A 134,880-nucleotide genomic window follows, 5' to 3' on the forward strand; every position below is an offset into this window, starting at 1 on the left:
AGCCGGTACGCCGTGCCGTGCCGTAGCCGGTGGGCGGAGCCGTGTCGTGCCGGTACGCCGTGCCGGGCCGTGCCGTAGCCATACGCGGGGCCGGTCCGTGCCGTGCCGTGCCCTAGCCGGTGGGCGGAGCCGTGCCGTGCCGGTACGCCGGGCCGTGCCGTAGCCGGTACGCCGGGCTGTGCCGGTACGCGGTACCGGGCCGGTCCGTGCCGTGCCGTGCCCTAGCCGGTGGGCGGAGCCGTGCCGTGCCGGTACGCCGTGCCGTAGCCGGTACGCGGGGCGGGGCCGCGCCGTAGCCGGTGCGTGGGGCGGCCCCATGATACGGTGAGGCGGCGGCGGCGCGGGATGGCGGCGGGCGGTGGGCGGCCGCCGGGCCCGGACTCCTCGCTGGAGCCCTACGTGCAGACCCGCATCTTTAAGATCATCGTGATCGGCGACTCCAACGTGGGCAAGACGTGCCTGACCTTCCGCTTCTGCGGGGGCACCTTCCCCGACAAGACCGAGGCCACCATCGGCGTGGACTTCCGCGAGAAGACGGTGGAGATCGAGGGGGAGCGCATCAAGGTGGGACGCGCAGCACCCGCACCGGCCCCGGGGGCAGCGAAGGGCACCCGGTCCCTGCCGCTGCCCCAGCCCCGGGGCTGCTCTCTGCACCCCAAACCCCTCTCGGGGCGGGGGGAGGGGGGGGTGGGGGGGGGCTTTTCTGTTTTCAGCCCGGCTAGAAGGAGGGGGCCGGGGGAAGGTGTCTCATCCCCAGGGTGCAGAGCGCTGGCTGAACCCGGCGATGCTGCTTGGTGGCTGTTGACATGGTTGGCTTGAGTCTGCAGGCAGCCTGGACCCATAGCTTGGGTGGAACGCTGCTGTCCTCCCAAAACCCGGCCTGACCGGCTGCTCAGGGCATCAGGGTGGCCTCCGGCTTCAGAGGCTGGACCGAAAGAGAGAGGCAGGGTTGGGCAGAGCTGCAGGGAGCTGCAGGAAGGAGCTGTGCGCAGGGCCTGATGTGTTTTTGGGGGAGCAGATGGGTTGTAGGCTGGCCATGGCTGTGCTGGAAGGCCTGGAGCTCGCAGGAGATTCCTGGTGGAGAGAGCTGTCAGCGCTGGGAGGATGCGATTTCAGCAGAACTAGAGCAGGTGGAATTTGGTACCCGAAGGCCATGAGAAACGCGTTGTCCCAAACCCCACTGAGCTCTGGCTGATGTCCCAGAGCTGACCTGCAGATCCACAGCAGCCTGGGGAAGCACCAGTTTGCAGCAGGGCGCTGGGCCTGCCTGGCTGGGTGGATCAGCACCGACCCACTGCACATCCTGCTATTTCACTGACAGAGGCGGGGGGGGACCAAAAGTTGAGGGAGGAATTGTGAGAACATTAGGGCCACAGTTGGTGGGTAAGAACTTTAGTTGTGCTCTTAGGCTGTCCATGAATGTTTTTCTCTCTCTCCTTTAAGAGGAGGGGTGCTCATACCCCCCCCACACCCCCCAGCTCTGTCCTGCTCCACGCAGCCGTGACACTGTAAGCTGTAGCGCAGGCTGGCGTGCAGCCTGGCCTACTGCTTCTGCCTGGAAAACCTTGCCAGGCTTGCTGCCTTTGGTTATTACTTGGCTCGAGCAGGCCAGAGCAGGAGGCAGTGCAGCAAGTGGGCCTTTTCCTGGGGCTGGAGGGGAGGTGAGGGGGTCCTCCCCATCCTATCTGCCCAGATGGAACAGCCCAGGAGAGACTGGCAAGGAAATACGTGAGCAACAGCTCTTCTCTGCCAGTGTTTTCCCACTCAGAGGCTCTGGGGCAGACACAGTGGGGCACAGGGAGATTTGGATTAACCACAGATGCTTGTTTGGAAATTGCCAGTTCCAGGTTTCAAGACATTGCCTACAAGGGCCGGGAGAACTCCTGGAGACACAGGATAACAGTGTGGGGTGGAAGGGACCTCGAGCTCAGCTGCCCCAGAGCTGATCACCCAGGACCGCATCTAGATGGCCTGTGAATGTCTCCAGGGATTGGAGGCTCCACAGCCACCCTGGCCAGCCTGTGCCAGCACTTGGTCACCCTCACAGCGAAAGGTGATCCTGAGGTTCAGAGGGAACCTCCTGTGTGTCACCATGTCCCATGGCCTCTGGTCTTGGCACTGGGCACCACTGAAAAGAGCCGGGCTGCATCACCCTCTTCGCAGTCTTCCTTCAGGTATCTACACACGTTGGTAAGATTCCCTCCCTGAGCCTTCTCCAGGGTAAGCAGTCCCAGCTCTCAGTCTGTCCGTGTAGGAGAGATACTCCAGATATTTCATCATCTTCTTGGCTCTTCGCTGGACTCTCCAGTGCATGCTGCTCTTGTACTGGGGAGCCTAGAACTGATCGCAGCACTCCAGGTGTGAATTCCAGCACAGGGGATGTTTAAAGCAGCCCAGGACAGTACTCACTCCCTGAGTAGTAGTCAGGCTCGCTCCCTTTGCTGCAAGGGCAAGCTTCTGGCTCTTGTTCAACCTGGTGTCCACCAGGACCTCTCAGTCCATTCCTACAACAGGGTGGGTGGTCCCCAGCATGTCCTGGTGCCTGGAGTTGGTCCTTCCCAGGGGCAGGACTCAGATCTTACCTTTGCTAGTACCTGTCAGCAGCCTGTCATGTTGCCTCTGGATGGCAGTACAACCATTGCTCCTCCCAGTTGCTGCACACTTTTGGGTGCAGCCTGGCCCACCGTCCAGACTGGTAATGAGGATGTTGTACAGGACCAGGCCCAGTATTGACCCCAGGGAACACCGCTAGTTATCTGTGTTCAACTGGACTTTGTGTCACTGATCCCCAACTTCTAGGTGGAGATGTTCAGCCAGTTTCCAGTCCACCTCCCTGTCTGCTCATCCAGCGCAGGAACTGGTTGGCTTCTCCATCCCTAGGGTCAGAAAGTGGACAGCAGTGCCTTCTGGGAATCTCCTGGATTGCTTGTGCCCTGCTGTGTTCTCCTGCTAGCAGCTGTTGGGGGGGGGGTTGAAGCCCTCTGTGAGGAATGGGGCCTGCAAATGTGAGGCTGCTCATGTCTGCAGAGCAACTCATCTGCTTGTTAGACACTCTCTATGTGAGTGTCTGTTGGTCTGCTCTTTAATCCTCACTCGTGAGCTCGCAATTGGGCACTCACCCATCCCCAGGCAGAGCTCCTTGCTGCTGTGGAATTAGGCATACAGATGTCCTGACCTGATGCAAGGACACTTGTGAAGGGAGAGGTGCTTTGTGTGCCACGTTTCTATGGTGGGTGGGGATGGGTCACGTGCATGGGGAGGACGATGAGAAGTGGGGAGCAGCGCCCCCTGAACTGATGTCATCTCTCTCAGTAGATAAGCTGGGCTTGCTTGGTGGAATTATGGAAGCACGTGTGCTGTCCTACGCAGCCTTGGGCGCTGTCAGCACAGGCCCAAAAGTTCGTGTAGCTGATCCACCAGCCCCAGCTCTGCTAGTAAGAGCCTGCCTCTCCCTGCAAGGCTCACCTTGGGGCCGTGGCACAGCTACCAGAGCCGGGCCAGCAGACACCCCCAGGTCTCCCGGCGGAGATGGCTGCTCGGTGCTCCCGTAGCCTCCTTTCTCCTCTGCTTTGCTTCCCAAGGTGCAAGTGTGGGACACGGCCGGCCAGGAGAGGTTCCGGAAGAGCATGGTAGAGCACTACTACCGCAACGTGCACGCCGTGGTCTTCGTGTACGACGTGACCAAGATGGCGTCCTTCACCAACCTCAAGACGTGGGTCGAGGAGTGCAACGGGCACGCCGTGCCGCCCCTGGTCCCCAGGGTGCTCGTTGGCAACAAGTGTGACTTGAAAGACCTGATCCAGGTGCCATCCAGCCTGGCCCTCAAGTTCGCCGACGCTCACAACATGCTCTTGTTTGAGACCTCGGCCAAGGACCCTAAGGAGAGCCAGAACGTGGACGCCATTTTCATGTGCCTGGCCTGCCGGCTGAAGGCGCAGCGCTCGCTGCTCTGCCGGGACCTGGAGGGGCGGCCGGGCCAGGCCCGCAGGCCGGAGCCTGCGCACGAGGCCGGCGGGAAAAACTCGTGCCCGTGCTGAGCGGGGCCCCGCCGCCCTCTGTCACGGTCACCCCAATAAAGGCTCTGCGGCTACACGCAGCTCTGGCTGTTGCTTTGTGCGGTCCGACCCCGCTCGGGCTCGGTCCGGATCCGCTCGGCTCGGTCCGACCCCGCTCGGCTCCGCTCGGCTCGGTCCGACCCCGCTCGGACTCGCTCGGCTCCGTTCGGCTCGGTCCGGCTCGGTCCGACCCCGCTCGGACTCGCTCGGTTCCTCTCGGCTCGGTCCGACCCCGCTCGGCTTCGCTCGGCTGCGCTCGGCTCGGTCCGGACTCGCTCGGCTCGGTCCGGCTCCGTTCGGCTCGGCCCGACCCCGCTCGACTCGCTCGGTTCCTCTCGGCTCGGTCCGACCCCGCTCGGACTCGCTCGGCTCCTCTCGGCTCGGCCCGACCCCGCTCGGACTCGCTCGGCTCCTCTCGGCTCGGCCCGACCCCGCTCGGACTCGCTCGGCTCCTCTCGGCTCGGTCCGTCTTCACTCTGCTTGGACCTGCACTATTCGGGGGGGGGGGGGGGGGGGGCGGAGTCTATCCGCGCATGCGCCATTGCAGGCGCACGCGCAGTGTGAGACGCTGCTGCTATGAAGTAGGTGCAGAGGGAACCGGGGAGGGGGAAGGGGGATTGGGCGGGTTGGGGTTCTCCCGGTCCCTCGCTGACGGTGCCCCCGTCCGCAGCCCCCTGACGAAGGTGAAGCTGATCAACGAGCTGAACGCGCGGGAGGCGGAGCTGGGCGTGCAGGAGGCGGTCTCGTGGCACGCGGAGTACAAGGACAGCGCCTGGATCTTCGTGGGTATGGGCCGGGCCGGTGGGGCCGGGCAGGGCCGGGGCGGTGGGGCCGCTACCCCATCCTCTCCCTCTCCCTCTCCCTCTCCCTCTCCCTCTCCCTCTCCCTCTCCCTCTCCCTCTCCCTCTCCCCCTCCCCCTCCCTCTCCCCGCAGGCGGGCTGCACTACGAGCTGACGGAGGGGGATGTCATCTGCGTGTTCTCACAGTAAGTGCCGCAGCCCCCGGGCCCGCGGGGACCCCGTTGCCGCCGCCTGCGGTGCTAAAGGGTGTGTTGCAGGTACGGGGAGGTCGTCAACATTAACCTGGTGCGGGACAAGAAGACTGGCAAGTCCAAAGGCTTTTGCTTTCTGTGCTATGAGGACCAGAGGAGCACCATTCTTGCTGTCGACAACTTCAATGGGATCAAGGTGGGTGCAGCAGCCTGGGCTGTGGCCCTGAGAGGCAGCCTCAGGAGCCCTGACAGCACGAGCTGCTGGTGACCCACAGCGCCTGTGCCTTTGCTAACAGCGTGACTTCTGTTGTAGATCAAGGGAAGGACAATTCGAGTGGACCACGTTGCCAACTACCGGCCCCCCAAAGACTCTGACGACTTGGATGACGTAACAAAAGCTCTCCATGCAAAGGGCTGCGGAGTTAAAACACCACCCCACACGTCATCTGACTCCCTGTCAGAAGATGACAGTGTGCCCCTAAAAAAGCAGAAAGGTGAGGGATGTTGCTGCCACCTTGACCCCAGGTGGGAGGCTCCCCACAGCCAGTTGAGTGCTGGAAGCAGTGACTCCAGTAGGAGCTGCTTGCTGACAGCTTCTGGGTGGTGTCTGCCTGAGATGGGCTGTAGCTCCCTGGCTGAGCTGGTTAGGTGTGCTCAGCTCAGGGTGGGGGTGCCCACTGTTCCAAAACGGGCTTGGAGCTCATGGCACGTGGAGGGACCTTCCCTCCCACAGCCAGGCTCTGCATGGGACAGGCGGGTATCATGGGTTCAGGGCCACCTTGTAGCTACAGCTGAGCCCTTGTGCTGATAGGGTTTGAGACCCTTCCTTAGTGTGCTCCTGCCCCTTGTTGAGAGAGGTGCTGGGCATTGGGTTATGTGGGGGAGAGCACGGAGGGGGAGATGGGCCCTTAGCACCAGTCTGAGAGGCATGTCAGGCTACAGCCCTAGCTAATGAGAAGGGTTGGAGGAGAGAAAGTAGGCAGCAAAATTAAGCATAGGGATGAGATGCTGCTCCAGAGCGCTGGGGAGATGCACTAAACTGAGGGAGGGAAAGGAAGAAGAGGGGAAACAGCCGTTGGATCTGGGGAAGAGAAATTCCACGGGGTGGATCAGGATGTCCTTACTGCATGGATGTGGCCAAGAGGGTGAGAGGAAGGCACTCCATACTCCCAGCTGCATGGAAGTGCCTGAGGGCTTGATGTGATGAGCTAAGTGTTAAAGAGTAGGGTGGTTCAGGCTGGAGGTGAAAAGGGAGTCCAAAAGGGAAAAGGATTTCTCTGGAGTGGGTGGGGAAACAGGCTGGGAAGCTGGGTGGGGGGACACGATGTGTAGAACATGAGGGTAGTTGGAAGGTGCCGTGGGGCTGGACAGATCTTGGGGGGCTGAGGCGATGCCTGCAGGACTGTCTGTCCCCAGAGATGAACTTTGTGTTTCAGAAAAGGAGAAGAGCAGAGAGGAGCAGCAGAAGCCCAGCTCGCAGGCGGTGAAGAGGGCGATGCCTGCAGAGGAGGCGCACCCCAGAATGAAGATTAAGAAGGAGAAGGAGGACCCTGGCTATGAACGCTATGCCAGTGGGAACCAGCAGCCCTGGAGGGACTCGGAGAGGAAGGCTGGGAGCAGGACACAGTACAAAGAGGAAGACAGGCGGCACCAGGGGCCATCGGAGAGGAGAGGGGTGCGGAGACCGACAACGGGCAGCACGCAGTTCAGTAGATGAGTTAAGGTGAAGCCATTTATTGAGAGAAAGCACACAGCTTTTGGACATTTTTTTTACTACAAACATCACAGCTTGGTGACTGCTCATTGGTTACATGCACTGATCACACCTGGCTGGTTGGTTAGTAAATGTAGCAGGTTCTGATAAGCATGTTCTGTTAATTTCTCTTTGATGTCTAAACCTCTCTGCACACCTGCTGTGCTGACCACTTATTCTGGCTGGTTCATATGTTCCCTTACTCCCAAATACCTTCCCACAACTCCTCTTTGGTGTAGGGCAGTGTGTACCCCCACCTTCCAGGCCATCATGTCTTAGGAATGTGATTCCAAAACCCCTTCAGCATGAGGAACTTTCCTGTCTCACAGGAATGCAAGGACGTGGTCAAGGCTGATCCCTTCTGTGAGGAGAGTCAGGTTGCTGGCAGGGCCGCTGCCTTCCCCCAAAGAGGGGAAAGGAGCTGCCAGGACCAGAGGGGACAAAGTGGTTTGTGGGATGAGCAGGGGGAGGCTGGCAGGAAGGGTGACGGGCACAGCAGTGGATAAGGAGAGTGTCCTGAGAGAGGCAGGTCCGGGGAGCACAGCAGGGATCCCCCTTCCAGGCACAGGGAGCAGGGCTCCACAAGGGGCTCTAGCCGGTACTGAGCCCTGGGCCAAGCAGTGTGGGGGCTGAGAGTGGCCCCAAGCCTGCCCAAAAACCTGCTGAGACCCCCACCATACGTTTTGGGTGGGCACCATGTCTGGGCCACTTGCCTCCAACAGCTTCCATGTAGTTTCTCCTTCCATCCTGGGCCAGGGCTCTCCTCCCTGCCCGAGCTGCAGAGCCGAACACGAGTTTTCTTGCCTCCTGTGTGTGGCATTGGGCATGTGGGTGTGTTGGGATGGCTGCTGCTTGCAAGGGATGCTCTCCCCCAAACCAGCAGGAACATCCCCCTTTTGTGCCCCAGGGAAATGTGGTGGGGGGGTGTCTGATGGGCCTCATGTGCTTAATTTGGGCCTTGAGCTTGTGGGGAATCTGAGAGCCATGCTGTGGGGTCTGGGCCCTTTGCTGTTGTGGGGTGGGGTTCAATGCCTCTCAATAAATGTTACCCCTGGCCCAGCAGCCTACCTGCGGCCCGGGATCTCAGCGGGTGTCTGATGGTGTTTTCAGCAGGGGTGAGGGCTGCGGGGCCGGGGGGGCCGTGTGATGGATGGGGGGAGAGGGCTGCTGGCTCTGGGAAGCAGCAGCTCCAACATGTATCCAGGGCCCTGCCTGGCTTCCTCTCTGCAGGGCAGGTCTTACCGCCGAGGGGCTGGGAGGCAGCTTGGGGAGGAAGGGGGGGTGTTGCTGCTCCCGGGGGAAATGCTGCTGTCCTGGGGGAGGGTGACCCCTCCCCCGCCCTCAGGAGGGGTGGAAGGGGGGGGAACACGCCGCTGCCCCGGGGATGATGGCAGAGGCGGGGGGGGGTGATGCCGCTGCCCCGGTTTTGGGGGGTGATGCCGCTGCCCCGGTTTTGGGGGGTGATGCCGTTGCCCCGGGGGGGGGTGATGCCGTTGCCCCGGGGGGGGATTGATGCTGCTGCCCCGGGGGGGGGATTGATGCTGCTGCCCCGGGGGGGGGGGGGGATGATGCCGTTGCCCCGGGGGGGGGGGGTGATGGCGCTGCCCCGGTGGGGGGTGATGCTGCTGCCCCGGGGGGGGCGTGATGCCGCTGCCCCGGTTTGGGGGGGTGATGTTGCTGCCCTGGGGGGGTGGGCGTGATGCCGCTGCCCCGGGGAGGTGATGATGCTGCTGCCCTGGGGGGGTGGGCGTGATGCTGCTGCCCGGGGGGGGGTGATGCCGCTGTCCCGGGGGGCTGGCGGCCATAGCCCCCGCCTCCCAATCCCACCCCCCGCATTGGTGCCGCGGGGTTCCGGCTGCGCCCGGTGCCGGCAGAGGGTGCCCGTCGCCATTCCCCCGCCGGCCGCGGTTCCGGTTCCGGGGCGGCGAGGCAGGTGTCCGGCCCGGCGCGCCGCCGGCCCCGCCATGCCATGTCCGCGCTCAACTGGAAACCCTTCGTGTACGGCGGGCTCGCCTCCATCGTGGCCGAGTTCGGTGAGGTGCCGGGGCCGGGCCGGGCCGGGCCGGGCGGGGGGGGCGGGCCGGCGGAGGGCTGACGGCCGCTCTCCCCGCAGGCACCTTCCCCGTGGACCTCACCAAGACGCGGCTGCAGGTGCAGGGCCAGAGCGCCGATGCGCGGTTCCGGGAGGTCCGGTACCGCGGCATGTTCCACGCCCTCTTCCGCATCTGCCGTGAGGAGGGCGGCCGCGCCCTCTACTCGGGGTGAGCCCAAACCCCCCCCCCCATCCCCGGGACCCTCCCCCCCCCCCCAATTACCGGAACCACCCTCCCGGAGACCACCACCCTTCCTCTGCCCACACCCCCCACCCCAAGCCCCCCCAAGGGGCCGGGGCAGCGATGCTGCAGCCCGGAGACTCACGGTTATCCCGAGGTGGGGAGCGTGGCCTTGCGTGGGTGCCCCGGAGTGGGGGGGCGGTGGGGGTGGCCGGCCGGCTGCTGGCGGCTTTGGGGGTGGCGATGCTGTGCGAGGAGAACGGGGTTCAGCGGTTTCCCCCGCTCCCCCCACGCAGGATCGCCCCCGCGCTGCTGAGACAGGCGTCCTACGGCACCATAAAGATCGGCATCTACCAGAGCCTGAAGCGGCTCTTTGTGGATCGCATGGAAGGTGGGTGTCCGGGAGCAGGGATGGGGATGGGGGACGTCCAGGCACCCCTCGTGTCTGCCCGAGGTGCAGTGGGGCATCTCGTGCTCTCTCTGCTCCACGGTCTTGCTCCTTCTTGTCTCTGCCCTGCCCGCAGAAGAGGAGCTCTGGGTGCTTCCTGCTGGGCTTTGGTTTGCTCAGTAAGTGTGGGGGTAGGGTTTGGTACAGAGGTACATCTTGCTGTGCTTGCTGCTGCTGCCCCTGGTCCCTAGGCAGACCCTTCTCCAGCCAGGCTGCTCCCTTCCCCTGCCTTTATCTCCCTTTTGTAACATCAGAGCTGATAAAAGACAAGGTGGCACCAGCCCAGGCGTGTCTCCTGGCAGACATCCCATCCCATCCCATCCCATCCCATCCCATCCCATCCCATCCCATCCCATCCATACATCAGCTGCCTTACAGGGATGGAAAGCTCCTGCAGTGAGTCTCCCCACTGGAGCCTGAAAGCAGCATGCCTGGGCAGGAGTCCTGCTGTCCAGCTCTTTAGCTCTGGCTCTGACTGCAGCGATGGGATGGGATGGGATGGGATGGGATGCTGCCCATGCTCCTGACCTGTGCAGCTGCAGCTATAAGGGCTTTGGCAGCTCCTGCTTAGTGGAGCAGCAGGAGTCTGGTCCGTGGTCGCTGACAGAGCACCAGGACCTGCCTGTGCTGCAACGCAAGCAAACGCTATAGTGTCCTTCTGGCCTGGGGAAGGAGGTGGCTGGCTGACCAGTCAGCAGCCCAGCAGGAGGACAAGGGATGCCCGGGTGTGCTGGAGCCTCTTCCCAGGGGCTGCTCTCTTCCCCCTGCGCGTGGCTCTGTGTGTGTGCTGGCCAGTGTCTGATGTTTGTCTCCCTACAGGCCTGGGGCAGCCAGGGGCCTGGTCTCCTCCGGGAAGTGCTGTGGTCAGTACCAGCAAAGGGCCGCTCCTCCTCCCACCGTAACCATCTCCCCTAATACTGGGCCTGGAGGTCTTGGGTTATTCCCCCCCTTGCCCCCCCTCCCCAACTAATTGCATCTAACGTTCTCTGCCTGCATCCCTGTTCTCTCAAGGTGGTGGTGTGTGGCCAGCTGGGGCTCCAGGTGGGAACAAACTGGGGTCAGGCTGCCTTGAGAAGTGGTGGGTTGTCCCCCTCTGCCCTCCTCTGTCTTGGTTTGTCTCCATGCTGAAAAATGTGCCGCTGGACACTGAAATCGCAGAGAATTGTTCCCACTTTTCCCGTGTCACAGTCTTGTCTCTGGTCACCGAGGCTCTTCTGTAAGACCTGGAGAGCCGAGCCCTTCAGCAGCTGCTGCCTGTCTCTGGCAGGTGTGGGGACAGGTCTGCCAGGAGCTGAGGGTGGCTGCCCAGCCTCTGCTCACTCAGCTTCACCACGGGATTGCCAACTCAGCTGCTCTGCTCTCCCCAGAGCTTCTGGCTTGTCCAGGGCGTTGCAGCCTGTGCAGTTTCTCTTTACGCCTTGAGGATCTGACTTGCCTGTTCTTGGTTGCAGATGAGACGTTGCTGATCAATGTGATCTGTGGCGTGGTTTCAGGGGTGATCTCCTCTGCCATTGCCAATCCGACAGATGTGCTGAAGGTAAGAGGCAGCTGCTGGTTGGCTGGGGTCTGACATGTCAGGCCAGGTTGGATGGGGCCCTGGGCAACCTTGTGTAGATCCAGGCTGGAGCTTGGTGTCCCTGCCTGTGGCAGGGGGGTTGGAGCTCTGTGATCCTTGGGGTCCCTTCCAACCCATGCCATTCTATGATTCTATGTCAAAGCTGCTGCTTCCCAGCAGAGCTGCATTACCCCAGCTGCAGTGGGGTGCTGTCCCCCACTCAGCTAATTGGGGCGTTTCACAAATGGGAGCAGAAGCCCAGAGCAATAAACAGATTTTTATAGGTGCAGCTCTTGAAAACGGGGAGATCTCTTGTGAAAACGGGGAGATCTCTTGTGAAAACGGGGAGATCTGTTGTGAAACAGGGAGATCTGTTACAGTATGGGGTGGGGGCTCTGTTATCTGACCTGGGGAAGGTGAGGGGTGTAGCCAGCTGCCTGTCAGACCTCCTTGGCTCTTTTCCCTGCGGTCACTGTGCTGGCACTGCCGTGAGGACCTGCCTGTTGTATGGAGTGACCAGAGTCCCTAGGGACTGCCTGGTCCTATCCGTTCCCTGCCGTGGTGTTACTGGGGCTGGGATAGCTCTGCTCTGGGCAAAGTCAGCCTGGAGAACGTTCCCATGCTCTCAGGCTGCTTTCAGATGCCACCCCCCCCGATGCCACCCCCCCCGATGCCACCCCCCCCGATGCCACCCCCCCGATGCCACCCCCCCAATGCCACCCCCCCAGTGCCACCCCCCTGATGCCACCCTGCCCACTCTTGTGTTTCTTTCAGATCCGAATGCAGGCACAAGGCAGTTTGTTCCAGGGTGGCATGATCGGCAGCTTCATCGACATCTACCAGCAGGAGGGCACCCGAGGCCTCTGGAGGGTGAGCGAGTTTCCCTCTAGTAGCACAGCTATCAGCTTCCTCACCCCTTTGCTACACCCAGGCGCTGCTTGGGCAGAGAACTGTGAACCACATGGAGTAGCAAAGTTCTTCTGGTTTCTGGACAAACAGGAGTGTGTCAGTGGTGGGTATCAGGTCTGTGCTACAGCAGCCCCAGTGCTGCCCATGCAGACCTGGTTGCCAGGGCTGAAGCTGGTGCATGTCCAGTTTTGAATACAGGAGTGTCCCATGACCTGGCTGGAACCTCACTGGGGGCTGGATCCTCCCCGTGGGCTGCTCTAGGGAGGGTGCTCAGCCCAGTGTATTTTGGAGCCAGCTGGGGGGTGAGTGCCCAAGTGAGCAGGGCGATTACCTGTCTCTGGATGTGTGTAGGGGAGCATCTCCTTACACTGAGGGAGAAGAGTTCTCCTGAGTAACCTGAGAGACGCTAATGATGTCCTGAAGTTCCCAAGGGACAGATTTGCACAGTGTCCCTGTGTACCCACACCCCTTGAGACTTGTGCCTTGAGCATACAAAGAGCAGGACAGGGTGGTGGCTTTTGGGGCAGCTGGTGACATAAGGTTTTGGAGCTTGAAGACAGAGGAGAGCTCCCAGTGCTCAGGCTTTTGGACTTCAGCTTTTGTTGAAGAGCCTCATTTTGTCCTTCCATTACAAGCTTTCTGTGGGTTCTGTTATCCAGCAGTGCACCGAGCTGTGAGGTCAGCTGTGGGGAGTACAGAACCCTGATGCTTTTTTTCCAGGCAACAGTAGGACTTCTCCTTCTCCCAGTCAAGAAAAGGTTGCTGTTGTAGTGTCCTGCATGGGATGGGGAGGGAGAATCAGCCAGCTGCCAGCACTGACATAATCTTTGCCATGAGATGACTTCTGCAGTCCCCAGGCAGCAGCAGTTTGTGCATCTGACTGATGTTTGTGCTCTGCAGGGTGTTGTCCCAACAGCTCAGAGAGCTGCCATCGTGGTCGGGGTGGAGCTGCCAGTCTACGACATCACCAAGAAGCACTTAATTCTGTCAGGCCTGATGGGTGACACCATCTTTGCCCACTTTGTGTGAGTATTTGCTGCGGCTGCTGCACCACGTGGGCTCAGCAGGAGCGTGTGAAGCAGAGGAGCACAGTGGGATTTGGGGTGAGGGGTGTCTGTGGAGCAAGCTGCAGCCCACAGAGCAGGTCCTGCCGACTCAAGCAGAGCAGCTCGGAGTGACCAGACACCTCCCTGGAGAAGGAGCCTGGCAGAAATCCTTTGGTGACATGAAGTGTCAGCTTGATTTCAGCTTGCTGCTGGCCACAAACACTGTTTGCTCTGTGTCTGTGCCCTGGTATGGATGAGGCAAAAGTCTGGGGGTGCAACTGCTTGTAGTGATCCACTGAAAGAGCTGCCCCAGTCCTGGGTCCTCCTCCTTACGGCCGCTGTGTCACTGCAAGAGCTCATGATGTGAAAACAGAGCCTTGCAAAGCTGATGAGACCCTGAGTGTTGAAGTCAGCCTGCTCTGAGCAAGGGGGTGGGCTAGAGACCTCCCAAAGTCTTTTTTCACCTACATTTTCCTGTTCTTCTGGCAGACACTTTAGCTGGAGGTGCTGCAGTGCTTCTCCTTGGGTTTGCCTGCTCTGGGCTGAAGGTGACAAGCACTAGACCATACGTGGAGGGAGGGGACTAGCAGCTGCATGCTCCCTCTTGCTGCCTTTGGTCTTCCTCCCTCCTTCCCCGCCCCGAAGAAATGTTTGCTCTGGTGAGAAGGATGTGCGCTTCCGAGAGGCTGCCTTCAGGTCTGTGCCACCTTGACAGCACCCAGAGACACTGGCTGCAGTGCAGGCTGCCCCTGGGGAGACCCATGGTGGGCTCTGACAGGGGTCTGGGTTAGACAGCCGCCAAGCATTTCCCTTCCCCTGGCTCTCTGGGGTCCCTGGCGGGTACGGGTCCTGCCTCTCCCCCTGCTTTCTGACTGGGGGCAGGTGGTGCAGCAAATGTTGGTGGCTAAACAGCTTTGCTAGAATCCAGTGGAAGATGCTGCCTTGTGCCTGTGAGCTGGAACGGCCGTGCTCAGAGCTGCTCCTCTCTCCTCTTCTGGTGTGTCTGTAGCTCCAGTTTCACGTGTGGGCTGGCTGGGGCCATTGCCTCCAACCCTGTGGATGTGGTGCGGACGCGGATGATGAACCAGCGGGCGATAGTGGGCAGCACAGAGCTCTACAAGGGCACTCTGGATGGCCTGGTGAAGGTAAGGGGCTGAGGGCCTGCAAATCCCTGTCGTGAGGAGACCGACCACGCAGCGTGTAGGTCCTGCAGCGACAGAACATGCTGGGCACTGAGTGTTTCAGCTGCAAGTTCCTGTCTGCAGCCGCTGCAAAGGTCCCTGAATCACACGTGGCGTCAGGGCGATGGGCAGAGCGTGGACCTGGGGTGTCCCCTAATTTATCTGTCTCTTCTCTCCTCCCAGACCTGGAAGAGTGAGGGCTTCTTCGCACTCTATAAAGGTTTCTGGCCCAACTGGCTTCGGCTTGGTCCTTGGAACATCATCGTATCCTTCAGTGTGCTGCTGGGAGGTGGTGGGTGCAGACAGGCAGGGGGAAACCCAGCTGTAGAGGGGAACGTGGAGCAGAGCCCTGGACGTGGCACCTCTTTGCCCTCCCTGCCACAGCCCAGAGTGGGCTCCTTGGGCAGATGGAGGGTGTGATGCAGATGGTTTGAGTGCTAAAAAACACCAGTGGTTGAGACTGCTGCTGCGAGCAGCTCTGTGTGGGGGAGCAGGGACCACAGGTGGCTTCCTGCAGAGCAGGTGCTCCCCAGTGCTTGGCTCCACAGTTCCCCTTTGGCCAGAGCTCCTGGAGGTGCTGCGGTGTCTGGATCAGTCCCTGTTTTGTCGGGGAAGCCTGGGGGACAGTCTGCTGCTCCAAAGTGAGTTTGGCCCTGCAGAACCACCTGTGTGGCTGTACTAGATCCTTCTTGCCCTCAGAAATTGTGTGCAATTAAAGAAGCCCCAGTCTGGGGCTAGAGCCATCTCCTTTTCTCAATGGTTTAGGCAAGCTTGGGCCAGTTTGCTTCCAGATCAGTCCCTTCCCTCTCCCCCAGGAGCTCTTCTCCCCCAGCTTCTCTATCTGGGCGGGTCAGTTGGTGCCACCCAGCAGAGCTGTTTCCTTGCGTTGCTCTCCAGCTGCAGTGCTGGTGCTCTGCCCTCCTCACCGTGCTGGGCACAGCCTGAGCCTGTCAGCAGATTCCTTGACGTTCCCCTTCAGTTTTTTATCACATATGAGCAGCTGAAGCGCCTTCCATTCTGACCGCCGCCCCCGAGACAGGCAGCACAGCTCTGCAGCCTTCCTCTTCACCTCTCCATCCCCATGTTCTGATGTTTTGGTACCCACTGGGTCTGGGTTCTCCCCCCTCCCCCAAACGCATGGTTCCCAGAGCACGATCTGGCTGAAGAGATGGAGGCTGATGGCAGCCAGCTGGGTGGTGGGTTTATCTTTTCCCTGCACGGAGGCAAGTATTTAACCAGAGTCTGGGCCTGAAGCAATATCTTCTGTGAAGATCTGTGCCATCCCAGGCCCTGTGGTGCAGCTCGTCCTTGGGCTCACGTGCATGTTCGTCTGCCACGCCGGCGGGGTGATGCTGGGAAGGGTGGGGGGTGCTCTGGGGGTTTCTTGCAGATCCATCACCTCATTAAATTATTTATTGACCGGAGGACGGCTCGACTTTGTGTTCGTGTGGGTTGGCTGCAGGGACATTGCAGAGCAGATGCTGTGGAGAGAACACAGCTGCTGCTCCAGCACTCTCAGTAGTTTCATTTCCCCCACATATATATTTATATAAATCCTGAAATGTTGAGGATTTGTCATAATAGGTCTCTAAAACACAGTTTAATCGTTAATGTCAGAAAATGGTGGTGTTGGACTTGGGTTTGCAAAGCCTCAGTTTCTTATTTTGTACGTTGTTTTTTGCTTATTTCATTTTTAAAGCAAGGTGACATGACTGAAACGGGATTAAACCTGAACTCAGGGGCCCTGCTGCTGGAAAACGGTGGCTCTGATGTTGGTAGTGCTAAGCAGAGCATCAGGCAAGAGTCACTGCTCATCCCACTCTGGTTTGGTTTGGTTTGGCTTGGTTAACTGCACATGGCTGTGGAAACCAGTGGCTCTTCTGTTCCTGCTGCCTTTGCTTGTCCTGGGGTGGTTTTAGTTTGGATGAAGGTCCCTTGCATGGCAGTTCCTGCCTGGGAGTGTTGTAAGCTGGGGTTCAGTCTGTACACAGTCTGGGGGTCTCAGTGGGCAGCGAGTTACCCGTGAGCCAGCAGCTGCCCAGGCAGCCAGGAGGGCCAACCCTGGTGTTCCCAAGGGCCAACCCTGCTCCACAGCTCCATCCAGAGCACCCACTGCTCCCCTGTCTGCTGCATCCTGCCCTGGGCCCCGTGCTCAGCCTCTCCCCATCTGCCTGCGCTCCCGGGTTACTGTTTGACAGAGGAAGCCTCCAACCTGCCCCGTTTCCTGGCAGCTCAGATTTTTCCGGCTCAGGAGGCAGGAGAAGTGGTTCATGGTGCTTTCTTTAAAGGGATGGAGCAGCCACAGTGACATCCTGCCACCGTCCCCCACCCCACAGGAGGTAAAGGACGTGATGCTGGGTTTTCAGGACGCTGGTACACAAGGATGTGAGGGCTGTTTCCCTGGATGTCTTTGTTACACGTTACTAGTAGTAAGGTAAATACAATTAGTAAAGCCAGTGTGTGTGCTTAGAGCGTTTCATTTAACTGTGTGTTTCATGGGGAGTGTTAGGGTACAGGTCATTAGGCTGCTCCCAGGAGTGAGGCCCAGCGATGACAGATGATGTGTGTCTTTGAGGATGATCTGTCAGGGAGCCTGGAGTCAGCCTGGTGGGTCCAAGGGATGGCACTGAGGTGGGGGGGGTGGCTCAGAGAGAGAGAGGGGCTCCTTCTGGGGTGGAGGCTGCTTTTACATAGAATCATAGGGGTTGGAAGGGACCTCGAGAACTCATTGGGTCCAACCCCCTGCCAAAGCAGCTCCCCAGCTCATAGTGCACAGGTCGGTGTCCAGACGGGGCTGGAATCTCTCCAGAGAAGGAGACTCCACACCCCCTGGGCAGCCTGTCCCAGGGCTCCCTCACCCTCACTGGGGAAAAGCTCTTCCCCATGTTGGTGTGGAACTTCCTGTGCTCCAACTTGCAGCCATTGCCCCTTGTCCTGTCCCCACAGACACTGAAAAGGGGCTGCCCATTTCCCCCTGCATCCCATACCTAAGATATTGATAAACATTGATCAGATCCCCTCTCAGTCTTCTTTTCTCCAGGCTGAACAGCCCCAGCTCACTCAGCCTTTCCTCACAGGGGAGATGCTCCAGGCAAGACCAAGGAGCAGGCAGAGCATCCCAGCTCCCACTCAGCAGTTGCTGGCTCCTGCCTGCTTTTAGGAGGCCCCTTACAGGTCACGGCAGATCCTTTGTGTTGGGAGTACGGAGGGTGCCCCAGGCTCCCAGCTGCACCTGCTGAGGGTGCTCCAGGTTCCCGGGCTGGGACCTGTTTTCTCCACCTATACTTTAGCAGATGTCTCCTGCCAGTCCTTTTCCCCTCTGTAAATAACCAGGTCGCCTTTAGAGCTGGTACTCTGACAGGGGCTCAGTGGTGGTCTGTCAGTGCCTGCAGGGTCTGGCAGCGACCCCACGAGCTCTGCCCCCTTCACGTACCAGCAGGGTGAGTGCTGGGAACTGCTTTGCTCGCTCCCTGTTAGCAGCACCCACATCGAAGCCAGGCGCTGCCTCCACTCAGGTCCTCAGTGCTTGGTCAGGGGATGTCCAGCACCCCATCCATCCATCTGTGTGCTGTTGTGGCAGCTTCCTGCCTTGGAAGGCTTCCTGCCCAGGCACTCACTGCTCACCCCCCTACTCCAGGGTTGTCTGGAAACGTGGCTGGAGGGGAGGGACCTCCATGGGCACAGCGGGTGCTGCGAGTGCACCAGTCCCTTCCGGCAGCCAGCTGCTCAGCTGAGCTCTGCTCCCCAGCCTGAGACGCTGCCACAGCTCCTGGAGAGTGAGGGGCTGCCCGTGCTGCTGCCCACTGCCGAGCTCCACGTGCCCAGAAGCCCCAGGTGAGGGATGCCCTAGAATCGTGGTGGAGACGTGCCACCCTCGGGCTGTGCCACGCAGGGGACAGCCATGGCTATCTCAGCCCTGGGAGTCATCCTTGCCGTGCTGGCCTCGCTCATCATCACTGCCAACGTGCTGGTGGCCATCGCTCTCCTTCGCCTCATCCAGAAGAGCGGCTCCAAGGGACTCTATTTTGTCCTGAACCTCGCCATTTCGGATGTCATGGTCGGCTTCACGGTCACGGGTCTGGCCATAGATGAGTTTTCCCAGACCTTTGATCCTCCCCAGATCTTCTGTGTCCTGAGAATGGCTTTCGTGACCTCCTCTTCTGCTGCCTCTATCCTATCCCTGATTCTGGTTGCGTGTGACAGGCACCTGGCCATCAGGAAGCCTTTCCACTATTTCCAGATGGTGACAGGCCTGCGGGTCGGGGTGCGACTGGTGGGGCTCTGGCTGGTTGCTGCCACCATCGGCTTCCTCCCAGTCCTCACCCCCGGCTTCCAGAAGATCTCTGCCCAAGATAAATGCTCCTTCTTCGGAGTCTTCCACCCCACCTACATGCTCACTGTCTTCTGTGCCGGCTTCTTCCCAGCGCTCTTTCTCTTCATTTATCTCTACTGTGACATGCTGAAAATCGCCTCCGTGCACGTGCAGCAGATCCGGGAAGTGGAGCACGCGGGGCTGGCGGGGGGCTGCCCCCCATCCCGCACCACCAGTGACATGAAGGCCATGCGCACCGTCGCCGTGCTCATCGGCTGCTTCACGCTGTCTTGGCTGCCGTTCTTCATCGCCAGCATCGTGCAAACCATCTGTTCCGAGTGCTTCAACTACAGGGTCATCGAGCACTTCATCTGGCTGCTGGGGCTGTGCAACTCCCTCCTGAACCCCTTGCTCTACTCTTACTGGCAGAAGGATGTGCGGCTCCAGCTCTCCCAGTTGGCTGCAGGCGTGAAGAGGAGGGTCCTCTTTCACCTGGGGAACGGCCACCGCTTCCCTGGCAGAAGCACCAAGTCTGTCCCCACCGTGTCCTGCCTGCGGCTCCAGGACTGACATGGGGAGGGGCGGCTGCCACCGGCTTTCCAGCCCATCTGCATCGCGACCCGTGAATTCGGAGCTCTGCCAGCTGCGGAGGAGATCGCGGAGGGTGGGACTGGTCTGGAAGCTGATGCCTGCACAGCAGCATGGCCAAATTCCTGCCTGCCCACCGAGCTGTGGCACACAGCCTGTGTGGCACCCCAAACTGTGGGTGGGCAGCGAACTCATTAGATTTTGCCAGAAGAGCCTCAGCATCCTTGTGTCTCCTGGGACTGAGCCCTCAGTGCTCACCCCTTCACCCAGCGCTGGCTGGCTTCCCCTGCCCTGACCAGGGCCCCCCCCTCTGCTTGCAATGCCAGCTCTCTGCCTGGGCAGCCTCAGCTCTGTTGCCTTCAGCTCTTGCCATGGCACCGGGGACACTGAGAGCACTCCTGCCGTTCCTTGGCAGCAGCTGTATCTGCACCGGAGCTGGCGCAGGGAGCATGGAACAGCCCCAGGTGCTGCACACCCGGGAGAGCTGCGGGGCAGCACAGGCACCGTGGTAGCTGTTTGGCTTGGGCTGTAAAGGGAGTTAATGAGTAACTGGGCCCCAGCTAAGGAGCAGAAGGAACGGCTGCCTTGGAGCCAGGGCGAACCCCATGCAGGGGGGCTGCATGTGGGGCTGCGAGGGTCCCTCCGCACTGACTCCCCCCACCCTTGCAGGATGCAGTCCTCCTGTGTGTCCTGCTGTCCTGTGACAGGGCCAGGCTGCTGCCCCTGCCAGAGGCTATGATGTCAGGTAACTGGGGCGAGATTTCCCTTACAAGATGTTTCTTAGCTAAGACTGTACCCTAATCTGAAAATGAGGGTGCTGTGCAAGAAAGAGCAGTTGTTCCCAGCTCGGGCGTTTGCCCCATGGGCAGATATGAAGGCTTCAGCACATGTCCAGAACCTGCCTTGGCCCCGAGGCCTTCCCCATCCCAGAGGAGGAGGCAAAACCATGGTTAACAAACCCAACCCCTTCTCCTCTGCCTGGCAAAGGCCCGAGACAAACCGCCCGCAGCAGGCACCATGCCTTGCTGAGCGACATGGGAAGAGCCCAAGAGAAATCCTGCGTGGAGCAGACTTGGGCTGATGCCTCAGAGGTGGACGTGGCCTGACTCGGCGCTGGGGATCAACACATCATGTCCCTGCGTGACGGCTGTGCTGCCTGTTCTGAGGGCAGCCTGAGCTCCCAAAGCCGCCCCATCCTTGCTGAGCCTCTGACATGGCTGTAGCCATCCTCTGCCTCCCTCTGAGGTGTTTCCTGCCACAGGCGGGTACCAGGTGTGAAGGGCAACGCTTTGCACATGTGCCTCTTGCTGCTTCTTGAGCTCTCTGGCTGCCCAAGGCCCCGGAGCGGAGCACAAGATGAGACGGCAGGTCTGGCCCAGGAGGCAGCCGTGACAGCAGCCGGAGCCCCGGCTGTGCAGACCCGGGGAGCTGCAGCAGGGCTCAGGCAGAGCCACGGGCACAGACCTGGACCAGGGATGCTTCTCCCGAGCTCTCACGAAGCTGGAGGACACGGTGCAGCTTGAACCGGAGCACGGACCCACTGTGGGGGATCCCTCGCCGAGCATCCCCGCCCTGGCACTGCCCTGGCTCCTCTCTCGGGGGCCTGGGGGTGATGGGGCACTCCTGGGGTGGGGCGCTCAGGGCTCCGTTCCTGGGAGCCGCCTCCCCCGGTGACTGCGGGGCCGGGCACGGTGCGTGGCTCCCGGGAGGAGCAGGGTGGCCACGGCCGGGAGGGGACCGGTCCCTCGGGGGTGAGGAGGGGGGAGGATGAAGAGCGCTTTCCCCGCCTGCCGTGCTTCAGCTGAATAAACTGCCTGGCTGCCCGGCCGGTCTCTGTGCCCAGTAACCGGGGGGAGGCTGCGGCCGGGGCGCTGCTGCTCCGGGATGGGGATGGGGGGGGGGGGCAGGACCCGGCTCTACACGGGGCCGGTGAACGGGAGAAGCCGCGGCGGCGCCGGCACCGCGCCGCTGGCAGCCGGGACCCCCGGCCCGCACCGGCCCCCTCGCTTCGGGACTACGCGGGCTGCCGGGGGCCGCTCAGCCGCAGCCCCCCGGGAGCTGCAGGGCCGCCGAGGGCGGGCGTCGCGCCGGCAGGAGAACAGCGGGAGGGCGGCGAGGACCGAGAGCGGTACCGGCGGCCCCTGGGAGCCGCCCCCGTCCCAGCGCGCTGTGCGCGGGGCGCCCGCCCCGCCCCTGGCGAGGCGGCAGCCAATGGGCGGGCGCGCGGGGGCGCCATGCCGCTGGGCGGGGCGGATGTTCGCGGGGGGCGGCAGGAGCGGGGTCGGTTGCGCGGCCGGGTCGGGCGGTGAGTGCGGGGCCGGGGCCGGGCTGTAAGTGCGGGGCCGGGGCCGGGGCCGGGGCCGGGGCCGGGGCCGGGGCGAGCCGAGCCGAGCGTGCGGGGCCGGGGCCGGGGCCGGGCCGAGCCGAGCCGGGCGGTGAGTGCGGGGCCGGGAGCGGGGTGGGCCGGGTTGAGCCGTGAGTGCGGAGCCGGGGCCGGGCCAAACCGGGCGGTGAGTGCGGGGCCGGGGCCGGGCCGGGCCAAACTGGGCGGTGAGTGCGGGGCCGGGGCCGGGCCGAGCCGTGAGTGCGGGGCCGGGGCCGAGCCGACCCGAGCCGAGCCGTGAGTGCGGGGCCGGGAGCGGGGTGGGCCAGGCCGAGCGGTGTGTGCGGGGCCGTGAGTGCGGGGCCGGGCTGGCGGGGGGCTGGGTCTTGCCTCGTCCCCTGTCGGGACCGGCCGGGCTGGCGGCTCGGGGCCCGCCCGCCGGCAGAGGCTGCGGGAGCGGCGCGGCGGTTGCTGCGGTTTGGGCCTGGAGCGGCGGGACTGGCGTGTGCTCCGTTCCTGCGGGTCTCTCCCGCCTGGTGCCCCGGCTCGTGGAGCGCGGAGGCGGCAGCCGGTGCTGGCTTCAGCTCCGGGGACTTTTCCTTCCGCTGCCCGGGACGGCCCTGGGGCCCGCCGGGCCGCGGCAGCTCCTTTTCGGTCTCCCAGGCGCGGCTGGTGATCTTCTGCTCGGACCGGGCCGGACGCTCCGGTCCTCGGCACCGGGACAGCAGCGACCTCGAGGGCCGGCAGAGCCCCGGCGCCGCGCCCTCGGGATGGGGCGGGCCCTCGGGATGGGGCAGGCCCCCAGCCGCCCTTGGGGCCCGGCGGCCGGTGAAGTGGCACAGGGTGGTGCGGGAGGGACGGGCCCCCGCAGAGAAGCGATTTCGCCTACCGAGTGTGACACAGGCCGCTGTGGAGGGGCAAAGGGGGAAGCAGGTTAAGAGGAGCTGGTCGGGGGGAGCTGGTCGGGGGGAGCTGGTCGGGGGGAGCTGGTTGGGGGGAGCTGGTTGGCTTCCACCTCTCCTGCCCCCCAGGCAGGCCCAGCTGTGCCCAGCAATGTACCTCAGCTTGCACTGGATCCGTTCAGCAGCAGCCAGGCTGTGCGTGGGAAGCACTGCAGCTCCCAGCAGGCTGCAACTCTCCCGCAGCTCCGCATACAGCCCCCTTGACTAGGATACACATATGTGCCCGCATGTTTATTCAGCTCCTTCAGGCTTCTTTCTGTGCCCGTGTTTCTTGCTGGTGTGGCTGCCTTGCTGGTGTTTTGGCCGCGTGTGCGGGGTGCAGCTGTGAACAGCGCTGGTGGTTTGGATCGCGCTGCGCAGGGATGCTGCTGTTCTACAGTGCCACACGCTTGTTACACAGATGTGTAGATTACTCACTAGTCTGTGCTCTTTCTAGCTCCCCTGTCCTTCACTTGCACAGCTACAGTAATTAGGCATTGTGTTTTCCCAGCCTGCAGAACGTTGCAGCGGAGCCGTGAGTAAAACGCTTGGGCAGCCCAGGGTGGGAGTGTGTTCAGTGAGCTCATGTTCCTTCTTACTTTGGCCATTCAGCTCTTTCCCCCTCTGGAAGCCGATGCGTTGGGTTTTGTGTTTCTTAATGTTTTATTTGAAGGGTTTTGTAGCATCTAATTAAACAGGCCCCTACATCCAGTTGGTGAAAGCTCTGTCTGCGCCGCTCTTAAGGTCAGGTTTCTTAGCTTAAGGTCATGTTTTTGGTGTGGGTGACTTGAGCTCGTAGAAGGGATGAAGTTCAATCTCTGAGTAATTTTCAATGATAAGGTGTTGCTAGTGAGGCATTCCATGTGCCTTCCAAAGATGGTGTGAGATTTCTCCCCTAATCCCCAACTTTTCTCCTGACATTCTTCTGGAGCCAGCGTGTCGGTCCCAACGCGGTGCCTTCCCGCTGCGTCCTGCTGCTCTGCTCCCAGCCAAGGGGGAGCTGCTTGGGTCCTCATGCTGCCTGGCTGTGAGGCTCTTGGGGAGCGGCACTCATCCCTCTGCCCAGGTTTTTGCACTGGGGTTTTCCCATGATCCTGATTTCTGGCTCTGTTGGCCATTTGGGACTGCCCTCTTCCCCCCCTCCACCTTTTTTTCTGTGCAGTTAATCCCATGTCCCTCTGCCTGACAGGTTTCTTCTTGCTTTTCCAAACTGCATTGCTGAAGGTGTGAGCTACTGAGTGTTTGTTACGAAGCGGCAGCTATTGCTCTCTGGGTATCGCCCACGAGCCGTGAGTGAGGTTGGCAGGAAGGGGAAGGATGTGAGTGAGGAGCTGGGGTCAGTCATGTCCCCTCTGAGCTGGGAGCCTGGTGATGGAGGATGAGCTGCTTGCCCTCTGTAAATCCCAATATTTGTGCAAAACAATCTCTCACTGTTGTGTGAAGGGCAGAGGTGATAGGACAGATCCACATCAGTGTCCTCCCAATGTGCTGTGGGGTATTTAGTCACCTGGTGTGATGGCTGGGCAGTTGGTGAAGGCTGCTGAGCGCTGCCTGTTTGGAAGCAAACAGGTTCCAGCCTCCGGGTCTGTCACCATACACATGTACACCCTCTTGTAAAGAGGGTTCCCCCTGACCCCGTGTTTTGAGCTGTAACAGTAAGCAAACAGCATGCGACTTGATCAGATCTCTGTGATTTTTCTGCTGGGTGTGCATGTGAAATGATGCCATTTGCCTGGCATTACCGAGCGCTGTGTTTCCAGGGCAGAGGAGAAAGGGGCTCTTTGTGTCCCTCTTGCTTTTTCTGGTCTTTTTGCTCTTCTTCCACCCCGCTCCCCTTTCCCCCCAGTGCCCTGCTGGAACAATTAGCTTGTCTGAAGTTAATGTTTCTTTGGAGAACAAGCTTCCAACCCAAGGAGAGTGAGCGCTGTGCCTCTTGCCACCGAGGATTACCGGAACTTAATCTTGCTGTGCAGAGGCGACCGAGCTCAGGCATGCAAACAGGGCTTACTGAACTGCGTGCCAGTGCTTAGAGGCATTGATGTATGAAATCCCCTGCAAATTCAGCCACGCTTTGCTGCTAATCACTTCTCCACCTGCTCATCCAGCTCCGTCCCCCACCTCCCAGAGTCTGCCCGTGGGTGTCAGTCACCGGAGACTGATGGTGACACGTGCAGCCGCTGTTTGCCAGCGCCAGTCCCAAACCTGCGCTCTCCATGCCTGTGTGGGCAGTGCAGTGACAGTTTCGCTGTCAGTAGAACCCAACTCTCCTGCTGTGCTCGGAGGTCTGCGGGGAGCTGTGCCCAGCCTGGGAGCTCAACCCTGGGATTCCTTCCTTTAGACACAAAAGAATAAGCTGGGAGTGGCAGAACTGGCTGAAATACTGCAATACGACCAGCACCTCGCCATGTTTCTCGTGCAGTATGCAGGTAAAGCGTGTGCTTCCCGTGCTTTGCTTCCAAGGGCCTTTCTCAGAGGTGTCTTGTGAGCTCTGCTTGCTCAGAGGATCGTGTGGAGCTGGCAGAACCGACTATCCAAAGCCTGCCAGCCTCATCAGTGTGCCTAGCCAGCTTTTGGATCAAACTGAGGATTATAAAGCTCTAACCATGACACCTAAGTTGGGAGTGCAATCGAAATGAGCATGCAAGCCCAACAGTAGCTTTTCAACCTGGGATCTAGTCTTGGAAAGCAAGCTGCTGGTGTCAAAATGTCCCTTCAAATCCTTGTTATCTTCCCCCCTTTCCCCTCCTGGCTGCTTTCTAGCTGATCACCGCAGACACTCCGTACTTTGGTTTCTCCTGAAGCATGTTTCTTCAGAGCTGGACACCACCAGCGTGTGACCAGCTGGACCCAGAGTCCAGTTTATTTCTAAAGCGCCTTTCAAAACACGCAGGGAAGGGACCGGCCCCGCTGAGGCTGCACAGCCCTTCTCCTGAGTGTTTGCCAGTGTTGGCCAAAGGTAAATCCGTATTTATAGCAAAGCCTGTGTCAGCCTGGTTCTTAGGTTCCTCTTGGTGCTAGGTGTGACAGAAGTTGGGTGAATGGGTGTAACCTATGTGGGCTTCTTGAGTGTATTGTCCAAGTGCTCTCAGGCACGGCAGAGTGTTGGAGCACCTGCTGCTAGGTTGGTTTTTATTCCCTCTGAGTTACCAGCAGAGCTTTGTGAACTTGCTTTTCATCGCCTGGTAGGACGTCAGGAAAGCACTTGGAGTGTCTGACCGGCAGCAGCGTGAGGTTGCTGTTGGAACGTGCTGTTTCCTCATCCGGCTCTGCTTTGTGTGCCTCAAGCAGCGCCAGGCTCCTGGTGTCGCTTGATTGAACCTCAGTAAACCCAGCAGGGAGGATTTTCCCAAAAAATCTCTCTGTTGGGGTGCTGTTTTCCTTCTGAAATCACAGGTGCCTTGCCCAGGGAGCTGCCTGGACCCGTGCAGTGGGTAGAAGTGTTGTCAGCACGTTCAGCTCTCTGTAACATTGGCTATTTCTGACTTCTTTTTTTTTCCCTTTCCACTTAAGGAAGGTCGTTAAGGCAGAGGGCCAAGCTCCATTAGCAGGAGGCAGTGGCTGGAAAATGAAGTCCTGTCCAGGGTCTGGCACGGGATGTGGTGAGGGAAGCTCCGTCCCTTGATTTACGCCTGGAACATTGAGACCTTTGCCTCCTCCCTCCAGACCCTTTCCAAGCGCGTGCTGTGGAAGCCATATATAGCACAGCCCGGACCCGAATCGGTACCCACCCGCAGGGACATGCAGGGCTGTCCCTGCTCTCTGGGACAGCAGGACGCTGCCCCAGATCTTCCCGAAGGACACAGCTCAGCATCTGTTTCCTGAGGTGAAGACCCCCCTCCAGCAGCCCACCGCTGTGCAAGAGGACTTGCTGACAGTCCTTTCTTGCTCATCTTTAAGCATCTTCACTGGTATGCCCAATCCATTTGGTTTTAATTTCCTAGCAAGGAATTTCTAGGCCGGGATGAGGGTTTCTTTTCACTTTTATTAGTTTATTTTATATGTGTAATCTCTGTGTTATGGCAGGTCCTGATGTCTTTACTCTGAAAAATTCCCTCTTCTGCGACTCACTGACAATACCTACTGGGTGTGCTGTGAGGCGAAGGGCCCGCCAATGCCCATGCTGCATGTGGCTCTCCAGAAATGCTCACACAGGCCCCACACTCCCTAAAACCCCTTGTTTCTCTCCTTCCTCCCTCTTAGCACAGTTCTTTGCCGTGAATCCAGAATCTGCTGAGTTCTGCCTTTCCTGACTGCCTCTCCCCAGAGCCTCGGTAAAACCCCGATGCCTTCATCTCCCGTGCTGGTGCTCCCTCCCTTTCTGAGTGTGCCAGCTCTAATTAACCAAGGATGCTTTGTTAAGGTCGGAGCAGAGGAAGAGTGCTCGTGCCTCGCAGCAGTATGGGCTGATTCTGCCAGCTTTTATCCTGCTCTGTGCCCAGGAGAGGAGTGTTTCTGCCATTCTGCAGCCTCAGCTGTTTTTTCTCCATGTGTTTTTGTACCCAGTGGGATGTGGTCGGAGCTCGAGCTGCACGGCAGCTCATGGAAATGATGGGAGAGAGGCTGAAGGTTCTGAAGGTGGCTGCTGTCCATGGCATTTACTGATAACGGGGTGGAAAATCAGACATGATGAGGGGTTTCTTACCCTAAACTGCATTGGGAATTTCTCCCTAGCTTGGTTTAATGCTGGAGCAGAAACCAGAGCAAAGTGCCCGTGGAAGTGGGTCATGGGCTCCTGGAAGACCTTGTTGGAGGAGCTGCCAAGGTCTCTTGTGTGAGTGGGGCTGAGAATGGCTGCATCATCTTATCACTGCTTCTAGACAGCGCTACCCTGAAAGCCCAGTCGTTTCATTTATACAGGAGATGCTCCATTTCCAGCCTGGCCCTGCAAAGAAAAATATGTCACAGATCGTGATGTCATCAGTTTCTGTTTTCTGTCACTTGTGGATATTTCTGACTTGTGGGATCTTACCTGAGGCCAGGTAAAGACAACATGAAGCTTCTCTTCAGAGCCTGTGCACCACGTGCTCTGCGTGCTGAGATGAAGCTGCAGATGCAGAGGTTTAAACCCAAAGAAGGTCCTATTTCCACATCTGGAAGAGGTTTAGGCACTGGGGAGGAGCATATTGATGAGAAGGGCAGCTCTGAACCAGCTCTTGTCTTGAGAAGTAATTGTCTTGGATGGGAAAAAAGCTTGGACCAAGGTTTCCCAGGAGGGGTGCAAGCTGTCCTCCTTTCCTCATGCGGTTCGGCACTGGTTTTGGTCACGAAGCTCAGTTTGAAGTAATTCCCTTGGAGCTCTTGAAATCTGACATCCCACTGCAGGGATTTGCAGGGAGGGTTAAATCCAGCTGGTGGCCAGTCACCAGTGGTGTTCCTCAGGGCTCGGTGCTGGGGCTGGTTCTGTTTGATGTCTTTATCAATGACCTGGATGAGGGCATTGTCTCACCCTCAGTAAATCTGCCGGTGATCCCAAGATTGGTGTGAGTGTTGATCTGCCAGAGGGAAGGCTGCTCTACAGAGGGACCTGGACAGGCTGGATCCATGGGCTGAGGCCAGTTCCATGAGGTTCAACAAGGCCAAGTGCCGTGTCCTGCATTTGGGGCACAAGGACCCCATGTTTGGAGGGGACTGGCTTGAGAGCTGTCTGAAGGAGAGAGACCTGGGGATGTTGCTCAACAACTGGCTGAACGTGAGCCTGCAGCATGACCAGGTGGCCAAGAAGGCCAGTAGCATCCTGGCCTGCATCAGGACCAGTGTGGCCAGCAGGACCAGGGAGGTGATCGATCCTTCTGCTGTGCTCAGTGCTGGTGAGGCAGCACCTTGAATACTGTGTTCAGTTTTGGGTCCCTTCCTTACAAGGACATGGAGATGCTGGAGTGTGTCCAGAGAAGGGCTACGAGGCTGGTGAAGGGTTTAGAAGACCAGTCTTCTGAGGAACAGCTGAGGGAGCTGGGATGGTTTAGTCGGGAGAAGAGGAGACTGAGGGGACACCTCATCACTCTCCAGTCACAGCCCCCCTTGACTTGGGTGTTCCTCAGGTTTCCCCACCCGTCCCTGCCTGTCTCTGCTCCTTTGTAGCTCTGCAGATGAGCTTTTATCAGAGCTCTAACTCTGCCATAAGCCTTTCCTTGCTGGCAGGGAAGCTGGGCTTTGAGTTCCGTGACATCGGATTAACAGCTGCTGCGACTTTGGCGTACGCAGGTCCAGGGGGAGAGCTGGCTCTTCAGGCAGCCTGTCCTGGCAGACCCCTTGGGGCAGGAGATAACCCCAAAACCCAGAGGAGAGCAATTCCATTACCGAGCTGCCCTCCTGGGCTTTTCCCAAGGCTGGATGAGCTCCAGAAACACACCTATTGTTCTCATTGCTCTTCGGGGTGGTTGCCATTGGGGCAGCGTTTAATGCCCCTGCCTGAGCTCTGGATGATTTCAGGTAGAAACAATGTAAGACAAGAAGTGAAACCAATATGTGCCAATTACTGCGTGGATCTCCATCACCATGGTCTCTTCTCCCCCTTCAATAGGTCCCCCCCTCTTGTGTCCTGTGTGCTGAAAGCAGGATGGATGTGTCTGGCTTGCGGTTGCGGTTACCTGGAGGCAGTGGGTGGGTGGGCGGGCAGGGTCGTGGGCCCCAATGCTGAAGATGTGAGAGCACTTGTAGGTCTGTCTCTGCTCCTTCCTACGTGTCAGGGCTGGAGCTTCTGGAGCTTCCTTGCAGAACCTGAGCTGCTTCCCAAGAGCTCCGTTCATTTCTGCCTGGGGTGTTGGGGAGCAGGACTGGTGGGAGCTGCCTGGCACTGTGGGCACTTGTTCGTGCCTCAGCTCCCCTCCTAACTGGCAGGGTGCTGCTGTACAGCTCGGGGAGCTTCCTTTGCTGCCCTGCTGGGTCCTGTAGCTAAGGAATCTGGTTGGGGTTGAGGTGTTTTTCCCAAAAGACATTAAGAAACCTTGTTTTTAATAGAGAACACAAATAGCTTTTCACTCCCTGTTGGCTCGTGGCTGCTGGAGCCAGCTGCCCTCTCCCCAGTGCAGTCACCAGACTGGATGCAGTGCCCAAGTGCTCCTCCTGTACCACAGAGCAGGATTAAGCATCCTGGCTCAATCCAAGGAGGGAGATCTTTGCCATAAGTGGCTGCCTTTGCTCTGGGGTGGGTTAGAAAGGAGTGTCCCGAGGTATGTGTTGGCACTCAGGGGTTGGATATCACTGAGCTCTGGCACACAGCAGCTGCCCGTTTCAGGCACAAGTGCCCAGCTGCACTACTGCTTCTCCACATCCTCCCCTGTGCCCAGGCATGGATGGACACCCTTTCCTGTGTAGCACTGCCTTTTCCATCAGCTGGCTGGTAATAGTGATAACATTACAACTGCTTCCTTCCTGTTCTCCCCATCTCTTTGCTGCACACAGCCTCCCTCTGCTTCTACCCTGCCGCCTTCGAGATTCATTTTCCGGAGCTTTTCTGGCTCCAGAGATATTTTGTCCCTGGGGTGTTTGAGAAGTGGCATTGTAGGTGTCTCACGTAGTTGGGCACTGGCCTCTCCTCACGTTCTGTCCTTCTGGTAGCTCAGAACTTTCTCTGTCCTCTCCCCTGTCTATTTACAGCCCCACACAGCAACTGTGTTTGTCAGCAAGTTCTCGGAAGCGGCATCCTCTAGAATAGAAACGGGGCTGCTGCAGCGTGGCTAGAGAAAGCTTTGGTACAAAAGCCTTGCCACAGCCTGATTGTCATCTGTGGTTCTCCTGTAGTTCTCTCCCTTCCCCTCAGGAACACCCACTGACCCGAGCAGCTATGCATGGGTCTGCAGAAGGGATTCATTTTGGGCTTGGTTGGGTTTTTTCCGTTGCCTGCTCCCAGTGAGTTTGCTGAGATGAAGATAAACTAGACTGGATATTTTGCTGTCCCTTGGGCCTTGTGTCCCTGCAAGTGCTGAGCATGACAGAAGGGGCACTAATGAACTCTGCCCCAATTAAGGCTGTATACCTCTCAAACTTGCTGTGATCAAGTCCGTACTTGAAGCTCCATGTCTAAAACCTCCAGGAATTTGGAAGAAAGAGGAGAACAAAATTCTGGCCTCTGACTCTCCAAACATGGAACACCATACAGCACCGAGGAGGTGCCCCCTCCACTTTACAGCATGGGTGTGACTTGGGTGGGTGTTGGGATTAACGTTCGTGGGTGCTATTGTGGAGCAGCATTGGCCACAGCTCCTCCAGGTGCCTGATGGGCTGCTTGTGCCTGGGGCTGCCCATTCCTCCTATTACTGTGATCCTGAAGCATCACAAACCAATGCAGAGAAAGTCACTGAGTGTATTTTTTTCTCTTCTAGGCTTAAACCATCTGTCCTTTGATCCTGCCAGCACCAGCAAATCCCTGCAGTTTGCCTGCGCTGCTGGCCCGCGGGTGTCGGAAAGCCCAGCCGAGAATGGAAGCGATCCAGGCAAGAAGAGGAAGAGAGCAGCCGTCCCTCCAGGTGAGCCCAGGAGTAGCTCAGTGGATCACAGGACAGAAGGTGTCTGTGTCTTCGTACTCCAAAACTAGCTGCTCTGCTAAGGAGGGCAGATGGAGAGGGAGTTGTGGTCTAGTGCTGCTCGCAGTCCGGGCTTGCATGGCTTTGGATGAGTGCTTGTGGTTGTTTCTGTTCAAAAGCAGCAACTTTAAATGCAATACAAATCTTTTAAAGCTTTGTGGAATCTCTGTACCTCTCCCAGGAGATGTATCCCTTTTTTTTTTTTCCCCCCTAATTGGACCAGTATCTCAATATTAAGACCCTGACCGCAATGAAAAGGCAGAACACCCAGCACGACTGGAGACGTTCACGGTTTAGATAATCAAAGCAAATTGTTAAATGGACCATAACAGCTTTCCAGGTTGCAACGTCAGCTCTAGGAGTTGTACTGAAGCTGGTACCTCAGAAACTCCCCTTGTGCTGCCCACAGACCGAATGGAAAAACCCCAGGTGGATGGTATTAGGGTTGGAAACTGCAATCCCACTGCCCTGATGGGACACGGAGCATCTGCTCACCCTGTAATGCATTTGCCTCTTTCTTGTGCATTAGGTTGGGGTCTGGTTTTGGGTGCTGATAGGGCAGAACCTTGCTGGGCAAGATCCCTCCCTTGAAGGGATCAGACACATGTTAACCTGTTTGTTTCTGGGTCTTCATCCTGGCAGATGGTGGCAGAAATCTAAGCCTCGACTCTGTTCCGATGGGCTTGCCAATGTCAGACCCAACTGCGTGGACCACAGCGATGAACAACCTGGGGATGGCTCCCATGGGCATGACAGGACAGCCCCTCCTGCCTGGTACGTGAGCTGCTGACTGCCCACCCTTGCTGTCAGGCCTGTCTCTGGGAAGAGCCTCCATCATTTGCAGCAGATAAATGCCAACCACGTACAAAACCCTTTAATAAGCTGTTTGAAACATGTTAATGGCTGGAAGTGATTTGCTTGGGGGCTGGTGTTTTAGAATGGGCTTGGAGAGGACTGGCTCGAGAGCTGTCTGGAGGAGAGAGACCTGGGGGTGTTGGTCAACAGCTGGCTGAACATGAGCCAGCGGTGTGCGTGGGTGGCCAAGAAGGCCAACAGCATCCTGGCTTGTCTTAGACCCAGTGTGGCCAGCAGGTTCAGGGAGGTGATTGTGCCCCTGTACTTGGCATTGGTGAGGCTGCACCTTGAGTGCTGTGTCCAGTTCTGGGCTCCTCACCATGAGGAGGACATTGAGGTCCTGGAGAGAGTCCAGAGAAGGGCAACCAGGCTGGGGAAGGGGCTGGAGGGCAAATCCTATGAGGAGCAGCTGAGGGAGTTGGGGGTGTTCAGACTGGAGAAGAGGAGGCTGAGGAGAGACCCTATCCCCAGCTATACTGACCTGACAGGAGGGTGCAGAGAAGTGGGTGATGGTCTCTTCAGCCAGGGGACAGGAGATGGGACAAGGGGAAATGGCTTCAAGCTGTGCCAGGGCAGGGTCAGATCAGATGTGAGGGAAAAGTTCTTCCCTGAAAGAGTTGTCAGGGCCTGGAACAGGCTGCCCATGGAGGGGGCTGAGTCACTGCCCCTGGGTGTGTTTAACAGATGGGTAGATGATACTTAGAGATGTGGGTTAGATTTGGACAGGAATGGTTGGACTTGATGATTTTACAGGTCTTTTCCAACCTTGTGATTCTCTAAGTGCTCAAGAAGGATGCTGTCCCCTGCCTGAATGCCTGCCCGCTTGCCGGATGATCCGGATAAATTAATCTGTCTCGTAAAGATCCAACTCAGGTGTATCCCTACATCCATAAAGTCTGGGGAAAGGTGGCCCTGGGCAAGAAACCAAAATCCAGGTACCAAACTCACCCATCCAGCCAGGGCACCGGTGCTCCCTTGTGCCTGCCTTTCCCAAGTCATGGCTGTGAAGAGAGGAGTGCAGAGTGTTTGCCTGCCTGGGGACATGAATAACGCCTGAAGCGATGGCACTGTAGGATCAGAGGGTTAATCTGACCAGGTTAATCTGACTCAGCTACACGCAGTGGGATTGAAAGGCTCTGTAGTGCGTGGGGCAGCGTAGGCCCTGGGAGTGCCCTGTGGTACTTTGGGGTTCCCTTGATGTTCACACCCCTACTGTAGGGTGTAGTGGTGGTCAGAGGGAGTTCTTCTGAAACAGGGCTTAGCTGCTGACGGTGGCAGCTCATGAACCCTCTCCCTAAGGCGTGTCGAGCTGTGCTCCTGGGCAGATAAAACAGATAAAACCCTCCTCTGCCAGCTCTGCGTGGTTTCATTTGGCATTGAAGGCAAATCTAAGAGCAAAATCAAAATAAAAAGCTGCTTAGATATACTCAGAGGGTGCTAAGTAAAGCCTTTGGAAGCACGTTAAGCCAAATGAGGCCCATGATAAGGTGTTGCCAGCAGGACTGCTCTGTTGTTTACCCAGAAGTAGTCGTTCTCAGCTGCTGAGGTCAGTCCACTCATCTAGTTTGCAAGGTGTTGCCATTAACCCCGTGCCACCAGCTGCCTCTGCTGCTGAACTACTTCATGACCCTGAAGGGAGTCAGGTTTTATGCTGTTTCAACAGATTCCTTTCTGTGGAGAAACCTTACTGGAAGGTTTCGACACCGGCCGGGAGATGGTGTTGGCAGAGTGGGAAAGGAAGCAGCTTGTAAGACCAGAGAAACCTTCTTTGGCTGCAAACAATGAAATGTTTTTTAAAAAAGTTGTTCTAAGGGCACAAATCTAAGTGTCTGGGGAGCTGTCACCTCCCTGTTGTTTGTTCAGCTCGTTTTCAGTGGCCTGTGCTCCGTGTGCTGCCTGAACAAGCAGTTTGCCATATGAGTCCAAATCACTACCTGAGCCCTTGTTCTCTCCCCATTCAGACTTCGATCCAGCTCTCGGGATGATGACTGGAATCCCTCCAATCAACCCCATGATGCCAGGCTTGGGGATAGTGCCACCTCCCATCCCGCCGGACATGCCTGCCGTGAAGGAGATCATTCACTGCAAGAGCTGCACCCTCTTCCCACCCAACCCCCGTAACTATCCATTGATGTTTTCTCCTGGTTCTGCCTGTCTGTAGAGGTCTGTGTGGACTAGTAGGAAAGGCTGAGTGACCTGGGGCTGTTCAGCCTGGAGAAAAGAAGACTGAGAGGGATCTGATCAGTAGTTGTCAATATCTGAAGTGTGGGACAAAGGGGGAAATGGCCAGCTTCTTCTCAGGGTCAGTGGGGACAAGACAAGGGGCAATGGCCTCAAGTTGGAGCACAGGAAGTTCTGCACCAATCTGGGGAAGAACTTCTTCCTGGTGAGGGTGAGGGAGCCCCAGGACAGGCTGCCCAGGGGGGTGTGGAGTCTCCTTCTCTGGAGATATTCCAGCCCCGTCTGGATGCCTCCCTGTTCAACCTGTCCTAGGGACCCTGCTATGACAGAGGGGTTGGATCTGATGATCTCTGCAGGTCCCTTCCAACCCCTACAGTTCTGTGACTCGCTACGACTAGGTGCTGACAAGCAAAATTTCAAGTTCCTGGTGCTGCTCATGCTCTACAAGAGGAGCTCGGTGAACCTTTGCTTGTGCTAGGGAGAGTGTGGGGAGGGCTTCAAGCTCCAAGATGGTTTCTTGGGAAATGGGCTGGTAAATGTGCTTGTTCTCATGTAGCACCTTGGCAGCGCCGTCGATCTGCCGCTCGGTCCAGTCGACCACAGCGTAGCTGGGTGGGCATTGGAGGAACTTCCCCATCATCTCTCAGGAGAGGTGGGCAGATGAAAGGGAACATGAGCTGACAAACCAAAAACTAACCTGGTCTTTCTCACTTCCTTTCAGATCTTCCCCCTCCAGCAACAAGGGAGAGGCCTCCAGGATGTAAGACTGTGTTTGTTGGAGGACTGCCAGAAAATGGCACTGAGCAGATCATCATGGAAGTGTTTGAGCAGTGTGGGGAAGTCATAGCTATTCGGAAGAGCAAGAAGAATTTCTGCCACATCCGCTTTGCTGAGGAGTTCATGGTGGACAAGGCGCTCTACCTGTCTGGTAGGTGTATGTGTGTCTCGTGTGGCGGCTTCAGACTCTGCTACAGCAGTTATAACGAAAGCCTTGTTGCCCTTGGGAGATGTCTTGTGTCAGTTTGCCACCTTTTCTGCTGCATTTCTGCCTAAACATGTGAAAACAGCTCGTGCTAGGAATGATAGCAATGCTTCTTCACCTCTGGTACTGCAAACCTCTGCAGAGTACTGGGGTGAGGTCCAGAGCCTGTCCCTGTCATACCTGGATAAGCGTCCAGCAGGTTCTGTAGATGATGCTTGAGGGGCTTAGGCAGATCAGCAGTTGCTCCCAATTGCTTGTTGGCTGGATGCTGTGCTTGACTTTCACCAGGCCTTTTCCCTGGTAGTCATTGGAACCAAATCTCCTGAGATCCCTTTGCGTAGGGAGCCCCTGTCTTGCAGCCGTGGGGTTCGAAGAGGTTTGTTTCGTGGAGGGCAGAGCCCTGTGATTGGCATTTGCAGGCAGTGCCTGGCAGGTTGGGGTTTCCAGCCAAGCCCATGCCTGCTGTGACAGTTACACCTGCCCTGAGCAGGTGGGGCTCTTCGCCTCGCTCTTTACTAGACAAATACAGCAACACTTTCTATATCCATGCTAAAATCCCTTCAGATTCTGTGCTTTTTTTTTGTTAACAAACCAGCCTCCTGCTCCAAAGCCTGTACTCTCTGGAGAGTTGAGCTTGTCCAGAGAAGTGAGGGAAACGCTCTTTGCTGGTTAAAATAACAGCATATTGTGTCCCCAGGGCTCGGTGTTGGGTCCAGTCCTGTTTAATATCTGCATTGATGACCTTGATGAGGGAATAGCGTCTACCCTCAGCAAGTACCTGATGATACAGAGCTGGGAGGAGTGGCTGACACACAGGGACTCTGCACTGCCATCCAGAGAGACCTGGACAGGCTGGAGAGCTGGGTAGGGAGAAACCAGATGAGGTTCAACAGAAGCAAGTATAGAGTCTTGCAGCTGGGAAGGAATAACAGCTTGTATCAGTACAGGCTGGGGGATGAGCTGTTAGAGAAGAGCTCTGTGGAGAAGGACCTGGGGGTCCTGGTTGATGACAGGTTGGCCATGAGCCAGCAGTGTGCCCTGGGGGCTGAGAGAGACAATGGGATCCTGGGGTGCATCAGGAGGAGTGTGGCCAGCAGGTCGAAGGAGGTGATTCTCCCCATCTACTCTGCCCTGGTCAGTCCCCACCTGGAGTGTTGTGTCCAGTTCTGGGCTCCCTGGGATAAAAAGGACAGGGATCTCCTGGAGAGAGTCCAGAGAAGGGCTACAAAGATGATGAAGGACCTGGAGCATCTCCCCGATGAGGAGAGGCTGAGTGAGCTGGGGCTGTTCAGCCTTGACAAAAGATGACTAAGGAGGGACCTTATTAATGTTTATCAATACCTTAAGTATGAGATGCAGGGGGAAATGGGCAGCCACTTTTCAGTGTGTGTGGGGACAGGACAAGGGGCAATGGCTACAAGCTGGAGCACAGGGAGTTCCACACCAACATGGGGAAGAACTTTTCCCCAGTGAGGGTGAGGGAGCCCTGGGACAGGCTGCCCAGGGGGTGTGGAGTCTCCTTCTCTGGAGAGATTCCAGCCCCATCTGGATGATGACCTGTGCACTATGAGCTGGGGAGCTGCTTTGGCAGGGGGGTTGGACCCGATGAGCTCTGGAGGTCCCTTCCAACCCCTAAAGATTCTATGATTCCTTCCCACACACTCTTGTCCTCACTGCCAGGCTACCGCATCAGGCTGGGCTCCAGCACTGACAAGAAGGATACCGGGCGCCTGCACGTGGATTTTGCTCAAGCTCGGGACGATCTGTACGAGTGGGAGTGTAAGCAGCGGATGCTGGCGCGAGAGGAGCGCCATCGCAGGCAGCTGGAAGAGGAGCGCTTCCGCCCGCCCTCCCCGCCGCCCGTCGTCCATTACTCTGACCACGAGTGCAGCGTCGTCGCTGAGAAACTGAAAGGTGAGAGGTTTGGCAGGCCACGGCCACCCTTCTGTGCAGCTGTTGGGGCAGGGGGTGGTGTTTTCAGTGGTCCTCTCGCTGCGCTGAAGGGATGGTGCAGAGCCCCTTTGGACTCAGCCCTATCTCAGCACGCAGCAACCATCTCTTTCCTGGAATTGCTCATCTCTTTGTCAAAGCAAACCCTCACCCAAGCACAAGAGTTTATTCCAAACCATTTTTGTTCCTGTTAAAAGGACCAGCATAAGTCCTAAGACCTTCTCTGAAGCTGATCAGCCTGATTCTTTGGGAGCTGGAGGGCGTTTTCTGTCCCAACAGAGTACATCTGAGTAGGCATGGGAAGTTTTCCAGTAGGTTTCTAGCAGCTGGCCCTCCTCTTGCTGCACCTCAGCAGGTGGTTTGCTCCACCAGCTTTGATGTTCGACCTGCCCTGAGTTCCAATAATACCATGCTTTCAAGAATTGTGATTAGCTGCCCAAAATAAGTTGACCTTTGAAAGAGAGAGTTCAGCCGTGCCGGGGGAAGGATCTGGGAGCTACACAGGTGCTCAGGGCGTAAAGGTGTCCTTTCTTGCTGCAGATGACACCAAGTTCTTGGAAGCCATCCAGACCTTGCTGACCTGGATAGAGCGTGGAGAGGTGAACAGAAGGACGGCCAACAACTTCTACTCCATGATCCAGTCGGCCAACAGCCACGTTCGCAGGCTTGTGAACGAGAAAGCAGCTCATGAGAAAGAGATGGAAGAAGCTAAGGATAAATTCAAACTGGCTCTCTCGGGGATTCTGGTTCAGTGTGAGTAGTGTTTCCACGCTGAGTGTTGGTTGCCTGTTGTTGTAATTAAGATGTTTAATTTCTAGAGCCTGGGAAGGCCACACTAAAAGGGCTCCAGGAAAAGAAGTAGCAATGGCTTCAATGCAGCTACAGTTAACAAGATAAGCTTAGACCTTTAACTCGGCAAGAGGTTCTTGTGGTACCTTTTATCGGAGTAAGAGTCCACATCTGGGGGGAGGAGGCAATGAAGTCGTAATTTTTCTTTTCCTCTTTTGATTATAGTCTGTTAGTAGTTCTATCATCTTTTCAACTCCACTTCTGCACGCAGCCAAGGTAAGTTCCTGGGAATGTGGTGCCTCAGCGAAGTGTACAGGATTTGTTCGCCAAAGGTAGGATGCAGCAGAGGGTTCCCAACGCCCTGTTCTCAGTCGCAGCTGAAAGCCTGTCTCAGAGCAGCATTTCGAGCCTGGGTCTCTCAAAGCCCAGTACTTTATTGAACCCTGAAAACAAGGAAGAGGCATGGGCTTCAGTAACGATCCCTCAACCCATTCATTGCCTCTTACACATCCTTAATAACTCTGAAGATTCTTGATTTTTTTAATGTAGTTGTTTTTAAGAGTACCTTCTCCACAATGGTACTGCACCTCCTTGAGTCCCGTGGCTAGGTTGTGAATGTGCCTAACTTTGGGTTTGCATTCAATAATTTTGGCTGTTATTTATTTGATACTTTATTTCTTTTTCTTTTTAATTCTGTTCACGGTTTTAAAAAAAAGGGGCACATGGTCCAGAGGGAAACACAGTAAGCTCCGCAGAATAAGTAGTACTAGACAGTGGCATGCAGCTCTGCTGCTATCTCAGCCACTCTTAGATTAACTGAAGTAGCAGAGAGCTGATTTTATTTGGGAAGAACTGAGCCTACTCCAGCAGCCAAGTGTGCTTTCTGCTGTGGGGTGAGCTCTCCACCTGGGTGAGGCACTTCACACGTCCAAAACCCTCTGCAAATTTGCTAGGAAAAAAGATTTTAGAAGGAATAAACCTGAGGAAGGACAGAAGTTGGTGGCTGGTGGCAGGCTCCTTCCCCTGCGGTGCGTGCGGGCGGGATGCAGTCGTGCTTGGGCTGTGCTGTGTTTGGGGGCTGCACCACCACGCAGAAGAACCCCCAAAGCACCAGCCTTCATAGCTGTACCCACCAGTCCACCTCTAGTGAGGGAGCACTGCCCAGGTTCACATGTCAGGCTTCTAGGCAGTGTCACGCAGCGTAGCTGAGTGTTTTTTAGGTGCCAGCCTTTTTTCCAGTTAAGAGCCGGTGCTGGTTTCCCAGTTGGTGGTTACTCTGAGCGCTTGAGGCTGGCCTGGGTGAAGTCCACACTTTTCTTTCCAGGCCCAGAGTCCCTTTCCTGAGCATAGCTTCAGCACAGTACAGTGTTATAAGAAAAGGTTAGCCAAACCACTGCCTGATTCCACTTTTTTACTCCTTTACTCCTCTTGTTCGCCCTCTCTGGATGATATTCTGGCCTGATTTGCCTGCTGATTTGATACTACAGTCGAGCAGATAGTGGCCGTGTACCATTCTGCCTCCAAACAAAAGGCTTGGGACCATTTCACGAAAGCTCAGCGTAAGAACATCAGCGTGTGGTGCAAACAAGCAGAGGTTGGTAATTTTTTCTTGTGTTAGATCCTCCAGCACAGTCTCTTTCTTGTCAGGATATTGCTGTTAAGTTTGCACAATGCTCGTGTGGATAATGACACCTTAATTCACAGTGTACGATGGGGATTGCTCGGTCGTCTCGTGTGTCACAGGTAATGAGTTTTCTCTTGGTATTTGTGGTGTCAGCAGCAGTGTGTTGAGATCTGTGCACAATAATAATAGTTATTGATCTGTTTTCTGCTGGTTTTAATGTTAAAACAAGAGGGATTTTTAGAGAGCGGTGAAGAAACCAAACAGCTCATCAGAGATCTGTTTCATCATGTTTTTATTGACAGGCTGAAGAGGTGGGAATAACAGCAGCTGGCTGGTCTGGGTAACTGAGGGGGGATGCTCTTGTGTTTGCACATGTATCCCACGCAGAGTTGTCACTAGTGAAACGTGGGGTCTAAAGGTGGTGCTGAGGGTGGGCTGCTGCTGCTCAAGTGGTTCTTCCTGCATGAGAAAGAACAGTTCTCAGCCCTGTGTCTGATCCTATCGGATCTTGGTGGAGTCAGGCCTTGAGTCAGAAAGAACTGATGCTGAGTTAAAGGAAGGCTGGGAAACGTGAGGCTTTGGGGAGGTGCCTGTCCTGTGGTGAAACCATGCTGCCTTCCATCACCTGCATATGGGGACGTCCTGCTTGGCCGCTCCTGGCAGCGGAGTCCAACTTGGGGTTTGTCTGGCCTGAGGAAGAAGCAGGAGGAGGAGGAGGTGACCATGTCCTGGAAACACTGTGGGGCTGCCAAACGTGGGTCTCCTGGTCAGGGCTTGTCTCTCCTCCCTAGGATGGTTGATGCTCAAAGTGGTTGCAGAAGTGTTGTCACCCTGGGCTGAGGTTTGGAGGAGAGAGAAGGGAATTGTGTTTCTCTTGCTGGTTAAGCTTTCAAAGCAGGGCAGAGCTTTTTATCGCTGGCGGTAAGACATTGAAGTAGAACCCAGATCTGAAGTGTTGAAGAACTGCTGTGAGAATCCCAGGCTTTTCTCCCAACCCAGAGAGGCACTGCTGCATTTGGAAATACTCTTTACTCACTGCAGAAATGTGAGCAGGTCGGAGCCCATCTTGTCACTTCTCACCACCCCCCCCAGCCCAGCATGCCCAAAGCCCCATCCAACCAGGCCTTGAACCCTGCCAGGGATCCAGGGGCAGCCCCAGCTTCTCTGGGCATCCTGTGCCAGGACCTCCCTGCTCCCAGCCCCTCTCCAGCTGCCCTTCTGCAGCAGAAGGCCATTCCCCTGGGCCTGGCTCTCCCTGCCCCTCTCCAGCTTTCCTGGAGCCCCTTGGGGGATTGGAAGGGTTTAGAGGTCTTCCTGGAACCTTCTCTTCTTCAGGCTGAACCAGGCCAGCTGTCTCAGCTTGTTTCCAGAGCAGAGGTGCTCCAGCCCTCAGACCATCTCCGTGGCCTCCTTAGGACTTGCTCTGACAGCTGCTCCTTGTCCTGGGGACCCCTGAGCTGGACACAGTGCTCCAGGGGGGCTCATGAGAAAGGATGAGTTGAAGAACCCACACTTCAGGTGATGCAGACCATGATGCAATAGGACTGCGAGTGCATGTTGCTGCTCGGGTCCGTGTCTGGCTTTTCACCCACCAGTACCCCAAAGTTCTTCTCCCAGGGCTGCTTGCCCCAGACAGCTTTGGGGGCTGCCCAGCCCCATGTGCAGGACCTTGCACTTGGCCTCATTGAACCTCCTGAGGTTTCCATGGGCCCACTCCTCCAGCCTGTCCAGGTCCCTCTGGCTGGCACCCCTCTGTCGGAGAAGGAAGACACGGACAGTTCGTCAGGCTGTCTCCAACTTTAATCACACAAGCATAGCTTAAATATACTAGTTAATTAGCTCATTGAATATTGCAAAGCCGAGCTCATCATTGCTCCAGCTAATCAATTGCAGTCCTGCCCTTGCTTACATTCTATTATACATTTGCTTACATTCTGTTGCATTTTGTTATGAGAAAGACATATTTCTAAGACAACAGGACTGCCTGCAGCTGGTCCCAAGGGCACACTGACTTTGAACCAACCTTTACCCTACTTATGCCATCTCGAGCAGGTCTGTGCAGCTGTGTCCCTTCTCCAACAACCAAGTCTGCACTGAATCCTCCACACCCCTTCCCTCTAGCATCAGTCTTCCTGTGGTTCTGGGGTTTCCTGGGGTATTGAGTTCCTTATTAGGAACTTGGGAAATGAGTCTGTCCCAGAGTCACCTTCCACCTTTGAGATTATGTAACATCAGAAGTCAATCTGGACAGAGTTGAGTTGGCTGGTGATCCATGACCACCACGAGGTTGGGGATGTGCAGGTCAGCTTCTGCATGGCTGCCACCTGAGGGAGATATGGAGGGTTGGCTGACACCCAGCCAGTGGCCTTCAGGTGGAAAGCAGACCAGGAATCCTCCGCAGCGTTGGAGAACTCAGAAGGACTGTGTCTTCCTGGGAAGTTTCCAGCTGCAATGTCCCCATGAGACTGCACTCCTGGGATGTTCTTCCTGAATCCCATTGAGGCAAACCTCCTGTTGAGGCTAGAGAAGGAGCTTAGAAGTCAGATGCAGATCCCACCTCTGCTCTGAGCCCTGGTGCTCCTGTTCTTCCCTGCTTACCAAGATTGCTCACTATGACTGGGTTGGGAGCGCTTTCTCTGACCGGAGCTGTCTCTTGTTCCAAGGTAAGTTCTCCCAGTAGGATGAAGCTGTGAGACCACTGGCAAAGCCTCTTCCAGGAGGACTTGCTGCTTCAGCCACCCATCTGCCCCAGCTTAGGGACCTCTTAAAGGAAGGGGGACCCACCAGTTGCATCTCGGAAGAGCTTTTGGCAGAATTTAATCCTGTGGGTCTCTGCATCGGAGGAGAGCCTGGCAGGGAGCTCAGGGCTAGGGAAACGTCTCCGGGAGGTTTTATTAGGCAACTCCTTAAGAAGCCCTGGAAGGTTGAGACCTGGGGAACCACCATGCTGCAGTAACTACCCACTGGCATATTCCCAAGCTTAGGAATAGCATTGCTCAAGTTTTTGGCTTTCTCTGATGCTTTTTCCTCTCCCACCCTGGGCTGCTCCCAGGGTGCAGTCAGGGTGAATTCCACCCTGCCATGTGCCGTGCTCTGCACAGCCATCCCCAGCATCCAAGCCAGCTTCTGTTGAGCAGAGCCAGAAAAAGATGATGGGAAGATGTTTTTCCCCTGATCTTCACTCAGGTGCCATTCTAGGGTGGTTGCTGGAGCAGGCAGCAGCTGGTTTGGAAGTGCCCATCACACCTGGTCTGCCTTGTTCTTCCCCTTTCCCGGATGTTGTCCCCAAAGTGTTGCAATTCCAGACTGGTGGGGGTTGGCAGGGACCTCTGGAGATTTGGTCCAACCCAGAGCAGGTTGTACAGGATGGTGTCCAGGGGGATTTGGAATACATCTGTTTATCCAGGTTGAAAGCATGGCCGCTTTTGTTTCTGGCTGCTCCTGGCCACCATGGGCTAGATGCTGCCAGTGGAGTCTCTGAAAGCTCTGAGCATTAGAGCAAACCCTGCAAAGAGCTGACCATCACTTCTGGTTCCTAAGCAGATCTGTGGGCTCCACAGCAGTTGTGGGGTGTTCAGCCCAGGGGACGTTGCGGTAAGTTGCCCTCAGGTAGGGACGCTTGGCCAGCTGTGCCAACCTCAGTTCATGTCCTTGGCATCTCCCCCAGTAACAGACTGGTGTTGTCTGAACCTTGTTTGTCTGGTCCTGAGGCTGAGCTGGGCTTTTCCTTGCTTTGCAGATGGGCTGGTGAGGGGCTGAGCAGAGCTCTGCATGCCCAGCCTGGGCTGGCCAGAGCAGGGGGGGTTGTGTGGAGGAGCAGGAGGGGTTGGATCCTGCCCAGAGCAGGTGAACGGAGTAGGAAGGACACACAGGCAGGAGTTGGTGTGGCTCAGGGACTGGCGTAAGAGGTGGCATCTCTGTTCCTTTCCTGATGTGGGCAGAGCAGAGAGGATCCCAGCAGCTGGAGGGAGTTGCTGGTGCAGGCTGGGTGCCAGTTGCTGGTGCTGGGGAGGGAAGTGTGGAAGTGCACTGGGACCATAAGGGTCAGGAGGTGGCTGGGCAGCCCCTAGTGTGGTCACAATCCCTGCTGCCCACCGGCATGGCCTCTGTCTCAGGTAGGTTTTGTTGCTGCAGCTGTGTGGAGGAGGCACAGAGTGGGCAGCACTGCAGGAGATGTGTGGTGAAGCCATACTGGGCACTGGGCAGGCTCAGAAGATGTGGGGTGTGGTGTATGGCAGGAGGAGGCAGTGCCAGGGCGATGGCAGGTCCCAGCCCTGCGCTGTGTGACAGGGGGGTCTGACACCTTGGTGGAGGTGCTGTCACGGGTGAATTGTTAAGTCATCGTTGTGGGGGTAACTAAAAGGGTTTTCCTGATGATTAAAGGGGAATCAGATGGTGATTGAACAAGAATTGAGAGGTAATTTGATGGTGGTCAAACACTCCACTACTTATAATACACTTCTAATAGTTAAGTGATAGCTGAATACTTATATACACACACATAGCTATACAGTGTATGCTGCTAGCATAGTACACACAGTGTACTTCTAGGTGTAACATTAAACATAGCTTGCCTCATTCCAGAGACTGGATGCCAGGTAGTCCCCAGCAGAGGTGTCAAGGCTGGGCAGCACTGCATGTGGGAGTGCAGGAGCTGGGAGAGCTGGTCCTACTGGCACCAGTGCCAGAGTAGGATATTGCCCCTGACCTAATAATCTCCGCCAGGTTTTCTTCTTACTGGGTCCCCTTGCTTGTGTTTTTCCTGACTTAGATTTTGGTCTTTTGATCCAACCAGCCTGCTCCTTGTAGCCTGTATTTAAACCCCCCCCCCTGCTTTCTGACTCTTAGGAGATTCGTAACATTCACAACGATGAGCTGATGGGTATTCGAAGAGAGGAGGAAATGGAAATGTCTGATGAGGAGATTGAAGATCCATCAGAGATGAAAGAAACAGAAGAATCAGGTAAAATCCCTTTTTTACAGCTCATAAACAAAGAACTTTTCTCTTCAGAGGTTTCTTTCAGTCTGTTTGGGCTGGATTGTGCCCCAGAACTGTCACAGGCTGTGCAGAGTCACCTGCGCTTCCCCAGAGTCTCTTTCCTCTCTGTCTCTCTGACAGCGGTCGGGGCAAATCTGTGTTTGTAACTGGGGAGTGGGAGGTATGGAATTGGGGAGAGCCCCCCTGGGCTCCTCACCCTGGTTCTTTGACTCATGGTCCCTTGTTTTCCAGCGTTGGTGTCGCAGGTGGAAGCCCTGAAAGAGGAAAACGACAGTCTGCGCTGGCAGCTGGACGCCTACCGCAACGAGGTGGAACTGCTGAAGCAGGAGCAGGGCAAAGCCAGCAGGGATGAAGACACAACCAAGGAGCAGCAGATGAAGCTTCTCCAGCAGGCTCTGCAGGGCATGCAGAAGGTGGGCCTGGGGTTTTCAAAAGGGCTGTGGGATGTGGAGCAGAAACATGGGTGTTGTGTTTTCTGGTGGGGTCGAAGCTACCAAACAGGAGCAACTTTCCATTGTTTCCAGTGTTGCCGACACCCCCTCCCCAGCCAAAGCAGCGTTCAGAACAGTGATTGAGTATGGAGAGAGTCCAGAGAAGGGCTACGAAGATGATTAGGGGCCTGGAGCATCTCCCCTATGAGGAGAGGCTGAATAAGCTGGGGCTGTTCAGTCTTGAGAAGAGAAAACTAAGGGGGGATCTTATTAATGTCTATAAGTATCTTAAGCATGGAATGCAGGGGGAATTAGCCAGCCCCTTTTCAGTGCTCTGTGGAGACAGGACAAGGGGCAATGGCTGCAAGTTGGAGCACAGGAAGTTCCACACCAACATGGGGAAGAACTTTTCCCCAGTGAGGGTGAGGGAGCCCTGGGACAGGCTGCCCAGGGGTCTCCTTCTCTGGAGAGATTCCAGCCCTGTCTGGATGCCGCCCTGTGCACTATGAGCTGGGGAGCTGCTCTGGCAGGGGGGTTGGACCCGATGAGCTCTTGAGGTCCCTTCCAACCCCTACAATTCTGTGATTCTGTTTTAAGCCCAGGAAAAAGCATTCCCCAGTTTGCTCTGAAAGCCAGACCGGTATGTCCACAACCACAGCTTGGTTCTCCTCTATGGGACTGGGTTGAGCTTGAGAATTTCACGCCGCTTACCTCCGAGGGGTGGGTTGTGATCCTGAGCGTTGCTGGTTGTGGGAGCGCACAGCTCGCCGTGATGCCTGGTGCCTGGGCTGGGGAGCGGCTGTTCCTTTATTCCACATTGCAGAACGGGACAGATAACAGCACCAATCCCTGCTGGGCACTGTGCTGGGGTGTTTCCTTAAGCTGTGAGACTCCCCTGTATTAAAACACAGGGCTGGGAGTATAGGAAGCCTTGAAGACTCCTTCCCCAGGCCACCTGTTCTGTGCTGTGCTTTGCCTTGAGCTGTTTGTACGGCCATAGCATGATGCAGAGGGGTTGGCTTTGGCATGGGTCAGTCCTGCTGTCGTGCTTAATTTCAGGGAGGATGGGATCACTGCTCTGTGCTTGCAAAGCCAGGCTTGTTCTGTGTGCTGAGAGGCAAAGGCCTTTCTAAAACACACCTTAGGAAAGGTTTCCTCTTGTTGTGTACTTAACCTTTGAAGTGTCTGGGCTGTGTCCTGGCTTGACCCTGGTGGAAAAGTCCGTCCTCCTGGAGCATCTCCCCTACAAGGAAAGGCTGAGTGAGCTGGAGCTGTTCAGCCTGGAGAAGAGAAGGCTGAGAGGGGATCTGATCAAAGTTTATAAACATCTGAAGTGTGGGACACGGGGAAATGGCCAGCCTCTTCTCAGTGTCTGTGGGGACAGGACAAGGGGTGATGGCCTCAAGTTGGAGCACAGGGAGTTCTGCACCAATATGGGGAAGAATGTTTTCCTGGTGAGGGTGAGGGAGCCCTGGGACAGGCTGCCCAGGGGGTGTGGAGTCTCCTTCTCTGAAGAGATTCCAGCCCCATCTGGATGCCGACCTGTGGGACCTGTCCTAGGGACCCTGCTTTGGCAGGGGTTGGACCCCATGAGCTCTGGAGATCCCTTCCAACCCCTACAGTTCTGTGGTTCCTTTTGTGTTCCATAAAAAGACAGCCTAAGAACAGAGTTTCTCTCTTCTCTTCCAGCATCTTTTGAAAGTACAAGATGAATACAAAAAGAGGGAAGCTGAGCTAGAAAAAGTGAAAGAAGACAAACTGAAAATAGAAACATTGTTAGAAAACCTGAAGGAACAGGTATGTGCCATCCCAGTGCTTCCTTTTTCTCAGTAGCAAATGCAGCCCTGGGACTTCACAGCTCATCGTGAGCACAGAGAAGGACATCTGTCCTTCTGCACTCTTGTAGATGTACAGCCCTGGCTGGGGAGCTGTTGTCTTTGGAAAGCTGGAGAAAATGACCTGCAAAATTGGAGGTTGCCCATCAGAAATGGGTTTGCTGATGGCTCCGTGTACCAGTGAGACAACCTGCATCCATACCTGAGTAAAGAAAGATTAACTTTGTTTTTTCCTAGGTCTTGTCTCAGATTTTCAATCTTTAGCCCTACCTTATTGTGCCATTAGCTGGGAAGATAACAAATGTCTTTCTAGTAATTGAAACCAGCTTTCTTTCTCAGTAACCTTCAGTGCAGGAGCTTCTGTGCCTGATATCAGAGGCCAGAAATAACAGCCCAGCATCAGTAATCTTTCCTTTTCTTTACCTGTATGCAGCAAAGCATAGCTGATGAAGAGGACAAGGAGAGAGATGCAGCTGATTGCCAAGGAAATGTAAGTGGTAGCATTTCTTTCCTGCTGCCATGGAAGGGACAGCTGTGGCACCTCACTGTTAAAAGTTTGGCTTGTGGAGAGCCCTGGAAGTGGCACGTACAAGCTGTCTCTCTGTGCAGCTTTAAAAGGCCAGATTATCCATTGCTGGCAGCTTCTGGCTGGAAGCACGATGGGAATTTGCAATGCTGTGCTGTGGAAAGGGGTTTTGGTGTGCAGGGTGATGTGTTACACTGCTATTTCAGCTGCCCTTCCTAATTCCCATTGGATCTGTCTCCAGGAGAAAGCAGGCAGCACGTTGCTCCTGTAGCTGCCTGAAGCGTGGTCTCCTTACCCCTCTGGGAGGTAAGGAGCTAAGCCTTAGCCTGCTTAGGCCTGGACCACCCAGCACTGGTCCCATGCAGCTCAGAATTGCCCTGGCAGGAGAAGCTGAGCAGACCCGAGGGACGTGTCGTTCTGCGTCTGCTGTTGGCCTGAGTCCAGCCCCTTTCACTGGCAACTGGAGCCTCTTTCCAGTTATAGCTCCCAGTAGTGCTCAGACCACTGGAATTCCATGTAAAACTTGGGAAGGGAAGGCAGTTGTGCTTTCAGTGCACCCACCAGGTATCTGCATCACTGGTGGTCTTGTGTGATAACAAATGGTGCTGAGCTGTGATTTAATTCAGTACCACAAACTCAGGGCAGGGACAGTCTGATCCTAAACCCTCTGCAGCCTTGGGGCACTGGGTTTGTCATGCTGCCTCAGTTCAGACATCTGAAAAATAAACATCAGCATGTGAGTTGGCTGCTGCCTGGTTTTCTGGTCAGGGGGTTGGTTTCTTACTGAAAATCAGCCCTTCTGGAGCGGGTGTCATACCAGTGAGCGGGGCTGGTGAAGCGCGTGCTGTGGCGTCTTGCTTAACCTGTGGGTTTTAAATCCAGCCTGGTGGTTTGGACACAGCAGCATGAGCCCAGACAGGCTTGTTGGAAGCAAAATAAGTTGTAGGTAGAGCAATGGGATGAGTGCCAAGGCTTGTAGGAGCAGGGAAATAAAGATACAGGCTCTGCTGAGCCCGACCGAGCTGCCACTGGCTGTGGTGCCAGGACTGCTGCTGGCTGTGGGGCAGGGCTGGGGTCTGCTGCTGGCTGTGGTGCTGGTGTGTGGAACAGGCCCTGTGGGATGGTTGTGGTGTTTGTTTTTCTGCAGGAGAGCAGTACATCCCGAGTTTGTGCATGCAGCCAGGAGAAGGAATGTCCAGTTGAGAAGACACTGAGCAATAGTCCTGTGAAATCTGAACGAGAAGTTCTGCTAGTCGGTAAGTTGGAGGGGTCTGTATAGGTTTGGTGATGGTGCTGAGGAGCAGGAGGCCTTTCGTGGTGGCCTTGCAGCTCCCACTGGCCACCTCTTGTTCCTTTGGCTGTATGGGTGGAGGTGGGAGTCCTGGATCTGAGGAAAGCCTCGAGCTGTGGTGGGGTCAGGGTTTCACCTTAATGTCACTTGTGCAGAAATCTCCTGCTGTGCACCTTCTGGTCAAACCCAAGCACCTGAGGGGGCTTCTGTGTAGGGACAGCAGTGGGGGGATGTCCTGGACCCATGTGGTAGTGGGGCACGCTGCTAGTTTGGCACATTGTCCCACGGGCTCTGAGCAGAGAAGCTCTGAGAGCTGTAACCAGAGGGGAAGGAAGGGTGGGGAGAGAAGGCCAGGCTTGGTGGGCTGAGAAATACCAAGTGATGCTCATGAAGGGATTGGTGGCCTCTGATGGACCGTGAGGTATATCTGCTGCCCCTTTCCTTTCCCTTTGCCTGCTCCTAGCAATATTTGGAACTAACCTAACGTGGCACGTGGTGACTTTTCAACCCAAAGCACTGGGTAGTTGGGGAGTTCCTGGGGGGAACGGGAGTCCCTGTCTTGATGGGACAAGGCATTTTCTGCAGTTCATCCTCACTCAGCCAGGTTCCCCATAGCCATCCCTCTATATCAGATTTGGGACTAGCAGAACTCACTTACTGTTACCCAGCTGGATCTGTTGGTGCCCGATCATGGGCTGGTTTCTGCACTGGGAGGGAAGGGACTTTGGGGAATACAAAAGGTGCTGCCTTTTCCTGACAGTGATGGTCAGAACCATGAGTCAGACTCGTTGGTGTACAGCCTGGCTGTGGGCTGGAAGGGAGCCTCAGTGATGGGGTGCAAGCTTGGGTCGCTCTGGTTAGCTGGGTGCTGCAACACTGATGGGATGGGGCGTGCAAACTGCAGCTGCTTCCTACTTGGCTTCTGCTCCTTGACCTTAGCTGGAGGAGAGCTCTGCGGGTCCCTCTGTCCAGGCCTCATGTCCCCACACATATGATGACTTCAGGGTGGTTTGTCACTGGGCACGTTCCCAGGACTGGTGAGCTCTGGTTTAAGTGCTGGCAGCTGTGGCAGCCCACGAGGCAAACCTCACTGCCTGTACCCCCAGAACTGCCCCATCAGATCCCCAGTGCCATCCCAGTAGGAGCCACGAGCTGGTGTTCTGTGCTGCTTGGCTCACCCAGATGATGTTTGTGGTGTTCCTTTCCCCAGGAATAATTTCAACATTCCTTCACGTGCACCCGTTTGGAGCAAGCATAGAGTACATCTGCTCCTACCTGCAGCGCCTGGACAGCAAGGTGGGTGTGTGGACACGTCTGGCTCCCCGGGCCTGTGTTTGTGCCCCGAGCATATTGGACCTGTGTGGCTGGGGCAGAGCTTCACCCCCTCCCTGGGAGTGGTGTGGGGGCTGGCGTGTGGTGATGGGAGTGCCTTTAGCTGTCTTGGGATCACAGAGGGGGTTTGGGTTGGGAGGGATGCTGAAAGATCATCCCTCTCTGTGCTGGGCAGGGACCTATCGCTAGATTGGGGTGCTCAAAGCTTCCTGGCTCCAGGGGAACGTGGGTCTGTCTGTCCACACTGAGGGGTGGTTGTACCCCAGGGGCTCACGTGGACTCCTGCTCTAGTTCAAAGAAAACCCTTTGTACTTTGCAGCATCGAATCCCATCTTAAAGTCTCCCTCTCTAACATGTTTTTGCTGATTCTGTTGAAGTTTGCTGCCTTTGTTTCCCTTGTCCTCCTGACCTCAGAGAGAAAGAGCAAACAACCGCCCCTTCCGTGCTGCTTGCTGTGACCTCTGCCACGGCAGTGTTTGTATACATCCTCTCCAGACCCAGTGCTCAAGTTGGTTTTGTGGCTCTGAGCGAAGTTTTTCCATGTTTCTGCTCTCACAGCCCTTGGCTGAGCCTCTTCACTCGCTGCTGCTGCTCTCAGGGAAGTCATTTTTGGGAAGGTGCTAGGTGATGGCCCTGTGCTACCAAAGCAGAAACGCCAAGGTGTAGCCCGGGCCACTCGTGTGTCTTGGTACAGCCAGAAGCTGCTGGTCCCTGTCACCAGCTTCAGGCCCCTCCACAGAGTGAGCAGGGAGGGGCTTTGCAGAGGCCTGTGGGTGGTTGAGATTCCATCTCTCTCCTCTGGTGTGCTGTTCTTCAGGTCTCTTCCTTGAGGTGCCCCTGGACCAGGAGATGTTCCAGCGTGGGAATCTGCTCTTGCGACTGGAGCTCTTTCAGCTGCTCTTGTTTATAACTTGCTGTTCATTTCCCCTGTTCTGAGGAAGTGTGGCTCCCTGCCCCTCTTCTCCAGGCTCACTCTGGCCTCTTAAAGACATAGCTAGTAACTTATCTTCTCCTCCTGGTGCCGAATTCATCTGAGATCAGCAGCAGCTTTCATTTTTCTTTGGAGCTCCTAAAGAAGTGCCATCATGCTGCTCACCTAACCTCTGGTGCTTCTTCCTTGGAATCTGCCATGTAGGAAAGGGCTGCTGGAAGTTTCTGCTGTAAGCTTAGCACAAAAGCCCCCAAAAAAGTGCATCAGTTCCACCTCTGCAATGACATCATCTCTGTTACTGTTCGCTGACGTGCAGGTAAACGCATCAGCCTGCTGACCAGGGTGGGTCTTTTGTGCCTGGTCCTTGAGAGGACATAGAATCACAGGATGCTTTGGGTTGGAAGGGACCTCAGAGATCACCTAGTTCCAATCCCCCTTGCCATGGGCAGGGACACCTTCACTAGTCCAGGTTGCCCAAAGCCTCATCCGACCCGGCCTTGACCCCTGCCAGGGATCCAGGGGCTTCCAGAGCCTCTCTGAGCACCCTGTGCCAGGGCCTCAGCACCCTCAGAGTAAAGAATTTCTTCCTAACGCCTCACTGAACCCTGCCCTCTGTCAGCTTGAAGCCATTGCCCCCTGCCCTGTCCCTGCACTCCCTGGGGAACAGCCCCTCACCCTCTTTCCTGTAGGACCCCTTGAAGTGTTGGTATCTCCCCTCTTGTTCTTCAGGTCACACCTCTGCTCTCCCTCTGTTGGGAGCCAGGTTTCAGTTGGGGGTGCCACTTTTACCATCTAGCAGAGAGGGCTTGGGAGTGGGGGGAGCACTCGAGAGCCAACCCTGCCAGCTGATGAGTATCTGTCCCCTGTCCCTGCACAGCAGCTCAGCAGGTGTCATGGTGAGTGACCTGGGGCTGGGTGGAAGCTGTGACAGGCTCCTTGCAGAGACTCTGCAGCACTGTGAGCATCGGCAGTGCCGGGCTGTAGAAGATGCTCCTCCCAGGTGCCGGTGCTGTTCACATGTCTCACTAAACCCAGCACCAGCCAGTGGCTGTCCCTCTGTCCCCCTGGGCTGTTGTTTCTGCCTGGTTGCAGGCCAGCAGCACGGCAGGAGCGCAGGCACCCGATGTGAACCCATCTCACAGTCCAGCTGCTCTGGCTCTGGCTGGCAGCTGCTGCCAAAGGGGCGGATGAGGAGTTCCTGCGCACGCTGACGAAGGCTGAAGAGTGAACATACTTGCTGTGTGTGCTGTCTTCACAGAAGTCAAACCTTTTCTCCCTAGCTAAGTGCTGCCTGGAAACCCTTGCAGGGATCCACTGTAAGGAGGGGAGAGCCTTTGTGCTCTTCGTACCTCCCAAAACTCTTAACTTGTGGCATCTTCAAGGCTTTTTCACTGGCTGAACCTCAAGTGTAGCTAGTAAATGCCTGAGTAGTCACATTCTGGGTGTGAGTGACTTTGGGGGCACGTTGTGTAGCTGGGTGAGGATGCAGGTGGGTACGTGCCCTGTGTGCATGCTGTGAACACCCTCTGTGAGGCTTTCAGCGCTTGCAGGGCACAGTGCTGAGACAGCACGTGCCTGCTGCTGTACGTGGGAGAAAGGTTGGGCTGAATGAGCAACCTGGGCAGCCCATCACCCTTCCTACCACTCACTGCCTTACAAAAGCTTCCAAAGCCACTGCAGAGAGGTGCCACCTTGAACGTGGCAGGGTGACATCCCTGGCAGGGGCAGGAACCAGTGGGATCGCTCACTGCCATGGGCCTGTCTCACCAAGCCTTTGGTCCCACCTGCCCAAGCAGCTCCATCCACCTTATTTACAGAGGTTTCTTCTCTGCAGCAGCGTAACCTTTTGATCTCGTGTCTGAGCAGTTCTGTGCTGTGAGGGACGCAGTGGCTGTGAGGGACGCAGTGGCTGTGAGGGACGCAGTGGCTGTGAGGGACGCAGTGGCTGTGAGGGACGCAGTGGCTGTGAGGGACGCAGTGGCTGTGAGGGACACAGTGGCTGAGTGCTCACGCTGTTCCAAATGGAAACGTAAATTCCCCATGTCCCTGTTTGCCATACGCAGTGAGTGAGAGCTCCCTCCTCATGGCAGTAGGAGGAGTACCTACTCTTGAGTTACTCCAGCGCTTGGGAGGTTTTAATCTGTTATCTTGCATCTCACAGTGGGAAAAATGCACCGAGTCCCTTTACCTTTATTTCTAGTGTGTGTTGTACCCACTGAAGCGTGATGGTTCCCAGTGAGGGGACTGGGATTGCCACTGGGACCTGGGTCACCCTCACAGTGCGTTAGCGATTGAAGGTGCTTGAGCTTGGAGAGCCACCCTTCCCTCTCCAAAAGCCTCTTTGTTTTCTCACGGCCTTGCCCTCCTCTTCTCACAGATCTGCACTGCAGAGGTGGAAGTTCTCATGACTCGGCTCCAGAACACCTTCAGGCAGGAGCTGAGTGGAGTCGGGGCCAGCCTGGAGAAGAGGTGGAAGTTCTGTGGCTTTGATGGATTGAAAATGACTTGAGCTCGGGCTTGGCGCCGCCGAGAGCAGCCGGCGGCGTGTGCCAAGGACACCTGGGATGCCTCTTACCTCTCCTGACGATCCCCTTGCACGCATCGTGGACTCGGGTGGGATGATGTGTGAGTGAAGCTGTGAGCCTGGAGCAGCACTGGAAGAAACTTCAAGTTGTGTAGCTGCTTCCATCGGTTCTTTGTTTTAACGGGCAAGTGTTTTGGGGGAAAAAAAACCCTTGATGTCTGATATTTCTCAGCGCAGCGTGTCGGCTGTACGTTCTGCCAGTTCTGTGTGTTTTGTGTGCCCAAATCTCACCCTGTCCCTCCTTTTTCCTGGTAGGAACAACCAGACTGTCCTCTGAAGCATCACCAAAGAGGCATTTGCTGGTTTATAAACCTGCCAAAAGGGGAATAAAAGGAGAGGGTGGGGGGGAAAGGCTTTTTTTTTTAGACATTTCTATGATTGAAAACTGGGGTATGTTTAAAGAGAAGATTTAGATGGCTCAGAGAGCTCTGAGCCGAAGAATTGATTCTTTTCCATGCCATTTTCTCTACTGCTGGTTTAACAGTGAGGCTGAGACGAAGGGGTGTAGGAGCCAGGGGTGACTCTGGCAGTGCCACTGGCAGCCTCTGTGTTGCTGGCTCAGCCCATAAGTAATTCCTTACGTGGGAGGGTGTTTAATTTTCCTGTTGATCTGGGTAGAGCGAAGAGCCCACGTCACACGCCTCTGTTCTAGTACCCGCTCACCACCAAATTTCCCCACCCACTTTGCTTTGGTGCCTGAGCTTTGGAGAGCACGATGAGCAGCAAAGTCTTTCCTCCTGGACCTTCCCAAAGGCTGCTCCTCACCAGTGCCCTGCAGAAGGTTAGCAAGGTGTGGGGTACAACACCTCAGCCCATCAAGCCAGCCTGGCTGCGTCGCTCATCGGAGCCTCCCTGCTCTCAAGCACACCAACTTGATGGCATCTGCAGACTTGATGATCCCAAAGTCCTGAAGGCTTCTTGATTGCCCTTAGACATCTTCTTGCAACCTCCTGGCCACCTGGAAACCAATAATGGAAAATCCCTCTCCCAAGGGCTGCACTGGCATAGGAAGTCTTTTCTTCACGCCTTCAGCCCGGGCCTCGGGCAGACTTGGCAGGCAGCGGGTCAGCTCGGCGTGCGGCCCCTTGTAGAGCCCAGTGGGAGATGGGCAGAGCCTGTGGAGTGGGTAAGGGCAGGTCCTTGTCTCTGTATCCAGAAGAGATCGGCTGGATGTGCGGTGGCCACTTTGGACCTGAAATGCAGAGGCTCACGGTGCAGAAGGACTTGTTGGGGTCTGAGGGGTGGGTGGACGTTGTGAGTTGGGCTGGGGGGGCTCCTGGGAGCTGCGGCTGAGACCATCTTCTGCATCTGGTGGTGGTTCTGTGGGGTGACCAGTGGAGCTGGGACCTTGGGAGCGATGGCTCCGTGCTGTAGAACTGAGGTAAGGGTCAGGTGAGTCCTGGGTCCTGCTGCTGCCAGGCTGCTTTGCTGAGGCCCTTCCAGAGGGACTGGGGGGGTCCCTGACACCTTCTGGGCTCTTTCCCACCATGAGAAATCTGAGGAGGAGGCAGGTGGGATGCACTGCTGCAGGCATCAACCCCGTGCTGGGAGGGTGGAGCAGGTGTCTCTGGAGCAGTGTGGGTGCTGACAGCACAGGTGGAAGGGCTGGAGCTGCCTGTTCCCCTAGCTCCTGCCCTGGGAGGCTTCCTAGGTGGGAAGCAGGCGAAATCCCTTCTTTAGAGGTGTCTGGAAGAGTTGTGTCGCTGCGGGTGAATGTTGTATTTTTAAGGAATAAATGTTTTTTTAATGGGCAAATCCTTCCCCACTGCTTGCTTTCTTCACTGGGCTGCTGGGGCACGTCCTACACCAGCGGGGACCTGCCAGTCCTTGGAGTAAACCCCTGGAGCTTTCACCAACACTGGCCCACCAAGCGATGGGTGCCGCAAGGCTCCCTGCTCTGAGGTGGGGGTCTGGGCTGTGACCTCCTCTGCACCCCAAAGCAGCAGCAGTTTGGTGCTCACGACCACATTTGGGTGGCTGTGGGGTGCAGCAGGGTGACACTTGTATCGACTTGCTGAGGTGGTGCCTGGGGAAGGTGGGGAACTGGGCAGTCCTGTGCCACAGAGGGAGCTGTGAGCCAGCCTTGAGTCTCAAACTGCAGCTGCTGTTGGGAGGGGGCCGGCACCTGCTGCTGCAGGAGCTGCAGAGGTCCCAAGGAGCAGGAGGCGCCTGTCCTGAATCCAGTCCCCCTGGAGAAAGAGGAGTGGAGCTGGGTTTTGTCAGCGGGGGGATGGCTGTGTCCCCTGGGGCAGGAGCAGTGGCAGTGGGAGCATCCTGGGCCCAAGGAGCCAGTGATAACCACCCAGCTGGTGATGAGTGGGATGGCCCAGCCAGTACTGCCCACACAGCCAAGCCCGAGGGTCCGGGGGGGGGGCTTTCCCTGAGGGGCCGGCTCCCCTGTCGGCATCTGTGAGACAAATCCTAGGTGAGGCTGTCAGCCCAGGGCTGAGCCCACCACCCCCTCCCCACCTCCCCCAGCCCGTGTGCCCCTTGGGGGCAGGGGCTGCAGATGTTCCACTGCCCTTTGGGTGCAGAGGCAGTGAAGGTCCTTGGCTGAACCTCAGGCCAACTGTCCCAGAGTGGCTCCCCAGGGCTCTGGGTTGCGTCCCCGGCTCGGCTTCTCCCCAGCTTCACACAGCTCTGCCCGGGGAACGCGCTGCTGCACCCCCATCGTCACCGCGTCACTGAGCAAGAGCTGGGAGGCGATCGTGGGTGTGTTAATGTGCCCGGAGGTGCTAATTTTGGGTGTCACCATATGTCTTGGGGGTTGCTGTAGATCTGTGAGGCTCTCTGGAGTCTGTAGCCCACCCCTAGGCAGTGTGTGGTAGGGGGTCCTAGCAGTCCCTCCAACCCACCATGGGATGCGCTGGGGACCTGGTCAATGTGAAGATGCTGTGATGGAGCTCTCGAGAGGTCTGCATGGAGACCCCAGGCAAAAAACATCCCCAACCCTTTCAGCCAGCACCCAGGCAGCAAATTCACCTCTTGGGTTTCAAGCTGATGCTTCGGTCGGGGATTTACGGATGGAGGAGAGTGGAGAAAGCGGTGGGATGGATGGATTGAGCAACACTGGATCCCCTGCCAAGGCACAAGTGCTGTCAGGCGTGGGAAGCGCTGTTCCTTCCCATCTAACCCTGCCCTCTCTCCCTCCACACGATGCTTCTGGCTCTGGTTTCTTTTGGCAGAAGATTCCCGTTCTCATCACCCCTCTCCTCCCCTCGGCCGCCGTCAGCTGCGGCATCTCCTCTCTGTCACTTCTCCGGTTCTCCCCGCACTGGCACACAGGGCAGGTTTGTTCTCCGCCCGCTCCGTGCTGCCCCACGAGTCGCCGCTTCGAAACCCATCATCTGGAAGGACGAGACGGGGGCGAGGAGGACACGAGGAAGGTAAATGTCAGCCCTCGCTTCCAGCTGGGAAGTGGGAAACTTTGCTGCTAAGCACGGAGCAACTGCAGCTCCCTGGGAATACAAGGGGTGGCTGAGCCGAGCGTTCCCCTGTGAGATTTCCTCAAATAAGCCCTAGTCCTAAAAATAAGCCGGGGCGAGTCGACGCAGAGGAAGCGCCGTGTTACCGCTCCCAGCGAAAGGCATTTGATTTCGGCTGTCGAGTCACCAGGGTTCCTTCTATGGCATCCCCACCGAGGGCGGGTTTGCAGCGCTCTGCCTCTGGCATCTTGCTCTCCTCCTTGGGGGGAGCACCGGTGCCTGCCCAGGCTGCTCAGTCCCACAGGGCATCGCCCACCTGGCGCTGGGCCGCCTGCCGAGCTGCCGTCGGGGTGGCTGGAGGTGTCGGTGGCCATCCCCATCCAGCTTGCCCCGGCCAGCATGAGCACACAGCGCGTGTTGAGAAGTAAGGCTGGGTTTTGGGGGGTTAACTGAGGATGTGGGAGAGTGTCAGCAAGACAGTGATGGGGGGTGATGGTGGTGGGAGGCGGGGGGGGGGCAGATAAGCAGCAGCTCACCCTGACTTCTCCTTCCTGTGCTCACCCCGTCCCCTCCTAATCGGGTTTCCTCCTCCCTGCCTCAAGCAGCCGCATCCTCCCTGGCTCGGCTCCTGCTGTCCCTCTGGCTCAGGCAGGGAGGTGAAGGTGGGCTCTGCCCACAGCTGCAGAAAGGTAATTCCCTTTGGGGTGTCTGTCTGTCCGCAGCCTCTGTCCTGCTGGGAGGTTCCTGCTTGGGTACCGCTTCTGCTTGTTCCTCCTTCCTGGCCTGGCAGAGACACGGCAGCCGCTGCCGGCACACGGAGCCTTCCCAAGGCTGTATCCCCACCCAGGCTGTCCCGGGGGGTCCTGTGTCCTTGGAGCTCTGTTTGGGTGGTTGGGTAGGCTGCTGAGGGAGTTTGGTTTCAGGCTGAGCTCGTACAGGCGGCTCCATCAGGGCAGTAAATCAAATCCCTTCCTATAGAGTGGCCTCTCCCCCTGGTTGGTTTTTACTTCCCATGGGATGGATGCAAAGCTGGGTATCCCACCCTGGGCCGGGGGCTGTGCTTGCCCTGGGAGGAGCTGAGTGGAGCCCCAGGAGCAGCTCTGACGTGGGGAGCAATTCCACAGTGAGAAATGTAATCATGCTCAATAAGATATGTGTCTGTGCCTCACATGGAACCCCCCTGGGTGCTGTGGCTTGCTTGCCCCTTTGCTGGAACTGTTGGAGAGGGGTCAGAGGAGCCACAAGGATGATCAGAGGGCTGGAGCACCTGCCCTACAAAGAGAGGCTGAGGGAGCTGGGCTGGTTCAGCCTGGAGAAGAGAAGGCTGTGGGGGGACCTCATTGCAGCCTCCCAGTCCCTGAAGGGAGCTTATAAGCAGGAGGGGATTCAGCTTTTTAAAAGGATAGATAATGGCAGGACAAGGGGGAATGGACTAAAGCTAAAGGAGGGAAGGTTTAGATTAGATATTAGGGGGAAGTTTTTTACAGAAAGAGTGGTGAGGGGCTGGAACAGGCTGCCCAGAGAGGTAGTGGATTCCCCGTCCCTGGAGGTGTTCAAGGCAGGTTGGATGGGGCCCTGGGCAGCCTTGTGTAGCTCCAGGCCTGGAGGATGGTGTCCCTGCCTGTGGCAGGGGGGTTGGAGCTCTGTGACCCTTGGGGTCCCTTCCAACCCAGACCATTCTGTGGTTCTGTGGTTCTATGATTCTGATGCATCCCCTGAGCTCCCAGCTCCAGGTAGGCGCCAGCGCCACGTCCAGCTGCCAGCAGCATTGTCTGCCATGAGCACAGGGTTGCTCTGGTCATCTTCCCTGAACCCCACGTGTGAGCCGGGCACGGGGAGCTGGGTACCCTGGTTCAGCTGTGGTGAGGAGCTGAGCTGTGCCAGCCCAGCCACAACACACCTCACGTTTGTCACCGAGCCCCAAGCCTGGGCTGGGTGCAGGTCTGCAGGGTTTAGAAGGCTTTTATGACTTAAAAATGTTTTATTGTGCTGCAAATCATGTTGTGCCTTCAGGGATGGTGAGGGGATGGTCAGACCTGCACCCTCCTGACTCTGCAGGGTGGTCTTCAGCCTGGTGCCAGCCAGGAACTGCATTCCTGCTGTGGTGATGGGCTGAGTGCCAGCATCAGGACTACAGTCCCCCCCTCTAGCCAGCCAGGATGTGCCCCATCCCATGTCTGTGATGGGCTTTGGGTGAAAACAGATTGGCCAGGGAGCTCTCTGCTCAGCACTGAGGTGTCTCAGGGAGCCCATGGGATCTTGGGAGCCAGGGCTGAGGTCCCCCATGTACCCCTGATGCTCACCTAGAGTTCAGCTCTTCGGAGAGGTGTCAGGACCCAGAACCTCCCACCCTTCTACACACCCCATGGCATTTTCAGCAGCTTCCTTCCCCAGGCAGACGCCTCTGAGACCTGCTCCTGACTTTTTTTGTTGGTCTTTCTCCTGTATCCCTGTTTTCCAGAGGACCTCCATCCCAGCCCTTCCGCCAGGACAAAGCAGCACAATGCAGCCAGTGCCCCTGCACAGCCTGTCAGAGCTGGAAAGAGCCAGTCTGCAGGAGCTCGCGCTCTACCAGCTGCAGGAGAAGCTGCTGCTGGGGGATCTCTGCCTGGCCAAAGGTAGGGAAGGGCAGCTGGTGGCTCTGGCTGATGGAGAGCCAGGGGCTGGGCTGCTGCTCATCCCAGTGCTTCATAACACAACGGGGGGATGTTTGTCTGTGAGCATTTGGGTCTGTTTGGGTCTGAGCCTCGAGAGCCCAACCAGCCTTAGGGGAGGGGGTTTGGGCGTCCGAAGGAGTGTGAGAATGTGACCTCGCTTGCCGGGTGCTTCCCACCCCCTAATCCAAACCAGATGCGCTGTGACTTGGCACAGTGCTCTGCTGGGATCTCCTAATGCCTCTGGGATGGGACGAGCTTTGCTCTTTTGGATTAACATCCAGCACGACAGCCTGAGGCAGGGCTGGGGCTCCCGCGGGGCTGGGACATGTGCTGCCGAAAGGAGCGGGCGGGTGAGCACAGCGGGGCTGTGGGCAGCCAGCTCCTCTGCTCTGGCCCATGTAACACAGTCATGTAGCACGGATGCAGAGCCCAGAGGTGGCCAGGATGGTTCTAAGCCAGGGCTTTCACGTGGATAAGGTCCTTCCACCGCTCTCTTGTGTGTGAGAACCCATTTGCTGGCCACCGGTCTCGGCCGCTTGCCGCAGCCCCCGGCACGTCCTGTGCACAGGTGGCATCTGGTACCTGCTGCAGCATCGGTGTTGCCTGTGATGGGGCACAGTGAGCTGGGATGCACCCAGAAAGATCAGCTCCAGCTGGTTTTGCTCTCTCCCATAAGGCCTGTTAATGGTCTGGCTGCTCGATGGGTCGGATGCCCTGTGATGTGTAGACCTGAGCGCTGCTGGGTTGCACATCTGGATAGTGAAGTGTCACCTTTTCTCCTCACAGCTGGGCCTAAAGGCAGTAAATCTATCCGCCAGAAACTGGAGAGCTTCTCCAAGGAGAAGAAAGGTGAGCAGCCTCCCTTCTCCCCAGCTGTGTGGTCCCTGCTCTCAGTTGGGATCGGTGATTTTGGATGGGGTTGAGCTTGGAGGTTCCCAAGCCTGACCCTAGGAGGGATGTTGGGCACACAGGCAAAGTGTCCATGGAGGAGTTTGCACACAAATATATCTGTCTGCCTGTTCTACCCCTGGGCTCTGCCCTGGGTGCTGTGTTATCATCCCTCAAAGGGACATCAGCAAACCTGGGGAAGCCAGAGTCGGAGCACAGTGGCTGGGAGTGAGCACCCCCAGTGCCAAGACCACCCCAGGGAACTGTGGAGCAGCAGCCTGAGGTTTTACCAGTGGGATCTGTGGCTCCTACACCAGCTGCTGACTCCTTGGCCCAGGGAGGTGTTGAAGAGGGAGGGAGGGAGAGAAGGAAGGAGAGAGAGAAGGAAGGAGAGAGGGAGGGGAGGGAGGGGAAGGAAGGAAAGGAGGGGAGGGAGGGAGGGAAAGAAGGAGGGAAGGAAGGCCAGCCTGCCTTGCCTCTGCAGGGTGCTGTAGCAGGGAAGGTTATTCAAGGAAAGAGCCATTAATACTGGGACTGTCAAACAGCTGGCACAAACCCTGCCAAAACCTGAAGGGTTTAATTTGTCAAGAACCTTTAGTGTCCAACATTCCTGGTGATTTAGGAAGTCCCCACTCCACTGACACTACGCTGTCTTCACAGGGCCACAGCCAAGAAAAGTTCAGGGCAAAACTGGGACAGGCTGCAACAAGCAGGTTGATGGAGGTTGTTTTTCCTGCCATCTTCCCCAGCTCCCCTGCATTGCCTTCCTCTTCCTCCAGCACACTATCCTCCATGCTGTGCCCTCCCCGCTGGGCTCCTGGGCTGCCCTGCGCCCTGGGTCCCCCCACTCCATGCCTGGGGCTTTCCAGGGCATCAGCTCCCCTTTGGGTTTTCCCAGAGCCATCCAGGAGGCTCTTCCCAGCCCTCAGGGACCAGGAGGAGGAGGAAGAAGCAGGAGGGGACAGGACACATGTGGCACCAATAGTCACAGGGCTGCCATCCCGGATTCACTCTACAGGACACCTTGTTGGGTACTGAGGGGGTTTTACACGCTGTGCTAGTGCAGCTCCCTCCTGATTTCCCTGCCAGTGGCACTTTGCCCCTTTCCCCACGTTCCTCCCCAGACTGCTCTCCCCAGACCTTCGGGATCCCGCTCTCCCAAGTCATCGCCAACGACCGTGCCTACAAGCGGCTGCAGGAAGCCCTGAAGAGGAGCCGCCGGCTCTGCCTGGAGGTGGAAGCCACGGTGACGAGCTTTCGGGCTCAGAGGGAGAAGAGATCTCCAACAGGCAGGAGCTGTGGGGTCTTCCCTGAGGAGCCCCTCTCCCCCACGTTCCTCGACAGCAGCTCCCGGAGCCAGAGGCGGGTACGGTGGCGCAGCCGGGCTGCGCTGTGGTGGTGATGCAGGTTGGGGGTGGCTCCATCTTTGGTGCTGAATACGCTATCCCAGGGTCTTTCCCTAATGGGTGTGTGTCACTGGTGCTGTGAGCTGGGTTGGTCCCACATGGGATGTATCCCTACTTCCCTCAGGAGATGGACCGGGAAGAGGGTAGGGCAGGATTTCCCAGTGCAGCTCTTTGGGAGCCAAGGTGACCCCAGGGACGTGTCCAGGCAGCCAAAGTCAGCCAGGGACAGGAGGAGGTGCATCAGCAGGGGCAAGGATATTTCTACTCCTCCACTGCATCGTGTCTCAGTGAGCAGCCACGACTTCTCCATGCAGACAGTGCCACCTTTTTGGCAATGGGGCAGCTGGCAAGTGGCCCTCACACTCGCCACGTCCCACCAGAACCTGTGGCTGTTCATGGTGGGTCATGGTGAGACCCACCACGGGGACGCTGCTGCGGGGACATCAGCTGTGCCACTGAGCTGCTCTGCTTCCAGCACTGATCGCCCTTGTGTCAGTGGGTGAGGAAGATGCTCAGCCTTTGCCACCTTCTTGGCTTTAGTCCTGTTTCTTCAGAGCAGAGGCCCACAGCTGCCCCGTGCCAAGTGCCTGGAGCCCCTGGAGTGAAGCAGCTCCAGTGCAGGCAGCTAAATCCAGTATGTTGGCTCGACAGCCACCTGGCAGGAGGGTGTAGTGACATGGGGGTTGGCCTCTTCTCCCTAATAGCTAGCGATAGGAGAAGAGGGAATGCTCTCCAGTTGCACCAGAGGAGGTTCAGATTGGATATTGGGAAAAATTCCTTCCCCAACAGAGTGGTGAGGCCTTGGAACAGGCTGCCTGGGGAGGGGGGGAGTTGCTGTCCCTGGGAGTGTTCAAAAAACCTGTAGCTGAGGCGGTTCAGGAGATGGTTTAGTGGTTACAGTGGTGCAGGGCTGATGATCTTGAAGGTCTTTTCCAACTTTGATGATTCTGTGACTCTGTGTTGCACAGTCACAGGGGAGAGATTTGGGGATGTTCCCTCTGCCTCCACATCTGTGTGCGGTGTAGGAGCTGCCCTGGAGATGAAAGGTGTCTCCTGGGCTCTCTTGCAACACCAGACAGGCTCTGTAGACCTCTGCATTTGTTTGGGGGTGATGCCTCCCTTTCCCCCAAACCCTCTGAGGGGGGTGTACTGAGATCCTGTTTGCCACCCTGCCAATCACCTCTGCTCCATCCCAGGGGGGGATGTCTGTGGACTCCATCACTGACCTGAGTGACAACACTTCCAAGCTGCTGGAGGCACTGCAGTTGTCACACCCCCACGAGCTGGACCCACGGAGAAGCCTGGGCAAGAAAAAGATGCTGAGCCTCAACCCCATCAGCTGGCAGGTCCCACGCATCGTGGACAGATGCTGCCAACACATCGAAACGTATGGTAAGCACCACGGCTCCCCAGGCAGGGGGCAGCTCCCATGCTCAGCTGGGGAAACCCATCGTATGTGGTGGGCTGGGGGTGTTCTGTCCTAACTCTTCCCTGGGATGGGGGGGAGGCAGCTGGTTCCTGGGGCAGGGAACGCTCCTAAAAAGCCACCCAGGGAGAGTCTTCTGTGCCAGGTGTAGTGTCTGGGCTGAGGAGCAGACATCACTGCGTGCTCATGGTGACCTGTCTCCTTGGGTGCTCTGGCCTTAACTCCCCCCCCCCCAAAGTCCAGTGTCAATCCAAGAGTGACAGCAGGGATGAGAGCTCCCTGGCCTGCAGGCAGGAGCCCTGGAAAATCTTATGACTCCAAACCCCCTGGGTTTGCCAGGAGCAGGGAAGGGGGCACAGCCCAATGTGTGGTGCAGGAGGACTGTTCCCACAGCGTTGAGGTGCTCCTGGGGCTGGTTGGGGTGGCCGGGGCTGGTGGGAGTGTGGAGCTCTAACCTGTCTGTCTCCCAGGTCTCCAAACAGTGGGCATCTTCCGGGTTGGGAGCTCCAAGAGAAGAGTTCAGCAGGTACAGTGGCATTTCTTGCCTCCTCTGTAGCATCTGAAGGATGGGTGCTGGCCCAGGTGGGGAAGGAACAATGTGGACATCAACGTGGAGAGGTCTAAAGACCTCAGGCATGTGCTGGGTAAACAAGCAACCTGTGACCTGCTGCTGGGCTCTTCTCCCACCATGGAGAGCAAGCTGCACCTCTTTGAACCGTCTCTGCAGATGAGCAGATGGTTGGTGCTTCAGAGCCCCCTTTGAGCTCCCTTCTCCAGCTGGGAGCTGCTTCTGGTCCTGGGGTCCTTCCCCTGGGCAGCAGCAGGCCTTTGGGTGCCCATATGCCTTTGGTGGGGTGCTGTGCCTTGGGGGGGCAGCCAGCTGTATGGGGCAGATCCTGCCTGCACACCTTGTCTGCAGAGCCAGGACCAACCATTGCTTTCATTCCTCTTGTTTCTTCCCTCCTTAAGCTGCGGGAGGAGTTTGACCGTGGGCAGGATGTGTTTTTGGATGAGCATCAAAGTGTTCATGATGTGGCTGCTCTGCTCAAGGAGTTTCTTCGGGACATGCCAGATCCTCTGATTCCCAGGGAGCTCTACACAGCCTTCCTCAGCACAGCCTGTGAGTACCCAGAGGGCACACACCCGCTCTGCTCAGCACCCACCCCCCGGTTTGGTACAGGGTGAGGGGGGAAAAAAGAAAGAAAAAGGGAATTTTCTTCTTCAAATGCTTTGCCTGGGTGCCCCCATCCCCCCATGTTTTGTGTGACTGCATTTGGAGGCAGTCTCCACAGCTTCCAGTGTCACTCTCTGCCCTTCACCATCTCTCTGCTTCCCTTTTGCCACCCTTTTCTCCGAGCCCTTCGATCCCATCCCTGCTCCCACCCCAGAAACGGGCAGCTGGGCACTTGTGGGCTGTAGCTGGGCTGCACCAGGCTCCCACATCTGCCCTTCCCACCCTTCCTGGGAATCAGGGATGTGCTGCTGCAGGTGTTTTGGTTTGATAACTGGAATATAATCCCCCTGGGACACTCTGGGACAGTCTCTGCCTCTGGGGCTGGACAATACCAATGGTGGCCACGTCACAGCCCTTGCTGGGGTCTGCCAGAGTCTTTATCCCTGTGTGGATGGGATGAGGGTGAGACACCAACCTTGGCTCCCTCTAGATCTTGCTACTGGGGGTGTTAATGAGGGATGTCCAGCCAGAAGTGCCTAACGGGCTGGGAACCACACATTAATTAATGATCTCATGCTAACGAGCTGCTCTCTGTCTAGCCATGGAGGGCCCAGGGCAGCTGGACACCCTTCAGCTCCTGCTCTTCCTGCTGCCCCCCTGCCACAGTGACACGCTGCACCGGCTCCTCTGCTTCCTCAGGGAGGTGGCCCGGCATGCTGAGAGCTCCTGGGGCCCCGATGGCCAGGAGGTAAGGTGGGCCTGGCTGCAGGGGAAGGGCTTCCTCCAGCTGTGGTGGATGAAACTGAGCCCAGGTGAATCCTTTGGCAGCACCAAGTTACTGGCAGAGCCCTTGTCTGTGACTGGTCTGGGTTGCTCTCAGTCCAGACAAATGACTGGGGGGGGTTTTTTGGGCTGCAGGAACCCCAGGGAGATTTGGCTGTGTGTCTGCAGGCAGCACAAGGGGGGTTGTTTATGGACCAGTTCTGGTTTTCCTCCTCCAGCTTTCACAAAGGGATTAGCATCGTGCTCAGTCCCCTCCTGTTCCCACCTGGGGATGGGTGAGGCTACCCTGGGACACCCTGTGCCAGTGCATCTACAGTGTGTGATTCCCTTCTTGCTTCCTTGCCAGATCCCTGGGAATAAAATGACCATTTCCAACCTGGCCACGATCTTTGGTCCCAACATCCTTCAGAAGGAGAAGCCTGGAGAGAAAGACACTGGGGCAATGAACTTTGAAGACAGCGCTGCCATCATACTGGTGCTCCAGAGGCTGATCGAGCACTCCCAGACCTTGTTCATGGTAAGTGTGGCTTTCCCAGGGCAGCTTCTCTAGACCCTTCCTTCCCCTCCAAACTCTTCTCTTGGCAGCAGAAGGAAGGGTGTGTTCACAGGCCTTCTGTGGATGGTTTGGGCCAGCAGTGTGCAGCAGGGAGGGCTTGTCCTGTCTGAGGAGAGGCATTGACCTGGGGCTCTCAAAGCAGCTTTTAGAGCTGGGTAGAGGTGCAGAGACCTCTGCAGCCTCTAGACAAGGGCTGTGTCTGTCTGGGTTTACCCATCTCCATGGATGGAGACCTCTGGCCTCCTCTGGGTCCTGTCCCACAGCCACACCTCCTCGTCAGCCATGCCCATGCTGCAGCTCACCCCTCTGGGAAGGGTCTGGCTCCATCATCCCTCCACCCTCCCACGGGGCACCAGCCATAAGAGCTTCTGGCATCTCCTCCTGGCTGAATCCTGCTCTGCACTGTTGTCCAGGTGGACTTCAAGCCTTCACTGTTGCCCTCTCTGTTCTGCCAGGGAGGCATGACAGACTGGGGATGCCTCTCCAGGCTCTTTGCTTCCCTTGACCACTGCAGGAGGTGCTGGTGGAGAAGGATGAGAGTGGTGTGGTACCAGAGCACAGGCAGGGCTGTCCCTGAGGATGGGAAGCGAGGCACCAGCCTGAGCACCACGGGTGCTTCGTGTGGCCTCAGGCACTCTGGTGCAGTCCCCAAGGGGTGTGATGTGGGTCACACAGCTGAGGTGTCTGCTGTCTGTGGGGACAACCAGCAGAGGATGTGCAGCCGTGTTTAAAGCCTCACAGAACCTCCCCTGGGTCAGCAGGAGCCTACACTGAGCCATCCTGGCCCTGCTTTTAGGAATGGAGCAGGGAAGTTCCTGGGAAATTCCCCAAATGTCCAAAGGTCTCTGTGAACGTGACATTTCAGGTCCCCCAAAAAGCTCATAGCGTTTGTCATGTCTACAGGGAGCCAAAGGACCGGGGTGAGTGCGGGAGGAGCAGGGGCTGAGATGCTGCTCAGGCGCCTGGGAGGTGCCAGGGGCACGACACTGGCAGAGGAGTCAGTGAGCACATCTTGACCCGGGGTCCCTTCGCTGTCCTCGGCTGCCTCTGCTCCGTGTCCCCCAAGGAGGCGCTGCGAGCGAGTGTGTCTGTGCATCCGCCCCAGGTCTCCCCGGAGAGGCAGCGAGACGTCCTGCGGAGGCTCTTTCAGACCGACCCCGATGTCATCGACTACCTTTTGCGCAGGAAGCTCAATGCTGTGCCGTAAGTCTCCACATGACGCTGCTGGAGGGCACCCCGGGTCGTGGGGGCAAAGCCCTCCTGCAGCACCACCCACCCCACGGCTGGCAAGTGATGGGCGAGTCCTCCTGATCTTCCTGCCCCTCTTTTCCCACCATGTTCAGTCTTGAACTCCCCAGCTGAAATCCTTCATTTCCTGCGCTAACACCTCCCCACCAGCTGAGACATCCCAGGTTTTCCATCCCCTGGAGCTCACTGTTCTCCTTCCTCTGCCAGCCTGTGCCACGCTCTCCCCTTTACCCAACTCTGCCCTGCCACAGAACTCCTCCCTCACACCCTGCTTTCCATGGGCACACCTCGGTGGCTCCTGTCCTGCTGCATCCCCTGAGCTCTCCACTGCTCTCATCCCTCAAGACCGCACACGGATGCTGCTCCTCTTCCAGCTCCATCACCAGCCTTCAGGTTTTCTTCACCCTGGGCTCTGTCTGCACTCCTGGGTGGTTTTTGCCCGTCCTGTGCAAGTGTCTGTGCGTGCGACCGCCCGCTGCATCCCTACTTCTGCCTTCTGGCTGCCAGGTAGGGACAGTCCCACAGCGGCTCAGCCGCTCCCTGTCTGTCTCTGCATTCTTTTTGGGGCTGTCCCCAGAGGTGGCAGATCTCAGGGGTCGCTCTGCTAGAGACCATCCAGGCTTGGAACTGGCCATAAAAGCAGTCTGCAAACAGTGTTTCTCCTTGTTCTGCTTCCTCAGGACCGCAGGGAGGGAGGATTCAACAGAGACCCGTGCTCCATCCGTGCTGCCTGGCTGGACCCGTGCCTTGGGGAGCAGCTCGGTCTCCTCAGAGTTGTACAGCAACGTCTCGTTCCTAAACCTGGATGTTGACATCTAGCAAGCCTGCTCCATGCCCTCCACGCTGCCTTCTGGAGCCAAACCCCAAAACCCCCCCAGTTCTCCCTCCCAGTTCAGAGGAACGGAGAAGTGACGGGAGCGTGACCGACTGTGGGAGCATCTTTGCCACCAGTAGACTCGCCGGATCGTGCTGGTGTAGGCAGGTGTGCTTGTGGGTTGCCAGCAGAGAGACTTTCCACGTGTGGGGTTCCTTGTGGCCAAGAACCCCCCCATGCAGTGCCTGTGCAGGCAGGGCTGTGCCGGCAGCGCCGCGCAGAGGGGTGTGCGCCGGAGCCTGCCCACAGCTCTCCAGCGCCGTCAGCACCACCCTGCGCCTGCGTCACGGGGTGCTGGGGTGTGGGTGACATTTCCATCCCTGGAACCCTGCGTGAACTCGGGGGTCGCAGCACGCTGGGTGGGAGCAGGGTGGCTTTGTGGTGGGGAGGGGAAACTCACCCCTTCCAGGGACCACCCACCCTGGGCATCAGGATGGGGAACTGGTGCGGGCTGGGGAGCAGCAGGCAGGGGTTTGGCAGCTCGTGCCACACTCGCCGGACAGGACTTGGGGGGTCCAAACCACCCCCCTGGTGGGGGTCTGCCCACCTGCTACTTATGGGTGCAGTGGGAGCGCCTGGGGCTGAGACCCCCAGTGCAGGTGGGGAGGGGAGGTGGATGGGGACTGTTAACTGGGCAGTGAGGATGGAACGTGCAGGTCGGTGCTTTGGGATCCCCTTTGCCACGTGGTGTGCTGCAGGCTCGTGTGTGGGGAAAGCTCTCCTGCATGATGAGCACCCACAGAGCTGCAGCAACGGCCCTGCCACCACCCGACACCCCAGGCCCCATATTTTGGATGAATCACCGCATTCCTCTCTGAACCCAGGCTTGGAGCAGCACGGTTTGTAGACTGAAAACACTGCATTGACCCCAAAATGGATGGCTGGTGTAGGAAGAGGGAATGAAATCCTCTGAGGACTCTAAACTGCAGTTTTCCTTGGGTTAATGCTCAGTCAATAGACCCACGAATGCATTCTGCAGGTGATGGTGTCTTTTCAGGATCTTGGGCTGCCATGTGATGCTGGAGACGTGTTTCAGACAGGACAATGAGGTCTAGTTATGTCGAGGGTTACGTGAAGTTTACGTGGGGTTAGGAGACCTTTGGGGGTTAGGGAGGGAGGGTGGGAGCCCTGCTAGCAGAGAGGCAGGCAGAGAGGTTTTTGCCTGGCTCTGGCTGGGGTTAGGTCAGGGCTTGGGGAGGCTCTGAACCCTCCAGACTGGGATCCTCTGGAGTCTGGCTCCACCTGGGCAGCTGGCAGGGGTGCTGAGCATCTCCTGGGACCCAGCTGCATCCAAAGCCAGTTGCACCACCTGTGCTCTACCTGAAGGATATGGGACCAGCATGACCCCTGTGCACCCTCAAGCTGGTCGCTCACGAGCCCCAGGAGCCACCTTCATGGCTGGCTACCTCCTGGGAGGCACTACCAGTGAACTGCTGCAGGTTCTTCCACACATGTGTCTCTCTCTGGGAGCTGCATGGCTGGGTGCTGAGCTCCTCTGTGAAGGTCCCTTCCTGGTGGATGGGTAGAGAGGCAGTTTCCAGGCTGGAGAGAGAAGCGTGTGCTGAGAGAGAGATAGCTGGGGAAAGCCCTCCAAGAGCTGATAAGCTCCAGAGACAGGCAGCACTGTTGGGTCTGCAGGAGTGGATAAATGTCAGGCACTGTGAGTCTGCTGCGGGTTTTGGAGCCCACTGCCACCCTCAGGAGCCATGCAACCAGGGGCAGCGGCCACTCTGTGCGGGCAGACAGCGGGGTTATACCTGCTGCAAGAACATACCCTCCCAAATTCCTCCCCAGAAGCCCCTGGCCCCATGTCAGCGTGACTCGGCTCCCAAACCCACAGCCAGCACCGCTTCCCTGGGGTGTGAGCGACCGGTTATCGCCTGTCAGCCCTAACGGCTGCGGCTGTTAATGGCAGCACACTGACAAGGCATTGCGGTAACCGCTGCCTGTGACTCGAGGGTGGGTCTCTCTGTGTCCCCCCCTCAGTGGGAGTGTTGAGAAGGGGCCCAGGAGGAGTCGTTAGGGATGTTCACCAGGAGTTCTGATCCACTGAAATGCCAGTTGGACAAAGGGGCATTGGGATCACTTTGCCAACCTGTAACTTGGACTGAAAACCAGCATTTGCATCATCACTGGGGGGGGGGTTGTGAAGTGTCAGGGCCCTACCTGTAGGGGTTACAGCTCACTAGGCACAGCAGGTGATGGGGCCACGCTGGAGCCACCTCCTGGCATGGGTGTTCTAAGTTGGGTACCCTGGGCTCCAGAAAAAGGCAAGGCAGGGTTGCACAGTAGTGCTGATACCAAGCCCAGACGCTGGTAACATGCCAAAGCTTGGCACTTGCTGGGAAAGAGGCACTGCAGACCTCTGCCACGTCTGAGGATGGGAAAGACGTGGAGGCTGCAGACACTTCCAGGGATGCTCAGATGAGAGGCAGTTATTTGCTTTGCTTTGCAAGTCCTGTCCAAGTTTGCTCTCCCAACGGTGGGCAGGAGAAAGCACCAGCAGCTCATGGAGCATCATCATCCATCCCTGGGGGGGAATCTGCCTGTCAAAGCTGGGGTTTTTCTTACTGCAGCAAATGCAGAGGTACCACCACAGCATGAGGCTTGACAGCTGCTCGGTACATCTGTTGCTGTGGATATCGCCAAAAACTCCACCTGAGGGCAGCCCAGCGCCGGCCTCGCTGCTTTCTGGTCGGCAGCTGCCTCCTTGGAGTAGTATGCAGGGTTTATTCTCCCTCAAAGCCACACCGGCTGTCACAGCCCAGCGTCCACATGTGTTTGCTTAGAACCTGTTTTATTTCAGTCCCACGAAGCAAACCCCGTGTTGCAGAGCGATTGCAGAGCTTTAGCATCACCCCAGGCCCAATCCCGAAGAACCGGTGAGCTTCTGCAGTGGTTCACATTTGGAAAGCAGAGGCTTGTTTCCCCTCTTCCCTGAGCTGAATTTGCAAATTCAGAGATTTCACCTTTTGAAACATTTGGGAGGTTCCTGTCTGGATGCCTCTAGACACCGGTGGCCCTTAGGGTGTAGCTGGGTGGTTGGTAGCACCCCCACCCCAAAACAGGCAGGAGCAGCTTGCAGGAGCAGGCTTGGTGCCTGTTTTATAGTCCACAGCAAAACCCTATTTCTTTTTTGCTTGTAACCCTGCTGTCTCTCTTGCCCATGACCCAACGTGTAAGGCTGCTGTCCAAAGCGCCGGTGGGGGACAGGTACAACCCCAAAAGCATTGTGTGAAGCTCTGCTGCGGTCATGGCCTGAGGGGCTCAATCCCCAGCCTCTCCTGAGTTGGAAGGGACCAATAAAGACCATGGAGTCCAACTCCTGGCTCCACACAGCTGGCTCCCAGCTCAGTGAGGGGCTGCAGAACCCTCCGGGAGCATCAGCAAGTTAGGGCTGGGCTGGGAGGGAGAGCCCAGTGTTGGGACAAAGGGATGGCGGTGGGGGGGTGAGCCTAGCAATGCTTAATGGGGTCCCATAGAAAAGTGTGAGAGGGGCTGTTCACCAGGCCGTGCCAGCAGCCTGCCACCACTGACTGGGCTTGGCGTCTCCTGGGTGACGGCCAGCCCTCTGTGACACAAGCACCACATCATGTGACATCATGTGTCACATCAACGTGACGTCATTGAGATGGGGAGCCTTGGTGGCTCTAGAGGAGCCCAGAGCCCTGGGGCCCTCACTTTGAGGAGAGCGGCTCCAGCAGGAAGCAGCAACTCTTCTCAGTGCCAGTAGCAGGTGTTCAAGAGAGGACCCTGAAGTGAAGATGCCCCTACCTGAGAAGCAGGAGGCAAAAGCTGTCTCCCAGCTCAGTGAGGGGCTGCAGGACCCTCGGGAGCAGCAGCAGGTGAGGGCTGGGCCTGGAGGGAGAGGCAGTGGTGGGACAGAGGGATGGCGGGTGGGGGGTGAGCCGCCAGCCGTCCAAACGCGGCCTGGCTGGAGTGGCCAGCAGCTGCCGTGAAGCCAGGGCCAGGTTTGGCAGCGCTCTGGGGCTGGTGTGCCGCCACAGCTGCCTCCATCCTGCTGCTCCTCCCCAGAGGGGAGCCGCAGGCCGCCGCAAGCAGGGCTGCAGCACAGCCGGCCCACAGCCTGCTCCCTCCATGAGCACAGGCTGCACGGCCCAGCGAGCTCGGGGAGCACTTGCAGCTGCTCCACACAAGTGGGGACGGAGGTTCAGGGCCACGGGCCCTCAGCCTCCCTGAGCACGGGAGGTGCCTTTGGGAAGGGGGTGGGTGCTGGAAGGGATGGGTCTGACTGACAGCGCCCCGCTCCCCCCAGCAAGCTGAGCCCCCTGCGCTGTGCCCGGCCGGCTCCCTGGGCATGGCCAGGCTGCTCTCAGGACCAGGTGGGGGGAATGCAAGGACCAGCCCTCTCCCCAGACAGCTCTGGCATCAGGGCAGCATCTGCCTGTGGGGCTGAGCGCTGCCCTCAGAGCTGGCAGGAGAGCCTGGTATGGGGGCTTCCCCCTTGGGCACAGGGCTGAAAGGGCCACAGTCACAGGGCCTTTCTCCATGTTTTCTCTTTCAGAAGGACAATGTGGAGGGCAGAGGAGGTGCTGTGGGCGCCGTGGCTGCCAGCTGCCGAGACCTGGTCCCACCTGCTCAGGGCACGGTGGTGATGGCTGGCAGCTGGGGGCCTGCCCCACAGGGCTGCACAGACGCTGACTTGATAGCTGCAGCCCAGCGCGTGGTGGCAGAGGTCTTGAGGCGTTCTATAGCCATATATCAGGAAACCAGCCAGCAGCTGGTGCCACAGGACAGAGCAGGGGCCATGGGCCCTGTGGCTGCCAGCTGCCGAGAGCTGGTCCCACCGGCTCAGGGCACGGTCAGAGACCGGGACACGGCAGAGAGGGCTGGCAGGTGGGGCCCTGAAGTGAGGGCCACAGCCCAGTCTGTGGTGGAGGAGGTCCTGAGGCATGTTTCAGACAAGCGCCGGGGACCCAGGCAGCAGCTGGTGGCACAGGGGCCCCTTCCACACCCCACCGCTCTGGTGCCACCTCCAAGAGCAGCGCAGGTGCAGGCTGCCAGGAATGGTGAAGCCCCAGCAGCTCAGCCAGGACCTCAGCCCTGCCTTGCAGGGGGCACTGGGACACCTGGCAAAGCCTATGCACCAGTCACAGGTGTCCAGGTGCTGCCGGTGGCAAGGGCGAGTGGCCACCTGCCAGCCCGGCGACTTGCCCACGGCGAGCGAGAGACCACACGGGCTGAGCAGTCCCCGAGGTTCACACGAGTGGTCATGAGTCTGACACTGGGGACAGACAAGAGGCCTGAAGATCAGTTCACAGCGATTCAGCTGGATGAGTATGTCCCCAGACATACCAGCTGGCACATCATCGCTGAGCTGAAATTCAGCCAGAGGCCACACAAAGGCCCCCAGGAGGTGCCCGACTCGCCAGGCAGCATGGCCAGAGGTGCCGCAGGAGAGGCAGATGAGCAGCCTCAGTGCGCGTCTCCTGCCCCACCAGCTGCCTCAGAGACCGCAGCTCCTTGCCTGGCCGGAGGTGCTGAGGAGCAGGAGCAGACAGTGCCCGATGCAGGAGAGGGAGAAAATGAACCACAGAACGCGTCTCGTGCCACACCAGAGGATGCAGACACAGAGACAGCAGCTCCTTGCCTGGCCGGAGGTGCTGAGGACCAGGGACAGAGGATGCCTGAGGCAGGAGAGGGAGAAAATGAACCACAGAACACGTCTCGTGCCACATCAGAGCACGCAGACACAGAGGCAGCAGCTTCTGCTCTGGCTGCAGTTCCTGGGCAGGAGCAGTGCACAGCCTCCAGCTCCTCTTCCTCCACGGGCACGGCTGCCCACAGACGTGAGCGGACTCACCGGCGACGGCGCTCCTTCTTCAGGAGAGCTTGGCAGGCTCTACGCAGGGCCTTCTCCTGCTGCTGCCACCCAGAGCAGTGAGAGCAGCGCTGCGTGGCTGCCAGCACCTTGCCGTCACCGGGCTTGCCAGGAGCTGCCCTGCAGCTGACCAGCTCTCCTTGTACCGTCACTTCATTAAATGTCATGTTCCAGATTCTGTGTGGGGTTGGACCTCTCTGTCCTGGGGGCACCGGGGTGTGCAGGGTCGTGAGTGCAGTGAGGGCTCGGGTCAGGGCACGGGGCTGAGGGTCCCTGTGTTCCCTGGGGCGGTGAGGGGCAGTATAGCTCTGGGATGGGCTCTGAGTGTATGCAGTGTGTGGTCCCTGGTTCATCAGGTGCTGGGCGTGAGCAAATGACATTATCATGTGCTTTGGCTATTCTATTACAAAAGCTGTGGTTATGGTTTTTTCTTCCTTTGCTGTCCCCATTAGCTGTATCCCAACACAGGACTTTTCCCGTTTCCTTCTGGTTCTCCTCCTCATCCTACCCCAAGGAAGGGTGTGGGTAGGGTGGTCGAGCAGCTGTTGGTGTCAAAATCCCAGACTCTCCTCAGTTGGAAGGGACCCACAAGGCCCATGGAGTCCCACTCCTGGCTCCACACAGCCCAGCCAGGTCAGAGCTGGCACTGAGGGCATCGTCCAGATGCTTCTTGCCCTCAGCCCAGCTCGGGGCTGTGACCCCTTCCCTGGGCAGCCTGTGCCAGCACCCGACCCCCCTCTCAGTACAGAACCTCTTCCTGACACCCACCCTAACCCTCCCCTGGGGCAGCTTCACGCTGTTCCCTCGGGTTCTGTCCCTGGTCCCCACAGAGAGGAGATCAGCCCTGCCCCTTGGCTCCCCTCCTCAGGAAGCCACAGCCCGTGCTGAGGTCTCTCCTCAGCCTCCTCCTCTCCAGGCTGAACCACCCCAGGGCCTTCAGCCTCTGCTCGTCACCCTTCCCCATCCTCGCTGCCTCCTCTGGACACTCTGATCGTTCTGTGTCCCTCTCGCCCTGTGACCCCCAAACCTGCCCCAGGACCCGAGGTGGGGCCGCCCCAGCGCAGCGCGGGACAGTCCCCGCCGAGCCCCGCGGCCCCGCGCAGCCGGTGACCGCCCCGCTCGTCTCCGGGACGTCGCGGCAGCTCCGCCCGCCCATCGTCCCGCCCCGCCGCTCCCGCCGCTAAAAGCGCGGGTCTCGCCAGCCTCCTCCGCTGCCGCCTCCATCCTCCGCCGAGCCCGCCGGTGAGTACCGAGCCCAGGCTCCCTCCTGCCCCGCTCGGGGCTCGGTACCCGTGTCCTCCGCTCGACCTGCCTCCCCCCCTTCCCGGGGAGCGGGACGCGCCGTGAGGGATGGAGGCGCCGAGCCTTGGCCAGCCCGGGGCTTGTGCCGGCTCCGCAGCAGCGCGGTGGGCACGCTGGGGGCTCCGCCGTGGGCTGTCCCGGAGCGCGGGGCTGGTCCCTTGCCGCCGCCTCTCCCCGGCTGGCTCCGGTTCGGGCTGGCTCTGCGGGCAGCACCCGGGATTGGGGGGAAGCGGCACGTCCCCGGGGAGCAGCTGGAAGGAGCCGGGTCCAGGACCGGAGCTGCCAGAGCCCGCTCAGGACCAGCTCCTGCTGGGCTGTTCCCCAGCTCAGCGGTGGGATGTGCTGGGAGGATGGCTGAGCCTTCCAAGGGAGGACTCTGGGTGTTCCCAGAGCTGGGGGGCAATGTCAGCTCCAAGCAATGGTGGGGGGCTGCAACCTGCCCACAGAGGGGTGCTGGCGGCACGGAGCCTGCCCCATCCTCAGCTCCCGAGAGGGTTCTGCTTGGGGCTGTGCGTCCGGTGCCCAAACCCTTCCCTTCCACCGACTTCTTGCCTCCAGGGATGGCTGATGATCTCAGCGACCTGCTGCAGGAGTTCGATGAGGTGATGGAGGAGTTCGAGAGAGGTCCTGCACGTCAGTACGAGCAGCACCTGGAGGAGCTGAAGAGGAAAGCAGGGCACAGCGTGTATGACAGCGGCATCGATGAGCTGGAGAGTGAGTCTGGGGAATGAGGAGTCCCAGTGGAGGATGGTGTCTGTCAGATGGAGTTGCTTTTTGGGAGCTATGGGGTTCCTCCATGATAAACCAGGAGATTTCTGCCTGTCCCCCTCCCGTGATGAGCAGCATGGGGTGATGGCCACTGGGTTCATACCCAGGTCTTGTGGCATCTGCTGGGGCTCCTTCTGCCTGGTTAGCTGCTGCAGGACTGCACAAGGCTTGGGATAACCTGGAGCTCACGGGGAACCAGATCGCCTTAATAACCCCAAGGAGTTCCCTTGGCCATGCCCAGGCAACCTCAGCTGCCTTATCCCAAAAATTCCTTGCAGAGGGGGAAGAGAGATGGGCTGGCCAAGAGCAAGGGCAGACCAGGGATCCTACATGAGATCTGCCCCTGCTCCTCCAGCTTCTTCATAAGGTGCCTGTGGCTGCAAACAGTGACTGATGCTTTGCCTCTGCAGGTACCAGCACATCCCCAGGGAGCAGCCTCAACTCCAGCGAGGAGGACCTCAACACCCCAGGCAACACTTACCCTTCCAAAGGTGAGGCTGGAAGACCTATCCAAAGGGCTGTTTGCCAGGGCTTCCTTCCCCTTCCCTCTGTGTATGTGTGTGTGGGGGGGTGTTGGGGCCCTGCAAGGTTGAGAGATGGGAATGAGCCCTGGGGGCTCATGATTCCCAGTGCCAGAGCTCTGTTGGGGAGGGTCACAGTGAGGGGCTTTGCCCCTGACCAGGGAAGTGCAGCATCCTGCACATGTGAGACAGCACGGGGAAGGTGAGTGCCCTTCCTGCCACTGGATCCCACACTGGCACCAGCTGAGCCCTTGCTGGCCAACCTCCTGCGCATGGGAGGTTATGCCCTGCCTCCCCACTTCTCCCCATGCTGAGCCTGAAGCAGCCTGGGTTATGGGATGCTGAAGGTGTGATACTTGTCAGCACCATCCTCCTCCGGAGCCTGGGTTTGACATCAGGGTAGAGGGGGTGTGGGGAGAAATGCTGCCTGTCTGCAGCTCGGAGTTAGTTCTGGGGTTTTCCCTCTTTCAGCAACTTCGTTCCCCAGCCCTGTGACTCCCAGCCCTGACCCACGTGTGCATGCAGGGGAGCACTCTGCCCTCAGCCCCACGCGGGCACAGGACCTGGGAGCCCAGCAGTGCTGGGGGAGCTGCTTGGAGCAGTTCAGCATGGCTGTCCCCATGCCTTCAGTGTGGGCTGTAATCCCACAGTGATGCAGTGACCCACCGGGATGCTGCTCTCAGGGGCATCTGGGGGGTGTGTGTGTTACTCCTGAGCTGCACAGTGACTGGCCCTGATGTCTACATACTCTCCCCAGATCCCCCTCCTGCTGCTGCTGGCACAGAAGCAGCAGGCAGCCCAAGCAGCTGTGGCTAGAGGCAAGGGGTAGGGCTCTGCTTCCAAATGAGAGTTTGGGGGTGGGTGGGTGAGGTGTGTGGAATGGGAGAGACCCATCTGTGTTTCTCTCTTCCAGCTAAGCTTGGAGACACGCAGGAGCTGGAGGAGTTCATTGCAGACCTGGATAAAGCCTTGGAGGGTACGTACACAGCCCTGCTCCCTGTGCTTTCCAAGCAGCTCCCAGTGCAGCCAGGCTAGGGCTTCCCCAGTGCCTGGCCCTGACACTCCCTCTGTGGTGGGCTCACAGCCCGGGGCTGGCTGCGGGCATTGCACCCTTCTGTCTGGGCTTTGGGCACCTCTGGGAGCTGTACCCAGGCAGCTCTGCAGCCCTGTGAGGTTGGCTGGTGCCCAGGTGGCTTCCTTGGTGGGGAAACCAAGGCAGAGGCCACACTTCCTCTCTGGAGTGGTCCCTGGGTGACAGGCTGGGGGTATAGGGAACTGGATTCGAAAAAAAACATCCCCCCAGGCAGGCTGTGCAAGTCACAGTTCTCAGTATCTGTTCCCTGTCCAAAATGAGGTGGCTAGTGGGAAGCCTGGCTGCTGGTCCGGAGCCAACCTGGGAGCCAGCGAGGCGGGAAGGGCACCAGTGCCCCCTCTTGTCCAGAAGATTTTGGCTTTAGCCCTGCTGCTGGTGATGCCTGCGGGGTGCAGTGCACTGTGCAACCCTGCAACAGTCTCACCAACCCTTCCTTCTTCCCCCTCCCAACCCCATCCCGGCCTTGTTCATCCCACAGAGATGTGAGACGTGGGTTTGGTGGCGAGTTTGGAGAAGGAGAACCACCCCCCCCCAGCAGAAGAGCTCCGTGCCACCTCAATGCCCCTGTGCTTCTGTGCCCCTGCCACCCACCACCTGCACGGACACCGGCTGCCCTGCACCACGGCGAGCTGCAGAAGGGCAGCACCAGCCACGAGGGACTGACCCAGCCACGGTGCAGGTGGCTGGGCTGCACTGGTGACCCAGCCTGGCTGGGATGAGCTCTCCCCAGTGCTCCCCTGTGAAGGGGGGACTGGCAGCTCCTGTGACTGAGTGGGTTTGGGGTGGGGGTGAGGGGGTGGTCAGTGCTGCTGTTGAAGCCGGAGGAAGAACCCTGGTTGGTTTTGGGGAGGATCAGCTTGGCACGGGCAGCCTGGCTCCCCTCTGCCCCAACTGCTGCTGTAAATGCTGTACAAGGGCTGTGGCACGCTGGACGAGGGCTGCGTTTGCTGCAAGTGGGATCTGAAGCTTCTCTGCTTGTCTGGGCGTCCATCCAGCCTTTCCCAGGGGTCCTCTCCTGGCTGCGGGGCTGGGAGCGGGCTGTGCCCCAGACCTGGGGGTGTTGAGCTGGGGGGAAGGCCTCTAGGAAGCAAATTGAGCTGCCTGAAGGGGGTACAAGGGACCCCCTGAGCATGGGGGCTGGGGACTATCCACCTGTGGCTGGTGTGCCCAGCTCTGACCCTGGCAGCAGGAAGGGATGGAGGGAGGATTGGAGGGATGGAGGGAGGATTGGAGGGATGGAGGGAGGAATGGAGGGATGGACTGCTCTGCCAAGGGCAGCCTCAGCAAGGAGGTGGGAGTGGAGGGCAGGGTCTGCCCCCCTTCCACCTCTGTCTGCTGGGGGAGATGGACCACTGCCTGCTGCTCTTGCTCTGGTGGGAGGGGGGCCTGGGGACCTGGTGGGGTGTGGTTGGACCTGCTGTGGTCTTGCTCGTGGTCTTTTGAAAAGTCACTTTACACTCAGCATGTGTCAGAGAATTCTTTCCTGTCTGGCCTGAGGAAGCAAGAGGAGGACGTGCTCCCTTGCTGCAGAGCCTGGTCTGCAGCTCTGGGTTCACTCCCTGTGTGCCTGGGAAGGCTGGGGGGGGTATTGGTGGGTGAATCTGCTCTGGGGGTCCCGTTTCCAAACAGACATGCCCTGGTGATGCTTCCTCTGGTTATTGCTACTGGGAGCAGCCCCAGGAGCAAATCCCTATGGGATGAGGGAGCGCAGCCCTTTGGGAGGTGTGAGGGTGCTCCCTGCCTTGCTGGGTCCCCTCGTGTCCCTGCTGGGTGAGTGGGTGGCTCAGTGGGGCAGGCGGATGGTGCTGTGTCTGTGGGGGAACAATCCAGGTGTGGGATCACCCTGGGGGGGAGGGGGGGGTAAATGAGGGGGATTAGGTGGCCTCAGTGTTGCCCCTCACCAAAGCTGCTCCGTGAGGAGTGGGAGGACGTGAGGTTCTGCTCATCCTGGGCTGGCATCACTGCCCTTCCCTGGGACAGCCAGTGGAGCAGGGCCACGTGCTGATGGCTTGCGCCTGTCTGCACAGGAAACACGATGGTTTCAGCTGCTTCCTCACCCGCCGGCTCATGGGGTGCTGGTCAGGAGGATGTTGGTCATCTCGTCTCAGAGCTCTGCTGAGCACACATCAAGGGCTCTGGAAGGAGGGTGGGCGTGTGGCTGGGGCTCCCCAGCAAAGCTGCTCACGTGCTGGGGGGTGGCTTTCCCCGCTCTCACTCTCCCCACCATCACTCCTCCCACGTTGTGTGATGTGACTCACACACTCCTCTCCCTCCCAAACTGCCCTCACCCCCCCCTCAAAGCACAACCCAAAGATGCGGGTGAGAGTGGGGCTGGCGGTGATGCTCTGCGCTGTGCCCATGATGCTCAAACTGCTCCGTGGGGGCCAGACCACCAGCCCCCACGGCTGGGACAGCAGGATCTGTGGGGACCATGTGTGCTGGTGGCCATGGTGGCACCGACCCTGTGTCACTTGGGACATTTTTTCCCCTCCGTGTCACCGCCCACAGGCGTCTCGCCCCTGCAGTCTGGCTCTGACGCTGGTATTTATTCCACCCAGGCTCCTTGTCTGCCTCTGGGCATCCCAAGCGTCATACCAGCCAGCGTGGGAAGGGGAATTTTAACTCATCGCCCCCAGCCCACCCCACAGCGGGGTCTCCAGCTGGGTCCTGGTGCTGGGCTGGGGAATCCCAGTGCCGCCGCCTTCCCCGGGCGCAGCTCGTATGGTGCTGTATCTGCAGAGGTTGCTAAGCAGCTGCAGGTGTAAATACCTCATAAATACGTTGAGGCCCCGGATCTGCTGTGGCTGATGCAAATAACGGAGGTGGGGAAGCTCCGGAGGGGTTGTTTGTTGTGAGGGTTGCCAGGGGGAGGGTTTGGTTTCACCCCAGTTCTCCTCCCATCCCTCCTGCTGGGCAGGCGCCATGGGTGCTGCCCTACCATGAGGCCGAGCTGTCCTGCTGTGTGCAGGAGCCTTGCTGGGGCTCAAGGAGCTTCCCCCACCCCATGATGTAGCTGTCAGCATCTGTGTGGGTGGGTGCTGGGAGGACAGTGAGGCTGGCACTGGGCACCCTGCAGCACTCCGTGGGGGTGATAGGGTGACGCAGGACCTAAGGCCAGTGTGGTCCTGTGCTGACAACAGCAGCAGTGGAGATGCTCAGCCTGACCCCCCCAGGACAGGCTGGTGCCCAGTGTTTGGCACAGGGGCTCAGGCAGCTCCTCTGAGGGGACCTTGTCCTGGGGACACTGAGCAGGAGATGTGGCAGGGTGGCACTGAGATGGGTGCCATGTGGGGGGACCACTGCCTCCCAGCCATGCTCCTGGGGCTGCTGGAAACCCAAGAGCATGGAGGGCTGTGGCAGACAGAGGAGGTTGGTGGAGGAGCTGGCCAGCCCTTGCGTGTACACGGGCTGGGGATGCTGCAAAAATCATTAGCGTGACCGAGCCTGTCCTGCCCTGTCAGTTCCTTCCCGGGGCCCCTCTTCCCACGGCAGCACACAGGAGACTGGACCAGGGCCAAGGAGCCCTGGGAGCTGTGGGGCCAGGCTGGACTTTGTGCAGAGTCTGGAGAACCTGCCAAGGTGGTGACCCACCTTCTGGAGGTACTGGGAGCTGGGGGTGCTGGAGGAGCTGGGTAGTGGTCAGCCCCCGAGCAGCGCTTGGGGATGCTGCTGGTCCAGGGGACTGGTGCAGGCAGCACCCAGAGAAGGGGGGGGGCTGCAGCCCCCCTCCCCATCCCACTGTGGTTGGCAGAGGTGAAACGTGCTGCCTGTGTGGGGCCACCTGCAAGGCTGGCAGCGCTCCCAGCGTGTGAGCAGCGCCCTGTGGTCTGCTCTGCTCAGAGCTGGTTCTTAGAAGCACGAACAGCTCTGCGGGGCCACCACGGGACGGGAAGTGGCTAACCCCAGTCAAGGCAACTGCACGGGCCTCCTGCCTGCTCCTCTCCCTCCCAGGCCAGCTGCAAACGCTCGGTGTTTCTGAAGATGTGTTAGTTATTTGCTGGCAGAGTGAGCTCTGCTCTGGTGCTGGGTCCCCTACGCTCTTGTCGCAGGGTCTTTGATAAGCCCCTGTCCTCCTCCAGCTCCGGCTCAGGGAGGGACACATCTGGTGTCCTGGGGACACGAATGGTCAGGCTGAGGGCAAAGGTGAGAGCTTTAGCAGAGGGGGCAGCTAGAAACCTTCCTGGTGGCCACCACTGTGGGGACCACCTCAGGGCAGATGTTGCCTGTGTTTGCAGGCCTCCTGCTTGTCCCTCCTCTAGCAGCCAGGGTGACAGATCCCATCCATATGGAGGCATCCCTCAGCCAGCAGCCAGGTGTCAGGGCTTCTGGCAGTGGAATGAGTCTGATGGAGTGGGACGTGCTCCCTCAGCCTACTCAAGCTTGATCTTCCTCCACAAAGTTGGTCCCACCCAGAGGGACCTCCTCAGCCTCTGCAAGGGTAAAAGGAGTCCCCAGAGTTCCCCTGAGAAAATGGCAGGCTGAATTTCCTTCATCACACCTGGGTCAGCCCTGAGAAAGGCGCATGAGCTGAGGTGGAGACACCCAACCTCTCAGAGCTCTTGCTCTTGTGCTTGAAACCTAGTGTAGCAAGAGGGACTCCACGTCTATCTGCAGACAAATCTAGGACAGGACCTCAGTAGTCTCACCAGAAGTTCTTCCTCCTCCCTGTGTAAGCAGGGCTCTCTGGTCCTCTCTGGCCTGTGGAGCTCCTCCAGCCCCAGGGTGCTTTCCCTTGCGTGTGCCACACTGTGTTTGGAGAGGACCCACATCATCTCCGGGGGGGATGGGAGTCCCTGGCTGCCAGACAGCCTGGCCATGGCAATGCAAGAGCCTGTAACTATTTTGGGAGAGAACCTCACCATGGGGGTGCCGCCTGCTGCCGCTGCCTTTCCTGAGAAGCCCGCTCATGTGGCGTGAGGGGATCTTTTCACATTGATAGGAAAGGAGAAGTGGGGACCTTCCTAGTTCTCACTTCAGAGCGTGTTTCCCAGCACACCCTCTGGCTGGAGCTTGGGTGTTACGTGGTGACAGGCACAGCTCTCATCACAGGGCACGTTTTGCCTCTAAAAGCCAGGCTCAGCACCCCTTGCCCGCCCAGCCCAGCCCATGCTGGTTTGTGGTCCACCCCCAGGTTGGCTGGGTGGCAGCAGCACCTGTGTCCTGGGAGAGTGGGAAGGGGCATCAAGACCCGAGGTTCTGGGGTGTGTCTCCATTCTGGGGACCAAGGGAGGACGGGCACGATGGCCCTGCCCCAATGTAGTGAACCCAACTGTCATTCAGCTCTTAAAGCATCCAGCATAGAATAGAATCACAGACTGGTCTGGGTTGGAAGGGACCCCAAGGATCACAGAGCTCCAACCCCCTGTCACAGGCAGGGTACCAGCCTCCAGGCCTGGAGCTACACAAGGTTGCCTAGGGCCCCATCTAACGTGACCTTGAACACCCCCAGGGATGGGGCACCCACCCCCTCTCTGGCAGCCTGTTCCAGCCCCTCACCACTCTCTCTGTAAAGAACTTTCTCCCAATATCTCATATAACCCTTCCCTCCTCCAGCTTCACTCCATCCCCCTTGTCCTGCCAGTCTCTGCCCTTTAACAAGCTGATTCCCCTCCTGTTTCTCTGCTCCCTTCAGGGACTGGAAGGCTGCAATGAGGTGCCCCCACAGCCTTCTCTTCTCCAGGCTGAACAAGCCCAGCTCCCTCAGCCTCTCTTCACAGTCCTCGCCTTCAGCCACCGCAGCAGGAGACACCCCACTGGTACGTGGGATGGCTGTGCCTGCCCCGTGGGACACCCGTGCTTAGGCAAGAGGGGAATGACCACCCACTGATTGCTCATCTCTCCCCGAAACTTCCTCTCCAGAACCAAAACTTGTGATGAACCCTGGCACCATCAGCCCCGGCAGCTCTCCACGGTCCTTGCTTGCAGCTTCCACTGTCTTCAGCTGCTGTGGAGGGATGTGAAACCATGGAGGGACGGTTGGGGACAGAGGAGACAGGAGTTTCCCAGTGACAGCTGTGCTGGGGGCATCCCCAGGGTGAGCAGCCTGGCTGCTGCAGGGAAAAGCAGGATGGAGAGCGGGAGAGAGCTCTAGTCCGGGCTGAATGGGGTCCTGACTGAGAGAGATGGGACACATCTACATAGCCCTTATGGGCAAGGTAAGGGCTCGGGGTCTCAGCACCCATGGTGGGCTCAGGCACACAAAGCAGTGCAAGGGTGAAGTGAGCCATGTTGCACTGGGAGGAGGGAGGTCTCCGTCACCCCAGGGTGGGTGTTTGGAGCCAGGCTGTGTGCCTCTCCATCCTGTGCAGCATCCCCAGCTCCACCAGCTCTCAGCTGGGGCCTCTCTGAGGAGCAGTGGGTCTCTCCCAGACCTTCGTTCGTGATGTGCTAAGGGCAGTGAGCTACACCCCTGCTCCAACCCCAGCTTCACCCCATGGCAATCAGCTGGCTCCAAGCCATGTCCCACCAGGCTGTAGAGACCACTGGTGCCAACCAGAGCTGGGGGCTTGGTCCTGCTTTACATCCTGATTTCCACCACCAGCGCCCTAAGGAGACCCTGAGGATGGTGCCCATGCCTGGGTGCCTTAGGGGTGTCCCTGGGAAGGCCAGTGGTGGACTGGAAGTCTGTGGAGACAGCACATTGTCTGTAAGAGCTACTGAGGTGAGCACCGGGCTGCAGAAGAGGGCTGGGAGGTTTCCTCAGCAGTGCTGCAACTGCTCTTTGTGACCCCTGAAAAAGTCCCCCCCACACACTGCCCTGAGCATGGGAGAGCACCGTGTCCAGTGTGGACTGGGTGCCTTCTCCCCTGAGGGATGCCCATACCCCTGGAGGAGGGGAGAGGAGAGAAGCTCCTCCAGGTCCTTGCCGAGGTTTCACCGCTGTGATCAGAGGGATTTTGTGTCCCTTCCCCCCCCCGCACACTGTTCCCCACTCCCCCCCCACCCTGGGCTCCTCGGTGGGCTCTGACTTCATCCCCCAGGTATCTACAGAGACAATGCCGGCGGTGGCGGCCAGCGCAGCATCCTGTCCCCTCACGCCACCGGGTCACTTCCCGGGATTGTTCTGCTCTGCTAGAACAGGGGCTGGCTGCCAGCCGGTCCTGGGGACCAAGAATGGATGAGCTGCACGTGCCTCCCGTTTTCGCTCAGCAGCAGAGTGTGTCTGGGGCGTGGGAGGATGGCAGGGAAAGGTCACCCCATCTCTCCGGGCTTTCTCCTTGGGAGCTGCTCACCCATGTTCCCCACCAGCGGCAACGTCAGCGACCCCGGACCATGGGGCAGGAGCTGGATTCCCATCCCAGCCAAAACCCTTTGGCTGATGTTGCTGAGATCATTCGGGGTTGGGGTGAGCTTGAGGGAGCACATAGGAATGCAGCTGTCCCCTCCCCCCCCCCCCCCCCCCCCCCCCCCCCGCCTTAGCTGGCATTAACCTCCTAATTAAACTCATTAAAGTAACACCAGGAGGGTCCAGCCTTGCGTCACGGCTCCTCTGGCACCCAGCCTGCATTCAAGCAGGGGCCTAGCCCTGCAAATAACCTTCCTCGACATAATCCCCAGGGTTCTGCATCCAGGGCCAGGCAGTCTGTTCATGCAATGACCTTTGGACCTGAAATAGATGGGGTTTTTTTGGGGGGGGGAGGATGTTATTTCCTTGTGATTCCTTATGGTTTGGTGATGCTCAGCCTCACGCTCCTTTCCACGCTGTGTGCCGTGAGTTTTCACATCCTCTACGTCCTACTCTGGGGCACGTTTAGATTCCAGAGACCAAACCTGTTCCCTTTTTGCCATGATATTTGGGGGTTTTTTTGGGGGTTGTTCCTGGCTGTTGGCTCCAGCAGCCCGCTGGCTGCTGGTACTTGGAAGGCTGGTGCCAAGAAGATGTTGCCAGGAGCGGCTGTGTGAGATAGCAGGTAGATGAAGCAGCATCCTCTTCCCTGCAGCATCATGTGGTCCAGAGCATCCCCTCCCTCCCACTGGCCCCGTGTGTGGTGGGCTCAGACCTGGCTGGGGTCCCTCTGCACCCCCCCTGGCAGCTCCATCCCCAAACACTTGCAGCAGGGTCTTGGCCTGGGTGTGTGGTGTGTGTGTGTGGGGCTGAGCTCTCTGCTAGCAGCAGGACAGCAGTGACAGGCTGCACCCATCACTGGGACCTCAGCCTTGGTGTGCTCACTGAGCACGGTGCCAGGGTGGCTCAGAGCGGGGGGTTCCTGGAGCACCCAGTGCTTGGATTGGGGTCTGCTGGAGGGGGTGGGTGGGGAGATGAGGAAACAGCCACTGCAGGAGTGGCAAAGGGCAGTGGATTTGGATTGGGGGGGACATGAGGTGCTCCCAGCTCCTCTCTTCCCCCACCGCCTGGGACGTGTGTTTCCAGTTTCGGCTATTTCGGGGTTTCCTGTTTCCCTGCAGCCAGCAGCTTCCCAGCCACAGGCTTCGTTCCTTCCTTCTCCTGCCACTCTGGGGGAAGGGGTGTCGAAAGCACAGGGCAGGAAATCGGGGAGGGGGGGGGTCTGCCGCCGGTCTGCCTGCAGAGGGGCTGCAAGGATGGCCAGGTCGGGGTGTGCCGTTGTGATGAGCCGGACAGCTGTGGGGAGCGTGAGGGGAGAATGTCATGGGATGCTCAAACGGGGCTGTCAGTCCCACGGGAGCCAGGCCCCCATGGGGCTGCTCTGGGGTAGGAACCTTCTCTGCGGGGCACACGGGGTTCTCCAGACCCGGGTCTGTCCTTGGACCCTGTCCTGGTCCCCTCACACCCACCCAGCCTCTTGCTCCTCTTCCAGCAGCATCACCACACCGCCTCCTTGGCATGGCTCTGGTTGTCCCCCAGCAGGGACAGGCCCCCTTTCCAGGCGTGGGGAAGACATCAGCCAGTTTGACCAGTGTCCATGCAGGAGAAGGAGAAGGAGGAGGAGGAGGAGATGCCGGCCATGGTGGGGGAGTCCCGGCAGGGTGCTGGACTCTTCCTGGCCAGGCAGCTCCTGCCTGCACCATTGCTGCCCTCTAGTGCTGACCAGCATCCCCAGACGGATGGGTGGGACTGGTGATGGACTGGGAGGGGTGCTCTGGTGGCCGCGGGTGTGTGGGAGGGTTGGCTCCAAGGAACTCGATGCTGCTGAGGATGCTCATGTGCCGGTGGGGAAAATTCCCGTAAAAACCGGCTGGCGGTGAGTCCTCCGTCACAGCGCTCGGCCCATGCAGCCAGGCAGGGAGAGGGGAAACTGAGGCACGGTGGCCAGCTCCTGCCCAGCTCGCACAGCAGCTCAGGGCTCTGCTCCAGCCGTGCCCCCGGGTTTGGCGCTGGAGTGGAAGTGAGTTATGGGCAGCAAACCCCCCCCATCTGGTGGGGAGAAGTGGAGAGGCGTGGGGTTTTGGATGGGGATAGGACAGCCTTTGCTTCTCTAGACTTGTCTGCTTTGGGGGACAGGAGGGATGGAGCCTCCTGGGGACAGGGGGCAGGGAACTCTGCCCTGGCTCCAGGGCGGGGGGCAGTACTGGCCTGGGACATGGTGTTGTCACTGATGTTGCCCTCTGCAGCCACACCACAGGCCAGAAGCAGACCTGGGAGGGGGAAAGTTGTTTTTCTGATGCCAACCCCTTGTCTTAAACCCACCATTCTCCCGTGTTACGTATTTTCTGCCCCAAGGGACCCTTCAGCACAGCACAGAAAGCGGGCATGGGGGCACCAAGGCCAGCGAGCTGGTGCCAGGGACAGGTTGGCAGCGGGTCACAGGGAGCACTAACAGCTTGTGTGTGTGTGTAGTGACTCCAGAGGGGAAATTATTCCCAGTGATGTAAATTTTCCTGTTCCTGTGAGCATTTCCCCATTGGCTTCCCAACTCGGTTGGACTTTGGGGGGCTGGAAAAGGTGCCCACCTGGCACCAGGATGAATTCTGCAGCTGGAGGCGTTTAGGGAGAGAAACTCCTCTCACCCTGACTCCTCCACACGGTGCCTGGGGAAAAGGGTGGGCGAAGGAAGTTTTAAGACCAATTGAAAAATGCCCCCCAGAAGCAGTTTGGCAGCTCAGGGCCGGGTGGTGTGGGAACAGCAGGAGATGTTTGGGTCGGGTCCCAAGGGTTTCAGCTTGGGGGGTCCCAGCAGGGCTCAGGGCCAGGACAGAGCATCTCACCCGGACCCTTGGCACCTGCTGTACCAGGCTGGATGGGGGCGGTGGGTGGGCATCAGTGACGGGGGGAGGTCTGCGACAGGAGGTCAGTGGTGGGGAGTCTCTGCTGGGGGGTCTGCGGTGGGGTGTGCCAACAAGTTGGGGCCAGCAATGGGCAGGGAAGGGGCTGGAGCAGGCCTGACACTGGATAAGGGGGGAGATGCGATGATTGGCGCTGTGTTCTCACGCAAAGACCCCCTCACCCTCCTCTTTCTTGCCCGCCCTTTCCTTTTTCCTTTCCTTTCCTTTCCTTTCCTTTCCTTTCCTTTCCTTTCCTTTCCTTTCCTTTCCTTTCCTTTCTTTCCTTTCCTTTCCTTTCCTTTCCTTTCCTTTCCTTTCCTTTCCTTTCCTTTCCTTTCCTTTCCTTTCCTTTCCTTTCCTTTCCTTTCCTTTCCTTTCCTTTCCTTTCCTTTCCTTTCCTTTCCTTTCCTTTCCTTTCCTTTCCTTTCCTTTCCTTTCCTTTCCTTTCCTTTCCTTTCCTTTCCTTTCCTTTCCCTTTCCTTTCCTTTCCTTTCCTTTCCTTTCCTTTCCTTTCCTTTCCTTTCCTTTCCTTTCCTTTCCTTTCCTTTCCTTTCCTTTCCTTTCCTTTCTCCCCCCACCCGCTCCTCCTCCGCAGAACGAGGAGCATACCGCTTTAAGAGCCTGCTGCCCACACTCAAGATGGCGCCCACATGCTTCAACAGCAGTGCGCCTGCGCACAGCCCTTTGCCCGGCGGGCGGGCAGTGTGAGTGTGTGTGGGGTGGTCACCGCGGCGTCACGCGGCCGCCCACGCTCCGCCCCTTTCCTCGCCCCGCCCCGCGGCGGGCGGAGCCGCGCTCGCGCAGGTGTGGCGGGGCCGCGGCCGGTGCCGGGCTCAGGCTCGGCCGCAGCGGCTGGGCCGCGGAGCGGAGCCCGGGGGCGGCGGAGGTACGTACGGGCGGGGACCCGCGGGGCTTCAGCTTGTTGGGGCGGGAGGGCAGAGCCTGCGGCGTGGGGCGGGGGCCGTCCGCGGGGCCGGACATGGGGCCTCGAGGCCGGGCAGGCTGCTCGGCGGGGGCCGGGAGCTGCGGCGGCCGGCGCTGGGAAGCGGGAGAGCTGGTCTGGAGAGGTCAGGGGCGGCGCGGAGCGGGGGGGCGGGTTGCCGGGCACTGCGAGGGGCGGTGCGGAGCCCCGGGGGGTTATGGAGCCCCGGGGGGGTTATGGAGCCCCAGGGGGGTTACGCAGCCCCGGGAGATACGGAGCCCGAGTGAGGTGCGGAGCCCCAAGGGGCGGTACGGAGCCCCGTGGGGGGGGGGTTACGGAGCCCCGGGGGGCGGTTACGGAGCCCCGGGGGGCGGTTGCGGAGCCCCGGGGGGGGGGTTGCGGAGCCCCGGGGGGGGGGGGGTTACGGAGCCCCGGGGGGGGGGGGTTACGGAGCCCCGGGAGATAGGGAGCCCGAGTGAGGTGCGGAGCCCCAAGGGGCGGTGCGGAGCCCCGGGCGGGTTGTGCAGCCCTGGGACATGCGGAACCCGGGACCCCACCGGCACTGGGTGAGGGGCTGACGCTGCCCCCCCCCCTCGCCGGGCCGGCTCTGTGTCCGGGTGGTGTGTAAGTGGCTCTTTCTCTTCCAGCAGCTCCGCGAAGCATCAGAGTGACGGTGGGAGCTGCTGAGCCTCGCTGGGAGGTGCTGGCACCGCTCCGTGGATGGGTAAATGATCCTGTGCGGGCCCTCGTCGGGCGAATGCTGGTGCTGAGCTGGGGAGGGGGTTCGGGCACTGCAGAGAGCTGTGGGGACACATCACTCGCTTGGCTGTGCCCCTCAGTGTGATGCCAGAGGGGGGTCCCGTCCCTCAGTGCCTCTTTGGGCACTCCAGGGATGTTCCCATCCGAAGGAGCCTCCAGGTAGAGATGGGTGAGGAGTTGCTCAGCTGGACTTTGGGAATCCTTCAGAGCTTGGGGGTGGTGAGAGCTTTGCTGCATCCCAGCTGCGAAGCCTCCTTACGCCTGGAGGTGCTGCCTCTCTTCCCTTTGCAGGCAGGGCAGATGGGAGGGTTTAGCTTCTCATGCCTGTGTGGAGCAGGTGGCTGTGAACAGCGTGTGTCAGGATTCCCCAGGTGCTGGTGGTTCTGCTCAGGGGTGGCTGTGGGGCAGGACTGACAGTGCTGGCACTTGGGAGGCAGCACGGGCACCGCTGCAGGTCCAACTCCCTCCATTCCCAGGACTTGCAAACGGGATCATTTTGCTTTTTAACAACGCCACTTGAGTGGTGGTTGTGTGAAATACCCACTTGGTTTTAATTCTTCAGGATGTGAGGGCTGAATTGTCTTGCACAGCCCTCGCCGGAGCCTCGCTGCTCCCTTCTGAGCCACCCTGCACCCTCTGCATGGCAGAGGTGAAGGTCCTGCGGGTACGGCCTCAAACCCGTCTCAGTGAGATACCTTAGGAGGTTTGGGTTTGGTTATTTCATGGTGTTGTTGCTAATGGTTGTTCTCCAGAAGCTCACATGGGTTGGGGGTAGCACCCAGCCGAAATGTGGAGGGGCTGTTATTGGAGTTGTCTCATCCCTAAAGCCTCTACCCCTGTAATGCCACTTGAAAACCTAACAGCAAATCTCCTCCAGCGGGCTCACAGGCTACCAGAAAGCTGCAAGGGGGGTACAAACCCACCCTGAAACACACAAGCCCCTCTCTCTTTTTCTCCTGCCGGTGTTTTGGGGGGGGTCAGGGGGGAGCTGTGCCATGCTGACGTGCTTCTCTTTGCCGGCGTGTCCCTCGCTCCACGCTCTTGGCAGCCCCGTTGCGATTCAGGACTGGGTCACGCGGTGAGGCGAGGTTTTCTTTTCAGTGGAATGCTTTCCTTTGGTTGCTCTCCAGCATTGTTTTGTCCTGTTTGCTTTTGATCCATTAGGGTTTTTATTTAAAAAAAAAAAAAGCCAAAAAAAAACCCAGAAAAAAAGAAAATAAGGCCACAAAGCTGGAACTTGAGTAAGAAACGTGGTTGTTAACACCAATATTTCAGGAAATATCTGTTAGTGATACATTATTCTGGCTCTGGGTGTCTTGGTGAGGGGAAGAAGCTTGGTTGTGCAACCGTGGCGTTGCAGCGTGCAATTAGCACGGGAGTCGCATGCTTTCGGGATGGGGAGCTGCCCTGCACGAACAACTGGTTTGATGGGAGGGATCGCAGAGCCAGCCCTTAGGTCAGCAGCCAGAGCTGTCACCTGAGCTGGTGGAGGGGTGTCAGAAATGGGGGGAGCCCGCAGGTGTTGGCAGGGGGGTCAGCAGCATCCTGCCCTCGGATCGGGGTGCTCGCGGCTCCGGGTGCTCGCAGGGTTCGCTGGCTGCTTTGCTCTGTGTCCTCCTTCCCTGACACCCATGTTATTTCTGTCTCTTGGCCACAGATCCTTGTTTTCTTCTTCTGTCCAAGGTGTGGAAGGTGGCACCAGCCAGGTCCCCAGCAGGATCAGGGCAGTAGGGAAGGAAGGCAAACCTGCCCCCCAAAATCCCTCCCCTCACCCAGGTAACCTCACAAGTCATGCAGGTGTGTGGGGGGCAGGTGAAGTTGGACTGGGTGGCCAGAGCACCCCAGCCTGGCAATGGCTGATGCTGCCATCATCTGCTCATACCTTCACCCATGGGATTTGTCCAGGAGTTTGGGATTCAGCTCCGAGTGCTGGATTAACAGCGTGGGCTGGAGTGTTTCCGTCTGTCTTGCATCACGCTTTCAATTATTCCCACTGAGTAACAACTGGCTCTTGGTTACGTGGCAGTGTGCAGTTGTTCCTGAAGGACTGAGAGCTCTACAGGATGGGAGGGAGGGGCGGGATGCCATCCAGAGGGACCTGGACAGGCTGGAGAAATGGGCCCAGGTGAATCTCATGAGGTTCAACAAAGCCAAGGGCAGGGATCTGCACCTGGGTCAGGACAACCCTCGTTATCTACACAGGTCAGGAGATGATGTGCTGGAAAGCAGCCCTGAGGAAAAGGACTTGGAAGGATTCATGGGTGAAAAGCTGGACATGAACCATCAATGTGCATCTGCATCCCAGAAGGCCAACCCCATCCTGGGCTGCATCCCCAGGAGTGTGGCCAGCAGATCGAGAGAGGGGATTCTGCCCCTCTGCTCTGCTCTGCTCTGGTGAGACCTCACCTGGAACAGTGTGTCCAGCTCAGGAGCTCTCAGCACAAGGACGTAGACCTGTTGGAGTGTGCCCAGAGGAGCCACAAACATGACCCAAGGGCTGGAGCACCTCTCCTGTGAAGCCAGGCTGGGAGAGTTGGGGTGGTTCAGCCTGGAGAAGAGAAGGCTGTGGGGGGACCTTGTAGCAGCCTTCCAGTCCCTGAAAGGTGCCTGTGGGAAAGCTGGGGAAGAACTGTTCCTGAGGACCTGGAGTGATAGGATGAGGTGGGATGATTTTAAACTAGAAAAGGGGAGATTTAGGTTGGGTACGAGGAAAAAGTTCTTCACTCTGAGGGTGGTAGATCAGGGGAACAGGTTGCCCAGAGAGGTTGTGGTTCCCATCAGGCTGGATGAGGCTCTGAGCAACCTGACCTAGTGAAGATGTCCCTGCTCGCTGCAGGGGGGGTTGGACTAGATGACCTCTGAAGGTCCCTTCCAGCCTCACACATTCTATGATTATATGATTCTGTCTCTGGAAGATCCTTTTCTGAGCCTCTGTAGTGAGGAAGACCCCTGGCTCCGTGTCATCAGCACAGCTTGGGCAGCATCCAAAGGCAGAGCAGATGAGAGGAGGCCTTGGGGTCCTGCAGCCAAGGTGGACCAGGTGCCCCAGCCTGTGTTTCCCTGGGTGCATCTCTGCCCACTGCAGAGCCAGGTGATGTGTGTGCCCGTGGCTGTCACGCTGCAGGTCCTTGTGTAGCACAGAAGGGCAGTGCTGATGCTTGGGCACCATGCAGCGGTGTGAAATGCTGTCACCTCCTGTTTCAGAGCTTGTTGTGGTGCTGCTGGTCGTGTGTCACAGTTGTTCCCTTCCCACATGGCTGTGCTGCGGAAGGTGGGACGTGGGGGGTGTGTGGCTGCATCCTTTGGGTGACACCATCCAGGGTTTCCTCAGGAGCTGATTGCTGCTCATGGCTGGAGTTGGGTGGGACTGTCTCTAGGGGCACTGGCTATTTGGGGGTGGGTGATTTTCACTGTGCCACTGATTTTCATCTTGGGAGTCCTTTTGCCTCTTGGCAGGCTTTCTCCTTCCACACAGATGTCTCCAGATACCTATTTTCAGAGAGTTTTAAATATATGAATCCTGCATCAGCCTGTCTCCACTCTTACGTGGGACCAAAAGGACCACAGTCAGGACAGGGAGAATCCTCCAGGTGTGTGTAGGGTGCAAGTGATCCTGTGACGATAAATGGGACAGATCCTGATGAAATGTACATGCTGTGTTCTGGAAAAGGCCACTTGATAGCTGACAGAATGGAAGGTGGTGTTAAAAGGGGCCTAAAGCCTGCTGTAGACAGGGGTTTAGAGGGTCAGGCTGCTTATTTTGGTGACTGTAGCTGCTGTACTCTCAGGCAAATCCCCCTTTTCCCAAAGGGGATACAGGAACCTCGTTGTGTTCTGAGAGTGCTGCATTGGGACACCACAATGTGGCAGCTTTTGCTATTGGAGGGTAGAAGGGGAGCCATGGTGTCCTGGTTTTGTAGGGAGCTGAAGCCTCTGCAGAAATTCAATGAGCACCCAGAGCTGCTTTGGCATTGCGGCCAGCGCTGTGGCCCCGTTGTTTGCCTGCCAGCTTGGTCTGGATCAGCATGAGGGGTTTCAGACCTGTCAGGCTGCCATTCAGTGCATCCAAAATGCCAATTTTTATCCCTGTTCTTTAGGAACTTCTCCTTTGTTTTGTTTTATTTATTTATTTATTTTAAAATCCCCCCAAATCCCAAGCATCTAGTGACCATGCAGGGAAGGAGCGCGTACGCTGCGGGTCAAATGGGCAAAACTGGGTAAAACTAAAGTCCTGTGTCCAGATTTGGGGCCCACGATACAAGAAAGATGTAGAACTGTTGGAGAGGTTTCAGAGGAGCCACAAAGATGATTAGAGGGCTGGAGCACGTCTCTTGTGAAGAGAGGCTGAGGGAGCTGGGCTTGTTGAGCCTGGAGAAGGCTGTGAGGGGACCTCTTTGCATCCTTCCAGTCCCTGAAGGGAGCAGAGGAACAGGAGGGGAATCAGCTTTTTAAAAGGACTGGCAGGACAAGAGGGATGGATTGAAGCTGAAGGAGGGAAGGGTTAGATTAGATATTAGGGGAAGTTCTTCACAGAGACAGTGGTGAGGGGCTGGAACGGGCCGCTCAGAGAGAGGGTGGATGCCCCATCCCTGGGGGTGTTCAAGGCCAGGTTGGATGGGGCCCTAGGCAACCTTGTGCAGCTCCAGACTTCGAGGTTGGTGGCCCTGCCTGTGGCAGGGGGTTGGAGCTCTGTAATCCTTGGGGTCCCTTCCAACCCAGACCAGTCTGTGATTCTGTGAAAATGGCTGTGGCACAAGTGCTGAGCAGCTCTGGTGGGTTTCGTAGAGAAGGAGGTGTTGGAGAAGGTCTGTCAGCGCCCCTATTTCAGGAATTCGGGCAAGGAGCAGAACGGTGGCTCCCCAAAGAGGTTTTAATCTGACACTGCATCGTACTGTTGGGATTTTGGGGTGCCTCCTTTTGCATAGCAAAGCTGAAACTTGATGTGAGCTTGAAACTAAACTGGGTTTCCCTGTGGGGTGTGTGTGCGCTCCGTGTGCTTCCCTGCTGGAACGGGGAGAAGACGCCGTGTGTAAAGCCCATGTTCAGGCAGGTCTCTTGGTGTCCAGGCTGCCCTCAGGATCCTTCTGTATTGAGGTCTTCTTGTCTTGCAGCCAAGTCACTTTTCCATTTGATTTAGGGTGTGGGGGTGTGTGTGCTGTGGTTGGTTTGATCTGGGCACGCTGCTGCCAGCTGCCCTATGTGACACCAGACTGGAGCTGAGGGTTGAGAGGGAGCTGATCCCTCCACACCCCATCACGGGGAGGGGTGGAAGAAGTTCCCAGAGCCCCTTCAGCCTCTTGGATGCCTTGGCTGCGCCTGGGGGCCCTGACTCCTCTCCACTTCTTTCAGGTGTGGGCATCTGTTGTGCCATGGCAACCTCATGGTGGAAGCTGTCAGCCAAGGAGCAGCCTACCCCCTTTATGGAAACAGGGATGGTGGGGTGGGGCATCTCAGCTTCCTGGGAGTGTGAGGACAGCTTTGGTTGGGACGTACTTCAAGGCTTGAGACGTTGGCAGGGTGTTCTTGCAGAGCCTTCACCCAAGCCCTTGCTGGTTTGCTTGTGTTTCAGTATGGAAACCGCTGTTGTTTTCCCCGGAGCACTCAGTGTGCTCCCACTGGATTTTTGTCTGAATGCCTGTGTATCTGGGGATGAGGAGCAGCACGCTCAGTGCTCCTGCCTCCCATGACCAGATTTCTCCCAAATACCGGTTTTAACAAGTACTACAAGGTCTTTAGCAAGGTTTAGACCTTCCAGGTATGGATGGGGACAACCTGGTGCTAACAAGCATAGAAGCAGGGGGGGAACAAACTGCACTTCTCGATTGCACCTGGGCAGTGAGGTTGTTACCTTGGTCAGGCTCTGGCAGCACCACGTCCTCCCCGTGTCCTCCCTGCATCCCTCTCCTCAGTCCCTGCAGCATCTCAGACCCTACTCTTTTGCCTTGTAGGAGTTGTGTGTTTTCATGCTTATTGCACAGAAAGCAGTGGGAGAAAGGGCTTTGGCTGCTCCTTTTCCTCTTTCCTTGGAAAACCAACACAAATCTTGAGCAAACTCACAGAGTTTTCCTGCCATCTGCCCCACGGGTGAGTTTGGCTTCCTAAAGTCTCTGACCAGCTGTGTGGAGCTGTGGGAATTTCTGGTAAAGCAGGAGAAACGGGTTGATTGTTGGGGTTTTATTAATTATTAATTCTACAGATCCCTTTTATGCAAAGTGGCTGCTGCAGCAAGGCCTTTCTTTAATTGGAGGTGGGGGATTGGGGGGGGGATTTTTAATCTGATAAATGAATTAGCTGAACATCTCGCTTCTGGAGACGTTTCAGGCAGGTCTGGGAGATGGGATTAATGGAGCTCCTGGAAGCGAGGGCTTTATTTGGAAGCTGAGCATCATTTTGAGCTGAGGGGGAAACCCGGGCTCGATGTTTGCTTCCACTTGAGTTTTATTGAGCTGAGTAGGTGAAGCCGTGGGGAATGATGGATTACTCAAGGAGAGGCAATAGCAAGAGCTGAAGGCCGTTGGCTGTACCTGTCTGTCTGTCTGTCTGTTGGCACACAAGCATCCTGGGATAGCAGCAAATCCCCCCAATGCCCTGAAACACATCAGGATTCATATGCTGCGTTGTGGCGTTACCAGGTGGAACGTGCTGGTGGCTGGGAGGACGTTGGAGCGGGGCACGGGGTGCTGTCCCCATCTCCCCAGGGCCCCCATGAGCACAAAGAACAACGGGAGAGCCCCGAGCAGCCCGAGAACAACCCAAGGCTTTGTGCTGCTCTTGGTAGGTTTCCCAGTCTCTCTCAAACCATCTATTGTTCCCGGCCGGCTCGCCCCGGCGTTGTTTGCCCTCGCTCGAGCGGCTGCTGAGGACAGGGTGCAGTGGGAGCCACGGGGCGATGTGCAGGGAGAGAGAAGTCGCCCGCTCTTCAGAAGAAATGCAGATGGTCATTGAGAGGCAGATGAAGAAATGCTTTCATGAGCGTGGACCTGCAAGGTGATGGCAAAGCTCACGGGGGTTGATCTTACCCGAGGCACCAGACCCCGCTGCGAGGGGATCCGTGTGCTGAGCGGGGAACTGAGTCATCGCTCACGGCACAGCAGCGTGCGTTGGAGCATCGTGCTCTTCTCTGGAGACCTTTGAACGTCACTGCTCCTGGGGGGAGCTTAAGGCCAGTGTTGGACACCCTCCCGGTGCTGGGATCGGTTCAGCCCTGCAGAAGGGGATGCTGCCCCAAGCACTGACACAGGAAGCAGCATCCTCTCCTGTATGAATGCGTGGAGTGAGGCTTTGATGGGCTCCACCGGTACCTGGGCCCCAAGCTGCTGTGGGACGAGGGCTGGAAACCCTGGGGCTCTTCCTGGAACGCTGCCCCGGCTCTACTCCACTCTAGTTTGTCTTTTCCAGCAGTCAGAGAAGAAATTGCAGTTGTTTTGTTGGGGTTTTGTTTGTTTTGCTTGGAGGTTTTTTTGATTTGTTTGGGGTTTCTTGTTGGTTTGGTTGTGTGTTGGGGTGGGTGGGGTTATTTTGATTGTGTTTTGGGGGTTTTTGGTTTTGTTTTGGGGAGGGTGTTTGCTTTGGCGGTTTTGGTTTGTTGATTTATTTTATTTTCAGACTAGTGCTCTTGCTTCACTCCAAGCCTGCACACGAAGCCCACCCTGGTGGGGTGACACGCCTTGGGGGCCCGGATGTGCAGGCATCCAAACCAGCTCCCTTAGCTGAGCAGTGCACTGAGCTTCCTCTGTCCTGGGCTAACAAATACCCTCTGAAGGAGAACCCTTCTTCTTTAATTTTTACTTTTGGTAAGGGCACGATGAGCCTGAGGAGTGAACATCACAGCCTTGCTTCTCTACAAGCTCCAAGCCAGGTACCCACAGCATCAACCTAACAGCTAAATACTATGTATGTGTGTGTGGGTTTCTCTTTTCCTTTGGTTTTTTTCCAAGTCTGACTGGTTTATTCTGTCTTTTCCTTTTTTCTTGTACTGCTGGATTTGGTAATTGTGGGAAGAGATGCTGTGGGGATGGGGAGGAAGTTGTGCTCTGAGCTATCAAATCTCAGCTTAGATTTGCTGATGGCTTGAGGGGGGAAGAATAAAGAGAGAACAGTTGGAACAGTCTTGTGATGTGGGCTCAGGATTTTTCCGGGGAACTTGCCGCTATAGGTGGTAAACTGGCTCCTTCCTCCACAGCAGCAAGGTCTCCGGATGCGGCTGGTGGTCGGGATCACAATTCCCCACTCCTTTTGAAGTGGGAATCTCCTAATGTGATTGATGTCTTTGTCCCCGTCCAACGGTGTGGCGGGAGGGGAACGTTGCTGCAGGACCTTTTACTGTGTAGGCTCGGGGAGCATTGGGCTGCAGAGGGGAAGAAGGGACGATGGTGTGCGTGTCGCAGCGAGGCTGGAAGGCTGGTGTGGATGGAAAAGCACCACGAGGACTGGAGCTGCCATTGCAGGGGCTGGGTTTGCTGTGCAGGCTGGCAGCGGGGTGCTCTGGCTTCCTGATTGCGAGCGCTGCTATCTGAGTCACTTCCAGGCATCCCACCCCCCTCGGGTTCTTGCTTCCCTTTGCTCGGCTGCGATGGGGAGAACCAGCACAGACTGAAAACAGCAGTGGAGGTGAGCGGGAGCGGCCAGAGGATGATGGCTTCTCACTCACGCAAGCGTTGGGCGCCCCGGGAGCCTTTCGGTATGTATGCCTGCCACGGGCACTCGAACTGTGCCCCTGCCTGGTGGGACACACACAGCCTCTGCCTGCAGTGCTGTGGCCAGCAAGGGATGTAGATAAGCATGAGAGACAGGGTTTTGGGGTGAGGATTTTTTGTTGTGAGAGGGTTTTTTTGGGTTTTGGGTTGTTTTTTATGGTGCACATGGTTTAGCCCGGAGAGGCACAGCTCGCCTGGAAAAGGGACTTGAAGCTGTACCTGCAGGGACTGCTTTAGGGCTTGGAGAGCAGCAAGCATGGAGTTGCCATCTTCCATGTCCTTTTTGTGCCTCTGCTGTGTTGGGAAGTGGGTGTGCTTGTTGGCTTGGACTTGGGGACTTGAAGCTGTAAATGAGAACAAAGGTGGTGTCATCGCTCCCATCTTCAGATATGACTTCTGGCCACTGAGAGACTCAGCCTCTGGCCTGGGAAAGCAAACCTGGGAATCCCTGGAAGCACCTTACTGGGGATGCCCCACAGCACTTTCCTGGCAATTAATTAATTGATTTCATTGTTAGCTGGCAAATAATAGCTTTGGATTCCTTGATTTCTCCCACCTTTGGTTCTCCGTGCGTGCTGAGGGAGGGCTGCAGCCCACACCGTCTTTGTGCTTTCATAGTGGGAAAGCAGTGGGGCTGGCAGGCTGCAGAGCCCGGGCCTTCCCCAGCACCCACTTCCCCACGGCCGGTGCTCGGTGCTTTCCTTTAGTGGTCTATTCTGCCCCAGTTCAATGAATAAACAGGGCTTAAAAATCACATAACGCCGTGTCCCACAGCGTGAGGCCTAGCGAAGAGCCCACCGCGTCGTTCCATACAGCACCAAGGCTTTTCCCTGCAGCCTGTGCAGGTTTTCACTTGGTTTGTGTCACTGGCAGTGCTTTTTCTGCTGAGGGTGTAATTCAGGCCGTGTGCGAGGGCTGGCAGCCTTTTCCCTTCCTGAAATAAGGCTGAGCTGCAGATTTGGTTCCTCTCTAATTCTCTTGAAAAACAAGCCTGCTCGCAAGAGAGCAGCCAGCGTGGCCTTGTCAGCGAAAGGAAGCGATTCCTGCTTTTGGGTCGCAGAGGTTATTTTGGAGGCTGAGACCAGATTATGTTTTTCTCCTACTTAGTTTATTGCTGCGTCTTCAGAGCTTGTGCTTCTGTAGTTTCCCTGTGAATGGAGGAGCGGAGGTACACAGGTCTTGTGCCCTGGTGCAGGCAGCTCCTCGGGATGGCTAGGTCTGGAAACAGGTCAAGGATTGATGTCCAGATGGAAGGTGTTCCTCAAGGATCTGTGCTGGGACTGGTGCTGTTTAATATCTTTATTAATGATATTGACAGTGGGATTGAGCACACCCTCAGCACCAAGCTGAGTGGTCAGGTTAATGTGCCAAAGGGATGGGATGCCATCCAGAGGGACCTGGACAGGCTGGAGAAGTGGACCCAGGGGAACCTCATGAGGTTTAACAAAGCCAAGGGCAGGGTCCTCTACCGGGATCGGGACAACCCCTGTTATCCATACAGGGTAGGAGATGATGTGCTGAAAAGCAGCCCTGAGGAAGAGGACTTGGAAGGATTCATGGGTGAAAAGCTGGACATGAACCATCAATGTGCATCTGCAGCCCAGAAGGCCAACCCCATCCTGGGCTGCATCCCCAGGAGTGTGGCCAGCAGATCGAGAGAGGGGATTCTGCCCCTCTGCTCTGGTGAGACCTCACCTGGAACACTGTGTCCGGCTCTGGATCCGTCAGCACAAGAAGGACGTGGACTCTGGGAGATACAGAGGAGGAAAAGGAAATACCCTGAGAGGCTTTTAGACCTGGAACTTAGAAATACAACTGGCTTTACATATGCATATAGATCATTATCTGAGAGCTGCTCTGTGTGGGAGACCATGGTGGGGTCACTGGGGAACAAGCTGTGGCGGTGGGTGACACAGGGCTGGATTTGGGGTGTTACTTGTGGTTCGGCCGCTTTGCAGCCTGGATGAAACCTGTCCCGTGGGTGGCAGCTGGTTACTCAGAACCCAGTTGGAGCCCTTTTCTGTCAGGAGGAGTGGAGGACATGCGTGCAGGATCCCTTACTGGGGAAGAGTTTTCCTCAGGGGCGGGTTCAGCTCAGCCACGCAGAGCTTTCTGAACTTGTCCTTTAAAAGCCCGGATGCTGTACTGCTGCTGTGTCTGTCTGTCTTCCCAGTTGTGGTTCCACTTGCCATACTGGGACTTGATGGCACGTGCCAACATGACAACTAGAGCAAGAGCTTTGCTTGGTGTCCAAACCACACAGCAGCTGCTTACCTCACTTCAGTGGAGGGGGGGGTATCGCTGTGCTTCCCCTTCCCATGGGAGGGGTGGCACGGCCTCCTGGTCCTCAGCACAGAGCTGGTGTTGGTTCTGTTGGCTTAGAAAACTTGTGCTCTAACCAGTGTCCCTTGGCTCCCAGGTGTGGAAGCTGTGGCCATGGATCAGAAAGGCTATCGGCGGGAGAGCTTCCAGAGCAGCACCAGTGATGAAGATATGCTGGAGATAGCCGGAGCATCCCTGGACTTCTCCATGGCAGACGACGACCCGCCACTCGACAGGGAGATGGGAGGTAATGCTCACGCCTCTCTTGGCTTTTTGGTTTCTGTGATGTCTCTTGGTAGGGTTTCCTGTTGATATGTCCCACAGGGGTCCCACTGGCCTCTGATGAAGGTGGGAGCTGGGTGTTTTGGGGATGGCTTGCAGGATTCCACGCTGCCTTGCGCCTGTGAACACGCTTCCATGGAGCAGCTGAGCTCACGTGCCATGCTGGGCTCCTGGCATGGCTTTGTAACAGGGGCTGGTGGGAGCCATGTGCTCTGTGCAAAGTAGAAATCTCCTTAAAACTAAACGGCACCCGCAGGGAACGTGGGAGTGATGTGGTGTTTGGGGGGGGGAGGCAGGCCCTGCTTATCCCTCCAGGGACCTGTCAGTGGTGAGGGCGGTGCTTCTGCCCAGCCATGGCTGCTTTACTGTTAAATGCAGCAGATCCTCACTGGCTGCTCTGCTTGTCGGGCTCCTAGATAGACTTTTGTGGAGCTGTTGGAAGCAAAGGGCTGCTGTAGGGAAAAGCTGGCCATGCTGTGACGGAGGCGTGAGTGTGCTGGGCAGGGGTCTCAGTGTGGAGCCAGTCCAAGGGGGCTGTGGTATGAGCAGGGAGTCCTCCTCCCCTCCTTTCTCACCCATAATTGTGAATGTTTTCTGTTGTGAGCAGAGTCTCCAAGTGGCCCCACCTGGAGTATTATGTTCAGTTCTGTGCTCCCTGACATGAAAAAGACAGGGATCTCCTGGAGAGAGTCCAGTGAAGGGCTATGGAGATGATTGAAGGCGTAGAGCATCTCCCCTGCGAGGAAAGGCTGAGTGACCTGGGACTGTTTGGCTGAGAGGGATCTGATCAATGTTTATCAATATCTGAAGTGTGGGTCACAGTGGGACATGGCCAGCTTCTTCTCAGGGTCAGTGGGGACAAGACAAGGGGTGATGGCCTCAAGTTGGAGCACAGGAAGTTCCACACCAATCTGGGGAAGAACTTCTTCCCAGTGAGGGTGAGGGAGCCCTGGGACAGGCTGCCCAGGGGGTGTGGAGTCTCCTTCTCTGGAGAGATTCTAGCCCTGTCTGGATGCCAACCTGTGGGACCTGTCCTAGGGACCCTGCTTTGGGGTTGATGAGCTCTGGAGGTCCCTTCCAACCCCTATGATTCCGTGATGCTCTGAGTGTACCAGTGCTACAGGCTTTGCTGCTGAGCCCCCAACCCAAGGTGCTCTGCTTCGCCTGTCTGGAACAGGTCTATTGCTGCCTCCTCTGAGCTGTGGGCTGTGGAACTAATGGGGGAGAGGCCGAGCTGCCCAGCCTTATGGAGCTTTGGCACTGCCCAGCATGATCTCCTGACTTTTCCCTTCCTGGAATCACTGTCAGTTAGTTTCAAAGCAAAAATACTTAATTTTATTCAACAGGCTGCCAGTCCCTGTGAGTTCCATGAGTTCCCGTAAACCTTCTTGTCTTCTTCTTCCTCCACCCCTGTTTACCCTAGGGCAACAATTGAACAGAAACCCTTCTGGTTTGTTTCCCAGCTACGGGCTCTGCCTTGAGGGAGTACAAATAAAACCAGACTTGCTCAAATATCACCTGGCAGGAACCAAAACTACCAGTTCTGCTGCTGCTGGAGTTCCTAGGAGGAGCAGGTGATTGTTTTTCACCTGGCTTGGTCCCTCTCCCCACTTTCGGGCACGCACAGCAAGCTTACTGTTTTTTGTGGTGATAAGCACTGGTTTGTGGTTAAAACCCTGCTATCTGTGCACAGGGAGGATAGGGGTGAGATTTGCACCCCAAGCGTGTTGAATTTGCTCCTGAAGGTTTACTCATCACGAGTAGGTGCAGAGTTGGGTGCATGGAAATAGCCACGCTATGCATGTTGATGACAGAGCTGCAGATGCCTGTTTGTAGCAGCTGATGAGACCTGTGTTGTCTGTAGCTGCTGTCTGAAGGTAAACATGGGCCTGTGTCTAGGGTCTGGAGAGAAGGACCAGAATTCTCTCACCTCTTACAAGGAAGTTACTCTATGGAGCTCAGAAGCAGTGGTGGTTTTTCTGTCAGCCTGAAAGAGCACTTGATTGTTTCCCTCTTTGCTTCATTAGCCTTTTCTTGTCTCCACACGGGGTGTTTGAGGGCCTGTGGCTACTTGTGGGCAGAAAGTGGGGCTCCACTGGCTTGGGGCAGTGTCAGCACCCTAAGCCCAGGCAAGAGAAATGGTTCCCCTGGGAGATCAGAGACTCTCTCAGCAGGATGTTTAAGACCGTGGCAGGACTGGCACAGAAGTAAAAAAGGAACTGTGAAAGGGGGAAGTAGCTTGCCCAAATGCTGGTTTCAATTTGCTCTACAGAGTTCCCCTCCTGCCTGTGGAAGATGTTGGCTGGCAGATGTTGGGTTGCCAGGCAGGCAACCTGATGATGCGCTGGCACAGGCTTGTGGAGCTGGAGAGGTGGCAACTGAGGTTCTGCTGTGGTGGAGCTGGCTGGGATGTGCTGCTTTCGCTGTGAATGTGTTGTTGGATGGGGGTGAGGTAGTGATGCCTTGTGGAACCAGAAATGGACCTTTGAGGGACCAGAGGAGGAAACATGACCTGCTGTTGGTAGATCTATACATCTGGAGTGCATTCGGCAGCTGGAGCACCTCTGTGCTTTCCTCCCAAGCCTCCTTGACCAAGGACTGATGGGGCTTTTGCCCCATGTGAAGTCTCTGACGGGCACCACTAGCCTTGTCTGCAGGATGCTCATGTGGAAAAGCAGCTTCATGGGGGTTCTAGACTGAGTAGGAAACTTTGCTCCTCACTGGTGTTGGCAAGAATATACCAGCTTCTCAAGGGCTGGAGCTCTGGAAGAGCTTGAGCCAAAACATAGGTGCTCTGTGTGCTTCGGGATTGCTTCAGGCAAAGTGATTTGGGGTGGCTTTTCCCAGTGGCTGCTGTGCATTATGGAACACTCACTGTGAGCAGCCACCTTCCCTCGCTCTTATCTGCTCTGCTTTGGACTTCAGCATTTCGACAATAAAAGGTGAAGATAAGACTTGCCGTGATTTGGTTTCCCTCCCGTGCTGGGGAGCTGTACTGGGAATCAGGCTTGGCTTCTAAAAATATCTCCTGACCTTCCCTTAGTCTTCCTTGTAGCCTTGGTACTAAGGCAGCAGTGTTCCACCAGGCAGCAAGCAGATCCTAGCAGTCCATCCTCGAAGTGTGGAGTTTGATCTTGGCCAGCGGGCTGAGGGGGTGGCACAGTCTTTTTTTAAGGATACAGAACTTCCCAGAAGTTGGTTTTGTCTTCCCTGTACCACAGCAGAGGTCACCAGAACTACACGTGGTGGTCAAGGTGCATTTGGCCAGCAGTAAATCTTCCCTGCTTCTGGCTTTAAGGGATTTAAACCAAAGCTCTTTCCTTGTCCTCTGTTCCCAAGTACTGAGCAACGGCTTGCAGAGTGTTGTCTGCAGACACTTGAGTTCTGAAGTCATCATCTGACTCGGAGCAGGACACTGCTTACAGTTGTCTTCCCTGTAGCCCTGGTTTTCTTGGCACTGAGTTTCTTCTGCTCTCTCACAGTCTGGCTGCAGCCCTTCAGAGCCAGCCCAGGAGATGCTGGTTGCCTGGCACAAGTCATCACAGTGCGTAGGCACCACTCATGGATGGGTTGGATACCCAGTGCAAGCAGATGTGAATGGGATTCCTCTGCTGCCTTCACCCCTCTCACAGACATAGGAGTTAACGCCTTTAACATCCTGTGTCTTCAGCCTGGTGCTTTTCCAAGGGGAAACTTTCCCCGTTACTCACCAGTTTGCTTCAGACCTTCTAAAGAAAATCCTGTCCTTCCTCTGCCCAGGAATGAGGATGCCTGGGTGCTGTGGTTGTCTCTGGGCTGTAGGTTGTAGGGCCTGAGGCAGGGCTGTGTTCCCTGCTTCTTTCAGAGGAACACTTGAAGAGCGTCAGGATTTTGCTGTAGGATTTGAGCTCTCGGGGCAAGAATTCGAGAATTCCAATGGCACCCAAAAAGCGTGTGGGGGTAGCGAAGCTTCGTGTCATGTGGATTTTTCCCATCTTTTTTCTTCATAGAGTCACACACTGGTCTGGGTTGGAAGGCACCCCAAGAGTCACAGAGTTCCAACCCCCTGCCACAGGCAGGGCCACCAACCTCCAGGTCTGGAGCTACACAAGGTTGCTCAGGGCCCCATCCAACCTGGCCTTGAACACGCCCAGGGATGGAGCACCCACCCCCTCTCTGGGCAGCCTGTTCCAGCCCCTCACCACTCTCTCTGTAAAGAACTTCCCCCTAATATCTAATCTAACCCTTCCCTCCTTCAGCTTCACTCCATCCCCCTTGTCCTGCCAGTCCTTTTAAAAAGCTGATTCCTCTCCTGTTCCTCTGCTCCCTTCAGGGACTGGAAGGCTGCAATGAGGTCCCCCCACAGCCTTCTCTTCTCCAGGCTGAATAAGCCCAGCTCCCTCAGCCTCTCTCCATAGGGGAGCTGCTCCAGCCTTCTAATCATCTTTGTGGCTCCTCTGAACCCTCTCCAACAGTCCCACATCTTTCTCATATCAGGTGCCCCCAGCTCTGGACACAGGACTCCAGCTGGGGCCTCACAGGGCAGAGCAGAGAGGGACAATCCCCCTCTGTCCCTGCTGCCAGCCCTCTGCTGATGGAGCCCAGGATACCATTGGCCTTGCGAGCTGCCAGAGCCACTGCTGGCTCATGGGAAGCTTCTCATCCACCATGGCACCCAGGTCCTTCTCAGCAGGGCTGCTCCCCAGGAGCTCTTCTCCCAGTCTGTAAATATGTCTGGCATTCTTCTGGCCCAAGAGCAACACCTGACACTTTGCAGTATTGCATCAGGTTCACCCAGGCCCACCTTTCCAGCCTGTCAAGGTCCCTCTGGATGGCCTCCTGGCCTTCTATTGCTTCAACCACGCCACTCAGCTTGGTGTCATAAATTCTTCAGCTGCCTTCCTCCCTGAGCTCCAGGCAGAAACCCAGGGCTGTCCCTGCATATCGGTGAGACCAAAGCCCATGCTTGCTGGGGTGTAGTGTTTCAGGCTCCCAGACAATGTTTAAATGACAAGCTATTGCTAGCAAATTGGAGCCAGGAGAACTTAATCAGTAGCCCCTTTGAGCTCTTATGTACATTGGCTGGTGAGATAAAGAGTGCTGACAGGCGGGGCTGGGGAAGCACTCAGAAGCTGCTGATGTAGAGGGGAGAGGAGAAAAATGGAGTGTCTGCCTGTCTCCCAGACACACAGGGAGCAGAGGGCATCGCAGCTGGCTGTGTAGGGAGCAGAGCGTCAGTGGGGTGGGGAAAGGCGAGGGGTTTTGTTGGTGCATCCCTGCCTGACCCACTGGTGTGGGGAAACTCCGTGGGTGAAGGGGTGTGTTCCTGTCCCAAAGTCCTGCTTACTCCAGAGCTCTGAAAACGTGCAAGTGCAGAGCTGGATCCATCCCAGGCTGGTGGGTCAGGAGCATCCCCGCTCCGGCGTGGGGCTTGTGTCAGACAGCCTGAGGCTGCTGATCTCTGGGGTGGGGGCTGCTGGGGTGCGGGGCTCTGTGTGTGGGGGATGAAGGGGCTCTGGGTGCAGAGCTATGACTGGTGTGGCTTCCCGTGCTGAGGAGAGCAAGCAGCAGTAGCAAACAGCTCTTCTCCACCTTAAAGCTCCGGTGCAGTGTTCAGCTCTGCAACACCCAGGCTGCGTGAGGCTGTGCGGCGCGTTGGTCCCGGGGGATGTATTCCACCGGATACAACCTCCGGGCTCTGCTTGTGGCTTCGGGGTGCAGCTGCTGTTCTGGGGGCCTGGCTGGAGCTGGTTTCCTCTCTCCTTGCCCGCCGACGAGCCGCCGCTCTGCTCCTGCCCCTTCCAGCGTGGTGCAAGGGCCGGCTCATGTGACGGTGACGACACGCCGGGCGTGCAAGGAGGGCTCAGCGCTCCTGCGGGCTCCTCTTCGGCCGGGTCCGAAGGAAGAGGATGCAGCAAGTGCCGCCGTGAGACCAAAGAGCAGCCGCCATCCCTCCACCCACATGGCCATGGGACGGACAGGCTCCCAGAGGAGGAAGAGTGGATGAGCGAGGGTGAGGAGACCCCTTTCCAGGCAGGAATTGGGGACGTGAGCCAAGGGGGGACGTGTCTTTCTCCGCAGGCGAGCGTTGCGGAGCGGCAAACTGCCGGTGGCGGCTCCCAAGCTTCTCCCGCTGGGAGGAAGGGGCGGCTGGGCCGAGCTGTGGGGCTGTGGGGCACATTTCTGCTGTGTAATGCTGGGCTCTCCGCTGCCGGGCTGCCTTTTGTCTGCCAATCCCTCGCTTTTCCCACATCAGCTGGAGGTGAGGAGAGGCAGTGAGGAGGCAAGACCTCTCCCAGGTGCCCTGCTGTCATCTTGCTGAGCTGCAGGACCATTCCCCAGCCCCGGCTTTGCCGTGCAGCACAGGACCGATGCCTGTAACTTTAACAGGCACAGGCACCGCTGCCTTTTTATCCCCCCTCCCTTTAATCCAGGCAGACTCTCTCAGCAGAGCATTAACCCCTTTGGGGGAGAAGTGACCCAAACCCTGACAAATCTCAGTTTAAAATATGAATAATGAGCTGTGCTTCTCTACTGGGGTCATGTTTAACTCCCTGTGTCTCAGCATTCAGTGCTGATGGAGTGACCTGCACATGGGGCACCGGGGAGACCGGTGCAGTCGTTTTTGGCTGTGCTTTGGCAAGGCATTACCTACTGGAGCTCGTTTACTTTATCCCTATCTGGTTATCCTGGGATCCTTGATTTGCAGCAAGCTGAGGCAGGAAATATGATCTCGATAAATATTTATGGCTGTCAGCCATTTTACAGTTGGGTTTTACTCCTGGAAGAGAAGGGGGTGGGGGGGGAAAAGCCGTTTTCTTGTTATCTCATGCCTAAAGGACGGCTTATCCACTCACGTGGCTGCTGAGTTGCCGTGTGTGGCTGGAGACCTCGGGGTGCTGCCTTTGCAGTGCAAACCCTGCAGGTTTGGGGACGGGGTGGAGGGGGGTGTCGGTGGCTGGGGAGCAGGATCAGTCTCCGAACGGCACCTGGGTGGTCCTGAGAATGCAAGTTGTGTTGGAACATCCCTTCTGTGCTTGGCCTCCCTGCGGGATGCCCCGTGTCCCCACTGGTTACAGCAGGGATGGGATCATGCCTGCTGGGACCTAACAGCAGTTACTCCAGGAGACTGAGCAAGGAAGGACCCAGATCTCATCTCCTTGCTGAAAAGACTTCTCATAGTCATCTGTGGTCTAGATTAAACGCTGTTTCATTAATACCTTTTTTTATTTCCTTTAGGACAACAGTATCTGATTAATCTTTAGGGAACACTGTGGTAGGTGCCAAAATAAAATTGACTGGGCAGTGAGAGCCTGCAGCATGGAGACAGGAACTGTGGTGGTGCTTCTAGGAGAGCCGGCACTCTTCTGATGAGCTCTTCTGGCTGGACAGCATGGCTTGGAGGTCAGGGTGCAGGAGACAGTTGTTCACCTTCTGTTTCTCAAGGTAGACTCAATGTTTACTTCTGGTCAGCACGTGGTGGTTCCCTTGGCTGGGGTACAAATGCCTGGATGGATGGTGGTTTTCTGTAACCACCCCTTCACCCCCAAATTTCGATTTCACCATTCCCAGAAATGCAGCCGCCATCTAAGGGAGGATGTTAAAATCCATCCCCCATCCATGTGGTGGGGGAAACCTGGAAGTGGGAATCAGACCCTGGTGAGCATGGTGAGAACGTTGGCCGGCCTGGGTGGGCGATGGGATGCTGTGTGGTCTGGAAGGTAGTGGCATGCTCACAGCCTGGAGTGGCTGTTGAGCTGACCTGCTGGACCAAACTCTGCCTCATCTCCCTGGTTGTGTTCTGCTGCAGTCACAATCTCCACCTCCTGTGTGAAGAGGTCTTCACCTCAGTGTGAAGATCTGCAGCTCTGAACTGGTGGGACTTGCTTGAACTGTGCTTGGTGGGATGGTGCCTTGTCTTGTCCTCTCCATCCATCACACAACCACTTCAGAGGGGGGCTTGTTGCCATGAGAGCCATGGGGCAACGCTCATCTGGACAGCTTTAGGCAGGTCAGCGGGAGGAGCTGTGGGGTCTCTTGGTGCTGTACGTGCCGAACCCACTGGCCTGTTGTTACTGGGATGGTTTACTGAAGGAGGTGTCAGTCTGTTGGATTTGTAGAGCAGTGCTTTGGATTTCCAGTCGGGGCTGTTCACATGCGGGGGGTGTCTGCAAGCATTGGTGCCAGTCGGTGTATCCCGAGCGCTTGGCCTCGGAAGCGCAAAGCCCCTAGTTAAAAGCAGCAGAATTCCCCAAGGCTTGCAGGAGATGTGCCCCATCTTCCTTCCAGCACGAGGCAGGCAAGGGGGAGCTCGCTCTCTGTGCGTCCCCTGCTTGGGGAGGGTCTCTGGAGAACTCCAGGCAGCTGCTTCTGCTCTGTCCCGGCTGCAGCAAGGAGCCTCTCTGAAGTGGGTTATTTTGTGGTAGTTGTTGGCTGTGCAATGTGACTCATCCTGTTTTCCTGCAGCTTCCTCTCAGCGAAGAGCCTGCTGTGCCAGCCAGGAGCTGGGCTTGGGAAGACATCCTGGGTCATCTTGCAGGGGGAATTGGCCAGTCCCTTTTCAGTGGTCTGTGGGGACAGGACAAGGGGCAATGGCTGCAAGTTGGAGCACAGGGAGTTCCACACCAACATGGGGAAGAATGTTTACCCAGTGAGGGTGAGGGAGCCCTGGGACAGGCTGCCCAGGGGGTGTGGAGTCTCCTTCTCTGGAGAGATTCCAGCCCCATCTGGACACCGACCTGTGCACTATGAGCTGGGGAGCTGCTTTGGCAGGGGGTTGGACCCGATGAGCTCTGGAGGTCCCTTCCAACCCCTGTGATTCTATGATTCTGTGAAATGGGGAGGGAAACCCATGCAGTGAGGAGTGGGGGCAACGTGAAAGGCTCCTTAGGGAGCTTCACAACCGGTGTGTAAAGTAGCGTCACGTCCTCTTTGCATGGCAGGTAACAGGCTGTGGGCACCTTTCACCCCTGCTGAAGTTTAACAGAGCGTTTCTCGGAGCAGCCTGGCTGATTTTTGCCCTTTGAGCATTTGGCAGCTTAGAAAGAAAAATAGATGGAGTAACTCCTGAAGGATTGCTGAAGGATGAGGGGGGGTTGGACTAGATGGTCTTTAAAGGTCCCTTCCATCCCAAATAGTTCAGTTCTTTGATTTATTTCCTTGGCAGGGGATGGTGGAGCTGGGGCTGGGGGTAACACATGGGAGGCTTTGCCTGGCAGCGTGACTTGTACCATCCATGCCTTGGGTGTCTTCTTTGGGTGTACTTAGCCAACCTCGTTGCCCTGTAGGTGAATGGTTTCTGTAGGCCTTTGTGTTACCCCACAGCATTGTTCTGTGCTCCTGCTGGGAGGAGAGTGTCTCATGACCCAAATTTTGGGCACATCCATCCACGCTGAGCATTGTTTTCCATGGGCTGGGGCAGACTAGACTGAAGCGTGAGTAGTTTGGCTGAGTGTTTCACACAAAGGGCAGCTGCAAGCCCTGATTTGGCACCTTCCTGAACACTGTTGGGTGACCCCCTGGCCCATGGTGACGGGGGTCAGATGCTTTGCTTCCCCTGTCTCCCCTGGAGCCACCCATGACTGCCACCAGCTCTGCTGGGGCCCTCAAATACTCACCTGCTCCTCTGCCTTCCTCAAAGGGCCAAGGGTTGTCATGGCAAGGCCTGGATGTGGGGGAAGTTGACATTGAGGTGTAAGTGTTGGTTTACTTTGGATCCTGAAACGTTCTTTCCAGGAACAGGCCCTGTGTGAATTGCTAGAGCTGGGGCAGGACATCCCTGTGCTGCTCAGGTCATCCTGGGGAAACTTGTTTGGCATGGTTAGCTCAAGGAGGAGCTTGTTAGCCATTTGCTTCCTCCAAAATCTGTGGCTTTCTCCCTAAGTTAGTGTTTGGTGATTTTATTTTAATATTTTCCTTTTTTCCCCCAAAAAAAAGGGGGGGAAACTAAGAAATGCTTGATTATTAGTAATTATTTTTCCCTTCCACAGGGTTTTCCTCATATAATGGAGGAGGGATGAATGGCACAAGCACAATGATGGATTTTCTGGAGGAACCCCTTCCTGGTGTGGGCACCTATGAAGACTTTAACACGATAGATTGGGTGCGAGAGAAGTCCAGAGACCGGGACAGGCACAGAGAGGTAAACGTTTCTTACTGCTCCTGGCTGGTGCTGAAGGCAGAGTAGAACTGGCCAGTGAACTGGCCAGAGCTGATCTCAGTTGTGATTGTGGATTTGGGAGTCACTGGGTGCACACCCAGGGTGGGGGCTTGCTCTTGGGGTGGGAACAGAGAGTGTCTCTGCAGGATCTTTCCTTTGAGGAAAAGGAACGCTGAAGTGACCATGAGGCAGTTTAGTAATTGCTCCTTCTCTGCTGAAGGCTTTTCCTTGTCTAAAAAGCTTCAGTGGATTTCTGCCCAGTGTTTTCAGCGCCTTGATGGGACACTTTGGTGGCTCTGAGCGCAGCAAGACCTGTGCTGCTCCTCACAGGAGGTGCACATGTTACTCAGAAGAGTTATGTGGCTATTGTGTGGTTTCTGTGGAGGAATAGAATCACACACTGGTCTGGGTTAGGAGGTACCCCAAGGATCACAGAGCTCCAACCCCCCTGCCACAGGCAGGGACACCAGCCTCCAGGTCTGGAGCTACACAAGGTTGCCCAGGGCCCCATCCAACCTGGCCTTGAACACCCCCAGGGATGGAGCACCCACCACCTCTCTGGGCAGCCTGCTCCAGCCCCTCACCACTCTCTCTGTAAAGAACTTCCCCCTAATATCTCATCTCACCCTTCCCTCCTTCAGCTTCACTCCATCCCCCTTGTCCTGCCAGTCTCTGCCCTTTAACAAGCCCATTCCCCTCCTGTTTCTCTGCTCCCTTGAGGGATGGGAAAGCTGCAGTGAGGCCCCCCTGCAGTCTTCTCTAGGCTGGACAAAGAAGCACCCACAGTCTGTGGGTTGGTAGAGGAATGGGCTGTTTTTCTGCCTGGGACTGCGGCCCTGCCTCTCAGGGGGTGTTTGTGCTGCCTGTTTGGGAGAACTAAGCACAGTTCTTCCAGGCTCTGTTCTCAGGACTTCACTGCGCTCTGCGGTTGAATGAATCTGCTTAGAAAGCCAGGGGTGCTGTAAATAAAGTACCAGGGTCCCCAGCATGCTCCTGATTGATGAGAAGCCATCGCTGGCAGAGCTCTCCTAGGGTCATAACTGGGCTCAGCGGGTCTGTTTGCTTGCCAGAATCTTCTTCCCCCGACCCCAAGCCTCACAAAATAACTTGTGTCTTAATCACAGTGCACAAACTGAATGCAGCCCCTGCTTGGTGTGAGCAGTGCAGCATCACCCCCAAACCTGGGCAAGTACAGTGGGCTCCATGCCCCCCTCTGCCTCCTGCCCAAAATCCTCTTCCCATCAATGGGTTAAGAGTTACAAGCCCAAGAGGCTTCTTCATGCATGTGAGAGGTGACGCTTGTGAGTGGATCTATTTCCTGTCTGTAGAGATGCTTGTCAGAAGAGGCTGCATGCCTGTCCTCACCCAAAGCAGCTGAACCTGTGCACAGGGAGCAGTTACTGCTGGCCAAGAGCTGTAGGGTCGGTGGGTGGCAGGAGGGATAAAGGGAAGGGTTTCACTGCCCACCTGAGCACTGCCTTGGGCAGTGTGGCCTTTGAAAGGCAAAACTCACTGAGGAAATCCTAAGTGAGATCGTTTCAGCTGATAGGACTCTTACTTTGTCCCTCACTTGGCATCTGTTGTTTTCATCAGTGTGCTGTCTTATCCAGGAATGGTGGCAGTGCTGGAGCCTTCCCTTGGGAGAGGCAGCTGGGAAATCGGGACACAGATCAGCTTCTCCCTCACCCTCCATCTGCCTGTCAGCAGTGAGCCTGACAGGCTTCAGCTGCCCCTGCCTGCTGTTCTGGGACATCATTGATGGGTCCAAATCCCACTTCCCAGTGCAACCAGCACAACCCAGTTCCCAGCTTTGACTCTTCCTCTGGATGGGTGTTAAACCCATAGCCCACCCTCGCATCTCTCGGAGTGGTGCTCAACAGAGTCCCCTCTGCTCAGCTCAAGGTCTGTTCTGTCCTGCAGAGGCTGAGGCAGTTGCTGGTGGCTCTGAAACACTGGTGACAGCTCCTGCTCACTCTCACAGGTTGTGGGCACCGATACGGGTGGGTTGCTGGGGACAGAGCGCTTGGATGCTCCCTTCAGCTGTCAGGTTTGCTTGTGGCATCAGGATGTTGGTACTTTGCTGTAACATAACAGCTTTAAAGGATGGAGGGATGAGTTTTGCCTTGTCTTTATGCAGAAGACACATAGGAGGAAACCACTGCTTGAAAGCTGTTGGTTTTTTTGCTGGACAAACAGCAGTCACCTCGCTCTGTTCTCGTACATCTCCCAGCTTTTATGGTGCCAGCTGCAGGAGCAGCTGCTGCCTTATGCTTTCCCCTCACCCCTGGAAGCAAAATACCCATGGACAGTGTCACCATGGAGTTTTTAGGGCACTGTCACCTGAGTAGATCGCTGTCCTAACGGATTGCTGTTTGTTTCCTGGAAAACAAACCCCAACCCTCCTCTTTTCTAGATCACCAGTAGAAGCAAAGAGTCCACATGGGCCCTGATCCACAGCGTGAGCGATGCCTTTTCTGGCTGGCTGCTGATGCTCCTCATTGGATTGTTGGCAGGTAAGAGCACACCTCCCTTTCAAACCCAAACCCGCACCCCAGTGTTGGTACCAAGTCCTGCTGGGAGCCCTGACAGGGATCACTGGGGTGGGAGAATCCAGCCCAGTGCCAGGGGCTGCCCCATCTTCATGGCCCAGCTGCTGCTTTGCAGTTCACAGGGAATCGTTTTGCTGTGTTTGCATAAATGGTCAGGTACAAAACAGAGACTGAAAGCTGTCCTGGACACTGCTCTGGATCTGCTGCTGGTCCAAAGCTCTGAAATAAAGAGCAAAAGTAGTAAAAAAGGGATCCAGCCCAACAGAGCTGGTTGAAGTGTGGGTCAGGAGAGTGTTGTGCTGTGTGTCGCTGCTGAGTGCTCTCTGCTGACACTGGAGATGTCAATCCCAAGGGCTGCTGGCAAGATTTTATTCTATTAGTCACAGAATTACAAGGTTGGAAAAGACTTTTAAGATCAAGTTCAACCATTCCTGTCCTGTGCTAAACCAGATCCCTGAGTACCTGATCTACCCTTTTTTTTAAATACACCTGGGGCAGGGACTCAGCCCCCTCCCTGGGTAGCCTGTTCCAGGCACTGACAACTCATCTGAACCTGCCCTGGCACAGCTTTGTGCCATTTCCCCTTGTCCTATCTCCTGTCACCTGGCTGAAGAGACCATCCCCCACCTCTCTGCACCCTCCTTTCAGGTAGTTGTAGGTGGGGAGAAGGTCTCCCCTCAGCCTCCTCTTCTTCAGGCTCAACACCCTCAGCTCCCTCAGCCTCTCCTCACAGGATTTGCCCTCCAGCCCCTTCCCCAGCCTGGTTGCCCTTCTCTGGACTCTCTCAAGCACCTCAATGTCCTTCTTATAGTGAGGAGCCCAGAACTGGGCACAGCATTCGAGGTGCAGCCTCACCAATGCCGACTACAGGAGTTATTTCTTTCCTCCTGTACTTGGATCTAAGTGAGAGGTGTTCCTTGAGAAGTCAGGTTGACTGGCTGAGGCCTTCTAAAGGGCTTCAGGAACAAACTGTGGCCCCAGTGCAGCCGAAGTTGATCTGTCAGAGTCAGCTCTTCCCCAGACGAAGCAGCTCAGTGTTTGTCACGAGGAACGAAATCAGATCTCCTGTTAATATTTACAGAGGAGACCTGTGAGCCAGTTTCTCATTAACCACGAGACTGGTGAAGTGTTTATTGCTGCCTCTGGAGCTTGTGCTTGCTCGTGCAGGTCGGAGGTCTCCCCTCCCTGCCCCTGTGCTGATGAGGCATTAAAGTTTGGGACCAGAGCTGGTGGCAGCTTTGAGCTTTGGGGGCTGTAGGAGTTATTCTTAACAAAAAAAGAAGAAACCACTTGGGACGTTCCTCTCCCAAAAGCTGAGTTGCTCTCTGCTTTCACCTGGCACAGTTGTAACTCCCCCACCCCCCCTTTTTTATTTTAAATTCTCCCCCACATTGGGCCTGGAAATATTTTTCCCCACATTTGGAGCTGCTCCTGTCCCAGACTTGGTGGTGTCAGTGTAACTCCCACGTTCAGCTCTCACGCTGGAGACCGGTGACACAGTTTTTGTCCGTGTCCTCCAGAGATGTTGTGGGTCTCCCTCTGCCTCCCAGGCTGCTTCCCGTGCTGTGCTGAGCTCAGAATTCTAGTGAGATAGGGTGGGGTTGAAAGCAGTTTGTGGTGGTCAACCTTGGAAGTGTTATCTGTTTTCTGACCTGCTCTTTTCAGTACATGCACTCAAGCAAATCCTCCCACTTAGCTCTCTGTAGAACAGAAGTTAATTGTCAGCAATTAGGCAGTGACTCTATTGGCAGGGCAGCTGTAACATTCAGGCTCCTGAGTCTGCAGAATCACAGGGTTTGGAAGGGACCTCCAGAGCTCATCGGGTCCAATCCCCTGCCAAAGCAGGGTCCCTAGGACAGGTCACACAGGTCGGTGTCCAGATGGGTCTGGAATATCTCCAGAGAAGGAGACTCCACACCCCCCTGGGTAGCCTGTCCCAGGGCTCCCTCACTGGGAAGAAGTTCTTCCCCAGATTGGTGTGGAACTTCCTGTGCTCCAACTTGAGGCCATTGCCCCTTGTCCTGTCCCCACAGACACTGAGAAGAGGCTGGCGAGTTCCCTTTGTGCCCCCACACTTCAGATGTTTATAAACACTGATCAGATCCCCTCTCAGTCTCTTTTCTCCAGGCTGAACAGCCCCAGTTCACTCAGCCTTTCCTCATAGGGGAGATGCTCCAGGCCCTTCATCCCCTTTGTAGTCCTCTGCTGTACTCCCTCTAGGACATCCCTGTCTTTTTTTATGCCAGGGAGCCCAGAACTGGACACAATACTCCTGGTGGGGCCTGACCAGGGCAGAGCAGAGGGGGAGGATCACCTCCTTTGACCAGCAGTCATTAAATTCTTCTCTTCCCTTGTCGCTAGGTTCCTTGGCGGGTCTGATCGACATCTCTGCCCACTGGATGACAGATCTGAAGGAAGGAGTGTGTTTAGCTGGCTTCTGGTTTAACCACGAGCACTGCTGCTGGAAATCCAACACAACCTTCACAGACAGAGATGTGTGTCCTGAGTGGAAGAGCTGGTCCCAGCTGATCCTTGGCCACGGAGAGGTGACTGACGCGTGCCTATGCCTGCTGTCACTGCTGTGTGTCCTGTTTCCCCCCGGCCTGGGGGATGGGGATGTGTATGCCAGAAGCACAGGCTTGAGGTGGATATTTGATATCAGGGTCTTTGGAGATGTGGTTGCTTCGTAGCCCCATAACCCAGCAGGCATCACTTGTCCTCAAAACCTCAGGCTGGCCATAGCTCTCTTTGTTTTCAGCTGATAACTGTGTGTGAGCTCCCCTGCGTGCTTCTGTGTGCAGGTTTGATGTGATCTCAGTCAAAGTGATCTAATTTGAGTAACTCTCTCCACGTTCCAGGGGGCCTTTGCATATATTCTCAACTACTTCATGTACGTTATCTGGGCCTTGATGTTCTCCCTCCTTGCTGTGCTGCTCGTGAAGGGCTTTGCTCCCTATGCCTGTGGCTCAGGCATCCCAGAGGTGAGTGAGAATGAGAGTGGCTTGGGGGTTTTGTTTTAAGGTGGGGCAGAGACCCACCACCTGAAGGTTGTAAAAGCCTTAAAAAGTGGAATGATAACTTCTTGCCCTTTCACTTGGAGGCTTAACACATGCTTTTGTCCCAGCTGTTACCGAAACGTGCCGAGCGCTTTGGTCTCCACACAGTCCCTTTAAAACCAAAATTATCCTGGTGTTTACTGCACAAACCCAAGGGAGAGCCTCAGACTGTCCCTCAGGGGGATCCCCCCTCCAAGGAAGGACTCAAATTGCTGCTCTGCCTATGCACAGAGGGCTCTTTTTACCAGCTCTACCTTACTTTCCATAGCTGGTGGTGGTGGGGGTGGCACTCCGAACACCATGGGCAGGATTTGGGAGCCCCTTGTAAAAGGGGAGCTCCGCCCGGGGCTCGAATGAAAAGCCTGTAGAGCTTTGTGTGCTTGACTTCCAGATCAAAACTATCTTAAGTGGTTTCATCATTAGAGGCTACCTGGGGAAGTGGACACTGATCATCAAAACCATCACCTTGGTGTTGGCCGTGTCCTCTGGACTGAGCCTGGGCAAAGAAGGGCCCCTGGTCCACGTCGCCTGCTGCTGCGGGAACATCTTGTGTCACCTCTTCACCAAGTACAGGAAGAACGAAGCGAAGCGCAGGGAGGTACGGAGAGACCCCGGTGCTGGGGGGTGGGGGTGGGGGTTGCTCTGAGGTGAAAGCAGAGCATGAGATCACAGAAACAAAGAATTAATTACTGGTGATGGTCAGACCCTGGCTTACCCTGTGCTCACTGCGGGTAATCATTGGGGGTTGGACCCCGTGATCTCTCGAGGTCCCTTCCAACCCTTACAAATGAGTGATTCTGTGATAAAATCATACAAATCTGAAGGCAAATGAGGAAAAAAAAAGGGGGGTAGGCTGAACATACCTGATTGTCTTTGGTTTCTCTCTCAGGTTTTATCAGCAGCTGCAGCTGCTGGTGTGTCTGTAGCTTTCGGCGCACCGATCGGAGGAGTGCTCTTTAGCCTGGAAGAGGTAACATCAGCATTTTCTATTCGCTCTTGGCGAGCTGTTTTATTGCAAGAACTCACCCTGCCGCTTTAGAAATACAGTCCACTCGTAACTGCTTGGGTGTGGAAAGGAGACCCTGGTCAATACTGGTTGGTGCTGTATTTACAAGGCCAAGCAACCTAAAAGCTTATTGGGGTTTCAGGTAATTCTTAAGACTACTGGAGAATGTCTTGTGGATGGTGTTTATCCATAGCTTTGTGATAAACCCCTTGGTTTCCCCAGGTCCATCTGTGCTCAGTGACACCGGCTGCTCTCAGCCGTGGCCTCTCCCAGTTTTCCCATGTGCCCACTCTCTCCTGACAGCTCTGTCCCAGGATATCTGGGAACAAACTTCCCCATCTCATCAAACACTTTCTTCCTCCCAAGGAAGTTCTGCTGCTTGTTCTTTCGATCCGGGTGTGGAACGGATCCCTGCTGCTCGCTTCAGGGCTGGGCTCAGAGGAGGAGTGGGCTGGTTCTGCTCAGCTGAGCAGCGGTTGTGGTGGCCTGTATGGTGGGTGCTGCTGTTGTGCACCTCTGGGCTGTGCAGCTCATTTCTAACAGCTTGTATTGCCCGAGTAAGTCACCAGCACTTCAGGGAGTGGAGAGGGCACTTGCTGAGCTGGACGTTTTGCAGGACAGGACCTGTCCTGATCATTGCAACCGCATCGAGTGGGAGCTCAACACAGAGCCTGGGGTGCTCGGCTGGAGAGGAGGGGTGTGGCTGACGCATGTCAACCCCCATCCTTACTTTGACTTTGTGCAGTGGGGATTTAGTTACTGGGCAGCTGGTGGTGGGGTGGTGAACGTTGAAGTGACCAAACGTGCTTTGGTTTTCTGTCTTAGGTCAGTTACTACTTTCCTCTGAAGACGCTGTGGCGCTCCTTCTTCGCTGCCCTGGTCGCTGCGTTTACCCTGCGCTCCATCAACCCTTTTGGGAACAGCCGCCTGGTTCTCTTCTACGTGGAGTTTCACATGCCCTGGCACCTTCTGGAGCTTGTGCCCTTCATCCTTTTGGGAATATTTGGTGGGCTTTGGGGCGCTTTCTTCATCCGCAGCAACATCGCCTGGTGCAGGCGCCGCAAGACGACCAAGCTGGGCAAATACCCAGTGCTGGAGGTGTTTGTGGTGACTGCCATCACGGCTGTTCTGGCCTTCCCCAACGAGTACACCAGAATGAGCACTAGTGAGCTCATTTCTGAGCTCTTCAATGACTGTGGGATTTTGGACTCGTCCAAGCTCTGCGAGTATGTGAATGATTTCAACAGCACCAAAGGGGATGACCTGCCTGACCGAGCTGCTGGCCCAGGGGTCTACACAGCCATGTGGCAGCTGGCTTTGGCCCTTATAATGAAAGTCTTCATCACCATCTTCACCTTTGGCATGAAGGTGAGAGGTACCTGTGAAGGAGCTTGCGTTCTTCTCATCCTCTGCAGGAGCCCCATGGCTTGGGCTTTTATTGGGCAGGTGCACTCGTTGCTGGGTTAAAAACTGTCTGGATGTCTGGGCCCAGAGAGTGGTGGTGGATGGAGTTAAATCCAGCTGGTGACCAGTCACAAGTGGTGTTCCCCAGGGATTGGTACTGGGGCCCATCCTCTTTAATATCTTTACTGATGATTTGGGTGAGGGAATTGAGCACACCCTCAGTATATTTGCAGATGACACCAAGTTGAGGTGAGGGTAGACCTGTTGTGCAGGTGCTTCTGCTCACAGAAGAGCAAACTGGAGCTGTGCCACAGCAGCTCCAGAGCACGAGGGTGTGGGAAGGGCAGGGTACCAGAGCATCCCTTCCCTGTGTGAACTTCAGGGTCACCTCGAACCCTCTCCAGTCATCAGGCTTTGGAATGGCCGAGGAACGGCGTGTTAACTGGTGGGTGTTTTCACAGGTCCCTTCAGGTCTCTTCATCCCCAGCATGGCGGTGGGTGCCATAGCGGGCCGCTTGCTCGGCGTGGCCATGGAGCAGTTGGCCTATTACCACCACGACTGGGCCATCTTCAGTGGCTGGTGCAGTCAGGGAGCAGACTGCATCACCCCCGGCCTCTACGCAATGGTGGGGGCTGCTGCATGTTTAGGTAAGTCTCCCTGAGTCCCAGCTGTGGTCTGGGTCTGGGTCAGCTATGTCAAGGCCTATGGTGGGGAAACGCAGCCCCTGTTCTTGTGGAAGTGGTGGGATTCAACTCTTTTCCCATCCCTTTTGTGTTCTTTCCCCAGCACTGACCTGTTGTTGAACGTGACAGGTTTCAGGGGCAGCCAGAACAAGCAGAGCTGGCCAGGGGCTGTGGGTTTTCCTGTGTGGATTTAACTGGTGTTGCTTCCTGTTCAGGCTTAAACCCTACAATGCAGCTCTTCTCTCAAGCACTCAGGTTTTCAGTAATGCTTCTGCTCAGAAGTCAAGTGAACTTCACTTTAGTGTAATTCTCAATTCTCTCCCCCATGGAATAATGCACTTCAGTCTTGAGGGACACCATCATGTGTCAGGAGAAGCTACCAACCCCCTCCTTTTGGCCTTTTGGAGGGGTTACACCCTCTTACTTGCATGTAACCCATGAAAATCAATTTGGTTCTGCTCCGTTACCTCTCTGTTTACCGCTGGGCAGTACCCAAGGGTGCATGCCCTTGAGGAGGTGGGTATGGACAGTAGCTCTGGGGCTTGAACCTCATAACCAAAACTCACAAAGACAAAACGCTGTTACAAAAGAACAATGTGGGTGTTTGAGACCCCTCTGTTTTCTCTGGATGCTTCTCAGCAGTTTTAGTGTTGAAAACCTGCCCAGATGTAAGGTGCAGTGGTTGGCATGTCTGGCTGAACACAGGGAGCCTGTGGGTGCCCTCGCTCCGGGGGCAGGCAGTGCTGGGACCCGCAGCTGTCGAGAGGACCCTTGCCTGGAGGTGCGTAAAGGCCCTTCCATGGCACAGCCAGCCTGGTTTGCAGCTAGTTGAGTGACAAATGTTCTCCATCTTCTAAGGCTGCTTCTGAGTTCAGGGGGAGATGCATCAGGACTGCATCCTGGACCCTTGTCTGCCAACCCGTGGTGCACTGTCCAGGAAGGGACAGATGATTTCAGTGCAGAGTTCTGCTTGCATTGGGTTTCCACCATGCTGCTGGATGTGGTGGAGCCTGAGAGCATGACCTTGTGCTGATAGAGACCTCCTCTGGCAGAGGACACCTGTGGCAAACCTCCAAGCAGTTCTTCTGCTGGGAAAGCCCAATGCCGCCCGTTCACGTCGCCTGTCTGCTCTGTTCGCAGGTGGGGTGACCCGAATGACTGTGTCACTGGTGGTCATCATGTTTGAGCTCACTGGTGGGCTGGAGTACATCGTTCCTCTGATGGCAGCAGCTATGACCAGCAAGTGGGTGGCTGATGCCATAGGGCGGGAGGGCATTTACGACGCCCACATTCGCCTCAACGGATACCCTTTCTTGGAAGCCAAGGAGGAGTTCTCGCACAAGACGCTCGCGATGGACGTAATGAGGCCACGGAGGAACGACCCTCCTCTGACTGTCATCACTCAGGACAGCATGACTGTAGAAGATGTCGAGACCATCATCAATGACACCACGTACAGTGGCTATCCGGTGGTGGTGTCGCGGGAGTCCCAAAGGCTGGTTGGGTTTGTCCTCAGGAGAGACCTCATCATTTCCATAGGTAAGGGGCAAGTGCTGCTTAGATAAATGATGCTGTCGGGGGCAGAATGTGTGTTCCCTCCCTGCTTGCTTAGCTCCTGTGGGTTGGTCCCCTTGTCTGGCTCTCCAGGGCTAAATGTGCTGGCTCAGCTTGGGCTTGGTGGCTTTCTGTGAGGGTGGTGTGACAGCTTGGAGCCCAGCTAGCCTTGTCTCGTGGCAGAGCTAGGATGAAATGCAGAGAGCAGCGTGCTGGCATATCCTCATTATGCAGATTGCTGCCTTGGGTCAGGCTGCTCTGTGGTATGGCCACCAGTTCTGGCCCTGTGGCACTCCAAAGCTCCAGGGACTCATTATGAGCTGCCCTTTCCCCAGGATGTGCACGGCAATGTGCTGCTCCATCCTGCTCTGTGCTAAACCTGCAGCACTGAGGGGTTAGAGATACTTTCAACCACCCTGCACAGGACCCAACCCGGTGACTGATGAAGCTGCAAAGCGTTTATCTGTCACTTTGAAAACTGTGAGGCTGAAGCTACTGCCCGGGGCTGGTGGTTACGTGGCCAGACCAGAACGCTGTCAAAGGGATGTCAAGGCTGTCGCACCACAAAGTGTGTGTAGATTCACCCCTGGGGTGATACTGGACGCCTTGGGGGTTACAGTGTCACCCTTGGAGGGTACAGTGTCCTGAGGAGGTAAGATGGAGATGTGTCACACCCTCCTTGGGTCATCAGTTGCCTTGAGAAGCAGTGCAGGGAAGGGAATGGAAGGAACAGACTTTGAAGGCCATCCCAGTGTGCTCACACTGCTCAGAGAGAGGGAAGGGTAGGCTCCTCCGTTAGGAAAAGGAAAGGAGGGATGATAATTAATCACACGTTTCTTCTTCCAGAAAATGCCCGGAAGAAGCAGGATGGGATTGTGAGCACGTCAATTATTTATTTCACTGACCACTCTCCTCCGCTGCCTCCAAGCTCCCCCTCGATGCTGAAACTCAGGAGCATCCTGGACCTCAGTCCTTTCACAGTGACGGATCAGACGCCCATGGAAATCGTCGTGGATATATTCCGCAAGCTGGGACTGCGCCAGTGCCTGGTCACTCACAACGGGTAAGGCGGCTGTGGGCAGAGCCCAGGGCTCACAGGGTTCCTGTGGACCTGAGTCCAAACCTCCTCTGAGTGATGTGTAGAGCTCAAGATCAGCTGGAGCAGTTGGTGCCTCGAGGAAAGCAGCTGTGGAGCCCCCGAGCTGCTCTCAGCTGAAGCTTGCAGCCTGTCCAGGGAGGGCAGGGCTCCACAGGGAGATGGCTGGAAAGGGCCCACAGCCTCCTCTCAAACCCAGCCGTTGTAAGAGACTCAAATTCTCTTTGATTCATGCAATAGCAGGATGCCTTAGGTGGGAAGGGGCCTTCAGAGTCGATCTCATCCCACCCCTTGCAGTGAGCAGGGACATCTTCACTAGATAGGTCGCTCAGAGCTTCATCCACCCTGACCTTGAATATCTCCAGGGATGGAGCCTCCACCACCTCTCTGGGCAATCTGGTGATCTACTTCTTCCTTAGGTCTCACCTAAACCTGCCCTGCTCTAGCTTAAAACCATCACCCTGCATCCCATCACTCCGTGTCTTTACAAACAGTCTTCCCACCTTTCCTGTAGGTCCCTCCAGGGACTGGAAGGGGCTCGGAGGTCTCCCTGGAGCCTTCTCTTCTCCAGGCTGAACCACTTCAGAACCCCCCCCCACCAGCAGACCTTCTCCTGGGGCACTCTCCCTGCCAGACATTGCAGGGAGCGTTGGCACAGCCAATCCCAAGAGGCACCTCAGCCTCTGCTGACCTTATGATGACAGCAGGAGTGGGATTGGGAGTGGGGCATCCTTAGGGGTGCTGCACTAACGATGTGTTTCCATCTTTCAGGAAGCTGCTGGGGATCATCACCAAAAAGGACGTCCTAAAGCACATTGCACAGCTGGCTAACCAGGACCCAGACTCGATACTCTTCAATTAAAGGCAGACTAGTAGGTATTGTGTGTCCCAACACAAACCCAACACTTTATAGACCATCCTGGATAGACTTTTCCTATTTTTATGGAGACCATGGAACTGTTTTCAGCGTTTCCTTCCGTGGAGCTGAAGAAGATAATTTGTTTTCCTACCAGGTAACCAATTGCACTACGTAATCTGTGGAACAGGATCTTCTTTTTTAGAAGAGAAGAAACCCAAAAAGACTCTTTTTACGTTGCTTTTGTGAAGTTGCATTGGAAAGATTCCATGAAGGAGTAAAAGCAAAGTGCAGTAGAGCTAATTCTCCTCCTCTTGTTGTGTCTGAACTCTTGCTGCTGACGTGGGAGGAGAAGGCGAGGTCGGCACCTTCAGGAGTAGGGAAGGAGAAGGATGATTTTGCACACAGCATTCAGGTGGCAGCAGGAGGATGTGGCTGTCATTCAGGGTGGGGCTGTTCCCAATCAGCCACTTGGTAAAAAAATCACAACTTTGTCAAGTCAAAACGGGATGTAGGGGGGTGGGGATTGGCTACCTGAGGGTGTTGTTCTGGAAGGAGGAAAAAAACCCACCACAAAACCAACACCCAGCATCCCCCAAAGGCCGGAACCCCTCAAGCTGGGGCCCAGTTTCTGATTGGGAAGAAGCTTATTTTGATTAATCTGTGAATGTATTTAATCCCACTGGCACTGCTGTGCCAGGAGAACCCCAAGGAGGCAGCAGGAGGAGTTCACAGTTGGGTTCTCATTGCCACCCCCCCCCCCCTTTTTTTTATATTATGTTATTTGTTTTATTTTAGAGATACATGGCCAAGGATTTCTCCTTTAATTACTCCTTCCAGCACATAATTAAAATCGCAGAGGCTGAGTCCTGGGTGGCCTCTGCTGCGCTTCCCTGGGAGCCCTGATGGTGTAAAGCTCTTGCACAGCTCCTCACCTCCATCAGCAGCATCTGGAGTGGGTGCAGGCGCCGCTCCTCCAGCTGGGCTCTGGGCCAGGCAGCACTGCCACTTTAGGGACCTGCACCCCTCTGTGTCCCTCCTTCTGCCAACAACTATGCAATAAATCCCCTGCTGACCCCTGCCAGCTGTCTAACTCCTTCCACATCCCCTCAGGTCCCAGATCTTACCAGATTATTTTCCTGTTGTTAAAGCCGTGACCGTTCCCTGGAATTCTGGAGGCATATGGATGCTCTGGGAGGTCAGTGTGGTTCACCCTGGTTTTGGTCAGTGGTGGCGACACAGCGAGGTGGGGATGCCTGAATTCCTGTGTAGCTTAAAGCTGAATGGAACCAAGGTGTTAGCAGTGGCTCAGGTACCTTCTGCTGAGGAATAAAAGCCTGGATGTTGTCTGTGGTGGTTTTGTACAGTGGGAGGAGGTTGGTGAGCTGGCACAAAGCCTGCAGCCTGCCCACAAGTCACTCTCATCTTGAAATATTTGGTGTTCTGCCTTGGCTTTGATGAGGTCCCCAATACATGAGGCCCCAAGAGAAAGGATAACCCCAAGTGGGATTTGAATCCTCGTGATGCCAAACCAAAGGCAGCGATGGCAGGTGAGTAAAAGGGAAGCGCTGCCCTGGTGTGAGCCCTTTCTTTGCCCCCAGCTCCAGCAGCTCTCTCCACTCTTGCTGCCTTTTTAACATGGAACCTGGTGTTTTCCCTGCGAATGGGGACGTGTGTTTGAACAGCTGGAGGTCTGGTAGGTGCGTGCGAGGTGAATCGAGCTTGGGGCATGATTTTGTAGCTGCTCTGAGTGAAGCCCTGCTGCCCCCCTAGGCCCACATAAAGGGGTCCATGTCAGGGTAAGACTCATTTTGGCTCCAGGCTGGTTCCTAAGCTGTAATTCTCTGTGTGGGGAAGCCTACAGCGATGTTACCCATCTCCACAGTTGTGTTGGCTACAGCAGGAGACGCTCCATGCCCAGAACGTGGCTGGGGGATGCTGTGTGTGCAGACATGTGCTCCCTGTTGCAGTCCCCACCCTCCCTTCTCCAGTGTGACAGGCATCACAGAGGCTGCTCACTCTCTGCTTTTACCAATTCCTTGAATCCCTCCACAAACAAGTTCAGGAGAGGGACTGCATGGAGGGCTTTTAACCTGAGTGTCTTCTCTGTTGGCCCTGATTGGCACAGTTCCCCGGGGCAGTTGGCATTGCCAGGGAGTGTTTTGCATAGTCCAGGTCTTGCTTTTCCATTGCTTTGCCGTCTGAGTGACTCCAGGAGGAGCCCTGGGTTTCCTCTGGAGCAAAAGGGCTGCACATACAGCCTGGAGCCGGAGAGGATCTGTCCCCTTGAGAGCTCACACGCAGCACAAGCTGGGCACAGCACGTTCCTCGCAGCACCAGGCTGAACAAGCCAAGGAGGGCGATACTCTTGTAGATGCCTTTTTGGTCTGTGTCCCAACCCTCCTCACTGCAGGGGTGATGCTGTGTGCAGGGCACTGTCCCCTGCCTGGAGAAGGTGGTGGGGACACCCTGTGTATGGAGTATGTCATCAGGGACTCTTTTGGGAGGGTGTTGGGTGCTCTGCCACTTCTCCTGCCTCGAAGGAGCTCCTGTCTGCTGAGCTCAGGCTTGAGGCTGTGCAGAGGGTATGGGGCCCTTATGCCATCCCTGCTGGGATCCCAGTGGGTACAGAGGCTGTCAGAGTGGGATGCTGCTGCTGTCAGGACTTAGTGGAGCAGCCTGGTGAGGATGTGCAGGGACGAGCAAGGGGCCAGTTCCCAGGTAAATAGAAGGACATTTCCTCCACCTTGCTCTTGTTTGGGGAAATAAAGGGGGAAATGGTGCGTCCTGTGAGCCAGCAACCCTCAGTGCCAGTGGGGCTGCCTGGGACCGTGCCAGGAGCAGTGACTGAGCTGCTTCCCCAGCCCTGAGATCTGTGTGTCACTCAGCAGCTGAGCTCTGAACGGTACAAGGATGGAACAGCATTCCCTCTGCTCGCTCACCTTGCAGGAGCGTTAATCTCTTCCTGTTGGTGTGCAGAGCATCCTGCAGCCCGCTGAGTCCTTGCTGCTAATTAATTAATGCTGGGGGGGGGGGGGGGGGGAGATGATCCTGGCTGGCTGAGACATCCTGAGGTGTCTGGGGCAGGTGCGTGTCCATTGGGGCAGAGCAGTGGGTACCAGCGGCGTCCGGGTGCACGTGACAGCGGGGTCACAACCCCAGGCTTGCTTTCTTTGTGGGCTTTATTTACAGTGTCCCAAGCAATGATTTCCTGGGGTGTTGGCCTGTTGCTCAGCCTGGATTTCCTCCTTCCCAGTGAAGGCTTTTTTCAGGGCTTGGGACTTGAAAGTAAACCAGGCTCTTGTTTGGAAGGGAACAAAAGGCTCCGCTGTAGCCACGAACTGGTTAACGGCAGCAGGAGGAGGGGTGTGTGAAGAGATTTCAGCCCCAGAATGGATTTTGAGACAAAGGGCAGCAGGTTAGTGCTGTGAACGCCCTTGGCTGGCGCTGGGTCTGCGCTGGGTTGAAAGCAGCGGAGATGACCCGGTCCTTTGGCAGCAGCCCCAGGGAAGCTGAACGTGTCCGGCTCAGATCGGCGCCACGGAGCCAGGAGAAATAAGGTCAACCTGAAAATGTTGTCAGAGCTGTGGGGGTGTGTGTGTGTGTCCCCCTCAAACCCAGCACCCCCTGGCACCTTTTCAAAGCCAGGGGGAGGGGGCAGGGAGGTTGCTGAGCTGTCTCCTGGCAGGGCCAGCTTTCAGTTTCAGCTTACTTTACTTGGCAGAGGCAGCCCCGAGCCTGCTCCCCACTGCCTTTGACATGGGGAAGGCAAAGTGTTTTTCCACAGTGGGATGAGCTGAGCAACTGGTGTGCTGGCACCGAGGCCTCGTGCCCATCCTCTTCCCCAAAACCACAACGTTGGGGCAGGCAGTGCCAGCAGCCCATCAGCCTGTGTCATGTCACCCTGCTGTCACCCCAGCTCTGCCCTCACTGTTGCAGGGAAGGAATCAGGGAAGGAATCACAGCAGCACAAAGTGACCCAGCCCCGAGGGGTGACACAACCAGGTGGTTTTGTTTTACATGCTGGTGGGTGCCAACCACGACCTGGGTGCTCACACAGGCTGTGGGGTGTAAATCCGTGGCAATGAGGGGCCTGAGGTCTCTGCCCTGTGGTGGCTGTGCTGGGGTTATTGCCCAGCTCTACCTGCTTTCTCCACCCCAGGCAGTGGTAGGTGAAGGTGTGAGGGCTGGGAGGGGATGCCTGTGACACACCCCCCCCCCCCCGGATTAAAGACCCCCTCCCCATCTTCTCCACAATTCTCTGCAGGTATCTGCAAACAAAAAGCTTCTGTAAAGCATGGAGGGCTCAGCCAGGAGCTGCTTCCAGTCCGGGGAGCCCCCCACCAGAGCTGGGACCTCGAGAGGACACCCTCCACTTCCCCCAGCCCCCCCATCCATCCCATCCTTCCCAGCCCAGTGCCACTTGGCTCTCACCAGCCGGGCCGTGGCTGCCGTTGGGTCCCGTGCTCACGCAGTTCTCCAAAAAACATCCGCCCACGAAAGCTTCTCTCCCTTCCAGGAAAGAGGAGCAGCCCATCGCCCCGTTGGCGCTGAGCCCAGCTCTCCCGGATCACGCGAGGAGCTGCTTTACCTGCACTGCTGCTGGCAGGCTGGGGAGGGGGGGCTGCTTTAAACCCTGTTTTGAGGAAAAGCTTTCTCCCACTTGCTGTGCATCCCACAGCCCCCAGTTGTCTGGTTCAGCCCTGTGCTGCTAGAGACAGCTCGGGGACGGGGATGCGGGAGACGGGATGGAGTTGGGGCTCAGGAGGGTTTTTAGGGAGCCCAGTTCCTGTTGTTGGTCGCCAAGGAGGCTGGGAAAGCCAGAGGAGGAATAAGAAGGGGAAGAAAAAGGGACTGTTTCAGGGGTGGCTTGGGAAGGGAGGGGTTTAGGGGGCTGATGTGTTCAGGGGTCTTTGCCAAGGGATGTCACGGGGGACCCAGCTGGGCTGCGTGCTTTGGAGCTTTGTTTATGTTCGGCAAGAGCGTGACGCGCCGGTCAGGGCTGAGCATCCACTCATCTCCCTCTGTGGGGCTGGGGAGCTCGGCCACAGAGGGGGTGGCTGGGGTAGGGAGGGAGCAGCAGGGCCCTGGAGCAGCCCTGTACCCCTCAGCAGGCAGTGGGGTGCTGCCTGGGAAGAGCTGGGGAAGGTGGCTGTGGATTTGAACTCGGGGCAGGTCCATGCATGGGGTGCAGGACCCACACTGCGTGCCTTGGGGGTGTTAGGGAGATGTAGGCTGGCACATGGTGATGATCAATGTCTGTGAGTGGGGGGGGACATGTGAGCTGCTGGCTCAACTGGCACCGGCCCCCAGCCAAGGCGCAGGGTTGGGGGTCAGGCCTGGGGAGCTGTGTGATGGGTGAGGAGCAGCAGCATGGTGCAATGGGCAACAAGCCCATCCTGGCAGCCCAGGGCTTGGTGACCCTGAAGTGGAGAAGGGAGCAGCACTGGATCCCCTGGGGACCCTGTGTGAGGGCCTAAGGGTGCTGGGAGCAGGGGAGGAGGAACGGGGTCCCGGGAGGAGTTCTGCTGGAGGAGCCAGTCCCAGGGTACCAGGGGGCACTGGGCTCAGCAGCTCTCTGTGGGATAGAGGGGGTGTCAGCGGAGCCCTTCAAGTCGCTGCAGGATGAGGCAGGACCTGGCTGTTGCCTGCAGCCTCCTTGGGGCTGGCTGCAGCTGCGGGGGCCAGAGTTCCTGGGAACCCCCTGGCCCCTTCCCCCACACTGCCTTGGCAGCTCTGGCACTGCACAGGGGCTGCTCTGGCTGGGCTGGCACAGGGATCGCTGCGTCGTGCCGGCTGAGCCTGGGAACGCCGCAGACCCCAGCGCTGAGGCTGCCTGGGGCATGGTGCCCGATGCAAGGAGACCAGAGCTGGAGTACAGGCTTTATTCACACTGAGAGCCCCATCTCACAGCCACACTGCCACAGGGGCTGCTTGTGTCCTTCCTGGGAGCCTGGGAGCTGCTGTTTCGTCCATACTCACCAATGATCTGAAGGCGCTTGGAGGATACAGGTAATTAATTACAAAAGGGGGCTGCCTCCACCCCAGAGTCCATGGGGCTCTGACCACACTCTGCCCTGCTTGAACCCATCTTTTGTGTCCAATGTGGTACAACTGAGGGGTTGGTCTTGTCCCATCTGGGTCCGGTGCTGGGGGCTCATCCCGAGGTGAAATCCTGGAGGATCATGACTGCCAGGCCCAAAGGGGTGAGGAGCAGGGAGCTGCACTGGCCCACCAGTGCGGGGATGACTGGCATCCCCCCAGAGAGATGCTCAGTCAGAAGTGAAGGGGGGGGTGCGATGGGAAGCTCTTGGGCCAAAGGTTCCTCTCTGCTGCAGCTGGCTGCTGCCAGCCTCGTAGTCCTGTCTCCAGCATCAGTGCCAGCATCGCTCCAGGCTCCCAATGAACTCTGAAACTCCTTCACTCCCTTCTGGAGAGCGAAGCTGGACCTGCCTCGTACCCGCAGGCTGTCTGCTGGCGCTGAGCCCTGGGGGTGCTGGCGCTGCGCCCGTGCTCGCTGTGCCGCTGCTTCCCTGCTGAGCCCGGCTCCTGTCCCAGCACCTCCAGCTCAGGGTCCTGAGAGCCCACAGCCAAGCTGAACGGCTCTGTCCCTGCCAGACGCGGGGTCAGACTTGCCAAGCATCATCCTGCCGTGGGGAGGCTTTGTCTGGCTGTCACAGATGTGACCACGGGTGCCTCTCCAAGGGAAGGAGCCTGCGTGTGTGTCCCCCTAACCCCGGCGGTTCTGTTCCAATAGCTGCTGCAGAGCCGATGGCAGGAGCAGCAGGAAGTGGGGGGGCAGAGGTGACAGTCACAGGTCGAGCCGGAAGGCTCCGAAATAGCTGGCTGCTGCATCGTTGTAGTCAATGGCCAAGGAGGAGACGGAGACAAAGAGCTCATCGCCGGCCTTCAGCTCGAACAGACCCCCCTGGTAGAGAGCGTGGAGCCCGTAGTCGGCCTCGGGGGCCCAGCACTTGGTGCCGACCCCTTTGAGCAGGAGGATGGGCTGGCTGTAGGTCGTCTTCCAGTTGATGCACTGCACGAGCTGGGGGACGGAGAGCCGGGCGCCGGCCCCGTCGCTGGGGTAGCGGAAGTAGATCTGGGAGTAGACGTAGTACTTGCCCGCCTGGTTGATCCGCAGCCGCCCGTCGTGGTAGGTGAGGTTCTGGAGGTGGGAGTGGATGGTGCTGTCCTCCCAGCGCACGATGGCGTGGCGGCAGGACTGGGACAGGTTCCCGAAGCGCTTGGAGTTTCCTGGGGAGAAGGCAGGGTCAGCGAGGTGCAGGGCTTGAACTCCCTCCCACAGTCACCCGGCATGCAGGGGGGAGGAGGAGGTGGTCTGGGTTGGGGCAAACATCTCCCATCAGAAGCATCCCCCATCCCGGTCCCCTTAGGTTGGACCTTTTCCGCCTTCCCATCTTGGCTCCCGGCGGGGTCCCCGACTCACCATCCTGGGCCAGGCTCTGCGGGCGGAGGGTGAGATGTGCCGAGGGCTTCCCGGCTGCCTTGGGAGGAACCTGCCCCTCCGAGGTGTTGGCGTAGCTCCGCCGCGCCTCTGCAAGGAAAGGGACAGGCGGCTCTAGGGGACAGAGAGCGTGGGGACGCCCAGCCCCGTGCCAGCAGAGCAGGTCCTGGCAGGGCATGCAGGGTGGGCTGGGCAGGGAGATGCCCCACGGACCCACAGAGGAGGGAGGTTATTTGGGGATGGAAGTGGCCGGTCAATCATTAACAAACAGCTCTGTGCTGCTCCTGCAGCCCCAGACGGACCCACGGCTGTCCCTCCAACACGCTCCCAGGGGATGTGTGCCCTTCGCCCGCCCTCCTCCGCCCCAGCCCAAGCACTGTGCCCAGCGGAGTTTGCCCCGGGAGCGAGCGCTCCCGCCCCAGCCCGCTGGCGTTCCCGGCCGCACGCCGAGCCGTGCGCATGTGGGCCGCGGCTCTGCCTGGCCAGCTGCAGGGAGGTGGCTGTACGGCACCCCAGTGCCGGGCCAGGAGGGACTCACCCTTCACCGCGCTCCTGCGGATGACGCTCTCCGTCACCTGAACCGTTGGAGAAGAGAAACAGTCCCGTGGTTAGGGGGTGAAACCATTCCCTGTGCCTCAGCTCCTCCTGTCTGTCCCAGGTCTTCATGACCTCGTTCTTCACACCATGGCCTTGGCCTCCAGCCCCACTCCTCCACCCCTTCCCCCCTTAAACAACCCCTGGAATTGCCCTCTGCCGCCTTTCCAGTGAGGCAGATGGGGAAACTGAGGCAGGCAGGTGCTGTCCCCAAAGCCAGTGAATCCGGGCTCACCGTGGCCACATAGGCTTTGATGGTGTTGGCCAGCTTGAGGCAGGACTGGTTGCTGATCAGCTCCTCCAGGCTGGAGCCCTCCTGCTGCTGGTTGATGAGCTGCAGACACCGCAGCTCCTCTGTGCTCCCGGGCGCCTGGGCTTTGAGCTGGAACAGAAACACCCGGGCACCCCTGCATCACTCCAGGTGGGTGCAGCACCGCGTGGCTCGAGCGAGCAGCAGGGACCCTGGTGCAGTGTGTGCACGGTGCAGCTACCTTTGTCACGTCTCCTCCAGCATCAGGGTGCTCACGGCTGCACCATGGGGTGCAGAACAGCCCCAAGCTGGCAGTGGGACAGGGCGGCGCTGCCGGGATGCTAACACCAGCCGTGCCCCTGGTGCTGTGATGCCGGCAGGTGGCACAGGGCTGGGTGGGTCCCGAGTTCCCTCAGAAGCCTGGTTTTGTGATCTGGACAGGTTCAAGCTCAGCTTGTCCTCCTGTGACTCCTGGCAGCCCCCAGCACCCCAGGGAACAGCACAGCCCCTTTCACTGAGCTCCAGCGGCCAGACTCCAGGACTCTCACCGAGCAGCAGGTAAAGAAAAGAAACCCAAACCTCCCATTCTCCACCTCCTCCTCCTCTCCCTCCCCTGACCCCGGGGGGGCTGAGGCTCCTGCAGCAGAAGCAATGGGCATTATTAGCATGGAAGGAGATGCTCAGGGCTGCTGGGGAAGCGGTCACGCTGCGAGGCTTGGCTCCATACAGCACTGCTAAGAGCTGCAGCCGCAGGCTGGACGTGCCCAGGCAGCCTCGTCTGAGCTCTTGGTGCTTCCCTGCTGCTGAGCCCAACTGGGGTTGCAAAACAAGAGCTCTCACGCAGCTCTGTGCTTCCAGCTGCCGGGCCGGGCTGCCCAGAGACAGGACCCCAAGGCACTTGTAGTGCTGCGTCAGCCCAGGCAGAGCTCGGATGCTTTCTAGCCTGTGCTGGCTTGTGGTTTGGGCTGGGAAGCCTTCCCCTCCACATGACGTGGGCTGCTGCGTGGCAAGCTGCCCCTTCCCAGGCTGTCCTGAGGCTGACCTGGCTTGGCCCTGGCTGTGGCATGGCAATGGGGGGGCAGGCACAGCTGATATAGGGTCTCACTGTCACCTGCTGCTGTCTAGGATGTGGGAAAACTGAGGCACAGATGGGACAGCTGCCCTGACACCAGTGTGCCAGCAGCTGGGGCTGAACACTGGCACTTTCACCCTTGCAGATGCAGCAACCCAGGAGTCCTGGGGCTTGGCCACCTTGTCACCTGGGGCTCAGCCCACACCAGGTTCCTTCCCATCCCAGCAAGGCAGCAGCAAGTTCCCAGCCATAGCACTAGGGCTAAACCCTTGTGCCTCATCCCTCTGGGTCCTAACAACTGCCTGGCATCGACTGATCATGCTAATTGCCTTGATTAAGGCTTGCTGGTGTACCACCAGCACCCCTCTCCTCACGGAGTAACCCCTGTCCCCTCTCCTGGGGGGGCCTTGTGCTGGGTGGGGTGCTTAAATTAAGGAAAAAGTGGGAAAGTTTTGTAAAACTGGAGCCACAGAAAGCACCCCCCGTGCTGGGGTGTGTACAAGCTGTCCCTGGGAGTGAGCCAGGGGCCCTGGGGCTCTGCCTGTCCCCATCGCCCCCGCGGAAATCCCCCTGCAGTGGGTACCACATGGGGTCCAGGGGTGGAAACAAAGCCCCAAGCTGGCAGCTGCTCCAAACCAAGCTCTGCTGGCCACAGACAGGCCCTTCCCCAGGCAGGGTTTTTTCCTTCCCCCCCACCCCCCCTTCCACCCCCTCCAGGTTGTGGTTTGCGCAATGCTTGGCACTGCAGGACCCTTTTCTTGACTGGTCCTTCATCACCAGGGATGAAGGGTGGTGTCGGTGGAGTGCCTGGCAGCACTGAATTTCCCCCTCCTTACAGCAAAGATCTCCCCAGTTTGGTGGTTTCCCCTCCTCACCCACCCCTGGCTGCTTGGGGAGGGCAGCTGTTGGGGTGGGGGGGAGATGGGGGGTTCAGTTAGCAGGGTCAGGGCTGTTACAGCCGAGTTTGGGAACAGTTTGATGCAAATGATGCTGGGGGGCGGTGGGGGCTGAGTCCCCATCACCCCCCTGGGATGCAGGCACCCAAGAGCTGCTACTGGTGGGGGGGGGCTCCTGCCCAGGCCACTTCCAGCATCTTGAGGGGGGGTGAGGAGGATTCAGTGGTCCTGGAGCAGGAGTGCGATGGGAAGGATGGGGCCGAGAGCGGGGAACGGGGCAGCTAGTCCCACCCCCCAGCTGGAGCTGCAGCCTCTGACGGGCCCCCAGGGCAGGACCACCCCCCTTCCCCGGCTCCGGAGCCCAGGACAAAGGCTCCTCTCCACATCTGGATCCGCGGCTCTGGGCGGAGCTGAGGGCAGTGTCCACCCCCCAACATCTGGCTCCGCGGCTCCCGGGGGAGCGGGGGCAGCGTCCACACCCCCGACCCCCCCAACCCCCCCTCCCCACTCCCGCCTCCACATCTGGCTGCGCAGCGGGGCAGCTGCCGTCCCGGGGGAGGGGGCAGGAGGAGCGGGGCAGGGACCCCCCGCAGCCGTCGGAGGTCTCGGGGGTCCAGCAACACCCCAACCCCCACCTCGCCCCCGCCCCCCGCCGGTTCCGTGCCCCCGGGGGGGGGGCGGCTGAGGCCGAAGCCCCGCCGGCGGGCTCACCTTGGAGATGGCCATGGTGAAGTAGACGAAGAGGCCGGTGGTGGAGGCGATCTGCAGGGCGAGGATGGCCATGACGGCCACGCTGCCCCACAGCGGCCCCCACCGCCGCCGCCGCCGCCGCCCCTCGCCGGCACCGGAGCCGGGGCCAGGGCCGGGGCCGTCCGCCAGCATCGGAGCCTCCGAGCCGCCGCTGTCGGAGCGCAGGTACTGCCCGGCGCTGGGCTGGTGCGGGGCCATGGCCCGGCCGCTGCCGCTGCCCGCGCTCGACGGCGCCGGGACGGGCGGAGGGGGCGGGATGGGGGCGGGAGGAGGCGGGGCCGGGGGCTCGCTCCCTCCTCCTCCCGCCGCCGAGGCCGCGGGTGGCCACGGGGGTGGGACGCGGGGCTGGGCTGGTGCCCCCTGGGCAGCGGGAGAGGGGCGGTGGGACCTCGGGGATCTCAGGGAGTCCCGTGTGACACCCCCCCCCAGGCTCCACAGGGTTGGGGACACCCTGCTCCGGGCAGAGGGAGACCCGCCTCTCCCCCCGCCCCCCCCCCGTGCTGCCCGGGCTGAGAACGGGAGGTCTCAGGGCCGGGGGGACGTGACCCCACACATGGGTTTAGGCGATGGGGTCGGTGCCCAGCACCCCAGGGAGCTCAGACCCGTGAAGGTTTGCCGAAAAGGGGGGGTCAGGTCCTGCTGAGCATCTCCCAGGGGTCTTGCCTGTGAGGGAGGAGGATGTGCCCGCTCTGCCCACTGGTGACAGCCCACCCTGGGCAGGCTGTCCCTCCACACACGCTGGGGCTTGGCTGCTGAGTCCCGGTCCTGTGTCCCCACGGGTGGGCAGAGCTCCCCATCGCTCTGAAATCAAACACTGAGCTGTTTGGACAGCAAACAGGAAGGCTGGGCCATGGCCATCGCCCAGCGGCTGCGGCCAGGTGAGCCTGTGGTTTCCACACTCTCACCTTGGCAGCGAAGCGGAGGCCTTGGCAAAACACACGGGCACTCGAGTCCTCCCAGAACTGCTCCTTCTTCAGGGATGGGCATGGGAAAAGCATGCTGGCCTCAGTCTGAGCCCACAGCCCCCAACCTGGTGACCCCAAAGTGGGGTCAGGTCAGGATGGACAGCAAAACAGGGACCTGACCACAAGCAGGAGGACTGGGACCCCTGGCCAGACCCATGATGGAGGCACCTTCCCTGAGGCTGACACCTGGGCATGCGTCCTTCCTCCTGAC

The 134,880-nt window shown here is 57.4% G+C and overlaps 9 protein-coding genes across 10 annotated transcripts; 8 read left to right on the forward strand and 1 right to left on the reverse strand.

Annotated features, from left to right (window-relative positions):
- Positions 1–345: 345 nt before the first annotated feature.
- Positions 346–4,085, forward strand: RAB33A (RAB33A, member RAS oncogene family; the record flags this gene model as incomplete). Its single annotated transcript, XM_084269334.1, has 2 exons — positions 346–564; positions 3,582–4,085. 2 exons carry the CDS (start codon positions 346–348, stop codon positions 4,035–4,037), a joined length of 675 nt encoding a protein of 224 aa, XP_084125460.1. The 3' UTR covers positions 4,038–4,085.
- A 531-nt stretch (positions 4,086–4,616) lies between these two features.
- On the forward strand, positions 4,617–7,876 carry RBMX2 (RNA binding motif protein X-linked 2). The gene is made up of 6 exons (XM_084268991.1): positions 4,617–4,636; positions 4,726–4,841; positions 4,990–5,041; positions 5,114–5,243; positions 5,361–5,541; positions 6,484–7,876. Exons 1-6 carry the CDS (start codon positions 4,632–4,634, stop codon positions 6,762–6,764), a joined length of 765 nt encoding a protein of 254 aa, XP_084125117.1. The 5' UTR covers positions 4,617–4,631; the 3' UTR covers positions 6,765–7,876.
- An 893-nt stretch (positions 7,877–8,769) lies between these two features.
- SLC25A14 (solute carrier family 25 member 14) lies at positions 8,770–15,629 on the forward strand (the record flags this gene model as incomplete). The annotated part of the gene is made up of 9 exons (XM_084269141.1): positions 8,770–8,833; positions 8,914–9,061; positions 9,370–9,464; positions 10,973–11,058; positions 11,851–11,946; positions 12,886–13,010; positions 14,041–14,176; positions 14,396–14,476; positions 15,192–15,629. 9 exons carry the CDS (start codon positions 8,770–8,772, stop codon positions 15,231–15,233), a joined length of 873 nt encoding a protein of 290 aa, XP_084125267.1. The 3' UTR covers positions 15,234–15,629.
- Positions 15,630–18,113: 2,484 nt separating this feature from the next.
- Positions 18,114–19,094, forward strand: GPR119 (G protein-coupled receptor 119; the record flags this gene model as incomplete). The annotated part of the gene is made up of 1 exon (XM_084269238.1): positions 18,114–19,094. One exon carries the CDS (start codon positions 18,114–18,116, stop codon positions 19,092–19,094), a length of 981 nt encoding a protein of 326 aa, XP_084125364.1.
- An 11,611-nt stretch (positions 19,095–30,705) lies between these two features.
- ENOX2 (ecto-NOX disulfide-thiol exchanger 2) lies at positions 30,706–53,497 on the forward strand. Its single transcript, XM_084268983.1, has 14 exons — positions 30,706–30,841; positions 31,541–31,672; positions 33,715–33,870; positions 34,656–34,862; positions 36,597–36,830; positions 37,407–37,619; positions 39,143–39,249; positions 44,128–44,242; positions 44,510–44,691; positions 46,399–46,506; positions 46,978–47,034; positions 48,218–48,326; positions 49,572–49,657; positions 53,002–53,497. Exons 2-14 carry the CDS (start codon positions 31,576–31,578, stop codon positions 53,131–53,133), a joined length of 1,803 nt encoding a protein of 600 aa, XP_084125109.1. The 5' UTR covers positions 30,706–30,841; positions 31,541–31,575; the 3' UTR covers positions 53,134–53,497.
- A 5,639-nt stretch (positions 53,498–59,136) lies between these two features.
- ARHGAP36 (Rho GTPase activating protein 36) lies at positions 59,137–67,590 on the forward strand (the record flags this gene model as incomplete). Its single annotated transcript, XM_084269363.1, has 10 exons — positions 59,137–59,251; positions 60,077–60,139; positions 61,303–61,544; positions 62,781–62,976; positions 63,481–63,536; positions 63,980–64,130; positions 64,784–64,932; positions 65,314–65,484; positions 66,590–66,726; positions 67,452–67,590. 10 exons carry the CDS (start codon positions 59,137–59,139, stop codon positions 67,588–67,590), a joined length of 1,419 nt encoding a protein of 472 aa, XP_084125489.1.
- Positions 67,591–74,709: 7,119 nt separating this feature from the next.
- On the forward strand, positions 74,710–78,601 carry LOC311195662 (regulator of cell cycle RGCC-like). 2 transcript variants are annotated; one of them, XM_084269084.1, is made up of 5 exons: positions 74,710–74,729; positions 75,348–75,503; positions 75,968–76,048; positions 76,992–77,054; positions 77,650–78,601. In XM_084269084.1, exons 2-5 carry the CDS (start codon positions 75,350–75,352, stop codon positions 77,655–77,657), a joined length of 306 nt encoding a protein of 101 aa, XP_084125210.1. In that variant the 5' UTR covers positions 74,710–74,729; positions 75,348–75,349; the 3' UTR covers positions 77,658–78,601. The 2 variants fall into 2 exon arrangements, with proteins under 2 accessions (XP_084125210.1, XP_084125209.1); XM_084269083.1 differs by lacking the exon at positions 74,710–74,729 and having other exon boundaries at positions 74,892–75,503.
- Positions 78,602–88,170: 9,569 nt separating this feature from the next.
- LOC311195745 (H(+)/Cl(-) exchange transporter 5) lies at positions 88,171–122,975 on the forward strand. Its single transcript, XM_084269172.1, has 14 exons — positions 88,171–88,239; positions 88,923–88,999; positions 100,150–100,299; positions 110,303–110,454; positions 112,886–112,985; positions 115,383–115,567; positions 115,880–116,002; positions 116,469–116,675; positions 116,967–117,047; positions 117,909–118,451; positions 118,949–119,135; positions 120,312–120,710; positions 121,572–121,788; positions 122,593–122,975. Exons 2-14 carry the CDS (start codon positions 88,996–88,998, stop codon positions 122,681–122,683), a joined length of 2,439 nt encoding a protein of 812 aa, XP_084125298.1. The 5' UTR covers positions 88,171–88,239; positions 88,923–88,995; the 3' UTR covers positions 122,684–122,975.
- Positions 122,976–128,554: 5,579 nt separating this feature from the next.
- LOC311195803 (tumor necrosis factor ligand superfamily member 10-like) lies at positions 128,555–133,938 on the reverse strand. Its single transcript, XM_084269231.1, has 5 exons — positions 133,666–133,938; positions 130,972–131,118; positions 130,681–130,717; positions 130,125–130,232; positions 128,555–129,931 (listed from the first exon to the last, which is right to left on the reverse strand). The coding sequence occupies exons 1-5, from the start codon at positions 133,900–133,902 to the stop codon at positions 129,489–129,491; spliced, it is 972 nt and encodes a 323-aa protein (XP_084125357.1). The 5' UTR covers positions 133,903–133,938; the 3' UTR covers positions 128,555–129,488.
- Between the last annotated feature and the right edge of the window lie 942 nt (positions 133,939–134,880).

Source organism: Gallinula chloropus, assembly GCF_964237585.1.
Source record: "Gallinula chloropus genome assembly, chromosome: 11".
Lineage (NCBI taxonomy): Eukaryota > Metazoa > Chordata > Aves > Gruiformes > Rallidae > Gallinula > Gallinula chloropus.

What these genes read in the sequence shown, in the direction of transcription:
- LOC311195662 (XM_084269083.1), top strand. Translation starts at nt 75,140, where the DNA reads ATGGCTGAGCCTTCCAAGGGAGGACTCTGGGTGTTCCCAGAGCTGGGG. An exon ending in CGGCATCGATGAGCTGGAGA is followed by an intron (nt 75,504 to 75,967) that starts GTGAGTCTGGGG and finishes TTGCCTCTGCAG; the next exon opens with GTACCAGCACATCCCCAGGG. An exon ending in CAACACTTACCCTTCCAAAG is followed by an intron (nt 76,049 to 76,991) that starts GTGAGGCTGGAA and finishes TCTCTCTTCCAG; the next exon opens with CTAAGCTTGGAGACACGCAG.
- LOC311195803 (XM_084269231.1), bottom strand. Translation starts at nt 133,902, where the DNA reads ATGGCCCCGCACCAGCCCAGCGCCGGGCAGTACCTGCGCTCCGACAGC. An exon ending in CCGCAGGAGCGCGGTGAAGG is followed by an intron (nt 130,233 to 130,680) that starts GTGAGTCCCTCC and finishes CTTTCCTTGCAG; the next exon opens with AGGCGCGGCGGAGCTACGCC. An exon ending in GCAGAGCCTGGCCCAGGATG is followed by an intron (nt 129,932 to 130,124) that starts GTGAGTCGGGGA and finishes CCTTCTCCCCAG; the next exon opens with GAAACTCCAAGCGCTTCGGG.
- LOC311195745 (XM_084269172.1), top strand. An exon ending in TCTTCACCTTTGGCATGAAG is followed by an intron (nt 118,452 to 118,948) that starts GTGAGAGGTACC and finishes GTGTTTTCACAG; the next exon opens with GTCCCTTCAGGTCTCTTCAT. An exon ending in AGACCTCATCATTTCCATAG is followed by an intron (nt 120,711 to 121,571) that starts GTAAGGGGCAAG and finishes TTCTTCTTCCAG; the next exon opens with AAAATGCCCGGAAGAAGCAG.
- ENOX2 (XM_084268983.1), top strand. Translation starts at nt 31,576, where the DNA reads ATGGGCTTGCCAATGTCAGACCCAACTGCGTGGACCACAGCGATGAAC. An exon ending in CTCTGCAGGGCATGCAGAAG is followed by an intron (nt 44,692 to 46,398) that starts GTGGGCCTGGGG and finishes CTTCTCTTCCAG; the next exon opens with CATCTTTTGAAAGTACAAGA. An exon ending in TAGAAAACCTGAAGGAACAG is followed by an intron (nt 46,507 to 46,977) that starts GTATGTGCCATC and finishes ACCTGTATGCAG; the next exon opens with CAAAGCATAGCTGATGAAGA.
- RBMX2 (XM_084268991.1), top strand. An exon ending in CAGCGCCTGGATCTTCGTGG is followed by an intron (nt 4,842 to 4,989) that starts GTATGGGCCGGG and finishes CTCTCCCCGCAG; the next exon opens with GCGGGCTGCACTACGAGCTG. An exon ending in ACAACTTCAATGGGATCAAG is followed by an intron (nt 5,244 to 5,360) that starts GTGGGTGCAGCA and finishes CTTCTGTTGTAG; the next exon opens with ATCAAGGGAAGGACAATTCG.